This window comes from Manis javanica, chromosome 7 (assembly GCF_040802235.1).
Source record: "Manis javanica isolate MJ-LG chromosome 7, MJ_LKY, whole genome shotgun sequence".
In the NCBI taxonomy this organism is placed as follows: domain Eukaryota; kingdom Metazoa; phylum Chordata; class Mammalia; order Pholidota; family Manidae; genus Manis; species Manis javanica.
Window position 1 is genome coordinate 7,501,251 of NC_133162.1, and position 102,016 is coordinate 7,603,266.

Genomic DNA, 102,016 nt, shown 5'->3' on the forward strand with positions numbered 1-102,016 from the left:
CATGGCTGTCACCTTAACTACCTAGAATAGTGCTGGTAGGACAGGGGCTAGATGAGTACTTTGTAAATGAATGAATGGATGGATGAATTCACAGAAGACAAAATGCTTCTACATACGTCAGTGAGTGACTTCACTGGATTTTCACAAAACCCTTAGCTTTGATCTGGGTTGGCTTCATTTTTCAGAAGAGGAGACAGAAACATAGGGAGTGGTTAACTTCCCCAAGGTGGCTGAGTCAGGATGGGACAGGTCCAGCTCTATCTGACCCCTGATTCAGTGCTTCCCTTACTCCACAGCGGCCGCCAGCAAAGAGCCCACTCCTCTGTGTCTCCAGGGCCCTGACGGCAATGGCTTCCTGTCCGCCAGCTTTGAAGGTGGACCCAGAGCCAGGACTCAGATAGCAGGCGACTTGTGTGAACCTGACAGCCCAGGGTCTCAGCACTCCCCTTATCCACCCAGGGCTGCCCTTCCCTTGTCTCTGCAACCTCCCTAGTTCAGCAAAGCATTGATTGCATGATGCCTTGGTTAAGATATTTCATTTGGGGGTGTAATTATTTCAAAGGCAATTAAGTATTCAATATCTCTTATTCTGTCTGCCAGTAGGAATTAATAGAAAGCCTTTCAATCAGGAATAACTGCAAAACAATTTCTGGCCCCAAAGATAATCAATATTACCCAGTAGAGCATTCTTCTATCTTCAGGAAGCTATTCATTTCTGGCACTTTCAAAACCAGAGGGGAACGTTCTATTCCCATCTTTGTCAGAAGCCCCTGGCCACATCCTTTATGTAGTCTTCAAAAAGACAGAAATCCACATGGCTTTTCTGACCATCCATATCCGCGTCACCTTCCGGGATGCTGGGAATAGTCCTAAGAACCCAGCCCAGAGGGACAGTGGGTGATGACCACGTTCTCAGGAATACTATTCACTGCCTTGCCCTGAGCCTCCTGACAGATTTTCTGGGACCTGCAGTGGGAATATGAGACCCTTAACTGTGCCACCCAGTGATACATCCTGGGTGTCCCCCAGAGCCCATGGACCTGGCACCCTCCCAGGAGCCCTTCTGGAGCAACGAGTGGCATCTCCCCCTCTTTCTTTCATGAAGGCCCAGTCCCAGGGCTGGGCTCTGCCTCAGCTTTCCTGCTGTCATAAGGACTAAGGTCTTGCCTGCTTGGCAAGGTCCATGACATCCTATGCAGCCCTTGCCAGGCCCTGCCCAGGGTGGAGGCTGGATGTGGGGCAGGGGGCACAAGGAACAAAGTCTTATTGCTGCATCCTGCTCTCTCTTCCCCCCTTCCCCCCTATTTTTCTTTGTTCATACCATGTTCTGTTCTTAAGTCTGGAAGAACTATGAAGAACTCCCCCAAAAATGGCAATCGATGGAATGGAAAGATTTTCATATGCTAATAGGGACCGCTGATTTGAGACCTCCATTTACTTACAAAAGGGTAAGGAGGACTAAGGCAATAAGGTCATGGGGGACATGTAGAGAATGTTCTAGAACTGACATGTCTTTTGCATTGGCTTCTTAGATGTAAGGCTTCCACTTTCACTGGAATCACTGTAATTTCTGCACTTGTCTTTACCCTCCGAGAGGGTGAATGTCCCATACCTTGGGGTCATCTATAATGCTGGCCTCAGAAGGCTGTCTTGGAGATGCTGTGGGAGTTTTGAATGCTGACAGAAAAATTACCATCCAAGTGCCTCTTGGAAGGGGTGAAGAGGGGCCTATGTGTCTTAAAGGTTTGAAATAGGAGCACATGGTGAGGGGGTCTCTACAGCCAGCTGAACACGAGGCTGCTGGTGAACTCTGAGGAAGCCTTGGGAAGCCACTTCTGGTCTGTGATAATGTGGGCTCCATAGGCCTGCGGTTTCACTGGGCCAACATAGAAAGCTCTTGAAAAACAACCTATTTAAATAGAACCCAAAGGTATAATAGTTACTTTATAGAAGAGGATAAAATGTTAGGAAGCTAAAACTCACAGTAACAAAACGTTCATTTCTACTAATAGACCAGCAAGCCCCCCTCCTCCAGCCCTGCGCCTCCCCACCACTCCAGCTCAATCTCTGCACTCAGTTCCTCGAAAGCCACGCTCCTTCCCTCTACATAACAGGGACCTGACCCTTACAGAAAGGAGTACCCCCCCACATTATAGGTTCAGAGGTCAGGTGACTGCTTCACAGTCACCTGGTCAGGAAATGGCAGAGCTCCAATATTAACTCAGGTGTGTGTGAGCCCACGTGCCTTCCCCAGCAGAGATGCTCAGGAGGTTTTGGGTTCACCCTGCACATATGTCCCGTGAGTGCCCTGCGCATTGGAGGTCCATTTGCCGAAGGGTCAATGAGCACCCAGAATACAGCAGGCGTGTGGCTCTTCTGAGCTGCGCATGAGACCTAGCCCCCTGATTTTGTGATTTGGTCTATCCTCTGAAGTCCTCTCATTACTGCTTCCTAGGGTTCTGGTCTGAGATTTAACCCTTAGTTTATTGGTAAAGGGAGGGAGGAGGGGATGGCTGTGATTGCCAGGTGTGTTGTCCCTTAGCAAGCTCTCCAGTGACCGTGTTGACAAGTCAGGCATGTCGCTGTCCTGTGGGTGGAGAGGGTGTGGAGCCTCGGGTGGGTGCCCTGTTGCATTGGTTGGCTGATGTCCTTGTAGCCCACGGCGCATTCTCAATGGATGGACAGGCAGACTGCTCCTCGTGTGGCTTCCCATGCCTGGTGAAGCTTCTTTGCAAGGGCAGGGGGTGGCATGGGCAGTGGGCCCCAGCTCCTACCAGATTCCAGTACTTCCTCCTCCTGACACCCCTTCCAAAGAGCCCTTTACAGCAGCGTCGTGCTTTTTGACCAGGCCATGTCTACACGTCCACACACCCACCCATCCACCCACCAGCACAGATTCTGTCTGTTCCCCATTATCTCCCACATAAGTCTCAGAACCCTGGGACATTGATTTAGGGTGACTTTGCTCAAAGGAACAGAAGGCCTCAACTCAGCCTGGCTGAAACCATGACGACATTTGTCATCTCCCAGCCCCGAAGCACAGAGCAAGACAGGCCCTGGATGGGTGTTAAGCCTCTGACTTCCGTTCCCCCGATCCCATCAGCTCAGCCCCATCCTCTGTGCTGGCTTCCTTCTCAGGCTGGAGGGAGATGGCCGCAGCAGCTCTGGGCATCGCAGACACAGACATGACACTGTCCCGAGGAGCAGAAGGGCCCTGCCTTCCTCTCTCTCTGAACCTCCCTCTGAAGCCACCAGGCCGTCAGGAAGAAGGAATTCAACCCAACTGGCTGTCTCTCTGGGTTTTAAATCAGGCCATGCTGGTGAACACGAGAACCAACCACCGCCTTCAGCCGGTTTCCTGGGGACGGAGTGACCGGTCAGCTGAGCCAAGTCCTCCCGGGTCCTCCAGTCTCCTCGCTTATCACCTTGGCCTCACTTTGCTTTTCGCCCAGAAAGCAAGACTGTCAAGACAATGGCTCCCCTGTGCGGAGTGGGACACCAGAGAGGCCGCCTCCCCTCTCCACGCTTGCTCCCCGTGTCCACTGTGAGGGACTACAGGCCGAAGCCCACAGCGCCTCCTGACTTGCAAAGATCACGTGGGCGCCGGCGCCTGGGGACCCGCGCGCGAGTCGCAGCTCAGGGCTTCGTGAGCTGGCTGAGCAGGGCGGTCGCCCCACCTCTCCGGGCCTCGGTGTTCTCACCTGGGAGATGCAGCCATAACTCCTGCCTCCGAATCCAGCCGGCCGGTCGCCGGAGCAGTGTTCTGTGTACGGAGGGTTATGCAAATTTGGGGGTGGGGGGCCAAGGGGCTCCTCCAGGACCGCAGGCACCAGAGCCTTTGATTCCAGGGTCAAGGTGGAAGTAACTGAAGAGGACTGTGTCCACCTCGTCCTTCTTTAGTTTACTTTTTTTCTTCTTTTTTAAGAAGGGAGCTTATCATAAAAGTCTTCTGCAACTGAGCTGGGGGGAAATGTCTAGAGTCTGCTGCCCTGAGAGGGAGGGAGGGAACATGATGGGAACTTTCTGGGCATAATTTGCCACTTGCCCACAGCATCTAGTGGGCAACTCCACTCCTTCCCCTAAGGTGCATAAAAGGAGGGTCGGAAAGCAAGCATCAGTTATGTAGTCATTCAACAAACTTCACCGAGCACCTTCTGTATCCTAGAACCCATGCTAGGTGCTGGGAAGATGAACGTGGATGAGGGAGGGCTCCAGAGTGGTGAGGCTCAGGGCCTATGGGCTTGGACCGCCGGCCCCACAGAAACTGGGCCACCAAACAAGCCATGTAAGCTCTCTGAACCTCAGTTTCCTAGACTGCAAAATGGGAACATTTCCCTTGGGGAAATCATAGGACACTATACAGCACAGGTTGGGGACCTGAGTTTCCCTGGGGCCTGGGTTGGGAGCTTCTGGAGAGGGTGACTCTAGGTGTGTTAGAGAGGGAAGGGAGTGCACCACGTTATCAGTGTGGACAGGCCAGGCCCCTGCACTGTCACTGCAACCCTCAGATCTCAGGGATCTGACACAAGATTTCTTCTTGTTCACGTGCAGGCCTTGTGCAAGAGCCTTAGCATCCAGGTGTCCTCCTTGCAGTGACTGAGGTTGCTTTGGCTTGGGGGATCGCCCATCTCACCAGAGAGCACACGGAGAGCTCCCACCTGCTCTTCTCTGCTTCCGTGGGAGGTGACACCATCTTACTGCCAGTGCAATGGCCAGAATGCCTCATGTGGCCCCACCTGACTGCAGGGAGGGCTGGGAAATTCAAGGGACCACATGGATACTCAGTGAGCAATATTTATATCTCTCATGCAGAGGATGGAGGTGGGAGTGCCTCTCAGGCAGAGGGAGAAACATAGTCAAAGGTCCAGGGACTAGAGGGAGATGGGAGTTTGGGAACCTGTTTGCAGATGAGGGTTCCTACAGTAATGAGAAAGAGAAAGGTGCAGGCTGGGGGCCGGTGGTGGACAGGCTGTGTCCGTGGGCTGCTTTGAGCTCTGGCTACAGTTGATTGGAGGACATGGCTGGAGACAAAGAGGCCTGCTGGAGGCTGTTGCAGGGGTTCTGTGCAATGGCAACAGAGAAGGGGACACGTCCTTTAGTTGTCAAAATAGATTAGCTGAATCAAGAGATCAGCTGAAAGTTGGGGAGTTGGGTCGAGTTCAGGACAATCTCCAGCCTTCTCCCTTGGGTGACTGCCATTCCCCGAGATGGGGATCAGGGAGGCTGGAGAAGCTCTGGGGGGACAATGGGATGCTCAGTGGTACATCTATCTGCCCAGGAGGCGGTGGGATACACAATTCCAGGACTTCAGAGAAAGGCTTGGGCTGAAGACTTGTCAGCCCATGGAGCACAGCCATCCTGCCCCTCCGCGGGAGTGGTGGGAGCTCTGCTTGTCGGGCTTGGCCACCCTCCTGCAGCCCCTGCTAGGCTCTGCTCGGAGGACACAGGGAAACCAGCCAGTCCTGAAAGAACAAAGGGGAGGCTGACAGATTAAAAAGCACCATGTGTTATCTCAGCAACTGAAGTTGTGATCAATTTCCAGTCTGAACACATCCAATCCCGGGGCGGGCCAGGCTGAGAGGGGGTGAGGGACAAAAATGGAGGCGCTAATTATGGTAAATGGAAGTGCACTTTAAACTCAAGGCAGGGACACATGGCATCCATATCATGCTTTGCAACTGTCGAGGTGATTGCAACATGATTAACCCCCTTCATCTTTGGTCTTTGGGATTTGGAATCCAGTGTGTTGTGAAGGGCTCCCTTCTGAAACTGGCTCTCTCAGCTCTTTCTCCGCAGACAGGAGCTCTTCACATAAGCATCATAAAAAGCCTCCTGCATTATTGAATAGTAGGTGTAGTTTTCGTGTGCCCTGAAGTCCTCTGCGGTTTTCTCTGTTGCACTCTGACATTTCAAAGGTTCCTTTCAAGTGAGCACAGACCCTTGGTTCAGCCTCCAGGGAGGTGTCCCTGAGGCCCTGAACACAGGAGTTATTGAAGATGAATCCGAGATGGGATCTTTACAAGTTAATCAATACCTGCCTTTTAATCTAGCCATTCTGCAGATGGGTAAAGTGGAGGTGCAGAGGGGTTAAGTCATGCGCCTGGTTCACTAAGAGCAAAACCAAAACCAAATCAGGATGCAAATGGGAACTAGAGGTCCTGCTGCGGATGATGTAAATCCTGGCTTCACCTTCCTCTGCAGAGGCGAACAGCCTGCTGGAAACAGAGGAAGAAGCCCCACCGGAAGACCCCTGCCCCAAAGTGGCACGCTTGGCAAATCCAGCCACACTTGTCGGAGCCTCTCTGTCCCGTGAAAGGCCTGAGCACCTTTTATTAAACAGAGGTCTATTCAACAATAAATATTTCTCACGCACAGCCAGGGGAGGTACCACAATTGGCTCTTGCCCAGCCTGGCTGAGTCAGCAGGAAATTAGCCAAGGTGCAGAGAAGCTTGTGTTTTGTGGTTTTGGTGGCAATTTTTCAAATAGGCTGGAAAGCACCAAGGACCAAAAAACCCACTTGAATGCCACCACTCCTGTGAGTCCCGCTCTTGGGAAAAGTCGGTCAGGTTCCTGGGGTGCTGGGAACCTCCTGCAGGTGGAAGAAAGGGTGGCTGAACGTTCCGGGGCACCTGGAGAGGTGTTCACACTAAAGCTCTCTCACCTGTGATTTCCTTCTCTATACAATGGGGCGAATCACGTTCAATCCTCAGAGCTGCCGTAGGGGTGAGATTTTCTGCTCAATGAAGATGGTTTTATAGGGAGAGCAATCGCCTTGGATTAAACCCTCCCCACTAAGTTAGGACTTCTGATCTGAGTCCTCGGGCAGGACCCTTTTTCTGAGCCCACTGCCTCTATAAAGTGGTGCATTAATACCTCCCACATGGATCTGTGAAATGAGGGACTGGACAGAATGAGAGTGTTTGTAGATTGCGACCCCCTAGCGTTTGCGCAGTATCGCTCATTTTGTCCTATTACTCGGGTGCTTTTCCCAGGACAGGTCCTCACGGAGGGCGCCCAGCTGCCTGTGGGACCTTGTTTATTTGCGTTAGGCTTTTAGCCGAGGCTGGGGATAGCTGCTTCGGTGTTTCACAGAAAAGGGCTGGTTCTGTTGGCCCTTCACGTAATTAATATTCCAAATAAGAATTATGCAGTTGTTTCTATGAATATTTGATTCCTTTAACTCTTCAAATATCAGCTCAGCTCTGGGGCTGAATGGAAGATGAAGTAACTGTTTTCACCATGACACTGCCGGGGAGGCAGCTGTAGGTCCTGATCAGTCTGAGAAGTAATGACTTGGTTGACAAGATGCAATGTTGGTATTGCTGGTTCCCAAAGGGAGAGAGAAACTCTTTTTGAAGCAAGTATGGAGGAAATTGACTTCTGAGTCCACAGCCCCTGGGAGGCAGGAGGGAAGCCCTGTGTGGAGGCTGGTTTCAGGTAAGCTCCCAACTGGAAGGTTGGTGCCTGACAGGTGGGACTCACAGAGGCCCAGCCTTGCGGGGAGACCGAGGGCAGGGGTGGAGAGGGTGACTCTGGGCTCCCCAGTGGGCATCTGTGGAAGGCAGACAAGAACCAGGACCAGGAGGATTAGGTGTGCCCCTCACCTTGGTGCAAAGGCAATGGTCCTCCCGGCTCTGGAAAGGGGGACACCAGGCCTTTTGGTGCAGGAGATGGCCTTCTGACTTCTTGGCCTCTCAGGTCCTGGACTCTTCCCTTCCACAACTCTTCTCCCGTGGGGCCAACCAGAGGCCAGGTACATCACAGCTCCTGAGATACAGACTGGCTTGGGCCAGGCAATAAAGGAGTAAACAGGAAATGACAAATTGCTCTGAGGATTGTCACCTGAAAGAGCTCATGGTCCTGTCGGCATGTGCGGCCGGGGCATGAATATGCAAACCCAGAGCAAGATGGCTGGGCGCCACCCAGGCTCCTGCAGGAGACCCCCGACTGAGGGCTGCAGCCCTTTCAGAGCTAACCTGCTGGGTGTGGGGCTCTCAGGTGACCTCTGGCCCATTTCTGGGTTGGGTGTACCCCAAACAGAGCACTGATTCAAGGGCCCATGGGCCCACTCCATCTCCTGCCCAACCGTTTGCAAAGCTGTGTGCCTTTGGTCAACAACATGAGCCTCAGTTTTCTCACCTGTAAAATGGAGCTATATCCTCTTAGCCTTACCCAGAACCTCACAGGAACAGCTTAGCTGGAGTGCCTGGAAGCCATCTGTACAGAGCCACAGAAAGGGAAACCCCTGGACATCTCTCCTGCAGTCTGACTGGATTGGCTCCCACTAGGTTGTCCTTTTATTTTTCTGACTAGTTGCCAATCAAAGATTGTTTCAAAAACTAGACTATTTCACAATAAAACTCTTATTTCTGGCTCCCGTGCCTAAGGACCTGGAGCTGCTAGCAGGCACTGAGACCTGGCTGCCTGCTGGGATGGGCGTGTGTGCTCCACAGTGCCTCAGACCCCACCGTTCCCCATTAGCCACCTCTGGGCCCCTCAATAGTGTCTTGGCCTGAGGTAATGTGCAAGGCCCCCAGCACAGTGCCTGGCATAAGGTCAGGGTAGGATAACATCTCCTCCTGTCTCTGTGTGGCGGTGAGGTGGGGAGAGCACCCTGTGCTCCTGGAGAGGGGCTCCTGCTCTCCCTCATCTGCCCTCCCCTCCTCTGACCTGTCTCCTTGCTCTGCCCATGTCCTTGGGAGGCTGGGGTAGATTGGAGACCAGGCCTCTGAGAGGTGCCAGGAGGTCAGCCCCCTCCTGATGTAGCCCATGGGTTTAGGCCCCCATTTGTGCCTTGGCTGAGTACCTCCCACTTCAACCTCCTCAAATGCTCAGGATGTCTGAGGCTTGGGAGGTGACAGAGCCACCTGTCCTCTCCTTGTAGACCTGGGGAGGGAAGGTGGAGGGACAGGAGGAGAAAGGCTTTCACCAGACTTTCAATCAGGGTGTGGAGGGCCTCCAAAGCTCTTCCCTGGGGCCAGCCTGGGGCCAAGGGTGGGGTGTGGGCAGTTCCTTGGGGTCTTGAGAGGTAAGGAGAGTGGGATTCAGAGAAGAGGGTCAGGTGCCAGGTAAGGGGAGGGGTGTGGAAGGCAGATTTGGAGGCCAAGCTTTCCTTGCCTAAGGGGCTCTCCGTGGCTGTGCTGGGCAGCTTCTCTCCATCCTCCGGCCCCTGACCCATCTGCACCCCCTCTGTCCCCAGACACTCATGCACCAAAACCATAGTCACAGATTGGGACACTGCAGGGTCAGAGAGGCCTCAGAGCTCCGCCAGACCATGGGGGTTTTTTGGGATGCTTGGACCAAGAGCTAAATACAATGGGGCTGCTGAGAAGGTTATCAAGAAAGACAAAGAAAACTGATAAATCTTAAAAACTTATCCTGGTGAGAAAGCCCACTGGGTCCTAGTCCTTAAAATCTGATACTCGTTAATCTCCCTGATACCAAGGACAAAATACCCACCAGTACCTGGCTGCAATTTAACCACTTTGTTTTCTTTTAATTATCTTTACTTTTTGATAATCTTTTATGGCAAATGAGAGTGGTTTTTCCATTTATAATGAAAATAAATCATTCTTTAAAAATAATTTTAAAAACTCTTTTTACTGTGGACATTTTGAAACTCAGACCAGAAGCAGAGATGGGTGCCTGACATGCCGTCCTCCCGCCACAGCCACCACCGGCTCATGGCCGGTGCCCTTCTGCCTTGCTGCCCGCCCTTCCCACGCGCCATTGCTGATCCAACTCCCAGCCGCCCTACAGCTTTGCCTGCATATATTTCAGCATGTAAATTGCTTCTGTGTGAGTGTACTGAAAGAATATAGCAAGTAAATTCGTCTCTAGAAAGTTCCAGATAAAGCAAAATGAGAAGGGCCTGGATGACAGGGGGTTGGCGACTGTCGCCCAGCCCAGCTTCTTCTTGAGTGCATGAGAGGCGTAGCCAGGTGGGCCCTGCCCACGTCTGGCACAGATGCGCCCCGTGGTTCTTCTTGTTCGTATTCTTTCACACTGGGGGCCTCCAGAGGGCAGGGCTGCAGTCCTGGAGGCTTGTGCGTGGTGGCCCCAGACCCACTTAGGAGGAAGTGACAGAGGGCAGGAGGAACTGGTAGACTCCCTAACACAAATTTGTGGTGGGCTGGAGTTTTAAAAGACCTCCACCACCTTTGCCTATGAATATGTAGGTTACATGGCAAAAGAGACCTTGCAGATGTAGTTAAGGTTACCAATCAGTTGACCTTAAGATAGGGAGATTATCCTGGATATTAATGTCTTGAATTGCACAGGTGGGCTCCCTATAATTACAGGGCCCTTAAAAGCAGAAGAGAACGGTTCCAAGAGCCAGAACTTGAAATGTTGTTGCTGTTTTGAAGTCAGAGGAGAAAAGACCACAGTGAGGGGAAATGTGGGTGGTGCCTAAAAGCACACAGGGACCTTGTGCTGATGTCCATTGAGGACTGGGGACCTCAGGAACCATAAAGAAAGGAATTCTGCCAACAACCTGTTTGAGCTTGAAAGATATTTCTTCCCTGGGACCTGCAGATGAGATCCCAGCCTGGCTGACACTTTGATTTTTATCTTGTGAGGGAACCCCCCAGACTTCTGACCCATAGAACTGTAAAGTAGTAAATGGATGCGGTTTCAAGCCACTAAGTTTGGGGTAATTTGTTATGCAGCAGTAGAAGACTGGTACAGATAGTGAGCATATATGCTTTCTGTCACTTCTCATGGGTAACAAAGATTCTATGACATTTTAGGGAGGGCACAATCCCAAGAGATAATCCAGTTGCACCCTTCAGGTCAACAGCAGGGATGTGAGGCTCAGACAGGGGAAGGAGCCCACCAAAGTCTCACAGCAAAGGAGGGGTGGAACTGAGGTCAAGACCAGAGCCTGAGGTCTTGCAGGCTGTCTCCAGTGCCCACGTATGCTGAGCAAGGCTCTGCTAGGGTCAGGGGAGGCCCCTGAACAGAATGCTCACACTTCCTAGCACCCACCACAGCCACAGCCACGGCCACAGCCACACTCCCACAGGGTTTTGGTTTTGGATTTTTTTGGGGGGGATTGGGGAGAAGCTTCAAAACAAGTTTATTTTCTCACAGTTCTGGAGGCTGGAAAGTCAATGATCAAGATGCCCAAGGTAGATTTCATTCTGATGCCTCTTCTTGGCTTGGCAGTGGCTGCCTTCCTGCTGTGCGCCCACAGGACCCTTCCTTTGCGGGCGCTTGGAGACACAGAGTGTGATCTCTTCTCCTCTTTTTATAAGGCTACTGAGCCTGTAGAATTAAAGCCCCACCCCTACAACAACAAAAACAAATCTAATTGGTCACCACTGGAGGATACTGGTGAACCAAGCCATTATTTTGAAAACTAAATAAAAGGACAGAATTAAGCATTTATCTTGCTAACTGTACTGTTGTATCTTTACTAACTGTACCACAAGGTAAAACAATCGTAGACAAGGAAAGCTTACTTTTATAGAAGTATCCCAGCTAATACATGAAGAAAGAATAGTGGAGTTTGAATATCATAATTTTGGCACTAGGAGCATTGTTAGCTGTGAACATCACAAAAGGAAAGACAACCAGCTATCACGTGCTCTTGATGGAAGCACACACCACCATCCAGGATTCTTCCCTAAAACATCTAGCCGGACTCTGATTGAGCCTGTAGATTTAACTACCAATTCAGAAAATGGAGGAACTTGTTAAACAACGCCCCCGGGATCCAATCAGCAAAACCTAGTCTTGGGAAACTATAGCACAAACAATCTGATTTTTTTTTCCAACAAATGAATTGTAAGGGGGGAGAAAATGAAATGGAAGGGAAAACTAGATTGAGAGTAATTGTAAACCATATATAGACCAATTGCAATGTGTGGACTTTATTTAGATTTCTTCAGAAAAAAGGAAAAAGTAATGACATTTCTGAGACACTTGGAATTCTGGATATTTACTAGGTATGTGATGCTATTGGTAATTGATTCTTCAGTGTGATAGTGATATTGCAGTTGTACATAAAAGAGGAATTCTTATACTTTTTTGAGATAGCTATTGAAAAATTTATAGATGAAATAATATGGTATCTGGGGTATGCTTCAAAATATTATGGGAGAAGTAAGTGGATGGGGATACAGATGAAACAAGATTGGCCATGATTTGCTATATACTCCTCATATTTAATCTGATGAGGTGTATGGAGGAATTCATTATACACTTTGGTCTACTCTTATCTGTATTTGAAATTCTCCACAATAAACATTTTTAAAAGGGGAGATAGGACAAAACTTTGATAACAGTATTACCTTGTTTGAATGTGGATGTTATGAATGCTGATGAATTCTCAACACTGATGGAAAAATGTGCTTAAATTTCTGTCAGAATGTAACATCACATAAATAGAAAACAATATGTATATTTTTTACATGTATAAAAAATCTTAATATATAAAAAATTTTAATTTATAAATCTACAAATTTTAAAAGGGAGGGGAAAAGATTAAGCTTCTTGAGAGTCCAGTAAAAGGCAGAAAGCAAATGAAAGGACAACACAATGAGAAAGTTTTCTTGCGTTTAGTTAATTCCAAGTGACTCTATTTATGTAAAGACCCTGTATGGGTTTTTTTTTCCTTTTTTCTTTTCTTTTTTTTAAAGTTTTTTTTTGTTGTTGTTGAAGCATATGATTCACAATATTATATTGGTTTCAAATATACCTGGTGATTCCATAGTTATCTACATCATTAAATGCTCACCCCAACTAGTGTAGTTACTGTCAACATAACAAGATGTCACAGAATTATTGACTCTGTCAATATTCTCTATGCTGTGTTTTCATCCCCCTGACTAATTTATATTATGATTGAGGCATTGTGCCTCTTTATTCCCTTCACCTGTTTCACCCAACCACCTCAACTCTTCCCAGATGGTAACTGCCAATCATTTCTCAGGGAAAGACCCTGTATGTTTGTAAAAGCAAGAAAATGGAAGCCCAGTGACTTAACTCCAAGGAGAGGAATGGGAATTAAGTGGGAATTAATTTTTAAAAAAGCCCCACCCTAAGACCTTATTTAACCACTTTTTATTACAAAGTATAACTGATATACAACATTGTATTAGTTTCAGGTGTACACATGATAATTTAATATTTGTATACATTGTAAAATGATCACCACAATAAGTCTGTTTAACACCTGTTGCCATATGTATTTACAAAACTTTTTCTTTTTTTCTTGTGATGATGACTTTTAGATCAACTTTCATGGAAACTTTTAAATATGCGATACGGTATTATTAATTATAGTCACCATGCTGTGCATTACATCCCCAAGATCTATTTATTTACAGCTGGAAGTTTCTACCTTTTGAGCCCCCTTCACTCATTAACCCCCAGAAGCCCACCACCCCACCCCCAGCAACTACCAATCTGTTCTATTAATCTTGATTTTTTGTTTGACTTGTTTTTCAAACTCCACATGTAAGTGAGATCATATGGTATTTGTCCTTTTCTGTCCGACTTATTTCACTTAGCATAATACCATCAAGGTTCATCCATGTTGTTGCAAATGGCAAGATTTCATTCTTTTTTATGGCTGAATAGTATTCCACTGTCCATGTATATTATATATACTACTTTTTTATTCACTCATCCATCAATAATGGACAGTTGAGTTGTTTCAATGCCTTTGCTATTATAAATAATGCTGCAAAGAACATAAGGGTGTATATATCTTTCAGAATTAATATTTTCATTTTCTTCAGATAAATATCTAGAAGTGGAATTGCTAGATCATATGGTAGTTCTATTTTTAGATGTTTGAGAAACATCCATAGTGTTTCCCATAGTGGCTGCATCAATGTACATCCCTACCAGCAGTGCATGAGGGCTCCCTTTTCTTTACATCCTCACTAACTTTTGTTATTTCTTGTTTTCTTGATATTAGCTATTCTAACAGGTGGGAGGTGATATCTCATTGTGGTTTTAATTTGCATTTCCCTGATGATTAGGGATGTTTAGCATCTTTTTCTGTGTCTCTTGGCCATCATGTGTTTCTTTTGAAAATTCAGGTCCTCTGCCCATTTTTTAATTGAATTGTTTGTTTTTGTTATTGAGTTATATGAATTCTTTATATACTTTGGATATTAACCTCTTATCTGATTTGTGATTTGCAAATATTTTCTCCCATTCAGTATGTCGCCTTTTCATTTTGTGGATGATTTTGCTTGCTGTGCAAAGGCTTTTTATTTTGTCTTACATTTAAGTCTCTAATCCATTTTGAGTTAATTTTTGCATATGGTGTAAGGTAGACATCTAGTTTCATTCTTATGCATGTGGCTCTTCAGTTCCCCAAATGCTGTCATCAAAGCAACTTCTAAGGAGCTGACTTTCACATTGTTACCCTCCATCCAAGAGCAGATAACCCCTGGAAATGGACACCAGTGTTTTGTGGCACCACCGTCACAGAACTCATCTTTCCAGCACACTATGTCTATTGTCCCTGAACTACTTTGGGAAGCAAAGTGAATGGAGCAGATGGGTGTGTGAGAGGAAGTCGGGCTGGGAGATGCGGCAGAACTGCACCTGGGGGGCTTTAGACCCTGACTGGCAATGTGGACTTAACTCACCTAGTAGGTGCAATTGGAGACATCACAGACATTTAATTATGGGACTGACCTGATCAGATTTATGTGTTGGGAAGATCCTGGCTATATATAATGTAGAAAGAACTGGTTAGCGGAGGTCAAGGGGAGGAGACAGGGGAGTGGCTCGAGGCTACTGCAGCACTTCCAAGGGAGAGATGAGATGAGTCCGAGTAGGCAGTTCTCAAACTTCAGTAGGCATCTGGAGAGCTTTAAAAATATACAGATTCACAAGCACCATACCCAGAGATTCAAATTTCTGGGCCCCACCCCAGAACCTCTGAAAAAGGGGTATTGAGGCCCAGAAATCTGCAGTATGAAACCCCCTATGTGTCTAAGATGAGCCAGGCCTGGGAAGAGGCTGGTGACTAATGGGAAAAAAAGAACGCAGAGCTAAGGAAGACACAGGGGCTTCTGCCTGGGCAGGTGCATGCTGGGGACATTCACAGGACTGGGGATGGCAGCAGGTGAAACAGGTCTGGGTTGGACTTAGCAGCAAAGCTGGACTGGAAAGGAGTCCAAATCATGAACAGCCACTTGGAGCCTCTGCATGTGGGTGTGTCATTCCCATTATCCTCCCAAGCACTGCTTTTGTAACATTTGACTGCATCAAACATTCAACGGGGAAAATGACATTTATTTAGAAGGCTCAGGTATTTCACATCTAGGGCAGGCAATGCTGCTCTAAATTTACCCAGTCAACAGCTCATTTTTGCTGTTGGGTGGGTTGTAGATCATATGACAGAAGCAAGTGAAAACATTACTGGCTATAAACTTTTATTTTATTGACGAAATGTCTATTACGCAGCTAAAACATCTAGTTGATAGGCGCTGCCCTTCAACAGTTGGTAGCAACAGATTCTTAAGTGGTGGCAACAGTGACATTATATCCCTTCCATCACCAGTTGATTCTTTGTATCGCCAATTACTGGCCATACATTTATTTTTGGCTTCAGATACTGCAGAATAAAGAGCTATCACTAAGATCACCCGGGGGCTCTCCTCTGAATATACGAGCCATGTTTGTTTAAAACTGATGCCGTTCCTTTCTTCACTAAAGTTTTGATGCAAAGTTGAAATCTACAGCTTTAAGGGACTACTATTTATTATCCTAAATCAGGTTTTGGATGGGGTGTAGGAAATTTTCACAAGAACCTAAATTTCACGTCGATTTGTAATGGATTAGCATACCAAAATTGGCTTAAAGTGCACTTAATGGATGCATTACTGCAGAAGGGATCTGTCTCACCAGAGTATTTCTAAATTTATGAAACTGAAATGCACTTCAGGTTACTGAGCAGTCTAAATTTGTCAAAGTCAATGGGCTGGACGTGGGTCATTGCTGGTGGCAGAGATCTGGAGCCAAATCCCCAAAACGAACCCGACAGCTTGGGCACTGAAGCCCCACAGCCCCTCACGCCCAGGTGCAGCCCTTCCCAGCAGAGGGACTCTCACCCCAGCAGTACTGCCCCCACCTCCCCCCCATGCTGTCCCCTTGGAAACAACCTCAAATGTGAAAATAAGATGAAGGTGAATTGAAACTTCATCTGGTCTTTGCTAAAGTGTTAACTGAGAATTAAGCTGATGACTAAGGCCTTTGGCGTCTAAAATGGCCTTTCCTTCAGGGCATTGCGTTCTGGCAGGAGGCCCCTGGAAGCTCCCGAATGCTCTGGTGGCAGTGCTCTAATGGTGGAGTGCCCAAGGGCAAAGCTGTCAGTGTGGAGCTGCGCTTACATTGTGTAGCGGCCCATGCCTGGCTCTGTCTCCTTTCTCCTAAGTGGTCTGCTGTTCTCCCTTTCAAACTGGCCCCAATAGGGTCAATTCCCGGAACTGTGGTTCCCATCCTTTCCTTAACCCCCTTAAAATGGATTTCCTACAGCAGTTCCCCTGACCTCCCAGCTCTATGAAATCTCAGAGCTGTAGCTTTCACGGTCCTTCCCCCGACCAGCTGTAGAAACTGAAGGCCAGGGAGACTCAAGGTCTTGGGGACAACCGGTGGTGGAAGCAGAACCTGGGTCTTCTGAGCTTCCAAGCACCCGGCACATAAGCGGCTCAGAGAGGGGAGCAAGCTGGGTTCAGTCCTTCGCTCTGTCCTCCCTGTACTTCCCCATGGGGTGCGCCTGCCATTCCCTTGGATTCACTGGGGACAGCACCCACTATGGTATAGGAGTGCCTCTGGTCCTTTCCTATGTTGTTTGGTTTCTGAGTCTCAGTCTCCTTGCCTGAAAAATAGGGATAAGTAATATTGGCTCAAAGGTTACATGGGTCAGGTGATATAACAGAGGGAAGTGCTGAGCAGAGTGCTTGTCACATGATGGGGCTCTGTAGGTCCCCATCCTTAGGTGGGGACAGAGACTTAGCCATCTTAGTGGCTTCAACATTCACTCCAGTATGTGGCAAAGAGCAGGTATTCAGGAAATGTCTGCTGAATGAATGAATGAATGAATGAGAGAATGGTGCTTTAGTCTTCCAGTTTTTTGATGTCCTTGCACTGTCTCTTATAGAATCTTTATTCAAGTAATGTTCACTGATTCAATTAATCAGTTAAAAAAGTTATTATGTGATGGTTGTGTGCAAAAGTACCCTCAATAATGTTGATTACTAGTAATAGCTAATATTTCTGAGCTCCTACTATACCCCAAGAATGGTGAGTAGTATTTTTTCAAACATTTTGTCATTAATCTTCACACCAGCCCATTGAAAGAATGTATCAGTCAGCCATTATCACAATAATGCTGTGTAACAAAACTCCAACACTTGGTGACTTACAACAAGCATCTTCCCCCCTTGCTCATGTGTCTGTAGGTCAGCTGAGGCAGCTCTGAGTCCAGCTGTAGGTGGGATGCTTGGCTCCAAGTTGAATTCAGGTCTGTTCCATGTGCATTCATTCTGGAGTCTTGCTGGGAGAAGTAGCAGTTTCTCAGAACATATTCTCATTATGGACCACTGGAGCCCAAGAGAGCAAGCCTAGCCCTACAGTACATTTTGAGCCTGAGTCAACACATTCTCTAAAATCTCATGGTCTAAAGCAAGTTGTATGGCGAAGTCCAAAATCAAGGAATGGGGAAATATGTTCCACACAGTGTGAGGCTGTGACAAGGGTGCAGAAGCATAATACCCCACGAGATTAATAATTCAACCTACCGCTAGTCAGTGGTCTTATAATCCCCAAACTGAGGCACATAGGAGAAGTGACTTGTCCAAGCTAGTAGGTGTCAGAAGTAGGTTTTGAACCCAGGCAATTCAACTTCAAAATTATGGAGGCCTAAGAGTGTATGCCTAGGGAAGGGATATTTGTTTTCTTAAGTTATCTGTATTTTTTCACCCATTGTCACCAATGTCATATTGGCACTAACCTCTCTCACAGTCACACATCCTTCTGTCCATCCACCCGCACATTCACACACATCTGGCATTTGGTTGTTCTCTTGGTTCTCCAGAATAACAGGCTCATGTGCAATTCTTGGGTCATTTTTTGAAATTAAAGTTGAAGGGAAAAATCGCCCTCTAGTTAATCTCAGGCACATGTACTAATACCTTTGGAAAGTCCCTGGTGGAATTTGTATCACAGCAGCACCATGATTTTACTTAAAAACAATTTGTTCCATGTCAACCATAATTTTTGACACCTGAATTTGAAAGTGACCTGGGTGGGCCCAGTGCCATCTCTGAAAAGGCGTCATGAGAGGAAGGACCGTGGTATGTGCGGCCATGGAATAATGTTTCACACACCCTTCCAGGAGGGGATTTGCTCCTCTGTGTTTCCACAGAACCTTCCCTATGTTTGTTTAAACCCATTGCACATTCTGGTGTGACAGCTGCCTGGCCCAGGGCCTTTCTTGCAGACGCGTGTACAAGCAACCTTCTCTAACTGCACCCTGCGCTGTGTCCCCCCACGCAATTACTTGAGTATATAAACCCCACTGAAAGGCAGACTTTTCTTGGGAGCTAATAAATAAGCCCCAAAGCCACAACGTGTGTAAGACCTTGAAAAATGGCATCATCATCTATAGGGAATTGTAAACCCTGCAAAAAGCAGTTCATTGTATTTTCAGAAAAAGATTTTTGTTTAGAAAAATAATAATGAACAAAAGCCACCAAGTGGAGTCTGTATGGAAAAAGCAATCCAGTCTGAGATGCTGAGGCTGGTCTCTTTGCCACATTAATCTTTCTTCGTGGATTTTATGTAAGAGGCATTATTTGCAGGAAAACAAGACACAGTTTTGAAGAATTCCCTTCTCATCTAGCCTCCCATCTGCAGTTATAATACTCTAATTGTGATCTCTGCTGTCGTTGCCATGGATGCTGAGCAGAAGTTTACAACCTCAAGGCAGGTCATAGTTTCTGGGGGATGAGGTGAAGCCGTAAGCAACAAAAATCCTGGGTTTTCAGGAAAGAGGAAGAGGAGAGAAGGCGCTGTCAGGAGGCGCCCCTCAGCGCTGTGTGCCAGCACTCTGCAGTTAGGAGGCACGTTCCACTTCACTTCTGCTTGCGTTGGGCATGAGGATGCTGGACTGTGGCCATGGGGACAGGGGCAGGCGCAAAACTGCACAACTAAAGACCTGGATTTTTGTCTTTCCCTCGGACCTGTTTCCTGAGAGGCTGGCTTGGTGTTCCACGCGCCTCTGGAGGCAAGCCTTCCAGAATTCAGTATCTTTTCTTTAACTGATGGCATCTTCAGCTGAGAGTCCAGGGGGCGTCCACTGGATGCTGCCTGCTTGACCTCCCGCAGTCCAGGTGGCTTCCGAGAGCCGCTGCCTCGCGTTCACTGCGGCAGGGCCAGAGGTCCCGCCGAGCCTCTCCTCCCTGTAGAAGCAAACGAAGGGCGCGGGAGAGCCTTCGTGGGGTGCAAAAATACAACAGAAGGCGCAGAACCCACCAGCGCCGTGGCTTGAATATCAATCTATGGGCTGGCTCCGGACGCCTAAGTTCATTAAAAATGTCTCTGGCTGGGGGTCACTGGCAGACTTTAGGGGTTTCGGTTTGCTTTCTATTTGGAATCACCGCATCACACAAACCATGTTTACTTGGAAGGGGAGGAGCAGGGGGACCAAACCCACCGCTCGGCGCACATGCCTTGATCTCACATTCCAGGCTCGAGCTGATGTGTGTCAGCGCGACATGGGGCGGGGGGAGGGTTCGCTTCGGGTGTTTCATTCGCCGTCTGCACGTCACTCCCAAACTTTTCCTCCCTGCGCTGGGGGAGTCAGGTTGATGTGCCCTGAATACGGGGCTTGAGGCGCCGGGCTGGGCGCGCTCCCGCGGAGCGGGGCCGCAGAGGCTCCCGGGCTGTACCCGGGCTTCTCAGGTACAAGTTGGGCGCCAGGCGCGGGGGTGGGCGCGGCGAGGAGCAGCGACTGGAGGTCTGGCTGGAGGCTGCGGGCTTGGGGCTCCGGCGCCCCTCCGCGTTCCGGCCGTGCAGCGCCAGCGGCGCCCGGGGCTGGGCGTGGGGAGTCCGGGCGGTGCAGGCAGCGCGCAGTCTCACTTCCCGCGGCGCTCCCGGCGCGGTGGCGGTGGCGGCGGCGGCCCAGGCAGACAATGAACTTGCCAGCGCGCCGAGCTGAGGTAGGCTTGGGCCCCGCGCTCCTCGGTCCAGTCTTCCTGAGGCTGCCACGGGCCGCCCAGTGGGGGACGCCCCCTGGCCGCCGATCCTGGGGGCGCTGCGGGGGCGCCGGGGACCCGGCGGGGAGGGCTGCCCCGCGGCGGCGCCGAGGCTCGAATGTCCCCTCCCCGGCTGGAGGTAATGCGACCGGAGCTCGGGGACAGGGGACAGGTCGATAAGGTGGTGGCGCTGCGGACAGTGAAGGCCGTCGGGGGGCGCACGCTGCGGGGTAGCACGGGCCGGTTGTCCAGAGCAGCCCCCTGAGTCGGAATCCGGGCGCCCCCGCGCCGCGCGGCTCTGGAACCTGCAGGCGGAGGACCGACTGACGGACAAGCCCAGTGCCTTCACCGTGTGAGTACGCGATGGGAGCGGAATCCCCCAGCTCCGCGCTCTGCTCCCCGCACACTTCGGGGAAGTTTTCAGGCGCAGCCCGGGGCAGTTACGTGGGCATCCGCCACTCCTCCCCGACTCCAGCTCGGAGCTCCCGGCCACTGTCCCAAGGCGGCTCCGAGCGAAGGTGGCGGAGGGTCCCAGGCGCTGTTGCAGATGCACCGGGACTCGGAGGGGGACCGCGGCCGCGGGCCGGGGAGGAGACGGGCGCGCGGCCGAGCCCGGAGCGGTCTGAACTTTTGCTCCCCGCCCCCTCTTCCTTCCTCCCCGCCCTTCGTCCCCTGCCCCCTCCCAGTGCCCGGCCGCGGCCCCGGAGGCGGCGAGACTTGGGAGTTGCCGGTGCTTCCCGGCGGCGGTGGTTGCGTCCCCGGCGGGTCTGAGCACGGCGAGCCAAGCGCGGCAGGTCTGGGCGGCGGGGCTGTGCGGGGCTGCGGGGCTGCGGGGAGCCGGGTGGATGCCGCGGGGGCGACGCGGGCGGTGGTAAAGGAGCGTGAGTCTGCTGGGTTGTGTGTGCGGGTGGAGAGGACGAGGCGGCTGTGGGCAGAGGAAGGCGCGCGGTGGAGCATTTGGCGCCCCTTGAGTCCCCTGCGATCGCGGGAGGGAGACACCCGGGCTAAGGGAGCCTCGCCTTGGAGGGAATGAATGAAGAGCTGTGGAAGCGCCTTCCGGCTCCTACGGGCGAACGGATTGGCTGGCGTGCGCGCGCCTGTGTGCGGTGTGTGCAGGATTCGGGGCCGCCTGGGTCCTGGGCGCGGCTGCTTGGCTGTCCCGTCGCGATCCTGTGCCCACAATGCCCACCCGCTCTGCTGGTGGTTCGCTCGGCTGGAGGGGCCTGTGTAGACACTGCAGGCCGGGGCTCCGCAGCCGGCGGCTGGCAGCTAGACGTCGGCGCCTTGCGTAGGGAGATTCGAGAAGGAGGCGGCAGTGCTGGGGTTGAGACCCACCCCTCTGGCCCCGTTTTCCTACCCCCTGGGTCCCTTAGCCGAATTCACGTTGGAGCGGAGTTAGTGGCTTGGAGTCTTCTGGAATCAAGTATGTCCGGAAGCCCCCAGACTCCCGGCGCAATGGATGTGGCGCGCCGTTCGGTGAGAAGGAGCTGAGGGGATGCGGGTTCCGGGCTCCCACGCAGGGCCCCTAGCTCCTGCATCAGCTGCAGTTCCTGTGAGGGCAGCTTCCCCGGTTTTGGAGCAGAAAGGCAGCCTGGGGGCATTTGTATACCCCGAGGGGCCCATTAGGGAACTGAGGTCTGGAAATTTAAGTGAAGTTTTTCTAGGACCCAGTCATACCCCAGCTTTCCCGCACCCGACCCCATCCCCCAACATTGCAAAATCAGGAACCGTCCCTTCCAGAACCTGGCACTTAACTAATTTTACAAACAGTATGTTGATTCAGGGTCTTGATTGTATGTAAATACAGATCATATATGATTTTGTCTGAAATAGCATGGGAATAAAAATACCGTTTAATAGGTAGTCAATCAGTTTATACTTATATCGGTTTATGCCATTTAATGGGTAGTTTTTTCTCTCCAATATACCTGAAACATTGGAGGGAACATGTTTTTCTTGCCTCCTCCTGGATGGGACAGCTGAGCCAGCACGGAGAAGCAGCTTGCGGGGGGTCTCCCAGTCATGCCTCACTGAGCCAGAAGAGGAGCTTCTGAGCCTAAGTCCAGCTCTCCCGGGAGAATCATTTCTAGGGCCCTCTGAAGGAAATTCTGCGATTTCTTTGTGTCTTTTCTCTCTTGGGCGTTGCATGACTGCGCTGAGCTGGCTTGTGGGTGAGGCAAGCAGGGTCAGTTGATCCGGGATACTGGCATCCCTCAGCCATCCTGCAGATTTGGCTTCAGGCCACAACAAGAAAGTGAATATCTCAGTAGAGCAAGTTAGGTGAATTTTTTGGTTTCCAAGTGCATATAAAAGTTACCTTTGCACTGTACAGTAGTCTGTAGCATTGTGTCTTAAAAAACAATGTCCATACCTTAATTAAAAATACTTTATTGTGAAAAAATATTAACCATTATCTGAACTTTCAGCGAGTTGTGTTTTTGCTGGTCGGGGGCCTTGCGTGGATGCTGGTGGTGCCGATATGGATCAGGGTATTGGTTCCTGAAGGTTGGAGTGGCTGTGGCAATTTCTTAAAATAAGACAGCAATGAAGTTTGCCACATCCAGTGACTTCCTTTCACGAATGATTTCTCTGAAGCCGTGCAGTGGCTGTTTGATATCATTTTACCCAGAGTAAAACTTCTTTCAAAATGCCAGTCAGTCCTCTCAAACCCTGCCATTGCTTTATCAGCTCAGTGTATGTAATATTCTAAATCCTCTGCTGTCATTTCAGCAATCTTACAACATCTTCATCGGGAGATGCCATATCGAGAAACCACTTCATTTGCTCGTACATCAGATACGATTTCTCATCTGTCAAAGTTTTATCTTGAGGTGGCAGCAATTCGGTCCCATCTTCAGGCTCCTCTTGGAGTTGTAGTTCTCCTGCTGTTCCCACCACATCTGCGGTTACTCTCTCTACAGAAGGCTTGAACCCCTCAAAGTCATCCATGGCGGTAGGAATCTACTTCTTCCAAACTTTATTTATGTTTTGATATTTTGACCTCTTCCCATGAATCACGAAGGTTCTTAATGGCATATAGAATGGTGAATCCTTTCCATAAGGTTTTGAATGTACCCAGATTCATCAGAGGCACCACTATGGTAACTACAGCCTTCAAAATGTATTTCTGAAATGACACATGACTTGAAAGTTGAAATTACTCCCTGATCCATGGGCTGCAGAATTGATGTTGTGTTAGCAGGCCTGAAAGTAACATTAATCTCATTGTGCACCTCCTTCAGAGCTCACCGGTGACCAGGCGCATCGTCAATAAGCAGTGATATTTTGAAAGAAGTCTTTTTGTTTGAGCAGTAAGTCTCAACAGTAGGCTTAAAATATTCAGTAAACCATGTTGTAATTAGATGTGCTCATCCAGGCCTTGTTGTCCTGTTTATAGAGCACAAGTAGAGTAGATGTAGTGGAATTCTCAAGGACGCTGGGATTTCTGGAATGGTCAGTGAGCACTGGCTTCAACTTAGAGTCACCAGCTCTATTAGCCAGAAAAGAGAGTCAGCCTGTCCTGTAAAGCTTGGAAGCCAGGCATTGACTTCTCTCTAACTATGAAAGTCCTAGATGGCATCATCTTCTAATATAAGACTCTTTGAACCTTCTAATATAGGGCTGTTTGTTGAAAATCTGTTGCCTGTGTTGCCACCTTCACTAAGAATCTTAGCTGGGTCTTCTGGGTGACTTGCTGCGGCTTCTCCATCAGCACCTGCTGCTTCCCCTGCATTGTTAAGTTATGGAGACAGTGTCTTTCCTTAAAACACATGAACCAACCTGTGCTAGCTTCACACTTTTCTTCTGCAGTTTCCTCAACTGTCTCACTTTTCATAAAATTGAAGAAAGTTAGAGCCTTGCTTTGGATTAGGCTCTGGCTTAAGGGAATGTTGTGGCTGGTTTGATTTTTGTGTGTGTGCAGACACTCACATGTTCTCCATATCAGCAATAGACTGTTTCTCTTTCTTATCATTCGTGTGTTCTTCACTGTAGGAGCACTTTTAACTTCCTTCAAGAACTTTTTCCTTGGCATTCACAGCTTGGCTGACGGTTTGGTGCAGGACGCCTAGCTTTCAGCCTGTCTCAGCATTCAACATACCTTCCTTACTAAGCTCAGTCTTCCAGCTTTTGATTTAAAGTGAGGGATATGCAACTCTTTCTTTCTCTTGAGCACTTAGAGGCCATTGAGGGTTACTAATTGGCCTAATTTCAATATTGTTTGTCTCAGGGAATAGGGAGGCCCAGGGAGAGAGAGATGGAACGCATGGTGGAGCAATCAGAACCGTACACTTTTATGGTTAAGTTCACCACTTCATATGGCCGCAATTGATGGTGCCCCAGAAGTTACATTTGATCATTGACCACAGGTCACTGTGACAAATATGATAATAAAAGCATTTGAAATATTTAGTGAATTCCCAAATTGTGACACAGAGATATGAAGTGGGCAAATTCCCTTGGACAGACTTGCTTGACACAGGTTTGGCACAAACCTCCACTTTGTAAAAAAGCCGGTATCTGTGAAGTGCAATAAAGCAAAGCACAATAAAACCAGGTGTGGCTGTATTGTGTAGGGGCAGGGAGGCAGGTCTCCCCACTCTGAGTCATATGTGTGCCTTGGTTTTCTGTGATGATGTGAGCTTGTGATGCCTTAACCCTGTCTTGGGATCCTCGCGCCGTCACTGTGCCTTCTATGAGAGCTGCTATTTCCGCACCTTTCCCAATCTCTTGTTGCTGCTGCTAGGCACGATCGGTGAGGCATTTGGTTTTCCACATGCCTGAAAGAGAGAAGATTAATCCTTCATCTGGAAGAGGCAGTGCTTGCAGGAAAAGTTGGGAGAAGGTGGGAAGTGTACTCTCTTTATTTGGTGTCTGGAGAAGAGCAGAGAAGAAACTCCAGGTTAACCAGGTAGGTCCCGGGTGCCCCGGGCTGTTTGAATCTGCATTTGGGGAGCTTTAGATCAGTGCTGGGTTGTGATTAGATTATGGTTGCCCAAGGCCATCTGGAACCTGGCTGAAAGGTGCCCTTTGTGGTGTAGAAAGAGAGGGAGGAGAGCAGGGAGCTACCCTGAACAGGTGAGCGCATGCCTTACCTGCAGGAGGTAGCTTTGACTCAGCTCCAGCTAGTTGGGGAAAAAACAAACTTGACAGGTCTTGTTCATTTTCAAGAATTCTCCAGCCTAGATATTTAAGTGTGGGCTCAAATTCTAGAAGTAGAGTAGCGGGCTAGGGGTGAGTACACTGCTAGCAGGTCTGAAGCTTGATATCTGGCCCTATGTTTGTGTATTGGAAAGGGTGTCCCGCTGTCATAGATGTGACTCATGATAGGACAAGGGGATCACACACACCCCAGGGGCTGAAGACTAAGAATTAACGGGTGCCTGTTGTGCCTGTGGCCATGTGCCAGGCTCCATCATCTGCTTGTATGTTATACATTCATTTGATAGCTACTTGGTGAGTTCCCATCACCTGGGAAATGACACTCTATATAAAACTCTTCATATAACTTCATTTACTAAATAGGCCCCACAAGTGAGCATCTGCGGATGATATGTGATAAGACAGACATAGTCCCAGCTCCCCTGGGAGGGCAGCAGACAGAAAAGCCTGTGCCAACTGGACAAATGTGCTGTGAGCTGCGTGAAGAGCTGGGAAGGACAATAAGACAAGGGAAAGTGCTTGAGAGGGTGGCTTGTGGAAATGGAGGCTGGGGACAGTGGAGTGACTTGCCCATGGTCACATGGCTGGTAATGGAAAGTCAGTCCAGGTTTCCGTCTCCAGCTGGACCCTTTTGGAAACTGCCAGATGAATGAATGCACACTCGCTGTGGCTGTAGATCTACTTTTCCCAGCCACATGCCCAGACTGTATCCCCTTCCCCGTGCCTTGGCAGGCCCAGGATCGCGGAGATGCCATTTGGAGCTCATTTTAGGAGAGGAGAGCCTCTTCAAATTCTAAAAGAAGAAACTCTTTTTAAAAGTAGTAGCTGCCATGGAAGTCTCATTTAGGTGAGCAGCGAGTCAGGGGGCATCTCAGCAGCATGTGATTCAGAAGTGACGCTTTCAGTCACTGGTGAGAATAATGCAACTGCCTTCCCTTCCAGTCTGTATTTTGAGATGCTCAAGAATGACAGTAACTTACTCCAGTGGGTGACTTTGTTTCTGTATTGAATCAAAGATGTAGTCTCACTTAGCTGACCAACTATTGGGAGACTGCATGTTTTGACTTGCACAATGTGTTTCTGTATAATTCTCAAGTGTGAGGGTCTGATTTCCTTCCTGAGATGCTCTGCTTTTAAACTAAAGCATTGGGATAAAATGATTTGTGTGTAGACCTGTGTTTTCCCAGCATGAAATGAAGCATAAACATGGCAGTTACCTAGTTAACATGTCCAGTCTAGATACCTAGGAAGCAAAGTAAAGGTTTTGTTTTGACTTGGGCCAATATGGAATTTTTTTGTGTGTGGGGGGGGTGTTGGGGAGGGAGCCACTTAGGTCACAACAGCTGTCATTTGCTGGGTCCCTACTGATTCCCAGCTGGCCCCATGCCCTGCAGGTCAGACAGGTGTCCCCCCTTGTGTCAATTAGAGGGCGGGGAGGCTGTTTGAGATCACACAGAGCAAGTTTTAGTCATCCGGATATACAGAAGGAAGGACCCAGGGGTAAGAGTGGCAGAGGGAGGGAAGTGGGGGAAGGGGTGGAAAATGACAGTTGTGGCTCCAGATTGGGAAGGCGGGAGTGAATCAGCAAGTGGTAAGTTTGGGGGAGGTGGCAGCGGGAAAGCAGGTTTCTCAGTCTCTGCTGATTTCGAAAGGGATGTGGCGGAAGTGCGCAGCATCAGTTACATGCAGTATTTATGCCTTGACCCAGGTGCAGCCCCTGAGCCAGGTGCAGGGGGGCAGAGAGTCAGCACTCAGATGAGAGGCAGGCCGAGCTTTACACAGGGCAGAATTATGCAACCCTGTGGGAGCACAGCAGGACCTGGCTTAGCAACTCTGAGACTGAAAGGGTCTGGGGGGACGTCGTCGTGCCCTGGCTTGAGGGCTGATGTGCTATATGTGAATTATACCTGCCAGGTGCTTCAAGCAGAGCCTGCCATACAGTAAGTGCTCAATAAATATTAGCTCTTGGATTCTTTAGTTTTAGAGCTCATAACCAGGGTCTTGGGATGTCCCTGTACTCCTTGAAATCGCACGTACAATTTTGTATGTAGATGTGTGTATTTACTGGGAGGAGATAAGATTTCTTTCATATTCTGCCTCAAGGGGCTCCTCTGGCACTCTTAGGCCAGGAGCCCCAGGACACTGTGAATTCTATCAGGTTTCTTCTGGGCTGTTTCTTCATCTGTGCAAAGAGGGGTCTGGATAAACAACTGCCCCCGAGATCCTTTCAACTAACGTTGAGGACAGGCTGAGGGTGAGTTTGGCTTGATGCACCTACGCAGAGGGCAGGCCAGGCAGCTCTTCCCGGAGATGTGCAGGGGCAGCTCATTTGAAGGGTACATCTTGAGCCCCACTCTAAGCCTAAAAAAGTCTGAGCAGGCGTGCGGGGGCCTCCTTGCTGGAGCAGGCTCTCCTTGACACCTATTTTACATTTCTAGAACTTGTCCTTGTCCAGGCCTCTTGGGTCTCTGAAGAAAGGGAAGCTGGCAGATCCTCAAAAGCAGAGAGTATCATTATAATGGAAACTTGGACACTTTCCAGAATTGCAATTGTGGTGAAAATATTGAAACAGGCAGCCTTGTCACCCAGGTGCCTGGAAAGTACCCCAACATGGGCAAGTAATTAGATAGAGGCCAGGCACGATTATTTCTTCCTACAATGTGCTGGAACTTGGTGATTTTGAATTTTCTCTGGAAATGGAATATGTGCCTGCTGGCCTATTTTGCCCCCTGTGGTCAAAAAGATAGTGGCGGCCTCTGAGTGGGAGGAAAGGTCATGAGAGGTGGCGATTGCTTCCCTCCCAGGACAGCCCTGGATCTCAGGGGAGGTTCTGTGCTGCTTTGCAGTCGGCAACTGCCCCCAGGACCTGAGCCGTGGCTCCTTTGCTATGAGTTTGGAACCTGAATTTCAGAGTCTGAGAGCTCTGGGAAGGGCATTATTGTCTCACCTGGTGTTGAAAGGGGCTGGACAGCTCTGCCTGCCAGCAGATGATGCCTATGAGCTGATACCGGTGGGGGTAGGTCAGCTGGCACCTCCATCCTTCCAGCCAACCAGATGTTTGGCATCTTTTTTAGCCTGGGTGTTGAATCCCATAGATCCACAGAGGGGCAGATGGGTGGTGGGGTAAGCCTGGGCACCATGCTGACCTGGGTTCAAGTCCCTCCTGTGTTTCTCATTCCATTACCATGACCCTGGGCAAGTGGCTTAATCGTTTCCTTGTGCTTCTGTCTCCTCATCTGTAAAGTGGGGTTAATAATAATCTCTGCCTTGTAGTATGGTTTGTGAACTAGAAATAGTGCAATTCAAGATTCAAGGGAGCTCCTCAAATTGAGCCTCTCTCTCCTGGCTGAGTTCCGAACCTATGTAGAAAGAGGGAGGGGAAAGATAAAAATGCGATGTTTGTTCCTGACCAAAGCTGACCTTGGAGAGTGTGACTGAACCTGTGGACAAGTGGGCATTGCAATCCTGAACTGAGAACGGGGTGGTTAGGCTGGCTGGCCTCCCTGCAGCCCCAGGCAGGCTGGGAGAGCTGCAGCCTTGCCCAGGGGTGGCCTTCCCCCACTGGGCACCAGCAGGGTGAAGTGCCGGTTCCTGGGAAGATGTGGGGCTGGGCTGCATGTGTCCAGGTCCTCCTTCCGCACTCCTGGGATGCTGTAGACACCAGCAGGTGTAGACACCAGGAGAGTTACTCCCTTCATTAGGAGTGGACAAGAAGAGAAGAAGACCCCCCCCACACACACCAGTGAATTAAAATGCTGAGCCCGGGCTGGACCCTTGGTAGGGAGCTGACAAACGGTACCTATTAGGTGTGCAGTTGATAAGGACAGCAGGACATTGAGGCTTAGCGGAGGCCTGTCAACTGTGTGTTGTTATCTGCAGAGCAGGGCCGTGCTTGGGCAAACTGAGGCAGTGATTAGCTGTGGGCCCCAAGGCTGCAGTCTAAGATAATGCGGATCAGGCTGAGTGGAGGGACTGGCTGACTAGCAGCCTGGCCAAGAGAACCCTTCTACCTCCTCTTGGGTTCACCCGTAGGGCCTGAACCTCATTGACCCTTGCCCCTATCACCACTTTCTGGAAGCCTTTGCTGGTAACTCCCACCCTCTCCACCACATCTTCCTCCCTGCAGCCCCATGCAAGTGTCACTTCCCACCCCTGAACTTCCCATGCTACTCTGGTGAACTCAACCTTGACCTCATCCCATCATCTAGTTCCTGGGTGTGTCTGCTCCCCCAGGCCTGGTGAACCTCTCTATGGGGAGGGCACCTGGGAACCCCCTCCCAGCTGGACCCACACATGATTGTGAGATGCCGCCATTTGTTGAATTAATACATCAGTTAAAAATAGTTCTTTCCAAAACCCATATCTCCTGGAGAAAGGGCTGTCTAGGATTTCGTGTGGGCCTCTGGGGGTACACCCAGAAGACAGAAAGGAACCCCCAATTTTGTAGCATGTTACAGGAAATTTGATACCTGTCCCTACATTTCTGAAGGAGTCAAGGGCCTAGGGTAATAACCTTGGGTTTCCTGGAGTTAGGTTTTGGGTGATTAGAAGGTAGTAACCACAGCTTTTATGTCTTGAGAGTCTTGGGGAAATTGTTAAGGAAATTTGGTTGTTTCAGGAACATAAGCAGGAGCCATCTACTCAGGCAAGAAATGTGGGGGCTGTTAGCGTTTCTTATAGCCTGTCTTTAAGTGCCATGAGCCTTTGTTTGGAATGTAAATATTTGCATTAAAAACATAAAGTATATCCTGGCATGTATATGTTGGGACCATAATTTCCAAACCAAAAATCAGACTATTGGTCTACAGAGGATTATTTCCTCTGATTTGTGAACCTGTTTATGTAATCTTCCAAATGTACACACACAGAACTGTATTGCTTTGTGCACAAGGATCCTCCAGTATTGCCGGAGAGCAGGGGTGCCCTGGCGCAGCTGGGCCAAGTGGTTGTACCTCCCAGCATGCACCTCTGATCACGCTGTCTGTTAAGCTCGGCCACGTGGGGGCAGGTGACATGCTAGCCAAGGCCCCACGGGATTGACCGGCAACTCTGTCCTCAGTTTCCTGTACTTCCAGGTGGGGGTTGCCCACAGCTGCTCATGTCTGGGCCATGGAACCAGAAGCTCTATTTCTGAATTGCTGTGGCTGTAGGAAGACGCCGAGAAGGGGGCATTGGTGTCCCTTCTGTGGTCTGGTGGAGGGAGCAGGAAGTTCTCATTTCTGATTCAAGGCTGAACTCAGGGCCTCTGTGAGGCATCTTCCTCAGAGTCCTAGGGCAGTTGAACTTTATAATTTTCCTACGAAGAACAGCTCAGATCTGTTGGACCCTCATTGGAGGCAGAATACCACCACTTCCCTGGTATCCACCCCCTTCTCAGGAGGTTGGGGGCTGCAGTCACGCTGGGTCAGGGCCTCTGCTCCTCGTGTTGTATGTGCGTGTCTGTGCGGTAGCGGGTGTTCTCACAACTCTCTGTGGCAGCCCCCCCGTGGGAACCCTCTCCCCCCAAGTCTCTGCAGATGGAGACGGGGTCAGCTGGACTGAGGAGAGGGCCAACCTGATCTGTAAAGTAGCCCCGAATCAGGCTTGTCCCTAGCCTGGCAACCTCCCTGTCAGCACAAGGTGAAGGGCAGGTAAGAGAGGAGCAGGGAATATTCTGCCAGGGCCTGGTGCCACCAGCTCGGGCCTCTGGTTGGCTGGCACCAGGGCCTCCTTTGTCTCTGCTTCCCAGCCACCCAGGGTCCTTCTCATGGGGCTGACCCCTCCTTTGCACACTGTACACCGTTACCATGGGACTGGGACTCAGTTGAGGTAACAGGAATCTTCCATCTTGCCTTTCCCATCTGTTTTGCACAGGGTATGGCATCCTGGCTGTAGGAGTGTCAGGCATCTCTTTACTTGGGAGCCTTGCCTTCCTTGGGCCCCTGGGATGCTGAGGCCTACACAGAAGAGGAAGTGAAGGAGGGAGGTGGTCCAAGGAGAGAGGAGGTGGTCAGAAGGCAGCCCCCGCACTGCCCCAGATGCCATCCGGTGTTAAGCACAGTACTTCCTCCATTCATGCCTTCCCTTGACCCACAATGAACATGCTTCACATGAAAGAAACACTGGCCAAGCTCAGACATGATGCGTGCTTAAGAAGGACCATCTTCTTGTGTGCTGAGGGTTCTTGAGCTGCGGGAAACTCTTTTCTGTGGTCATCCTTACCCTGGGTGTGCAATGACGTGACAAAGATAATGTGCTCCAGAAAGCCCCGTCCGACGCCCCATCAGGCCAGGAATCCAAGTGCCCTGTGTCCAGAGTCAGAGGAAATAGCTGCTCTTAGGACATGCTGAACTTGCCTGAGAACATTATCAGTAGGAATAAATAAGAGGAGGAGGGGATGCTCTGGTTAATGAGAGTGGGACCGGCTTGACATTTGTGTCATTCTAACTTTGAAAAGCTGTTTATTCCCTCTCCAGAGCAGCTTCAGTGAGAAATTAGATATGGAGAAATGTATACGAGGGACGAGTGGGAGCTTAGCAAATGTGAGCTCCTCATCAGCAATACCTTCCAGGCAAAAAACCATTTGCCCATGTCGACAGATCCATGAAAACCCGCGGATCCTTTGCATTGTACATAATTTAACTCAGAGCACAAAAATGATATGTTAAAAAGTAGATGAAACCTCGTTTGCCATTTGGGTGGGAGGGAAAAAAAATTGCTTTCAGCTCTTAAAACCAGAACAAATCAGTACAAAAATGCAGACCTGCTCACTTTGAGTCAGCGGGGTTTTTTTTTTAACTTATGGGAGATTTGCCCATTTGTGTGTGTATATGTATGTGTATGTGTGTGTGTGTATACACACATATATGTGTATATGTATGTGTGCATATGAATACCTATATATGTATATATATATTTGCCCATTTGCATGTTTATGCATATGTGTTTATATATGTGTAAGTTATGTATTTTACAAAGTTCTTGGCAGCTTTATTTATTTATTTTTATTTTTTTTTTAGATAATTATTTTTATTGAAGGGTAGTTGACACACAGTGTTACATTAGTTTCAGGTGTACAACACAGTGATTGAACATTTATATACATGATAATTCTAGGTACCAGCTATCACCATACCAAGTTGTTATAATATTTTGACTATATTCCTTATGCTATACATTACATCCCGGTTATTTATTTATTTTACGATTGGAAGTGTGTATATATATTTTGTGAGGGCATCTCTCATATTTATTGATCAAATGGTTGTTAACAACAATAAAATTCTGTATGGGGGGGTCAATGCTCAATGCACAATCCTTAATCCACCCCAAGCCTAATTTTCATCAGTCTCCAATCTTCTGAAGCATAACGAACAAGTTCTTACATGGAGAACAAATTCTTACATAGTGAATAAGTTACATGGTGAACAGTACAAGGGCAGTCGTCACAGAAGCTTTCGGTTTTGATCACGCATTATGAACTATAAACAGTCAGTTCAAATATGAATATTCATTTGATTTTTATACTTGATTTATATGTGGATACCACCTTTCTCTCTTTATTATTATTATTTTTAATAAAATGCTGAAGTGGTAGGTAGATACAAGATAAAGGTAGAAAACATAGTTTAGTGTTGTAAGAGAGCAAATGTAGATGATCAGGTGTGTGCCTGTAGACTAAGTGTTAATCCAAGCTAGACAAGGGCAATGAAACATCCACGGATGCAGAAGATTTCTCTCAAAACAGGGGGGGAGGTTCTGAGCCTCACCTCTGTTGATCCCCAATTTCTGACCTGATGGCCCCCCTGCGACTGTGCCTGTCTTAGGTTGTTCCTCCCTTGAAGAATCTTACCCGTCTCTGGCTAACCAGTCATCTTCCGGGGCCGTACAGGGAAATGTTAAGTTGGTAAGTGAGAGAGAAGCCTTATTGTTTGAAAAGGTTAGTTTTTTACTTCTTTGCAGATTTATGCCCTGTGGCTTCTATGCCCAGCATTTGTCTTGAGGTGTCTTTACCACTTGGAAGAATTATGATACTTGGTAAATTCAATATGTGGCACGAATTCTATTTAAGGGTTGTAATTAGGAAGGAAGAAGAAAAGCTATAGAGGTAGCAGACGGAAGAAAACCTGGGAAGATTGATTATTTCTTTGACATATCTCCTTGTAGAGTAACTTCAGCGTGTATAGGTTTTAAACTACTAATTAAATTGCACACACACATTAACATAATAGGAATACAGTTACATAACCAAAGCATACCTGTAATTACCAGCCATCTCCAGTGAAGCCAAGAAAACCAGTTAGGCACCTTAGGCATTTGTGAAAACTTATCTATGATATGGTGGATATTGTCCAACTGTACTTGAACAGTCTGAGAGAAATCAGACAAATTAAGACAGCCCATTCCTGGGGACTGTTCACATCCCATATGTTCTTTTAACAGTAGATAGTCTGTAGTCATAAGATTTTGGAGCGCTACAATTTGCACTTCTCCTAATTCTTGGTTGAGTTCCAACAGTATAGATCCAGTCAAATTTGTTGTTTTGCTGTATGCACAGGCCAGCTTAGATATCTCCTTCTTCATTCCCATGGCAAGTCCAGGAACTGGTGGGATGGGTGCATCTACACCTGTAGCAGTGCGTGGATCTTTGTTGGGGTTTTTTGATGATCATCTTCTGGCATGAGTCTTCCCGAGAGTGCTGATGTTGGAAGTTCTTTTTCATATCGTATCTTAGTTCATTTTCGGGGTAGCCAAATTAGGCTTTGATCCTCTGTATAAACACAAACAGACACTTTGCCTACACTTTGATATGCCCTTTATATCATTGTGTAGAACTCATTGTAGGTCACCACACAGGAACTGCTTTTTTTTTTTTTAATCATCAATCTACACTTACATGATGAATATTTTGTTTACTAGGCTCTCCCCTATACCAGGTCCCCCCTATATACCCCTTTACAGTCACTGTCCATCAGCGTAGCAAAATGTTGTAGAATCACTACTTGTCTTCTCTGTGTTGTACAGCCCTCCCCTTTCTCCCCCCCCATGCATGCTAATCTTAATACCCCCCTTTTTCTCCCCCCCTTATCCCTCCCTACCCACCCATCCTCCCCAGTCCCTTTCTCTTTGGTACCTGTTAGTCCATTCTTGAGTTCTGTGATTCTGCTGCTATTTTGTTCCTTCAGTTTTTCCTTTGTTCTTATACTCCACAGATAAGTGAAATAATTTGGTATTTCTCTTTCTCCGCTTGGCTTGTTTCACTGAGCATAATACCCTCCAGCTCCATCCATGTTGCTGCAAATGGTAGGATTTGCCCTTTTCTTATGGCTGAGTAGTATTCCATTGTGTATATGTACCACATCTTCTTTATCCATTCATCTATCAATGGACATTTAGGTTGCTTCTTGGCAGCTTTATTTTTAAAAATCATGCAATAGATTTGTTTTTCCCTCCATTGAACCAATTTTTTAAACAGCTTTATGGAACTATCATTCACATTCCATACAGTTCAATGGTTTTAGTACATTCATAGATATATATAACTAGCACCACATTTAATTTCAGAACATTTTCTCTTACCAAAAAGAAGCCCTGTACCCATTAGTGATTCACCCCCTGTTCACCTGTGTACCTTCATCCTCCAGCTGTAAGCAACCAGGAATCTACTTTTTGTCTCTATGAATTGCTCTGTCTTGGACTTTTATATGAATGGAGTCATGCAATATATGATTTTTGTGACTGGCTTCTTTCACTTATCCTCATGTCCTCACAGTACATCCGTGGTACAGCAGACATCAGTACTTCGTTCTTTTCTTTGGCCGAATAATATTCTGGTGTATGAATGTGCCACATTTGATTCATCCATTCTTCTGTTGATAGACATTTGGGTTCTTGCAGCTTTTGGCTCTTATGAATAATGCTGCTATAAATGTTCATGCCCAAGTTTTATGTGGCACATGTTTCATTTCTAGGGTTATATTTTATGGAGTATTTTTACTTGCGCTTAATAATAAGATTCATTCACCTTTTTTACATGCTCTTTTCCTGGCCATAGAAAAGGCCTGGATTCTCCTGTGGGTTTGTGATCACCTTCTGAATTTTAGAGCTTGGAAAAGCCTTTAGGGAAACAGTCCAGCTTCATTTTGTAGATGGGAAAACTGAGGCCCAGAGAGGCCATGGAGCCAGGATTGAATCTGTGTTTTCAGAGTCAGTCCAGCTATCCTGAACATTCTTTCTAAGCTCTTAGTAAAGCCCCAGATCACTCTCTTGACCGGCTTGGGGAAGTAAATGAAGGTTGGTTAGATGGGCAGATGGTAACCACCTAGCTGAGCCCACTGTTGTCAGCCCCTTTGACCTGACAAAGGCCAGAGAATGGCTTATCCTCTGCCAGCTGCCAAATGACAATTGCAACTTGTGGCGCCAGTGCCTTCAAGTCCTTTTTCCCCTGCAGCAACGGGAGGCCAACGCTCATCCGGGGAATAATTAAATTAGGAACCAATTCAGAGAATGAAATTTTATCTGATCTGGCCGAGTCTGTAAACAAGAGGCTGTGATTGTGCCTCCAGGATACATTATGAAGTTATACTTTAAAGCATTGCGCTGGGCCAGAGCATTGAAGGAACCATGCCAGCCAGGAGATCTCCCAGTGTGGGCATTTTGCACAGGCTGGGGGTCATCCTAGGGTGTTCAGCGATGTCCCCAGATTAGCCTTTCAAACACCTTGTTTCTAGGTATCATTTGAGTTCTGATGTAGTGGAGAGAAGTGTTTTGTGGCTGGAACATTCTTGATGCTTAGGAAAGTCCATCTGTTAAGATCCTCATGGAAACATGTCATGTTGCTGTCAATGACACCATAATGCACCATTACAATTGTAATATGAAGGAAACCTCAGGAAAGTCCTGGGCTCTAAATCCAGGGTGCTACGTTGGAGCCCCCATGGAGCTTTCTGAAAGAAGCACATGTACTCAGGCCTACGGCAGTTCCTGGGGCAAGCCCTGGGTGTCTGTGTGTGTGCAGGTGCATGCTTGCCTGGGCACATGCACATGTGTGTTAAGGTCTTTGGCCTAAGAACCTCTGATGAACCTTAGCAGTGATTATAATCGTGCTTCTAAGAATTTCCAGTCGTCCATGGCAAAGATGCGGGATGAATAATCTGCACAGTGATCTCAGAAATGAGCCTCTTTTGTCCCCAGTCTGTGCTGGGACTTCAGCTGTGACACTGCTTGGGTTTCTCAACCCGACCCCCTGGCTGTTATTACCATACCCTTTCCCTCATCGGCTGCATCTGTGGGATTTGAGATCGGTTTCCCCTCTCTCCATGGATGCCCACCCTAATCTCCCCAGCAGCCCAGCCAGATGCCCAGGGGTCTCCTTTGGCACGTGGCTGGTCAGTGCAGGAACTGCCTCCTTCCTGCCTCTGCCGCTGGAAGGCGATTATCCCTTTAGGACAGGAAGTGTGTCTCACTCAAGGTTATATGTGCAGAACCTCTCCCATTGGAAAGAATGATTAGGTGGATGGACGGATGGACAAATGGGTGAAGGGAGAAGGGCAAGAGCACATTGGGTAACCGAACACCTTGGCCTGCGGGGCAGGGGTAGCCCAGGTCTTCTGGGTGGCCTGGCTCATTTTCTCTCTTGCTCATCCCTCTTTTAAAGCTGGGGAAACGGAGACCTGCAGAGGGGGAGTGACTTGTCCCTGATGCCTCAGCTTTGTTAATTGACGGCACAGGGAACCTGACCCATTTCTGACTCTGCACCTTCCCTACGAGTCCCTCTGCAGTGACTGAGGACTGGCTTTGTGCCCGATGTGGTCCTAGGCACCGGGGTTCCAGCAGTAACTGGACGGACAGGGTCCCTGTGCTCACAGAGTGAATCTTCTCATATGGAGAGACCAGAGAGTGGATAGTTCACAGGAGCAGAGAGCAGACAGTAGTGAGTGTCCTGTGGTGGGAAATACCTTTCCAAGGAGGTGACATCTAAGCTGATTCTTGAATGACAGGAAGACACTGCTGCCTAAAGCTCTGGAAGAGCATTGTGGCACAGGGAACAGCCAGTGCCAAGACCCCAAGGGGGAACTGTTTCATGGGATGGGATCAGGTGTGCTTGGGAGGTCCTGGGAAGGCCAGTCAGAGGACTCGGTGCCTAGCGCCCTGGTGCTGACATCCACTCTTTTCTGTTCTACATCCTCCAAATGGTCATTTACAGCTTCGCCTTCTGAACATCTTGTCTCCAGGTGAAGAGCGCTTGTTGATGCTGGTCGGCCCACAGCTGCTGCACTGGGCTAGGGAGAAACAACACCCCATGATTTTGTCCTCTCACGTAGGGTTTGGCTTGTGAGCAGAAGGAACTTTTATGTAAGCACATGCTCGAGGCAGCAGTCTTGGGTGGGCAGCTGAAACCACAATCGTCTAAACAAGACTGAAGTAGTGCTGTGAAATCCCAAAGCTGAGCATGTGGCTGGTAACTTGAATTCCGGGACAACTCCAAGCTGTCTGGTTGGGGAGAGGGGATCCTTAAGGGGAATCTAGGGCATAGGAAACAACCATGCTGATGTGGCCCCTTCCTTGAGTATTGCTTTCCTGCCTTGCCCTTGACCGGAACCAGCCCTCCTTCAGGACTGGGCTTCCTCTCAGGGGGAGGTGCTTCCTTCCTCTCCATTGCTACCCTCAGCGGCTTCTCTCCCATCATTGGTTATAACCTCAGTTCCATGAGGGTCTTGCCACTCATTGTCCTGTGATCACCTGTGATCTCCATGGGAACAGCCTTTGTGTTGTCTGGCTCGTGGATCCTCTCCTTCCTCTCCTTCAGGATACTCTGGACCTTGTCTATGCCTGGACTGCTCCATACAACTCAGAATCTTTCCATGTTAATGACATGCAAATGAATCTGTTCTTCCTGGGAACCAAGCCCAAGGACCAACTGGTCAACCCGATACCATTAGGGCCTCAGCAGATGATCATCTTGTAAATTTCAAATCTCTCCCTGGTCATCTCTGGACATCTTCAAGGGTGTCACATTGCAAAGTTTTCCTAGTAAATGCTTATCAGTAGTTGTAGTAATGCATATCTATACTTTATGTTGTTTAGGGTTAGTTTTTAAGCTGTGGACAAAGCATAAATTTCCCTGTGTTTTAGTAAATGGAGAAATAAAGAAGAAACGATTTTTTTCGGAATAGCTTGATTTAGAATCATTCCAGATGTTCTCAGTGTCTCCTCCCTAGTCCGTGTGGGGCCATACTGCCCGGAAGCATGACTATATTGGCATGTTGAAAGCTTGCTGAGAATCCCCTTCATCTAGATGGATGTCTCATGGTTTTATTTTAGCTTTTTATTTTGAAATAATTTTAGATTCACAAGAAGTTGCAAAAATGGTACCAAATCGTGTGTACTCTTTACCCAGCTTCCCACAGTGATAACATCTTACATAACCATAAAGCATTACCAAAACCAGGAAATCAACACTGGGACAATAGCATTACTAAGCTACAGACCTTATCCTGCTACTGTCTAATTTAATTAAACCTAGGGATCTGCAGCACTTTGGAAGCACTTTAGAATTTCATCAACTTCCATGTTGCATGTTGTCATTTATCTTTTTAGACTGTTTTTGGATCCCTTCCAATTGGCCATCGATTAAAATTAGTTTCCAACAGGTCAACAGATACTGGAAGACCCATGATTTGCACATATGTCCTCCGTGGGCCTGGGGGGTACTTTGTGGGTGCAGCATCTGTGTTGTGTGCACACAGATAACCTTCTTCCCCAGCCTGAGATATCCTCTGAAATGAGGAACTGTAGAGAACAGTTTGGCATACTAGACCTAGGACGTGGAACTGGGAAACTTGAGTTCTGATAATAGTTATGAGCATTTGAGTCCTTGTGCTAGCCTTCATCCACATTGTTTTATTAGTCTCAGCAACCTTCGAGGTAGATATGATTAACACCCCCATTTTACAAGTGGGAAAACCAAAGCAAGCAAGGTTCTCCCCCACCTAAATGCCTGGCAGTTCTTGAATGGTAGAGTGGGACTAGAACCCAGGCAGTCTGCCTTCACAGATGGCTGGCCCTTACTCTGTAGGGCTGCCTTCCTTGGTTCAGGCCTTTACACTTCTGGCCCCAGTTTTCCCTGACTGCTCTGTGTCCTGGGGTGGCTTACATGACTTCTCTGAGCCTCTTCCCTCACCTGCCACAGGAGGGGCTTGCCTAAGAAGATACATCACATTCCTTCCCTTTCTGAGTGCAGCTGGTTTTACTGGCGAAAACCGTGACATCAGTAGAGGCAGAAACACTTAAAGATCTATGTGAAATTACCCTGTCCCTTGTAGGTACTTTTAAGGTTGGGAAGATTTTTGCTGCCTAATTTGCTTTGATTCCAATTGAATTATGCTCTGGTGTATTTTAATTAAACCGTCCACAAACTAATTTCTTAAAAATGCAAAATCCCCATGCAGCGTGCTGTGTCTGAACCTCCTACCTTGAGCTCTGGGTCAGAGTGATGCTTCTAATAAGCAGAGGCGGTGTGTGAGGCAGCCCGCTGTCATCCCCGTGGGCAGCATTAATTGTGAGCTGTCACCGGAATGGGATACAAGGGCATTATCAGCAGATACTTAATTGATTTTGCATTCTTCACAAAGGAAGGTTAAAATTAAGCTTGTTTGTAAAGTGTTTAAATCGTGCAGTCCTGGGACACGTTGTACAAACTAACAGAGCAGGGCAGGTGTCCAAAGGCTTCATTTTCTTTTCAGGTTGTGGAATGAGCCCGTTGCTCAACTAAGGTAAAGATTTTCCCATTTGAAGGGGCTGGAGGAGTGTAAGCTTCAGGCCATAAATTTTACAGATGGAATTGGCACCTGAGTGCCTGTGGGGGCTGGGCTTTGAGATGGATGTGTAATCACATTAGGTGATAAAGGGCCCCTTGTTTTTTAAATCGCCAGGCAGAGGCTGCAGTAGGGAAGATACCCTTATAGATCAGTTGTGATAAATGGACTTGTGGGACCTGCTTCTGCTAACCTCACTCCTGGTATAGAGTGGAAGATTCTGATTCTGAAATGCCCCTGGAAAGGTTCCTACTCAAACCTGTGAGGAGCTTCAGCCTGAGACTGCAAGGCCATTGTTCTTTAGCTGCTACACATACCAGGAATAGGAGAAGCCCTCTGGACTTGATTTCTTTCTTCTAACCTGATTATATAACTCTTTAGGTAACTCCAGGATAGGATGTCTGATTTGGAGGGCCTTGTGTATAAGCCCCTCATTAAAAGTTAGTAAGAATTACAGAATGGAGACAGTAGAGCATTAAACCAATAGGCCCTGTGAGCTCCTGGCCCTATGTGACTGCACAGGCCGCAGCCTGTAGCGCTGGGTGTCCTGTGGGATGCTTGCCCTAGACAGACCTGATTTACAGCAACTGCTCTGAGCAGTAGATTGTAAGTGGCTGGAGGGCAGGACTGGCAAGGTGCCTGACCTCTGTACACCCTTGCTGAACTGCACTGGCCCATGGAGTGATCATCCTTGTCTTCTGTTGGGATTTTGTGTGGCTTTCCCAGTTTCCAAGTGTCAGAAATCTGGAAAAATCTACCTCTGTGCTCTTTGGAATGAACAAGTACAAGGACCAAAATTCTCTAAGGAAATCTGCTGTCTGAAAGATCAGCTTTGAGAAACGGAGAAAATGTTTTCAGTGTCAGTGGTGGCTAAGACATGCCCAGGGTCTGGCCTCATGGAGTTTGGAGTCCAGTGAGGGACTAGGTATAAAAACACTTAGGACAATGTCATTCCTAGATTGTGTGTGTGTGTGTGTGTAAACCTGAGGTCCTGGTGATTTTTCTCTGCAAAATATTTAAAAAGGCAAAAAGTGATTATCTAGCACCTCCTGATGGTTAACGTGCATTTCTGTTAGTGGCCCTGTGTCCCAGTCCAGTCCACTGCTTGGGCTCTGCTGTCCCAGTGGAGTGGAAGGCTCCTGCAGAGAGTGTGGGATTTCAGGGCTGCTGTAGGTCCCCCTAGTCATTCCCCAATCATGGAGAAAGCCAATGTGCAAAGCTGGGGGTGGGGTGGGTACCATGCATTTTGGTGGGGAAACGGACTCCGGCACTGGCGGCACCCCTCCTGGGGCAGGTGGCTGCCGGGTTTGGAAGTCCAGAGCTCCTTTGCATTCTGTCTGTGTTCTCTCCCAGCACCAGCATGGTGAGTGGGTCTCATGCACACAGCAGGTGCCTTTTTCTCTTAGAAGCAGTAAGTAGCATTAGGGCTGGCAGCCAAAGAGAGGGCTGTTCCAGCAAAGGAGAGCCTGGCTTTTCAGGTTTTAAATTGGAATTGAGAATCTTGAATGAGGATTTAAGTTATTTTTATGCGGGGGGAGGCTGGGGTTGATGCTGTGCTCAGAATACTAAGGAAAGCAGCTCACGTCCGATGATCTCTTCGTGCTTCGTCTGGGGCCTGGCCGTGTGCCGCTGCTGAATCTTCCACCCTTTGTCCTAGGCTTGTACAGAGGTCGTTGGAGATGTGAGCTCAAAGGGAGCCAGGCCGGCGCTCTGCTTTCATTGTCACAAGTTGATGGGTCTGAAAGGGGCTGTGAGCTTGAAGGGAGACACTGTCTTTTATGCCTCCTGGCTGGGGGGGAGAGAGCCTGTCAGGAACCGCCGTCCTGAAGGCCAGAACTGCCTTGATGAGCCTGAGACATGAGGGAAAGTCTGTGTTTTTCCTGGTTGTCTGGAATTAGATTCTCCCTTTCAAGGGAATGCTCAGCTACTACTTAACTTCCTCAGTAAACAACAAGCATAGCACTTTCATGTGCAAGCAAATGCCCGTTTCATTTAGTTTCCTTCTTAAGACATCCACGATTGTTTTTCTTTTGAAAAGAAGAAGAGTAGGGGAAAAAATACCACAATATTTTTATTACCAGAAGTGGGAGTCTGAGATACCTTAAATAACAGTCTGGCTTAAAGCTATTGAGGAAAAAATCTTGGTACACAAATAAAAAAAGAGAGGGAGAGAAACAATAAATGTGCCAAAACAATCTCTCCCATCTGCAAAACCTCATGAACTCCAAAGGAGTGGGGGTCTTCTCTGGCTTGTCTGCATGTGCCCCGTGCCTTAGAATCTGTTAATGGACAAATGAATCAGGTACTAGATTCCTGGTCTGGCCTGTGAGTTGGCATTCTTGGACAATGGCCTAGAATGGAAGGGAACTATAAAGATACAAGAAAATGATAAGATCATGTTTGAGACAGTGTCAGGACCTTAGGATATAGAGGGCATGATGCTTGTTTAAGGTGGGGCAGATCGAGCTCAGAGAGGTTCGTTTACTTGCCCAGCATCAACCAGCTGGCAATGGCTGGACGGAGATTTGATTCTCAGACTTGTACCATGGCTGTACTACACTCTTTACAGGAGATGTCAGGGATGGAGAGAAATCACCTACATGGACAGCCAGATGTTTGGGATGCCCTGGTGTTCCCACTGAGGGAGCTCCTAACCTACAGAGGGACACAGACAAGGAAACCAACACTGGCTGCTAGAGAGTCAGTCGGTGGTGGCTAAGATGTGCCCAGGCCCTGGCCTCATGGAGATTGGAGACTAGTGGGGGACTAGGTATAAAGACACTTAGGACAATGTCATTTAACTGTAATTGCGATGAGTTTGACAAAGGGGAGAGAGTAATGTATGAGCAGGATGGTCACTGCCTTGTGCCAGTCTGGTCCAAGGGGCAGCATGGGGGAGTTCCAGGTGATGACGGAGGAAGCTTGGAGGAGAGGGGCCCCCAGGGAAGTTCTGGGCCCATAGGAGTTGCTCCAGGCCCTGGAAGGCTTCCAGAAGGGACAGTCAGCAGGTAGCGGGTAGCAACAGTGGTGGTCATGGTGAGCCTGGGGGTTGACTCACGCATATCCCAGTGAGGTGCCAGGACTGTAGTTCTCTCTCTCAGGTTGAGAGTGTGTGGAATCCTCATTCCTGGGGACCATGATTCCACACCCGCCCAGCCCCTGGCCCCAACCCCCAGCATTGTGCCCCTGCAGCCTGGTGGCCCATGCCGCTTAGTGCCCTCTGTCCCCTACCTTGAGGTCAGCTGGGCTTCCTCAAGTGACATTTAGGGTTCCCAGGACTTAATTACTTTTTCTCTACTGGGAGATTTGAGAAATTCCTTGGAAGTAACTTGCAGGGGGCAGCTTTCTAAGGCTACAGTGTAAGTATCGAATGCCTCTCCTTCCCTGTTGGTACTGGCTCTCTCAGAGGTGAAGTGAGGAGGCCCTGGGATGAAACAGCAAGTCACCCTCCAGGGAGTGGTGTAGGGCAGGGTAGGGGGCGTGGAGCAGGCTTGGGTTCGCTGTTAAGCACACAGCCTCTGCCCCAAAAAAGTCTTCTATGGATACAAGCTGAAAATGTGTGCTACAGCCCTTTTAAAGCTCTCACCTGAGACCTCACCTCCGCCTGGTGTGCTGTGTCTGTAGGTGGCTGCAAAGTTGAGCAGGCCCCATGACGCAGCCATGGCGCAGCCAGGGAGGGCCTGTGGCTTGCAACCTCCTGGCCAGGTTCACCCTGGGAGGAGCCATTTAAGCTGGAAACCCATCCAGCCTCCTGGCAACTGCAGGTCATTAGCCGCTGACTGCAAGCTGGGTCGTAAAACTGAATGGTTACGAGCTCTGTTAACCATTCTGAAATGCTCAAACAGAGGAAGCTTTGGTCTGGAGCCTACGAAAGGAAGCAAATGTCCATCTGATGGGAGAACGTTCACATTCACGGTCAAGGCATATTTGCACCACGTTGGATTGCTTGCATGCCCCATCCGTCTCTCTTGGTCTCTTATAGGGCAGAAACAACACTACCTGTTTGACCTTGCTTTTTTCATGAATTTTTTTCTGAGAGTGTAACAGTGCACTACAGAACACCCACATTTGCATAATAGATTTGCACAAACAACTCATCTGTGGAAACAGCATCTGGGCCAAGCATATGAATGGTGCCCCAGAAATCTGAGGTCCTTTCTGATCATTAACCACCGCCCACCGTCCAACCAGGGCAAACCACCATCCTGACCTCCACAGCCTTGGCTGGTTTTGCCCACCTTTGTACTTCAACTAAATGTAACCATTTGGCCTGTTCTCTTTGGTATCTGCTTTCTTGTGCTCAGCACTGACATTAGTGGGATTCTTCCTTGGTGTTTCTTGTAGCTGTAGCTGGTTCATTTCCGTGGCTGAACTGTAGATATCCACTGGATTGTGGGTAGGCACTGTGCAATTTCCAGTTTTTGGCTTAACAGCTGGTGCTCTGAGCACTCTTGTGCATGTCTTTGATAAGCAATGGATGCATTGCTGTTGGGCACACATGTAGGAGAATTACTGGTCTTTAGGATTGAATGTGCCCAGCTTCAGTAGAGGCTGCCAGTTTTCCAAGTGACTGTACCCAATACAATTCCCACAAACCACATGTGAGTCTCTTGGAAAATGAAATAAGAGTCTGGAAAAAACATACCTTTTTTTCTTTCTCCTCCTTTGCCCTCTGTCCAGGAAGGAAAGACCCCAGAGGATACCTGTTGGCCCTTCTGCAGTTTTGGCCCATCAGTCCATTTGTGATGGGCTGGGAATAGAGGAGCCAGGAGGTCCCTAAGATGCCCTGGAAGGACACCACTATCTTGGCTCGGATTCTGCATCCCAGAGGCATGTTCCACTGGGAGCCTGTCTTTGTTCTTGAACTTGGGGATGGACATCTGTTGATCTCTGGGAAGAGCTTGGAAATCAGCTAAAATTTTAGTAACTACCCTTTGGGTGTCTGCTTGTGATGAAGTAAAGCCTGGAGTTCCTCTCTCCTGGGGGTGGGGACCAGGGCTGCCACCACTTAATGGTTTGGTCTTAGCAAGATTTTATTTGCACATCAATTCAGTCCCAAACACAACCGGTTCTGCACAACCCAGTCTTTCCGCCAGCCAGATCTTCCCACACCATGTTTAAAGGTAGGGGAAAGGCTTTTCCTTCCTACAAGGCTGCTGTTCATTGTTACCAGGGGTCCGAAGCAGTGGGAAGAGGCAGCTGGCAGCTGAGAGTCCCTGCACGTGGACAGGAACTCTGAGCACAGATGCACTGGTCTCCCTGTTACAGATGGGATATGAAGGGGAGAGGCTCTGGCCCGGTCCCTGAGCGCAAGGCCCCGATGGGGCCACCCCTGGCCGAGTTCCAAGGTGTCCCAGGCCCCATCAGTTCCTAACTCACAGCAGTGGTGATGGCTGAATCAGGAGACCTGGGAGGAAGGAAAATCTGTGGCCAGTAGCTCGAGGCTCAGAACTCCCCTGGGGTGACTGTGCACCTGCCTCCTCCACCCCCAGGAGATTCAGTGGATCTGGGGCAGGGCCTTGGACCTGGTATAGTGGCCTTCATAAGTCTTACATCAATTTGGGGAAACAGCGACTTCCCAGGGCCCTTTGTTGGGTGGCCAGCTGGGAAGGGAAGGAAGGAAATAAACAGTCCTTGCCCCCTCAAGGAGCTCACATCTGTGCAGCCCTGGGCAGTAGAATTTTCTGAGGCGGTGGAGACTCTCTATATCAGCACAGCCCAATCGGGTTGCGTTTTCATGTCACCTCAGGAAGCAGGTGGGACCCTGTGTCCAAAGTCAGAACAGCTATCGGGGCTCAGCAGGAACTTTGATTTGGGGGATTCCTTATCTGGGGGTGACTTCACCCTGATTACATTCCACATTTAATGCGACCTGGCACATAAACCCTGGTTGGTCGGGTGTGGGGAAACAGGAATGTCAAAGTTGAGACAGGGAGAGAGAAATGTGTGCCCCTCAGAGGGAGGGTTGGGGTCTGGCTCTGCAGGGATGAAGTTGGCTGGCTGGGGAGGGCCTCTGACTGGCCTCTGCGCCCAGGCGTCCCTTGGTGGGAGCTCATGGAAGGACAACCCAGTCTTTCCGCCAGCTGGGCCTTTCCACACCATGTTTAAAGGTAGGGAAAAGGCTTTTCCTTTTCTTTCTTGCTCAAGGGACCTTGGTTCTGGTGCGTCCATGAGTCCTCTGCCCTGCCCACCTGTTTAACGTCAGCGACTCAAATTTCTGTGCCTGCAATTGTAAACTTGAGAGTCGTATGGACCTGTGGTCTTGGTGTTCAGGGAAATGTCTGACACCCTGGCTCCCACAGCCTTCCCCAAGGCACAGGCCCTGCCCACTGCTTGCTCGTGTTTCTTCTGCCATAGTTGCTGACCTTAATGTCAACATCACAGCTGGGCCGGGGGGCGCACCTTGTGACTCCTCCTGGGGACCAGCCCTGAAGCCTCCTGCGATGTTACACAGTTCCTGCCTCCTCCACCCCTTTTCATCTATTGCACGTCGGCTGATGGGGTCTGAAGATGGCAGGAATTCACTTGAACTTCATGAGCCCCTTGTGTTTGCTGGCTGTGTTTGTGGTCTGTGTGGCACTGATGGGTGCCAGAGCCGAACTTGCAGATTGCAGTCAAACCCAGTTTTACCCTTATTAGGGAGTGTGAAGGGATGTTAGTTTGTGGGGGCTCACCCCTTTGCCAGTGAAGCTCAGACTCACTGCCTCCAGGGGAGCGGGGGTGCCTCTGGGGCTTGGTGCTGAGCTGGTGTCCATACGGGGAAGCGAGGACTCGTGCCGCCTCCCCTCCTTGAGAGGCAGAGCCCCCACCCTGGCTGGTCGTGTGCCGCTCAGTTCTGAGTGTGGCTTAGCCCAGAGAGGGGCGTGCCCATGCCATCTGGGCGCTTTCTTCCTGGCTTGGATTATCTACTTGCTAGCTGTTCTTCATGAGCTTGGGGCCCAAAATACCATCAGACCCAACATTCTAAGATAAAAATGGTCCTGTTTTTATCATTTAAATTTGTGTTCCTTATTAAAATGGAACTCTCTGCAGTTATTCACAAGACAAGGTCTTATTTTTAAAATAACTGCTTACTTTGATTTTTTTTTTTAGAGTAGGGCTATCAAAGCAGGTGATATGAAAGCAGAGTTTTTTTTATAAGAGCACAGTGATTCTTTTTTAAGTGGACTTAGAAGACATTAAAATGTATGTGCTTTGATCTTCTTTCTCTGGATTAGAATATGAAGGATCAGTTGTTCCAACTGGTAGTGAAGTAATTAATTCCTGCTGCATTTCAGTGAACCAGCCTTGCAGAAGAGACCAGAATGAGACACGGGACTGCATAAAGCAGACCAGACCAGGGGCATGCCTGACATGTTGGTGAACACAACCCCAGAGAGCAGGTGGTAAAAGGAATAATAGTAAAGATAATGCAGATAGTTACCGCTGTTGGGATGCTCTCCAGCTGCCAGGTTCTCTGTTCAACGCGATTACCTCCATCCTGCCTGCAGTTGTGTTAGGCTAGACAGTGTCATTGTCATCCCCACTTTTCAGATGGTTAGCTCAGGCAGGCCTGGGGTCAGATGTGAATGGACCTCAGCCGTCTAGATGACCCATGCGCTCATACCACCTTGCTCCCAAAGGGTCAGCACGTGGACGTGCACATGAGTGACACTAGTCACCACCGCCCCTTGGCTCTGCCTGTGGCCCCACAGGAGGTGAGAACTGGAGGCAGCTATTCCTGGGTTAGCCATAGGCTCACTTTTTGCTTCAGTTATTTTGTTAATTGAGGCAAAGGCTCTGGGAGTTTGACATGAAGTATCTGGATAGTTGCCTCAATACACCACTTTCATTTGACATGTTTAGACATGACCTTTAATGGAATCTAAAAACCCAGCTCCATCTGGGAAATGGCATTACCAGATTTCTAACTTTGTTTCGCCGAAGTCCTGGATGGCCTAGGCTTCCAATTATAAGCCTAATGACCTCACACATACCAGCCTCCAGCTGCCCTGTTTGTGAGATATGGAACTCAGCCTTGACCTTGGGCAGATTGACTGACCTTCCTTACTTGTGAACTGAGAGCTCTTAACAAGATGGTCTCCAGGTATGTGGGTTTGGGTCCAAGGCTCGGTTCTCGTGACTTCATGCCCAACAGGATTGCAGGTCTTAGGAGGGCAGAACAGAAATTGCCCTCTTCTGCTTCCCTCATTGAGGGCTGGCACTGATGACTGAATAGATCAGTCTGAACAAGTTAGGAGGATGCTAGCGGTTTCACTGAGTGATGAAAATGTCCATAGAAAGTAAGCGCCTAAGAGCTTTATGCTGCCTTTGCAAAGTGTTCCTAATTTCTTCTTTGAGATCCCCAAAGAGAATTATAAAGAGGCTTGAAGTATGCTGCTTGCACAAGTGTGGCACACTATTGCATCCTCTGGCAGGCATGCATAAGGCAGTGTCTGTATCTCAGGGCCTGCATGCCCAGCAATGCCCGGATGAGCCCCACCAGGTGTTCTGGGGAAGCCCCTAAGCTCCAGGTGCAGAGCCCCCCGATGGGACAGATCCCAGCAGGGGTGTGGGGTGCATGGGGCAAAAGCAGGAGGTGGAGCCTGAGGTATGTGCTAGCCCATGTTCTGTCATCCAGAGGCCCTCCAAGGCCACAGAGGCTGCAGGGGGACCAGGCAGGGAGCAGGGAGAGGCAGTCCAAGAGGCCGCCGTCCCATGCTGGCCTACCCGTCTGGGAGGGAGTAATCAGCAGTCTAGATATGGGTGCCGGTCTCCCCAGGCTGAAGTGTCTCCAGCTTATGTATCAAGATAAATTCACTTTGTAAAGTGAATGCGTCTGGCCATTCTTAGGAAAAATGTCTCTGGGATTTGCTCATCATCATTCACTTTTGCTCAAGGTCCTTACAACTGCCAAAAGGGTATGCAAACCTCAGAAAAACTGCTTCAACCAAAGACAATCCAGCAATGTCATAAATTGTAAACTGTCATCAGAAGGTGACAATGATCCCAGTGTGTGACCATTAGAAAACAGATCGGTCCAGATTGCTTTGGGAGTGTGTAAACTTGTTTGTTTCAGCCAATTTCAGAAGAGGAGGCATGGGTGAGGCCCAGAAATAGATGCAGACGCAGTCCCAGAACATCTCCTGGCGGCGGGGCGAGAGCGGCCCCCGAGTTCCAGTCCCAGGCCTGGCCTGGGAGCTGGAGAGCGTCTCCCCTCCCCTGCCCTGAGTTGGAGCGGAGCCGCGTAGCATCCAGAGCTCTTCAGCGCCAGCGCTCTGTAGTGCTGTGGGTAACTTTGAACCCCCAAATCTAGTTTCCCTTGCCCGGTAAGTCCCTCAGTTTAACTAAGTGGAGAAGCTCATTTAATTGCATAGGTAATTGGTATTTTCTATTTTCTATTTTCTGAAGGATAGAAGACAGGAGGGTAGCTGATGGGGACAAAAAAAAAGGGGGAATGAAAACAACAAAGGTCATTTGGACGTTTAGTTGAGTCTGAAGACTTGATGTTTTTAAAACATTTTCAAATCCTTTATGGGAAAGGAATGAAAATTAATCTAAAGGGAGGAGGGATATATTTTTTTCTTTTGTCCTGGCATTTTGTGGCCATGTGCTAAAAAATTCTGTTGTCTGCGTGCATTCAGAAATCTGCCTGAAAGGGTTATAAGAGCTGAAAATGGGTGAAAACAAAACAAAAAGGAAAAAAAGAAAACCTCTGCCTGCAGATAAAAATCATTTAATTTACCAAGACATATCACTTTGGTGTTTCTTAAGTATGAAAGCTAACTGGGAAAGGCGGGGAGTTCGGCCTGAGGCCGGGGGCAGTGAGATGCAGTCACCGGCCCTCAGAGGCCCTGGGTTCTGTGCCAGCAGAGCCGGGAGGCCCTCGTGCTGTCAGGAGCCCGAGGCCGGGCAGCCCCCCCGCAGTCCCACGGTGGGAGCCAGCGCCAGCTGAGGCCTGAGAGACATTGGGACTGGTGCTGAAGAGGCAGAAATTGAAAATGGCAGAATTTTAAATTCTATTTTAAATGCCATCCTCCCCATTTGTGGGAATTCTCTCTTTATGACTGCTGTATTTTTAGATATGTTTTCCTGCCTTCCTTTCTCATGCTCTTCTTTTGGGAAATATTTGTAAAAGTGAACAAAAGATACACTGCCTTCGTGGTGCTTATAGGCTGGTGGTCAGGGCAGGTGTCCGACTTTGAGCGCACACAGAGAGGAGAAATGGCTGAGATGGGTGGGGGACCTCACCGAGTATGGGTTTGGAGTCCCCTTGGCTGACATCTGGAGGGTGATAGGATTTCATGGGTCCAACAGGCCAGTGATGTTGGTGAAAATGGTGGGTGGCCAGGAGGCTGGGGAAGGCAGGTGGAGACACAGAAACATGCAGTGGGCTTAAGACAGTGAGAGGGCCCTAGGCTGGCATCTGGCGAGTTTTCATTCTCCTGTAACCTGCTGCTGGAAATGCTGCATTTGCCCAGTGGCTCATGAGGAGGTCAGAGGTCAGGTGACCCGCCCAGAGGCACAGTCAGTGTGTTTCTTCTATTAGGACTTGGCCTGTTTACTTTACAGAGGTTTTTACAAGGAATCTGGATTCCAGAGTTGACTGGGGTCATCAGAACTGGGATCTTGTGGTGTCCCCTGGGCTGTGTCACCGAGTCAGGCATGTTCCCGCTCTGCTCACCTGCTCCTGTGGATTCCAGGTCCAGTGTTCCTCCATCTGCACTTCCACAGCCTCTGTGGGCCTGTGGAAGGATGAGGAAGACCACACATACACACTCCGGTTGTGGCAGGAGAAGTTCTTACCCTCTGAGCTGACTTTAGGTCTACACAAAAGTGGGCTTCAGCCAAATATTTCTCTGAAACAGAGACCAGAGCAGTTCTTGATAGGAAGGATGTCAGCTGAAAGGACTTTTTTAAGTCAATTAAAAAAAAAGTTTGAGATTATTTTTAGTCCAGGAGGAAGTCTGCTGTCTGCAAACAAGTCCCCACCTTCAAAACGAGGCCTGAGGGCTTTCCAGATCTTTCTGAAGAAGACCCCATTCTTCCATGGTTAATTGAAAAGGTCACTTGTTTACCTCTTTACGCAGGACAGAGGATGCCGCAGTTCGGGCAGTTCAACTGACTGACATACACCCTCCCTGCTTCCTCTCGTTTCCCCACCCCCTTTACCTGGTGCGAAAGGAGGCTTTCTCTCCTGGGTGAGTGGCAGCCCCTGTTGGTAAGACGGGCTTAGCTGGTGGAAGTTTAAGCAGGGTCTTAGCTGGACTCAAGAGAGATGTTCTTGGAGAACATACCTGTGTTGTAATATTTATTGAATGTTCACCTTTCCAGCTTCAAGTATTGAAACTTGGACAGATTTTTTTTGAAAAAAATCATACGCCACCGAACACTTTCAGAATGTCTCTACTTAGTGGAGAAGAGAAAGGAATTCCTTTTCAATAGATGGGGCATGTCAGTGTTCAGCGTCTTGAGTAACACGTCTGTGAATACTTGCTTGACCTATTTATTTTACAGAGATTTTACAGGGAATCTGGATTCCAGAGTTGAGGGGGGTTATCATAACTGGGTCTGTTTTCTCAAAGTCTAAATAGGGTTTGAAACTACCCTTTTAAAAATTAGTTTCTTCTTTGGGTCTTTCCTTCCAACCAGAAAGTAGCTTTTGACCCCAGGTGTCCAGTTGGTGCCAGCATCTTTATTTCCATGTCACAGTGGGGAAGGCCTCCTCCCCGGACTGGTTTGGACATCACTGAACATCCACTTTCATTCAGGCTCTTGTGACTTTTCTCCTTCCTACCTCACACCCAGAGTCGGCTGGGTCTTCATACACCAAGCCAGAGTCCCTACTGCGGTGCTGAGGTCCTTGTTGGCAGAGCCTGGGGGAAGAGGAGGAGGAGACAGGAGGGTGGCGGTGGTGGTTTGGTGGCCATTCATTGGGCACTTGGACGAGACGGGCAGCGTGCAGGCACTGTGCACGGATTGCCCGTCTGATCCTGACAGCTCTCTGTGCCGTAGGTGTTGCCATCGGACCCATCTGCAGATAAGCCGTTTGCCTGAGGACGCACAGACGGGCCTACGTTCACACACTTCTGGCGTTTGGTTTTTCATCTCCCGTCTCTGCCACCACGTTTCTTACTGTGATGGTGCGTGCCCATTTCCACGTGTGTGTAGCCACGTGGAGAGTGATCCTTGGTCACTACTGTCAAGGGGCTTCTTGGGCATCAGTGGACAGTGATGAGACGGTGCCCTCCAGGGTCCCACTGTCCCTTTTGCTTACTCTCCCTTGGTGCTTTTTCAGCCTGTGCATGTAAACATGTATGCCCACCCTGGGAAGTCTGTGGTCAGCTCTGGGATTTCCATGGCGGTGGCAGAGAAGGCCGGGCTCACTCCCAGGCAGGTCATTCTTAGTTTAATGTCAATGGGGTTTCTTTCCATGACAAATGAGCATCGTGTAGTGTGTCTGGTGGGAAGATGCTACTAATTCAATCATAACTTGAGAAATGAGGGGTAAAGTGAGGTTTCAAAGCAACGTTTGTTGGGCCTTTTGCACAAAGCCCTTTAGTGTGATCACACCTTGGCTCCTGTAGTCCTGAGGCCTGCACGCCACCCCCCACGCTGCCGATTTGAGGTGGGACACGAGTGTGTTATTTTCAACAACAGAAGAGGAAACTGAGGCTCAGAGAAGGAAACTCCTGTGCCAGGAACATTGGCCCAGCCCATTTTCTATTTGCCACACGTTTTTTATTGAATGTATATTATTACTTCTTTGTTACCTTTGTTACAAAAGAAATACTTGCTGTACATAAGTGAACTCGGAAGCCAGATGGAAATGTATGGAGAACAAATCGTTCACCCCATCCCAGCCTCACGGTTACTCATTGGAAACTGGGTAATGTGTGAAGGCGCTTGCATGGGTCCCCACCCTCCCTGCAGCGAGGGGCGGCTGAGGCTTCAGCTTATGTTTAAACCCAGCTCTGCCACTTAAGTGCTGTGGGATTTAGGACTAGCCACTTCACTGCCCAGAGCTTCGGTTTTCCTACCTGCAAAATGGAGCGATTACATCTACCTTTAGCCTTGCCTCAGGGTGGGGGGAGGATGAGCAGCAGCATGTGCCCACCCCATCAGGCTTTCAGTTCCTGTTAGGGCTCCTTCCCTCTGCCGCCATCAGTGCCTCCCAAGCTTGCCCCCAGAGCTCCCTGGAGGCAGAAACAATACGCACAGGGGTGACTGGAGCTGGCCGCAGCAGTGTGCGGACGGCAAGGCAAGCTGCAACTCCGCGGATTTTGTATCCCTTGCTGACGTATCTGAGCATCAGTTAATTTAAAAACAATACTTTCAATGTTTGAATGTTTAAATATTTTAAACATAGACACTTCAAAATGTCTTGTAGCTTCCTCCCCATACCCCTGGGGGCTGGCATACCTCTCAGATCCCTGGGGTCTACACCCCCAAGCTGGGATGGGTACTGGAGGTGCTGGCCCTGTGTCCTGCCACACTTCTCAAGCTGGGCCAGTCTGTGGGCAGGCAGTGGATGCTCACTGACTGCAGGTGATGGCGCCCAGGAGAAACCACATCGCACCTTGTTGCAGACCCGCCGGAGGACAGGGTAATTTAGTCAGATTGCTCACTCTTTCTGTCAAAAAGAAATGGATTCCAAAGAAGCATTTTCAGGTGGTTCTTCTTATTCAAGGGTTAACCAGATTCTTGTTTTGCTCATCTCTGGAAATAAAACTATGTTAAAAACTATTCAGATCAGCAAGGCCATCTGGTGGGGAATACGCAGCTGCTCCCCATTCAATTGTGGCGCCTCTAATTTATTCTTTGTACGGTACCCTTGTACATCTGCAAAATCATTATTCACAGTGGGTGTTGAACATGGGAGCCCTGTGTCTATGCAGGACCTCTCTCCTCCGCCCCTCATGAAGGACATCTGGGTTGGGCATCTTCTGCTCTTTGGCAGCCTTTTTACTCATCCTGAACTCATGTTAAAGCAGGTGGGAGGGTTTTGGGGACCCTAGGGGACAGGGCCACCCTGCTCTCTCTGGCCCTGATATGCCGTCTCCGTGCCTCGTGGTTGGAGCCACTTCTTTGCACTCATTTTCCTATTTGTGTTAAGGAAGAATTGTTGGAGTGCAACTAGAATCTACCTCTCATCTTTGTGCAAGAGCCAAAATTCCCCTTGTCTGAAAATGTGTCACTTTTTCCTGGTAGTTAAGACCTGTTGTTGCAGATGTTTGAACCCTTGAAAGTGTGTCAAAGAATGATAACAGAATTGATCACATACCTAGGTTCCTGAGATGATTGGATCATGTGATGATGTGTCTGCTTTGAGGAGAAGAGGATGAGGGTCTGAGTGGTCACAGGCCGGTGACGGGGTACGGCAGATGATCCACCCCGGCCTTTTGATCCGCCCGGCAGTGCTCTCTCCTGTACTCTTAAGTTCTGTGGCGAGGAGGTGCAAAGGGCCACAGTTTCCTTATCTGTAAGATAAGAATACAAATTGTACTTCCCTCTTAGATTACCATGACATATAGACAGGATAATCCACATAAACCCCAGTCTGCTATCTGTACATGAGGACGCTCTCAGTAAATGTTTCAAAAATGAAATCTTGTCACTTTCATTGTTGTCCCTTAGTGGCAAGAGCCCTGTTCTGAACATCTTCAGGGAGTCTGCTGCCTCCGCCACTAAGTTAAAAACTATTTAGTGAGTGCCCACCGGTGCCAGGCACAGTAGATACACAAGCTTGAGTGGGAAATCTAGGACCTATACTGATTTAAATTCAGGGTTAAGCATCACTGACCCTGTCCTTGTAGAGCGTACAGCCCAGTGAGAGAGCCACATGTCCTTCCCCGGGAGACTGGTGGCCAGTGGGCTGGGGGAGGGCTCACCTTGCTGCTCTGGGAGCCTTGACTTCTGAGCGGGTTTCCCCCAGAGCTGCTCTCTTACACGATGGATGGGGTGGTGTGGCCAAACAGACCTGCAGTAGGATTTTCACCCTGCCACTGGCCAGCCATGGGGTTCTGGGTATGTTTTCAACCCTGCTGTGCCTCACTTTCCCACATATAATGCGGGGATTGCCATGCAGGCCTCAGAGGGTTGACCTCAAGAAGGGAGCTCATGTGCCCTCCTTTGAAGGCCTCTGGGGTCATCTCAGCCCTCACCTGGGTCCATGCTTTGAAGCAGACATCCTGGTCTGCACAAAGACTGATATTTAAGTTTTGATTTCCAGTGTCTTCGAACTGACTGAGCATTGCTTTCTTGAATGCAAAACATGATCCGACTCGTTGCTTTCTTGCCTAGAGCCATTTAGGTGGGTTGGTTTCACAGCAAACCCTGGGCGCTTGTCTCGGGCAGTCTCTGCCTTAATGGGAAACCATTGTCTGAAGACAGACAAGCGTGAGGGCAAATCGAGTTCCTAGATCTAGTACCAATTTGAGTTACCACTGGAATTAATAAAAGGAGCAGTCAGAAATAGCTTTTTCCCTAGTTGGTTTCAGGAAAAAAAAATTGTCAGTTGTGTCACTAAGACCTTTATCATCTTGTACCAGTTGAAGTCATTGGGGGACACCTGCAGTGTGAACGTCTTTGAAGTCTCTTGTCCACACTGCCCCTCTGCTGAGAAAACCTGATCACGAGCCAGCAGGAGCAGATTGCCCTGCTGGAGAGATGTGTCACAGAGAATACTAAACGCGTCCCATTTGCCCCCTGCCTTCAGTTGTTGGAGGTCCCGCAGGTCAGTGAGTGGAGTTTCCAGCCCCGTGGGCCTGTGCTGGTTCTTCTGGGCCCTGCGGATTCTTTGAGGCTGTCCTTGAAATGAGATATATAATTCTGAGTGTGGACATTTTTCTGGAGCCCTAGAGACTTTGTTCTGGAGTTAGAGGGGACGTTCCAGAGGGCCTACACTGTGTGTTTTTCATATTTTTGGCTTTAGCAGATGCAATGCCTTGCACACAGTAGGTGCTTGATAGGCATGTGCTAAAGGGTGTGGCTGCCAATAAGGAGAGAGGCCACACTGGGTGTCTCGGGTCCATTGACCAGCTGTTTTGGCCTTGCAGGAGGTAAAGACTGCACCAGCTTTTTGGCATTCGCTGGAAGCCATTGCCATCTTAGCAGCCCTGAAAGACATAACAGATGATGGTAACGGTTTTTATTAGGGAGAAGTTCACTTCAAATCATACACTCATGACTGTTAGGGCTAAAAGGAGATGTCCCAGCTCCACATGTCACATACAAGGACACGGGCCCGGAGTGACTTGCCCAGGGCTACCAGCCAGGTTGGTGATCAGGTCTGAGACCCGCTGGGGAAGCTTAGCTCAGGGGCTGCACGCAGAAGCTTGCTGTCTTTTGAGGAAAGTGCCACCTTTGGGGCTCTGAAATTTGAAAGTGCAGTTTGTCACAGACACCAGCACCTCAGTCACACAGAGTCCAGACTTGTCCCTTTGGTGTGCAAGAACAAAGGGGCCGGGGCCTTGCTCTAGCCTGCCTCCTGCTCATGGGGCCAGTCCCATGCCTCTCTGCTGTCTGTGCAAACTTTTTTCCTGTTCTGATGCTGTCCCTGTCGCAGCTGGAGGACACTCGCCTGAGTGATCAAGAGTCTGAATTGAAACCGAGTCAGACTCAGTGGCCCCAGCTGACAAGATGGTTGAAGGAGGTACCCGAGTTTCCCCCTGTATCTGCCTCCCGTGTGCTTTCTGTCCCCCTGTCCTGTATCTCTGTGCACAACTGCAAATCTGTTCTTTAGGGGGGATTCCTGAAGGACTGGGAAGGGGCCAGAATGGCCTGGGCCAGGATGACCTGCAGGATTGTGGGATGCCAGCTGACGTCCGTCTGTAGGTACTGATGGAGGCTGGCTGGGTTCCCCCTGTGCTGAGGTTTGGGGGAGGCTGGCCTAGACCCTGGGTGCCTGGAATGAGCTGCACATCCTTGGAGAAGTACAGATCCACTTCGGGCCTGTTTCCTTGTCTGTAAAATGCAGGCCTGGCTGAACAGGTGTCTGCAGGTGTGATTCACCAGAGCCTGGCCTGGCTGTCCACCATCATTTTCAAGGTGTTCCAGATTTTTCAGAGTGTGAAGGGCTTTGCAGTAGAAGTCCCAAGAGCCCTCCATGAGTGTCCTCCTGCTGTTTCTCACCTTCCATCTGTAAAGAAGTGGCCTACTTAGCACAGACCTTTAGACCTTTGGGATTGGTCATGTTTCTGGGAAACTGACCTTCCCTGGTAAGCTCTGAGGAAAGTTACAGATGGACCATCTTCCTGAAGGGCCAAGCTTTTCCCAAATTATACCCACAGCCATCCTGGGCTTGCCGGGGCTCCCCTGGTGAGTGAGGCACCCTAATGGTCCCAGTTGGCTCTGCTTTTGACTATCTTGTCTGTACTGTGAAACTTGGCTGGTATTTCCGGCATCTACATGCCTGCCTCTAGCTGCCACCTGCCTCTTATGCCTCACTTCAGACCAGTTGCAGAAAGGAAAACTGGATGCCTATGCCTGGAATGATGGATACACGGAAGGCAAGTAGCCCAGGGTGAGGGCCTGAAGGTGTCTCCTGTAAGAATGCAAAGGATCCTATCCTTTATTGAAGCTTGCTCTGTGCCGGATGCTGGGCTAGGTATTTTAGATATATTAGCTCATTTCCTCTTTACATCCATGCTGGGAGACAGAGATAGTTTTATTTCCATTTTACATATGAGGAAATAAAGTCACAGAATGGTTAAGTTAGTTCCCTAAGATCGTAAAGGTGGCACAGAGTTGAGTTGGGTCAAAATGCAGGTCTACCTGACTCTGAAGCCTGTACGGCTTTGTTCTGACTGCTCAGAAAAGATGTTTTGCTACATCCCGACTTTCTACCAGGTCGCAAATCACTGGGCTTCCTAGGCCAGATGTGAGGGGGCTGCTGGCCACATGCTGTGGTGATTTGACCTCAGTGAAAATGCCTGTTTCTTATGGACATATTTTATGGAATGAAATAATAGTTTTGAATATATTTCCTATACTGTAAAGCAGGTGAAGTCATTATTAACAAATATAATGAATGATGATGAACTTAATACAGAGTCAATTATGTTTTAAAAATAACTTTTTAAAATGGCCTGTGTTTCATGTGACACCCATTTTGGGCCAGCCAGGAAGATCCTACAGGTCACAGAGTTTGAGAATCCTGTTGTAGATAAAGCACGGAGGAGGCATCTTAATCATCAGGCAAGGTGAAATCCGGCAAAGAAGCAGTTAAGGAGCTGGTTACAGGAAGGCCTTGCTAGGGGAGAGGAAGCAGGGGAGAAATTCCAGTGACTATAAAGAGACAAGGAGGAAGGCGTCTGCATCGGGAAGTGGGGAGAACAGGGTCAGTTGTCCACATAATTGAAACATAACAGCTGTGGTTGGCATAAACACACATTTTGCCAGAAAATAAGCTGGTGTGTGACATTTTGGGCAGTTATGTCTTGATTTGGGAACAGCTGCCATCTGGGGTTCCAGTATTGTTGTGGCATATTGGCTTCTATTAGCCAAGCAGCTCTTCAGGGCAAAAGCATTGATTCAATTGATTCACTGGGTCTCTGGGTCTTTGGATGAATCGCCTTGTCCTAATCACTCATGACTTACTTCACTCATATAAATACTTTTTTTGGAACTCATAAACGTACAGTTATAATGTTTTAACTCAGTCACATCTATTACTCATAACCTGAAGAAGAATCAGTTGACTTTTATCACATAATCGCTCCAAAACTCAGTGACTTAACACAGCAGCTGCTTATTCTTTCTCATGTGTCTGTAGGTACTGACGCCTCAGCAGGGCATGGGCTGCTCCACGTGTCTCTTGTCCCCCTCCTGGCCAAGTTGCCGTGTTTTCCCATGGTGATGAAAGAGGGCAAGTGGGCATGTGTGACATGTCAAGGCCTGGGCTTGGGACTGGCATATTGTCACAGCCTCATTCTATTGGCCAAAGCAAGTCTCCAAACTCAAAGTGATGGGTGGAGAAATGTATTCCAGTCTTGTAGTTGAAGGATCATGTGGTAAATACAGGGAAGGGTAATAAATTGGAACCAAGAATGCAATCTACCATGAATAGTAATACAGCTATTATCAAATACTTCTTGTGGGCCAGGACTACATATGTATAATAATCACTAACATTTATTTAGCACTTTTTATGGGCCACTCTTCAAAGAACTTTCCAATTGGTTGACTTACTGCTTAGAGCAGTGCCAAGACAGAGGTCCTGTGATTATTCTGAGTTTACATCCCAGGAAATGGGAGGAGAGAAATATCACAACTTGCTGAAGGTCAAAGCCGGGTAACTCAGCTCCAGCACCCAGGTTCCAGTGCTGTATGTGATTTGTTACATCAAGGACTTCTCTGAGAATACAGAGGCCCAGGTCACGTGAGTGATTTGTCTAAAGTGGGTGTGACCTTAGTATCCTGGCCCACATGACTGCTGACTGTATTATTTCTACTGTGCCATAGGCCAGTGAGTGTGAATCGCGGGTCGTAGCTTTATTCTGTTTATTGACTGTGTTGTGCTCAAACACATAAACTCCAGGTATGAGGTTGAAACTAGCTGTCAGTGCAGACTTTCCATCTTATTGCTTGCTTCTCAGTCTCAGAGACAATCTTCTGGTATCTTTGAGCTAAATATGAAAAATGTTCCTTCTACTTGTTGATGAGTATTTCTCAAAAAAATGTGTCCATATACAGAGACCAAAAAGAAATGTCAGCAGTTAGACATGCTAATCAGGAGAAGGCTTTGTTTTTTAGAAAAGGTTACTTAAGGCCCATAGAATTGTTTTCTTTAAAACATTAAAGTAAGTAACGTGATTAGCTATTTTTCCCTCTCTCTTCCCAGAGGGCAGATGTAAATGTTCTACCTAAATGAAGCTATTTGTTTAAATCCATCCAGACTTCTTTTGAAGTTTCGTACATCTTTGTTCTGCTATATCAGCTCATAGCTACAATAATTTAATAAGCATTTCCTAGGGTGAAATTGGATGCCCTTTATTGATCTTATACCGAGGGGGCATTCAATTACTTACTCCAAAGTGGTATTTCTGGGTCTCTCAATTACAATTTTGTTATAAATGGCTTGCTAATGATGCTTGGGTACATAGGTTAATAGGGGGCATCCTGGCCAGGGCTGGGTAATTGAACGCTTTCTATTTTGGGACCAGTTATCTGATCTCACAGTGGTCCTGGGTTCCCACAATGACAGTCTGCCTCTGTAGGGCACAGCTTGGCGCCCAGACTGGGAAGCAATCTCCCTGAAATGTATACCCGAGTACTTAAGCTTAATACCTGAATGGGAGCGCCAGGAGTCCTGTCTAATCTGAGTTAACTGGCACCAAAATGTGGGCATTCCAGACAAGTGAACTGCAAGGACACATGCTTATTTTTTTTAAGAACAACCTGAGTGTCAGGTTTCTGAATGGGATCATTTGTGGCATATAGAAAAGGCCAACTCAGAAACGTGACAGCAATCCATTTTCCTTTTAATGCAGTCACATCAGTTTGATTTTTCTTACTGAGTTACATTAGTTCATATTATACATATTGTAAAGATCCCTTTGAGAAAATATGAGTATGTATCCCCGGACCCCTGCTCTTGGACAAATCCCAGCCCGACTCCAGCCTTCCAGGCCCTACAGGCTGGTCCCGCCTCCCTGGTCCCTACCCCATACCTGCCACACAGCCTAGGGCTCTACCCTCCTGGTGTTCCCCATGGGCTTTGACCCCCAGCTTCTCTCCCTTATGGGGTCCTTACTTCCCCCAATTGCCACGTGGCTGGAGTCCTTCTTGACAGTCACATGTGCCCTCCTAGACTAGGTGTTCCCTGGCCATCCTGTCTAGTGGACTTGCCCTTCCTCTCAGCTGGGACTGGAGGTCAGGGGCACTGCTCACCATCCCCCAGCGCACAAACGGCCCCTGATGGCAAAGAATTATCCTGCCTGCACTGAGGTGCCCTGTTCTAATGGCTTCATTGTGTTAGCCCCTTTTATTTTCTTCATAGCCTTCATCGATGTCTGAGATAATCGTGTGTGACCTCATTGCCGTCAGGTGCCCTGCAGCCCCTAAGTCCTGGGGAATATAAGCTCAGTGGGGGAAAGGCCTTCCTGTTGTGGTGGCCCCTGCACCACCCCAGCCAGTCAGACAGGAGCTGGTCTGGGAGCTTTGAGGCTCCAGGCCCTCCACTTGGAAGTGCACCTAGCCATCAGTTCACCTGGTTATATGACTGTTACTTTAAATCAACGTGATTGTATTTTATGTATTTTGCGCTGGCTTTATGCTTGGTAAAACTTGAACATGTGAGGTAGTTTTGTATTTTTTCTCAAAGAGGGTGCCCCTGGTGTTTCTCTCACCAGCAAACCCTACAACCCTCCAGACAACGGCCACTTTTATGGAAGTCCCGTTCTGAGCTGATCAGCTCAGGTGTGATTGAAGGGGGCTTGTTATGAATAACAAAAGACCCTCACAGTCCTTCATTCAGGATGGTCAAGGGCTTTAGAAGCTATGTGCCAGACACTGGGCACAAAGACCAGATGTTTACTTTTATTATGTCTCCCCTTCTACCTTGTGTTGGCTTCAGGCCCCTACACCCAGACTTCAGTCTTCTGCAGTGCCTGGAGCACTAATGGCCTTCAGAGGGGATTTGCTGAGGGAAAGAACAATTGAATGAATGAATTACAGAAGATTTATGTTTGACACTGTATCTTGAGTGTTTTCTTAAGGCTCATAAGGCATCTAGAATCTCCCCAGTTTTGTACTCCCCATTTCGTGTTTAAGAAGCAATGTGTAGAGTGGGGGTGTCTGGCGGAGGTGCACCCACCCCTGGGGACAAACGCCCTGACTGACCATGTCCAAGAGCCACTCAACTGTTGGCACTGTCAGCTTCCCGACTACCCAGTCTATTTATTTACTTTGCTTGTAATGAGAAGCCTTTGTTCTTGTTTAGAAATGTTTTGTGCATTCTGCTGGGTCCAGAGTTTGTACATTTTTGTCTTGGAGCTTCAAAGGCCATGTTTTCAAAAAATCTAATTAGACTTCTGCAGCCAGGGAGACAGAAGGGTGCGAACTTGCTCCCCACTGAGATCCTGGCTGGAGACTCATTGCAATCCTCCTCGTCTTTGACATGTAAAAAAATGTTTTCTTGGCTTAGTGATAGGGTTTCCAAGTAGGGGATCTTGCCCTTTTGTTGCTTTGGTTTGAAAGAATTGTTTGTACCAAACAACGGGTCAGGGGTGGCTGAGCAAGTGGGAGGCAGAGATGTGAGGCCAGAGGTTTCTGACTGTCCCTCCATCTGCTCTGGGGGATGGAGGGTGGGGGAGCCTGGGATACTGTTCTGGTTCCAGAAAAGTTTGCCTCTGGAGCCCCAACTCCTCTACAATTCCCAGACCTGCCCTGACCCATATCTCAGTCTTTATTGACTAGCGTTTCTCAGACCGGCTCCTTGTGACATTAGTGAGAGCTCCATGGCCAGTTACGTGTTGGGAATTTTGTGTATTATATTCCTCTCCTGCGGATTCTCAGGGCTCCTTACTTATTAGCGTATTAAACCCCTGAAAACTCCTGCTGGAGGGAATCTTTGTAATTTTGTCCATCTCACCTTTTCTCCAAGTTTAAGCCAGGACACTTACTGACAACATGCAGAATGTTGTGTGTAAGACATTTTAGGAAATGCTGATTGGCTATTTCTTGGCCAAAGAATTTTAATAAAACATGGGCTTTTGGTCCAAGGAAAAGGATGGTTACTGATGGTGAGTTCTGATTGCTTGGCTCTTCAGCCAGTACAGGGCGGCTTTAATGCAGATTGGTTAATACCATCTTCTCTTGGGCAGTAGGACAGTAAGGATTGATTGAGGGGTGTGTGTGTGCCATGCTGGAGGTGAATCTCCATCCTTGGCCAATTCTGAAGTGCTAAGGGAAAATGGTGTGATAGGCTCTCCGTCTCTAATTTCACCTCAGATGTCTTGCCATTTGCCCACAGTTAAAAATCATAATAGTAATAGTCACTAATACTGCTGTTATTATTAATGATGTCTACCTTATAGGGGATGCTAATTATGTGTAGGCATTATGCTAACTCTATGTGCATTAACTAATTTAGTACTTGTTACAGACTTTTAAGGGAGCTACTCTCATTCTAATTTTACTGGTGAGGTAACCACAGTGTAGAGAAGTTATATTGCTTACCGAAGGTCACACAGCTAGTTAGTGGAGGCCTACCACTACTAGAAACAAGTAGGTCTCCTTTTATGCTCTTTTTACATCTACAGAGAGGTGTCATTTGGGCAACAATACACTTAACCACAGTATTCTACTAATGGATTTTGAAGAATCATGTTTTCCCCAGGACGATGAAAGTGAAAAATTATTTCAGGGTCTGAAGTGTTGCATTATTCAGGGGAATATCCTGCACATTGGATTTAATTGCTTAATAACTTCTAGTCAAACGTTTTTTTTATATGATACACTCTACTGAAGGAGAGAATCATTTCAGAGTTCAAATTTTCATTAACTTCTGCATCCTGAACTGATAATAAAGGTGAGCCCTTGGTAAGAGGCTTTGGTACTACTGAGAGAGAAAAGGATTTCTGTCTGCTCCTATCCTAACTGTCCTCCTTCTTGGATATTTGGTTGACTTAAAAGTGTCAATACTTCAATTCACCCCTCAAATTCACAGTCACAGACGCCGTGCATGAATCTGAGAATGATCACAGAATCCTTAGACGTGTCATGGTGGGGTTGTTAGAGTGTCATGTGCAAATATGACATGTTTGACGTGGTGGTGGCGGTGCTGGCACTTGGGCCACTTTGGTGGTGGAGACAGAACCCAAAAGCCAAGCACCAAGGACCTGAAACCTCTTTATCCTTTGTGACTTTCCATGACTTGCTGGTGGCCCAGCAGGCTCGGCTGAAGCTTCGAGGTCGAAATGAGCCCTGAACTTCTCTCCTGGAAGATGATGCCAGGGTTATTGATATTTTCACATAATGTGATAAAACCTCTTTTCTTTGCTGTTTAGGTAGTCTGATATTTTAAAGATTTTGCTTGCCCCAAAGAGGAGGCATTTCAAAGGAATACGGCCTGTAAAAAAGGAAACCTTCATGGGCATCTCCATGGATGGCGTGCCAAACCGTCCCCCACTGAGAAGACCATGACGTCTTCTAATTTCTTGGGTGTTTCCATGTTTCCAGAGAATCCTGCATTTTGTGCCATGGGAAAAACCTGAACATCAGAATTGCTCCTGAAGCTGCGGCTTGTCCCACAGCCGCGGTGGCCCTGAAGGAACATGACAGTTGGAGCCCACTCCCTTTGGTTGTCTTCAGAACGAGCCAAAGGACACGCTTCTGCATTCTCCGGGGCTTTGGCTCCTGCTCATTTTTATGTTTGTTTCTGTTGCTCATGCCTTCCAACCATCTTATGAAATCCTAAGACATCCTGGAAAGCTCTCCAGCACGAATTGCATGCGCCCGGGCTCCTCGGGGGCTCGCCCATGGCTCGGTGGGCCAGCAGTCCAAGTGCATTACCATGAGGCACTGCGTTAACTGCTGCATACAGCTGTTGCCCGGCGACGTGCACGAACAGCAGGTCAGCTGCCGAGGAGGCCCTGGCCATCGCAGTCTCCAGCAGTGCCCCACGTGCAAAGGAGAGAACAAAATTGTGTTCCGTGTGGACGGTAAGCCAATGAACTTGCTTGCTGTTCTCGAGGTAAGGGCCGAGGGGCACGAGAGCTGGGCCAGGCTTTTGCGCTTCAAAAGGGGGAAGCGATGTAGCCTTGTTTTTGGATTGATGATAATGACCTTGGTGATGGCATCTTACATCCTTTCTGGGGCCCACCAAGAGCTTCTGATCTCCTCGCCTTTCCATTACGGAGCCTTCCCCAGCAATCCCAGCGTGATGGATGGTGAAAACCCGAGTGACCCAAAACAGCATCATCACCAACCCTCTGTAAACAATATTTCGTACGTGAAGGACTACCCAGGCATGAAGTCGATCACCAACAGCATCGCAGCCAGGATAGAGTTCCCAGCCAGGCAGCTCCCAGACATAGGAGATCTCCAGAGGCAGGAGCTGCATGTGAGTGGCCTTGTGCCGATCTTGATTGGTTGACTGATTCATTTTAAACATGCCTGCTTCCTTTTCTGTCACTATCTTTGGGAACACAGGAAGAAAATGACCAAAAAATGTCCCAAGTGTAACGAGGAGAGCTTGACAGCCCCACAGATCAGAGGGCACTGGAAGAATACTGTTTGTTTACACTGTTTACGCCAAGAAGGGAATTCACAGTACTTAACTGAGTAGCTAGAAATGTTGAAGGACCGCCCCTTCTCATAATTCCATTCCAAGACTTTTGGCTTGAAACGTGGTCATTGTGGTTAAAGTTACTTTTCTACCTCACTGTCATCCTGTTTCTATTTTGTCCTAATTAGTATTTTTGTTTCTCAGGGCCATTTTCAAATACCACAAGTAAAGACTGCAACTGTGTAACTTCATTAGATTGCTGTGTGTGTGTGTGTGTGTGTGTGTGTGTGTGTGTGTGTGTGTGTGTGTGTGAGAAGATAAATCGTGGTAGAATACATTTTGATTAGGCTTTTATCTTCATTCTCTCTGAATTTGTTTTTGTTTTGGGATAAGGAAAAAGATGGCCATTGGCTATTTACAAGTTTGGCTTTATTTAAGTGTTTAGTCTTTGTCACATAACTTGCACTTGAGTGCTGTCGTAGAATCAGTGTGATCACATTGTGCTTAGAAAGTGTTTTTGCTAATTTTTCCTCCTTGGTGTGTCTCTCCCTTTTTTTTCTTTTTCGTTGCAGATGTTTTCAGTAATCCCCCCCAAATTTCTTCCAAATAGTAAGAGCCCCTGCTGGTACGAGGAATTCACAGGCAGGAACACCACTGACCCCTACCTGACCAACTCCTATGCGCTCTACTCCAAGCGGTTCCGCTCCACCTTCGACGCCCTGCGCAAGGCCTTCTGGGGCCACCTGTCCCATTCCCGCGGGAAGCACTTCCGCCTGCGCTGCCTGCCCCACTTCTACATCATTGGGCAGCCCAAGTGCGGTACCACTGACCTCTATGACCGCCTCCGGCTGCACCCAGAGGTGAAGTTTTCTGCCATCAAGGAGCCACACTGGTGGACTCGGAAGCGGTTTGGTGAGTGAGGCGGCAGGTCCCCAGTGTGAGGGGCCCAGTGTGCCGGTGAGGTGCCTTTTGCTGTGTCTCAGTGCACCTGCTGCCTTCATTCTCTCAGTCCCTTGGCACACCTCGGGTGGGGCTGGGAGCCGAGAGGGCCTGCTGGGAGCCAGGCGCTGTGCTCGGCTCCATGAGGGTTGCAGGGCAGGGAAGGGGAGCCCACAGGCCGAGACCCAGAGACCAGACCATCCACTGGTCTGTGGTCACATAGCCAGCAGGGTCTGGAACCTGGCTCCCAATGCCCAGCGAGCATTTATCGTGCACCAGCAGTATGCAGTGCAAGGGGAAGGGCACAGAATCCAGAGTCCATGCATGGCAGCAGTGAGTGGTAATTGCCAGGTGCCCGGCATCTGTCTGGGACTCTCCATCCCCAGCTCTGTGCTGTTTCACCGGCCCCTGCACTGGGGGGGGACAGCAGGAAGAAAGGCTGCTACTCCACAGGGGTTTCAGCTTCCTGCTGGCCCAGCCCTGGCCGGCGAACACATCACCAAGCTTCACGGGGCCTTGTTTGCTCTGACCTGTCCCGTCTGCCTCACGGGGTTGGAATGAAGGCCACACAGAGCTAATTCTGGGTGACCTGCTTCCAGCTCCCCTTTTCCATGAGGCTGATGGTAGATATCACCTGATCCTCCCACAGGCTGGTTTCTGCTCCCCGCAGCCCAAGCCACCCTGCCACCTTGCCACCCTCCGGTCCCTGTTTCTTCTCCTTAACCGTTCCCCTTCTGCCAGGAGATATTTTACCACTGGAGCTGAGGGATGACAAATGCCCAAGTGTGGGTGGGCCTGGAGGGTGTGGTCTGTGTCCTGGACCCGGGTTACTTAGAAGGGAATCTTAAAAGTTTTCCTTAGTAGAACCTAAGTTTAGACCAACTCTAAATGTGTTTCCTGACAAATGTTTGACTTAATCTTTTTGATGTTCTTCCTGGAGTGGATGAATAACAAAGACGGTGTGTCTTCTGTGGTCTGGCAGTGGCGGCTGGGGGAGCCAGGCTTCTATCTGTAGGCGCTCTTCTTGTACAGGTCCCCATTTTCCCTGATGAAAGCCAGGTTCCCATGGGCAGGGAAGAGGGAAGCCCTGGGGTGCCCCTCTGGAAGCTGGTATCCAGAGTCCCCTTGAACCTCTAGTTTGCCCATGGACATTCTCTTTCCGTGTTCTGTTAACCTTGGTAGCTGCGGTTTGGGGCAGTATGTTGTTAAATAGGTCTGCAAGTGAAATTTACCCACTTTTAAGGCAGGGGGCAAGTTTAGGCCATGTGTGGCCAAAGCAGATAGCAGTGAGTTCAACCCAAGTGACTCTGAGAACCATCAATTCCCCTTGTTTGGACAGACGGACAGGCTACCTGATTGAATCGGCCAGGAGAGAGAAGCTCAGATAAAACCTCCCTTTTCTGTTGATACCATGTGTGCATCCAGGACGCTACTCCTGCCTGGCCACTTCAGGGCCTCGCGTCGGACATGTGTTAACCAGCTCCAGACTCTGGCCCTCCAAGCAGACACGTTTGTAGTTCTTGAACAGAGGTGCCATCCTTGACGCTGCCACCATGCAGCTCGGTGCAGATGGAGATGTCTTCCTCCCTTGAAGTGCACAGGGGTTGCGAGAGGACAGCCAGTTGGTGGCCGCCTCTCTCCCTGGGCAGTCTTGGCTGCTGAAGCGGGGCCCTTGGGCCTTTCCCCCTTCTGGCCACTTCCCGGGAGGCCACTGCCCAGCAGTGCCAGCTTTGTCCTTAGTCTCTCCTGCTTCTTGGTTTTCTTAGGAATCGTGCGCCTGAGAGATGGGCTTCGGGACCGCTACCCCGTGGAAGATTATCTGGACCTCTTTGACCTGGCTGCACACCAGATTCACCAAGGACTGCAGGCCAGCTCTGCAAGGGAGCAGAGCAGGATGAATAGAATCATTATTGGTAAGGCATCCGGGCGGCTCCCGTGGGGCCTTGCTCCTGCTCTGGCCAGGCCACCTTTGCTCTGCCTGCGGAACATTTGCTAGATGCAGATACCCATCCACGTCTGTTGGGGGGTGCACTACCCCTCCTGACTGCCCCCCTCATGCCTGTGTATAGTTCCCATCACTTGCGCCGTTTCTGTAAAGCAGAAATGTTGAGTAGACTTTCTAGTTGCATGGAGACTCAAGGGCACCTGAAATAGGTCTTTTAAAAAGTGGCCATTTCTTTCTTTTTATTTAAATTAAGCACACATGTTTGGCTTCCTTTCGTGATATCCTGGTCTGAGTTTGGATAGGGGATCATAAATGCAATGAACCAATCAGTCATCAGTTTAACACTTGCGGCTTTTGTCATTCCTGGCCGCAGGGACCCTGTGCGTTGGGAACAGATGCAGCCCTAATGCATTGTCAGTGACCAGCTGCTGTTGGAAAAGCCTTGTCCTTGTCAAGCTAATGCCTTTAGACATTCAGAAGGAGGTGGATTGATTAATTATCATTTTTTAAAATTCTTAAGAGTGTTTTATAAAAAACTTTTAATCGTTCTTTGTATTGGATCCCACTTAGGAGAGGACATTTACCCCCTTAACACTTACCGAAAGAGAGAAATCTAATCACATACTTTGTTTAAATTGGTTACCTGAAGCGGTGATCTGTTTTTGTATTTTCCTAAATCTATTATATTTTGACTCTCCAGATTCAATGAGTGTGTTAGTGACTAAGAGGAATTGAAATCAACCATTTGAAAAATGGTTCTTTACTTACAACTCTCATGTCCAAAGGGATGGGCTTATGTGCCTAATACCTGATTTATTTATTCTTTCTTTTTCTTTAACCTCAAAGAAATCAAGCCCTGGGAGCCAAATGAGATCATATACTTCCCCCCCACACACCCCAAATATAATCGGTTACTAGCTATTTTCTTGCAGCCTTTGGTCCAAACCCCCCAATTACACATCTAATTAATATGTGACTGTGACTCCCACACCATATGTCTATGGACAAAGCTTATGTTCTTATGAAAGAACTAAAAATATGCATCCTGGGGCCAGGGAATGAATGGAGTCTGAGGTAATGAATGAAAAGGGAAAGCCCTGGCTTGGTTTCTTAATTTTATTTGCTTCTAGATTTTAAAAGGAAAAATAAAGAATAAATTTACTGCTCTAATACTTACCTAATGCGGAGTTTTATGGTAGCAGAGAGGCAGATGGAGAACTGGCATCTAGCCCTGTCCACATCACCAGCCAGCTCTGCGCCACATAACATGTCAACCTTCATGGTCCTGAGCTTAGTCTGCACATCTGTAAAATGGGCTGTTGGACCAGATCAGTTCAGGGCTCTCCTCAGCCCTGAAATGTGATTCAGCTCTGCTTCAGCTTTCTCCACTTAGATCCTTGGCAGATGCCTAAGGGTCTTTCTTCTTAGCTTATGGGTCAGAGAGGGCCTTTCCTCAATGGTCTGGGCCAAGAGCTGGAGTCTCAGAGGACTCATGTGGCCGGGTTCCCTGGGGCTGGGGCTCTACACACATTGAAAGGCCCCCTACCTCTGCTCTTCATGATCTCCTGCTTTGCTGTGTCAATGTGCTCACATGGGGCCCTGATTGCCTGTTAACTTGTCTGTCTTCCCCTAGATCATACGGTCTGAGAGGGGTGGGGATTATCTGTCTTGTTTCCTTCCTTTATCTCCAGTGCCAAACAATGCTAGGCACATATTAGACACCGAATGAATGCTTTCTGGATGGATGAGGGATGAATGAAGGGTGGAGTGACAGGTGGACGGACGAATGCTGCTATGGTTGTAGAAGCAGTTCATTTATGAGATTTGACAGATTTGTGCCAGTTCAGTTTTACATAGTTTCCTTGTATTAATATTCCCTTATTTATTGTGAGCAGAACTTTCAAAGGACTCCTGATTGACATGTCTTTTCTGTATTCTGTGGTCACCTGGATGTGATCGCACACCCAGCAGAGTTAACAGGGCCCTGCCGACTCCCTACGTTATTGTGATGCACTCATTACTGATCAAAGAGATTTCATTTTCTGGCTTAGATTTTCCCTGAGTAAGTGACTTTGGGGTGTATCATGGAGTCCCATGTAAAATGTCAGGAAATGGAATATATGATTGATTCATTTGGTTTTCTTTCTAAATCTCTGAAAACCGGCCTAAAAAATAATAATAATAATAAAGGAGGGAAATTGGTTCAGTTGTCCATGAGAGGGATGTTAAAGTGTCTGGGTCTTGGCCTCGTCCCTGACCTAGGATGTACATTTCACATTCCATCCTTCGTTCATGCTGGCCATGATGAAGCGGGGCCTGTTCACCCAGTCTGTTCTGAGTGAATGCTATGTGCAGGGAGCTGGGTGGGTGGGCACGCAGGACACAGAAGCTGGGAGCCTGAGGTCCTGGGAGCCTTCCCCCAAAGTCTTCCTCTCATGTGGTCTTAGAGTGTACCCCTGGGACTAATTGTGTGATTTCAGGGAAAGACTAGTGCAGATTGCATCTGATTTCCTGATGAGGATCAGCTTCCCCAAACCACTCCATCCCTGAAATTTTTGCAGGAAACCATCTAGTATATTCTCAATGGGCCCTTAAAATGCCACAGAGCTATGCACCATGAGCAAAGTTAAATATTGTGAAATTGGGAGGCCAGATGCTAGTAGAGGCGTTTGCACATCCTGGAGAGAGGAGCAAGGGGGCGGGGAAGAGGGATGCTCAGTGCTGCGTGGATCACCTTGATTTCCAGACAGTGGTCTCAGGGGGGAAGTGGGGGCGTAACTGCAGCAGAGGGTGGTCGTCAGCCTCATCTTCCTGGAGTCCCATCTGCCAGCGGCGGCCAACCAGCTCTCCCATCACGGCTATTTAAGGGGAGGCGTCAGAGCCGGGTCTGGCCCCTGTCACAGGCTGCTCTGTGGGGGCCCATAACTCGGCACTGCTCATTTTCAGTGTTTTCTGTTCCCAGGGGAGGCCAGCGCCTCTACCATGTGGGATAACAATGCCTGGACATTCTTCTACGACAACAGCACGGATGGGGAGCCACCCTTTCTGACTCAGGACTTCATCCATGCCTTTCAGCCAGATGTGAAACTAATTGTCATGCTCAGGGACCCTGTGGAGAGGTGAGCAGTTTGGATTTTTGTATTTGGGCTAAAGAGAAAAGGCACTTTTGAAGAACAGTCTTCTTTACTTCTTGGGAATAAGGTTTGCCTCTTTTTTTTTTTTAATAAACAAACTTAACTTGCAATGTTACTGCTATTTCTTATGTAAATGTTATTCTTGGGGCAATCTTCAGTGTCTAAACAAATTGTGACTGTTTTTAGCCATTCTGACCCCAGTCTTTGGGCCTTTAGCCTCTGGCTGGTTTGACCTGTTGACATGGGCCCTGCCTTGGGTACTGTGGGGACATGTGAAACACCCTTGAAACCAGGGGTGTCAGGGTTCTCCAAGGGGCTTAACTCCTAAATTCCTTGTCTCCTGAATCGATTGATGGCCTTCATCTTTGTGGGCCCTGCATGTGCCATCTCCAACTTTCCTTGAGAGACCAAAAGGGAGAAAAATGATGATAAACTTGCTTTATAGTAAAAAGCAGGGGTTTTCCAGAGTGGATGAGGCCAAGCTACGTGACACTGAGCAGACCGAGCCGGTGCTGGCCTGGGGCTTAAACCATTAGTGATGCCTGTGTGGATGGCAGGCTCTCCGGCTGCCGGGATGTGAAAATGATTCAGTCCAGCGCTTCCCCCGAATACCACTGCATCAGAGATAAGGGCCTTCAGCCAGGCCCAAGACCCTTGAATGGGAGGTCCCCACCCAACACCACCCACCCAGCTCAGGACAGCTCAGTGAGAACAGTTTTCCTATTCTCAGATGAAGTCTGTCTTTTGCGAGCATCCATACTTTGGAACCATTTCTCCCCCATGGAAGCATGCAGGCCAGGTCTCCTCCCCAAATGGGAAAGCTGCCTGCCGGATTTTGAAGACAGAGGCCATGGCCCTAAATGTCTTCTTTTCCTTTGGGGTACCTACTTCTTGTGATGGGTTGAATCATTCCCCTCAAAAAAGATATGTTGGAGCTGTGACTCCCCTCCACCCCCCATATGAGTGGATGTGACCTCATTTGGAAATAGGGTCTCTGCAGATGGATTCAGGTTAAGATTAGTGGGGACCCTAATCCAATGGCTGCTTTCCTTCTGAGAAGAGATAATTTGGACACAGAGACACACAGAGGGAGAAGGCCATGTGAAGAGAGAGGCAGGGCTAGGAGTGACATTGCCACTAGCCAAGGATTGCCCAGAATTACTGGCTGTCACCAGCAGCTGGGAGAGGGGCATGGACCAGGTCCGCCCTCAGAGCCCTCAGAAGCAAGCCCTGCTGACAGCCAGGTTTCAGACTGCTAGCCTTGAGAACTAGGGAAGAGTACATTCCTGTTGTTACAAGCCACCAGATTGTGTCGTTTGTTACAGCAGCCCTAGGAAACCGATACCTTCCTTGGATGGCATGCATTCCTGGCCCCACATCTTTGCCAATGGTGACAATAAGACATGTTGTAGGGATTTTAGAAATGCATTGGAAAGCTATGAAAGAAAACTGTTAAAAAAAACACCTGTAATCTCCCACCCACATAACTGTTATTTATATTTTTGTGTATTTTTCCAGATTGCTAATCTATGCAGATAAGGGGTGTGTGTGTGCACACAGTGGTGTGGACACACACTCTTACATATTGCTTCTTTTATTTCACATTGTTGTCTCCACAAGGACATGCCTTAAGGTTCTGCCCTGCACTGTCCCTCTGCCCTGAGTGTGTCTCTGTGTCCCTCTGGGGAGTTCTCAGAATGGCCCCTGCTGCTGCCCTAAATGCGACCTGGTCAGAGGAGACCTGGATCACTCCCTGTGTCCCACCCCACCCTCCTGGTACTGTGTGTGGGGTACACTGTACCCCATGGGTCATGGCTCGCTGGTTCTGTGCTCCCTGCAGCCTCAGGAACCCACCCGCTTGAGTTCTCAGGCCATGGGAGCTGCCCTCCTGTCTTACACGCCCGTCCCCACACTTTGGAGGCTGGAGCTTGGCCCTTTTGCTCGTGGAGTGGGCTGGAGGCCCTTGGTTTGACAACAGTTGGCACAAGCCAGTGGTGCTTTCATGTAGACATGATGACATACCTGTCCGCCTGGAAGGTAAAGGCTTGGAGACTGAGTGACCCCTCGCTGCCCTCCGAGGTGTTTCCCAGCTGCTCCCCTCCCTCCCCGAGGCTGCCCGGCCTCAGCGCACAGGGCTGGAACGTTCTCTCGCGAGTGTGCTTTCTGCTCACTGAATGTCCTCCTGCTGCATCTCCACGGCTCCTCATTCTGAGGAAGGCCACGATGGAGGGTCAAGACAGTGAAAATGGACCTTTTGTTGCTCCCTGGGCACAAAGGCAGGAACCAGTCTGTGTCTGTGCCAGCTCTGTCCTAGGCTCTAGGGTTGGGGAGCACGGGGCTGGTTGTGAGACAGGCATTGCCGGGGTTGCTGTGGTCTGTGGATTCCGTCAGAGCCAAGAGGGAGGGTAAGCACAGAAGAGGGAGTGAGCTCCAGCAGGGACGTCCAGAAAGGCTGTTCTGAAGGAGCAGATGCCAGGCTGGGTTTTGAAAGATGAGTAAGAGTTGGCCAAGTAAACAAAGCAGGAAGGTGGTCAAGGGGAAGAAGGATTCTAAGTAGAGAGAACAATGAGAACAAAGGTAAAGAGCACAGGTCCCTTGTTGGAGAGCCGAGTCCGCTTCCCTGCATGTGTCCCTTCCCTGCTGCAGTTCTGGCCCACTTCTGAGGACATGAGCACTGCAAGGTGAGCCCGTGAGCAAAGAGGGTAGTGGTGCTGCCCAGGGTCTGACAGCTGAGCCAGGAGCAGGCTCCACCCACTTGCCTCTCAGACCCGACGGCCATCTCAAGTAGTCACCATATTTCTTCTCTTCTTTTTTAAGAAACAAATACTTTATTTATCTGAGGAACTGAAAGTGAAGTCTCTTACCTTTCTGGCTCTCACCTTAACAGAAATAGCTCACCAATTCAAACCCTTACTGAGCCCCAGGCATGTGTCAAGCGCTGTGCTGGTACTGAGCACGTACACATTGGTGTGCAGTGGAGGCCAATCCGGGCCTGACCCCCGGGAGCTGGCACTTTTTCAGAGAAGTGAGGCATTGATGGTTGTGATGGATGTAGGGATGCTGAGAAGGGCAGGATGCCAGGGAGGCAGCCTGTGTCAGTCTTGCTGGCTGAGTCATGCACTGCTGTGTAACAAAGCAGCCTGAGCCTTAGCAGCTTGAACATCTCTCAGTTTCTTACAGTTTCACTGAGCCCTGCTCGCCAGGGTCTCCCCCAAGGCTACAGTGGAAGTGTTACCAGGGCTGCATCTCAAATGAAGGCTTGACTGGGAAGGATCTCCCTCCAAGTCTATGTGGCTGTTGGCAGAATTCAGTTCGTGAAGGGCTGTTGGCTACAGGCATCCTCAGTGCCTTGACGCTGGGCCTCGCCAGCATGAGAGAGTCAAAGCCAGCAAGGGAGAGTCAGCAGGCAAGTCAGAAGTCACCATCTCTTGTAATCTGAACAGGAGGGTGACAGTCCAGCACCTTTGCCCATATTCTATGGGTTGGAAGCAAGTCATGAGGTCCAGGCTACGCTCAAGAGGAGATCACAGGGCACGAATACCAAGAAGAAGGGATCCGTGGGGCCATCCTAGGAGCACCTACCACACCTGCTCTCTGAGTTCCCCCATCTGATCCTCCAGGAAACTGCCCCAGCCTTGCAGCCAGGAAAGTACTAACCAGTGTGACAGCAGGTCCAGCATAGGGCGTTCATGTGCACAAAGGAGTGTGTGTTCATGTGCATATTTTCTGTATGGGTTACTGACAGTAGCAGCTGTTGCATTGCTTTTTAAACATTTATTAAAAATAAGTAATAGGAATTTCTTCTTTCTGGAAACTCCGTGGCTCATGGCCTATCTGAAATGTCTGGCTTGTTCCCCATTCAAGCCAGCAAGGATGATTAAACATTGGGTGTTTAGGTCATTTTTGAGGATATAAACACTTGGAACTCAAGTCCTCATTAATCTGACTGAGTCCTGGGCCATTAGGCTGCTTCAGTCACCCTGTGACCTTGCCCTTCTTTGGGTGGGAGTTTCCCTGGGTGCCTGCGGCTGGTAGGATTGGACCAAATTGTTCTTTTATTTCTACAAATTGGCTGGGAGAGGGGGTGGGGGTGGATTTTTATTTTCACTTTTAGATTCATATTTAGCCTTTGTTTCTAGAATTGATCCAAGTTTAGGGGTTTAAAAATGAAATTGTAAGAAAAATCAGATCAATCACTTCTCAGTTTCCAGAGAAAGATACAAAGGGTAAGTCCATTTTTTTTTTTTCTGGAACAGTGGAAAGTACATGGCGTGGTTCTTGTGGCTGAAAGGTCCAGCCAGGAAGTCATGTTACAAGTTTTTCTACAGAAGAGATAGGGCAGTATAAAAAAGGGAAACATTCCTAGGCTAAATTGGCCCAGTTAATTAAAAAGAAGCCACCAATTACAAGTAGAATTTTTCTTCATTTAATTTGGTTAAGTGGAAAAGATTGTTCTTTTCAACACATGTCACATTAGCTCAAGTCTCTTCATTTGTGAGACAGCTCATTGTCTGTCTCTTCATTCAGAGGCAGGTACAGTCCCTGTTGAATGTGAACAATGGCTGGAAGTGCTGACCTCTCTGTCATAGTTCATGCAAGAGGCATTGGGAGAGGGGGCCGGTACCATCCGTGAAGGATCTTCCCGTCTCTGTATTTGGGGTTTAATTGTGCGTGTCATCTTCATGTAATGTACAGAAACAACCATGGCAGGAACGTTTGGTTTACACATTTTATGATGATGAGTCAAACAGGAAGGAGAATTCAGCTAAAAGGGTTAACTTGATTTTGATCCAAAGGCCTTGCGCATTCGAAACTGGAGCATTGTTTTCTTTACCTGCTTATGTAAACTGATTATTTAACCAGTCCACACTGGTTAAATAATTAATCTCTTTATAACAATACACTGAGAGTGGAAGGAAGGAGGCCGTGAATGAAACACATCCACTCACATGTCTGTCGGATGGAGAGGAACGCATGGTACTGAGCCTTCGGACAGGAATCCTGGTTCATGGATTTCGTTCCACCTGCAGAATGGGTGGTGAGTACGTGGGTGGTGAGCTGTGAACCAGGATCACGGTGTTGGAGACACAGCCTCTGGGGACCTCTGCACTGCAGCCCTAGCTCTGCCACTCACTGGCTCTGTGACCTCAGAAAAGTTGCTTAACCTCTCTGTGCTTCATTACCTCATCAATGAAATGGATGGAAATCATCCTACCACTAGGGTTGTGACTTAATGATTTACTATACAGAAAATACTTAAACAGTGATGGTCAAACGGAAATATTATGTAATTATTAGCTATTACTATTAGGTCATAACAGTAGCAGATAATTGTAATAACCAGGCTGAGCACTCTTTTCCTCACTCGCTGAGCACTAATTGAGCACCCTTGATTGGCTAGGTGTGATACACGCATTGGAGAGAAAACACTCCCGTCTGCCCTAGTGGAGCCCACATCCAGTCAGAGTCGGGGGACAGCCCCAGTTAAGCGACCTCGCATTAACCAAGCAGGTCCTCCGGCCTGGCTCTGCGCTCAGCTCTTCTCAGGCATTGCCTCGTCTGAACTTGGTGAGCAGGTGAGAGGGCTGTGGTGACGTGTTCACAGGTGAGGCGTGTGCGCTTCTTGGGGTGAAGTGATGGGGCAGGACAGGCAGAGGGAATAGTGGCTGTGCACCCAGACAGCCCTTCAGAGTTGTCCCCAGTGAGGCATCTCCTGTCCACCCTGTCTGCCCTGGGGAGGCGTAACCCTGGATAGGGCAGGTCTTCCCCATGGAGGGCTGCTCCTGAGAGGGATGGGACTGCGCCATCAGTGGTGTGACTCCCCACTTCTGCAAAGCTCTGTCAGCAGCATGAACCCCAGACTTTGCGGGTGCCTAAGCCTGGACTCAGCCTCATTCATTTACCTGCACATCAGGGAGCAAGATGCCCATCTCTGCAACAACCAGCTGGGAGAGTGGGGAGCTGAGCCGACTGGTGCTTTTGAATTGCTGGAGACCTCTGCCTGGAGATGGGAATTTCTCTTGCTACTCAGCCTCTGCTGAAAACCTCCCCCCAAAGCCCCTCTTCTCCAGGTCCCTGGAAGCACCAATGTAGTACCCTAGATGGGCTCTTAGGCAGAAGAGGAGAGCAGGCACTCTGTGTCACATGATGTTTTCTTTGTAACAGATTTGCGTGAAGATTAAAAAGCAGGCTTAATCATTGAGTTAGTCAATGTGTATATCTCAAAAGGACATTAGGAAAATTTCCTTGTGGACAAGAGATGGAGCAGGGACAGATGCCACTGGGTATAAAAGTCAACAGCCACAGCCACAGATGGATTTTGCACCTTCCCACCTTCCCTTCAGCATTCTCACCTTTGTCTTAAGACCCTGAAGGATGAATTATGAGCAGTTGCCTTGAGGAAGACTGTGGGGCAGTATCTCTGAGCTGCCCATTCATTTCCTGGTGAATTCAGGAATTTTGCTTCTAGAAGCTGCCTGTCTGAGTGGCACTGACACACCTTTCCATGGGCCCTGAAAGTGGCATGAGGTCACTGTCAGCGGCTGAGCTGTGAGCCACCCAGCGGCAAGGGGTTTGGCCACAGGGCAGGAGAGATGGCCGAGCCCGGGCCGGGACAGCTCGGGCCTTTGTGAGATTGTTCTCTGAAGGCTGTTCAGGAGTAACCTGGTGAGGGCCACAACTCAGTTACTGGTGGGATAAAAACCATCATGCTACAAATTCCCGGGTGTTCAACACTGGTTATTTTTGGGGAAATGTTTATAGAGTCATTGGCAGTCCAGAGTGTTCCCACATGGGTTGTTTGCATAGGGCGGTTCCGTGTAGCCAGGGCCACCAGGGAGAAGAGCGCTTTGTTTCTCAGTCCACAGAGATCATGAGGTTCGATGTATGCTGACTGGACCAGGGTGGGGGGCACTTAGTGTGGACCCTGGGCCACCAGCTGGAGTTCAGGGTCCTGTGATTAGGGGGGTCGGTGGGTTGGAAGCACATCTGACCTCCCAGCCAGCCCTTGGGGTCAGCGGGCATTGTTCCGCAGTGAGGCCCCGGCCTGGCTTGTAGGGCTGGCTCTGCTGCTGCCTCCACGAGGGACGATGCTCTGATCCGTGTGTGCCTTCCTGTCCGCACCTGGAGACAAGGCGTGGGAGTGCTTCGTAAGCTCTACTGGGGTTGTAGATAACCATACCGGGCTCCTGCCTTCCACTCCATGACCATTTACAGGGACCCGTGATCAGATGCCCTGGAAGAAACAGAGGTGGGCCCAGAACGCTGCCCCCCCTCAAGGGGAAGAGAAGACCCCACTCAGCCGGCCCCAGTGACCAGGAAGCTTTGCATCCACGTGCACATTTTTAGGCCCAAACCTGGGTGTTCTTATCTGACAGACATCAGGTGACACTCATCAGTGTCATCTGCGTGGACAACCTAAGGTGACTCCAGACATTTCCTCCCAGTGAGCTGCCCGGCCAGTCCTGCTCCTTGTTCCTGGTGATGAGATATTCCATTTGTGATTCAGTGGGACGAAAGGGCCTCCTTCCCAGGGACATTAAATGGATTTTCTTGCCTTGTAGGAAAATACACATAATCGTTACTCATGGCACCATATCAGAGGCCAGGAAGTTGTTGATCAATGATTTGAATCTGGGAGCAGCCAATGGAGGATAATGGGAGGCTGCTGTGGCTTTTGTTTTTGGGATCACGTGTATTAGGACCCTCCGGCTGGCCACAGAACCGTGCTGTCATGGAGCAGGCGCTGAACCGGAGGACATGAGTGTACCAACCTCTTGGGGCCTCCTGGTGGAGGAATGTGGCTGTCCACATGTGTCAGTGAGAGTCTTTCTGACAGGTGCTCTAGGAGCACAGGGCGGGCGGGCCAGCATGCCTAGGGGGAGCCAGCCCAGGAGCCGTCAGCTGCTCCCAGCTGTCCACCCCCTCAGCACCTGCCCCAGATCTTTTCCTGCAGCCTTGTCTCCGAGATGTCTGATGTCTGGAGCAGTATCCGAGATGGCGTACCTCAGGGCTTCCGAGAACGAGGTGGCTGAGCTGAGCCTGGCACCCAAGTGACTTCTGACGTGAACCCCTCTGGGAATTGACAGGTTAAAACCAATAGTCACATTTTGAGGTGGTGAGAATGTTCTAGAATTAGGTAGTGGTGGTGGTGACATAATTTCATGCATATATAAAAAGCTACTGAATTGTTCACTTTGAAAGGGTAAATTTTATGGTATGTGGACTGTGTCTTGATTTAAAAATAGTTTGAACAAAAATACTACAAAGGGAGGGGAAGCCAGCTACAGGGTGAGGTCTAGGAACTAGTGATGCTGGAGCGGGAGCTTGGAGAGCTGTGCACATGGAGGGACGCTGGTAGCAAGCACCTCACCTTTAAAGAACTAAAACTTAAAATTGAGCAGGCTATTGCAATAACCAGTGAGTGTTAGCATCTTCCAGTGATAAAAGATCACACAAGGAGTATGAAATGGTCATAAATACTGAACACCTATTTGTTGTCGCAGTAATTTCTAGATGCCCACCTTGATGCTCCGTAAACGGATCTGCTTCTCTTGATCGTGGCAGTGAAGTTCCTTGTGTTCATCCTGAAAGTCTGTTAGCTGCTCTATTTATTATGCAGTGTGATTGCCTCTCAGTCTCCTGTCACTTAGGTAGTCCTGTAACAGAATTGACTTCTGCTTCCAAATCACTCTGCACCTAAAATAATAAAAACGTCAAAACGACCAAAGCCCAGCACCCTCCTCTAGTCAGCCGTTGATTTGGCTGTCCCTAAAATGTGAGGCCAGGGGTCAAGTCCTGCTGGGTCAGTGGGCTTTGGGGTCAGGCAACCCTGAGTTTGTTTGGGCCCCAGCCGCAAAGCCTGCTAGGCTGAGTGACCTTGGAAGCTCCCCGAACGCTATGTCTGCTCCTGACACAGAATGATGACAGTCAGCAGGGTTCTTGTAGGAGGGCTGTGAGGGCGGACACAGAGCCAGAGTGTGCTCCGGTGCCTCACCCGGGGCCTGCTGGGTGGTGGCGCTCAGCAGCCACTAGCGGCCGAGTCGGGGACAGAAAGGAGAAGATTACAAAAGCCAAAGCCCTACAGCACGCAGGGGAGCCTGGCCTCCTAGAGCAGCCCACGGAGTGGTGGCTGCCCATTTCTCTGATCGGTACACCCACTCTGCTTGCTTAAGCTCACAGCAGCACCCCGCCAGTGTCGTTGAATCAACTCAGCAGTGCCTTGAGGGAGCTGTCCAGATTTTACACGGTGGGGCCTCATGATGGCCCCCATGGCACTCCAATGTCCCCATGGGGAGAGGCATGATCTCTTCCAGGGGCACCAGGCTGAGGAAGCCCCCAACACACAGCTACTCCCATGCCCCCTCTCTGCAGTATTGGGGTCCCAGGACCCCTGTGCTGCACAGAGAGCAGTTGAGCAGCACCTCGAGAGTGCAGGCCCTCCGTCCCAGGGCTGCCCCAGCAGCCTTCCAAAATGACAGCCGCACAGAAGGCCTGGAATGAATTTGGACTTATATTTGGAATTGCTGTTGGAAACAGTTCTGGCCAAATGTAACACCCATCTGTTTGGGATGGTTTAAGAGAAAGAAAATTAGGTGGTTCAGCAGGAAGGGGCTTGGCAGTCCTAAAACCCGGGGCTGGCCGGGTGTCAGGGTCAGCATGCCCTCACTCAGAGGGGAGCGCTCATCCCCGCCAGCCTCAGCTACTTCTGTGCTGGAGTCACTATGCGTGCTGCGTGGCCCCAGCTGGAGACATTTTCCCTTGAATCAAACTAGTCTTTCTTCTTGAACCTTCTACCCACTGGTCAACCCTTCAAAAGTAGGGGGCAGGTCTCCTCCCAGCTCAGGAGAGCTTTTTAGCCTTTGAAGCTGGCATCCTTCCTGCTAAGTCTCGCTTCATCGGATAGAACAGCTCCTTGCCCAACACCTAGTACTGAAGGCAAATGTCCTTTGGAACCCTGACCTGCCAGGGTGGAGCAGAGTGACACCCTCCCATATTCTCAATGCCACACCTCCGTGCATGCATCCTAAGGTTGCCTCAGTGTCCCTGCAGTTCTGCAGTAATTCATTATGAGCCTATGTCAGCTAAACCCCTTGTGTATTTTCCCTATTGACTACTTCCCCCTCCTTAGTCATTATACAGTTTATTTTAAAGAGTAAAATGTGGATGTTTTAGTTTATCTCTTCACATTTCAACTTGTTACATGAGGTGCCTGCTCTGGCTTTTTGAGATCCATTTGGAGACTTATTCTTGACACATTTGCTGTCCTTTTCAACATTTTTTGAATGCCTCTAACCCTTCCAAGTGGCTTTCACTCATCCAAGGCCATTACTTGACTTTTTCCCCAGAGAGCAGTTGTGGGGAAATCAAGGCATTGTTTATTGTAGACATTCTTATGAAGCATTGGTCTAATTCTCTGGAGGGACCCAGTGTTCCCCTGAAAGTAAGAGCTCATGTTTTGCTTTTGCCGCCTGCTTGTTCCCCTGTGGGAAAGCTGACCACATGGCCATTGGCTGCTGCACTCTCAGGTCACTTCCCAAGGTCGCAGGGTACGAGAGAGGTGCTGGCAGAAATAGCAACTCAGTCTTCCTGGGAATTGGGTTTAGCCTCTGTAGCAGTTTCCTAGTGCTGTTGTAACAAAGTACCACAAACTGGGGGCGGTTAAAACAACAGAAATATATTCTCTGGCATTGGAACCAGGAGTTTGAAAGCCAAGTGTCAGCAAGGCTGCTTCCTTCAGGGGTCTCCCCGGGGGTCCTGGTCCAGGTCCCTCTCCCAGCGGCTGGTGGTGGCCCACCCTCCTGCGTGTGCCTCGCCTCTTGGCAGTGGCCCCCCGACCTCTGCCTGTCCTCACGTGGCCTTCTCTCTGTGCCTGTGTCCTCTCCTCTTCTTATAAGGACACCAGACACTGGAGTTAGGACCCACCTGAAATCCAGGATGACCTCATCTCAAGATCTTCAACATAATTACATCTGCAGAGACCCTATTTCCAAGTAAGATCCCATTCACAGGTCCTGGGGTTTAGGACTTGGACATATCTTTTGGGGGATCCACAGAATCCAAACGGGAGGGGATGGCTATTCCTTACAATGAATAAAGTCCCTACTCAGATGTTCACTGACAAAGCAGACATGAAGGGCCTGTCCTTACAGAAACATGTCCGTGCATGTATGTGGGCTCTTGAGAATCCCCACCACCACCCATGCTGAGGGCAGATCCATGGTCCTGGGAGGGAATGAGGGGAGGGGGGAGGGGGGAGGGCCCACGGAGGGCCCACCCCCCACCCCTTTACCCTGTGGAGAAAGTGGGCCAGCCTGGTTCTAAAAGGCTTGAACCTGACTTGCAGGAAGTGAGGTCCTGAGTTCATTTCAGACTGTAGCCCCACCGGAGCGTGGCTGGGCGAGCCTGGCCAGAGTGGTGGGCACATTCCAGTTTGTCTCCCAGGATTACCTCTTGATCTCTAAATAATTGTATAGAATCTGCAGATTCTCTATGAAGCTACTTTGGATTTAAAATTGAGGCAGGTTTAGGGGCTCTTGCTTTATTTATGAGTCAAATGTCTACAAGATATGCTATTGCCACAAAACAAACCCTCAGTACAGAAAGCTTGAACCAATGGCTAGGATTTTAGGCAGTCATGTATGTGACATGAATTCCAGTTCCACCAAAGAGTTTGGTTAGTTCCGTGGGAGCCATGGGAAGAACTCTGGACGTGGATTTTCTGTTACAGGTTTTAATGACAATTTCAAAGGCATCTGTTACGTTTTGTGGTCACAGTTTCTTGGGCTGAGCCATCATGTCAATAGGATTGATAAGAAATGTGTGAGCCAGGCTGGGCAGCCCATCAGCCCCATTGGTACGTGGTACCCCTCGGCACTTAAAGCCGAATTGCACTTTGAGGTCCGTGCAAATTTCACTTTGGCATTAATCGTTCAGCCAGCCTTTTAGGTTGTACTGTGACTGACCCTTCAGTGACAGGTGCTATGTTCCAGTCTTGATGGACAGCTGATGTTGGGAGACATCAGTAATAGGTGAATATATTGTCATCCTAGGGAATGTCCTTGGGCAAGTGTGGATCTGGGGGAGAATCTACTCACCAGGCACCAGGCATCTCTCATGACAGATGATAGGTCTGTAAGCAAGTCCTTTTGGAGAGTGCCTGACCAGGCTGAGACCTACAAAACGTGTCCATTCCAGTGTGTGGGGGGATTCTAGACAATGTGGGCAGATCCCAAACATGTCAGGACTTCTCAGAGGTTTCCTCTGTGGACATTGGCTGTGGATGAATTCTAAAGGGCTGTGTGGAAGGTGCTGTGCCGAGTGGCAGAGGTGAAGAGCTGGTCCCTAGGTAGCCATGCTTATGTTATTAATAAATCTCTGCATCTGACCACATTCGAGGTGAGGGGTACTGGAGAAGGAGCTTTTGCAGCTGACCTGTACAACTAGGATGCTGCGGCTCATAGGAGTCACTGTGTCTGGGGGTTGGGGACAGTGGAAGCACTGGGTGCTGTTGGCAGTGCAGGAGTAAAATGCCCAGATATATGGGAGGTAATAAGATTTCCTGAGTGGCTTCACTAGAATGAGTGAAGAGGCTGGAGAAATAGAAAGTACAGAGCTGAGAGGAGAGAGGAATGTGTTTCCCTGGAGCCAGGGGCCTAATCCCCCTTCCCCCAGCAGCTGGCGGTCCTGCAAGTGAAGGGTGTTGGTCATGGAGGTGTGCACTGAAAAGGCAGAAGACAGGCTTATCTGCTTTGATGGATGCTCAGAATTCTCTAAACATAAACCATTATAAAAATGCCATGATAAATGGAGATATGATCTGATTCCATCTGATATAATCTGAGACCATCTATGTTTTAAAAAATATAATATATGCAGATATATGCTTGAGTATGCACAGAAAATTTCTGGAAGCATCTATAAGAAACTGATCACAAAGGTCCCCTTTGGGGAGTAGGACTGGAAGTTAGGGCCGCTGAAGAAATTCAGGACAGAGACTTTAAGGGAAAAGTGCACTTATTGTACTGTTATAACTTCTTTTTTTATGTCTCATTTGTTTGAAAGAAATATCCCATGGTTTAAAAATATTAATCTATAATGTTGAAAGTCCAGTAAAATATATTTCTAGAGGGTTTATTTTAAAAACAAGAAGAAAAGAAAAACTTATTCATGACACTTGTTAAAAAAGGTAAGGCAGACTTTATTCAGGACCTTCCTGATGGGTGCAGGGATTGCTGCCTTGAGGGGAGAGAGATTGGGCTCAGCTCCCAGTACAGCAGGGAGGAGTGGGGACTATAGCCAAGGAGGAGTGGGGCTCGGTGGGGGGAAATTACCAGGAGACATCACGGGTCGGGGGGGAGTCTGGCAGCCCCGACCTTACCCAGTTCTTGATGAAAGTCTGAGGGGCTTGGGGATGGGGGCTGATCAAGCATCTCACCTGGTGGGTGGGGGGCAGTGAGGACCCCATCAGGTAACTGAGAGTGATCAGATGTTGAGGGTGGGGGATTCTGGCTACACCGACTTGTTAGCAGGATTCTTGCTAAAACTGGGCAGTACAAAGGTAGACATGAAGTCTGGAACTGGAGGCCTGTCTGGGAAGAAGGTTCAGAGATGCAAAGTGAAGTTTGGTCGAGGAGAGATACTGTCGGTTGCAGTATGAACACATTGCTGCCTGCACGGAGGGGGTGGTGGTGGTGGTGGGGTGTCTGTGTGGCCAGATCCCTGTGTTTGTGTTATTGGGCTGACTTCGATCTTCTCAGTCCTTGTCCCGCGATAACAAAGATTTGAAAGGCAAAGACGTGGTAGCAAAGCAGAGGGAAAGTTTTATTTAAATTCACTCTAAGGGTGGAGTGTGGCAGTCAAGGCAGATAAAGGCCCCTGACCATTAGGCGGGAGGCCTTTAGATTATATTCTGGTCAAGAGGCGCCTCTTTGATTGACAAGGTGGGATTATTTGATTGACAGGTCCATCTACGTAGCCATCCCTCTCAGTGCACACGTCCGGTCCCACCGTGGTTTGGGCAGTTCTTAGTCCAGTTTGCTTGTGCCCACGCGGGGCTTGGGTTAGGAACGGTTTGGCATGACCCCAGTGGGCAAGGAAGTTACCTCCCTGCAAAGCCTTTGCTGTCTTCCATGGGATGCCCTACTTGGACAGAGTCTGGGTTTTTTAACTTTGAACCTTATCTTCCCCTCCCCCGGCTGTTCGCTTCTATCTCTCTAACATTCCCAACATCTGGGCAAGCAGAGACGTGTACAGGTGTGTGCAGGCATGTGGGGATGTTTTTTAACTTTTATTAAAAAATGGATCCCTACACATTGGGAAATTTTCGGATGTTCTGAGCATGTGTACAAAGGGCCCGGGTTTCGTGTGGAACTGCAGTGTTGCAAGAGCTGTCAACAGATGTCCCTTTTATTGTTGCCCCTGATCGAGGAGAGAGGAGGCAGAAGCATAAAATGTTCATGGCCCGTCTTCGCTGTTGTATGGTTTTTGTGATCCGGTGTTCGGGAGCTCACTGTTACTGTGAAAACAGAGCTGCAGCCTGGAGTGACTAGAAAGAACAAAACAACGGGTTCATCTGGGGCCAGTGGAGACACATCTGAGTCCAGGAGAGCGTGGTGGCCCTTGTGACGCCAGGGTGGCGGGGAGAGACCTGGAGGGAGGGAGGGAGGTGGCTTTCCTGCAAGGGGCCAGAGAGAAATGGTAGTGTTTCAGTAATGTAATGTAAACTGCATGATCATCTTCATTGTCACCCAGACAGCGTGATTTCACATTCTCCGGTGGTAAAGACACCCCCTCTTTCGTTCACAGGTTGTACTCAGACTATCTCTACTTTGCAAGTTCGAATAAATCTGCTGACGACTTCCATGAGAAAGTGGCCGAAGCCCTGCAGCTGTTTGAAAACTGCGTGCTCGATTCTACGTTGCGGGCCTGCGTCTACAACAACACCCTCAACAATGCCATGCCTGTGCGTGCCCCGGAAAGACCGGCCCCTCACCGAAGGGCCGCTGGGGTCGGGGGGTTATGCCTGTGGCAGTGTGGGTGGCAATTTTAGCATAGAGACGGAGAGGCGTTTTACTGTGCAGATGCCTCCCCCATGCCTCTGAGCAGTGGCTGATGCAAAAGCAAATCCCCATGCGTGTAAAAACTGTAAAAACGGAGGGTCCTTTTCAGCTGGCACCCTGCTTTCTTCCCTGTTGACAATGCTCTCTCCTCCCTCTGCCAGAGCATGCAGAGGGGCACCATTTAGTGAGGCTCCAGAAGCACACCCTGCGATTAGGATTGGCAGATGCGAGGACCCGTCTCAAACTGTCTTAAGCATTCTCTCTGATGGTGGATTATTTTGTTGGTTTAAAAAATTATCTGCCAGTTGACTTCTCAGGGTTTCTTCAGCAGCATCTCAAATGGAAAAGTGTTTTCCATTGATCTCCACTTTTCTTTTCCTAGTTTGCCTTCAGGGCTAGAGCTATAGTTTCTTGCCTTTTTTTATGCAAAGGAAGCTGTTAGTGGTGAATTCAGCAGGTTTTAGCGAAGCCACGGTTTTCCGCAGCACGGCGCTCGGGTCGCTTTAAGTGCCTTTTCAGCAGCTTTGGGGAGGGAGGAAGCCTTCCACTCCGTAGCTAATCCTGTCTGTCATCTGCGGCGGAGTGTGGCTCACAAGCCTTGTCCTGCCGAACATGTCACGTGGTAAGGCAGCACAGAGCTGGCTGCTTGAGGTGGAGGCTGGGAACCCCCCAGGTGTGTGAGGTTCAAGGTCATGAGGTTTCAGGACTCCCTCTTCCTTGTTATCAAGGGCATTTTACCGGGCAGGCGGGGCGCTAGCTCTAGCAGGATGCACAGAGGCGCAGGTAGGGTTCCAGGCTGTCCTGCTGGAGTTAATGGTTGGGTAGGAAAGATGCACGCAGGGCACAGATAAACGCAGACTCTGCCCGCAGCGTGGGGCAGAAGACCCTGCCTTGAGCTGGGCATGCTTTTGGTTCGGTTCTCAGCGTGGGAATTTACTACCTGTGTGATTCTGGCCAGTTGTCTTAGCTTCTCTGAGACTCAATTGCTTCATCATAAAATAGGGTCATTACACTGCCTTACAGGCTGTTGTAAGGATCGGAGAGTGGTACTTCATAAATGTGTAAGGGAGGAAAAAATAATCCTTCTGCTCTCCCTATCTTAGGTTTGTTGGCTGGGACCCTGTGAATTAGACTGACAAAAGACAGATTCACAGGAGTAAGACAAACCCGTTTATTAACATGTATGTTGCACGTAACATGCAGGAGCAGTCAACAGTGAGTAATCAGGGGTGGTTAGAACCTGGGTTTCTAGAGCATCTTAGCAAGAGAACAATACATTTACAGAGAATGGACAAGACAAAGGAAAAGGGCTTTGCATTTCTAGGGTGGCAAAATGTGGGAAGGCAAATATATGGGGGAACTATTGGTAGATAAGGGCTAGTCTTCGCAAGGTTTGTTATGTCAGATCCTCTGTGCCGTCTCCAGGCTGATAAGGGTGTAGAGTTATATCTGGTGATGAACTTCCATCCTTCCTGGTAGAGAGGGGAGGAGGGGCTCTCTTACAAATTTATGTTCTGCTTTTAGGCACATGGGAGGGCAGAGAGTTTTTCATGTATCTTTTTAATTTTCTTGATTGCCATCAGCTCAAAATAATCCTTATGCCAGCGATATATTTTGAGGCAGCCTGTTCTGCCCTCCTCTGCATGTGTTCATGCATCCCACTGTGTCCATGCATGGCTCTGGCTCCACAGCACTGGGAGGACAGGCACTGTGCCCCAGGGCAGCCCCAGCCCTAGCAGGGAGAGTGACATGGAGGCTAGGGCAGAGCTGTGGCCCCCACAGAAGCCACCTGAGAATGGGGCATCAGGGGGACTTCCTAGAAGAGCTAACTAACATCTGGGCTGGGGCCAAAAGGACGAGTTGACTGGGGAAGTGGAAGTAGTGATGTGTCCAGTGGAGGAAGCCACGGGCTCAGGCTGAGGGGCAGCACTGTGTGTGCCTGCGGTAGCCAGGGGCAGCGCGTGTGCTTCTGCAGGTGACGGGCTGGTAGGAGGGAGGTACACGGGGCAGCATGGAACTTGGGGCCTCAGATGTCTGGGTTTCATCCTGAGGGAGACGGTCCCCCATGGGAGAGTTGAACAGAAAAGAGTTATGGCAAGTGTGCGTTTTAAAAAGATGCCAGTGTACAAGGCAACTGGCGGAGCTGGGATGGGGCATGGGGAGGGGGACGGTGTGGGGGAGGGATGAGGGTGCTGCAGACAACTGGTGGCTGAGTCAGGGTGAGAGCAGCGGTGGTTTCTAGAAACAGGAGTGGCGAGGACAAGCAAATGCTCAGATTCAGGCGGGCCAGGAGGGATGTGTGTGGGTTTTCTGGCTGGCACACCACATGCAGTACCGACCCACAGTGGCCCTTGCCTTTAGCTGTTGCTTATCATTATTGTTGTTTATGGCTCTGATTGAGGGTCATCTATACAGGGCCTGCAGGAGGGAAGAGCCACTTCCCAGAGATGTTTCCTGAATTGTAGGGGTGGCGTGAAGTGGGGATGGGCCTCATTTACAGTAGAGTCTCAACCCATTTCCGTGAGCTTACACTGGGAGCCCACTTTGGGCTCAACCCTGAGCTCACTGCTGGAAGTAACCCCAGCCCTGGGGCGACCTGGAAGAGGGAGGGTGGGGGTGGGAATCCATGTCACCACCAGCAGGTGGGGACAGTGAGCAGCCAGGTGACGTGTCCAACTGTTGGGCCTCAGGAGGAGCTGGAACAGTAGTGTCCAGGGCCCTGTTCCTGCTGAGCTGAGCTCTCTCTAGGAGATTATCTATCAAAGGCTCTGGAATGAGATGGGCATGGGCTTTACTCCTGGGGCCTCCTGTGAGGAACTGACCTAAGCTGGGTGGGTCTGGATGGGCAGGCGAAGCAGGGCTGGAGGTGCAATTTCAATAGCTTTAAATTGTGCTTCTGTCATGGAGGAGTGCATGTCTGATAGGAATGTGCGTCTGTGTCCTACCAGGCACTTTGCACAACCCAGCACATCCTCGTCATCATTGTCAGGGCCAAAGGGGCCAAAGCAAGCTGGGTGGACACCTCCCCTGTCTTTAAATGAGTTTCCAGGAGCCAGGATTTCCACAGTCATTTCCTCCCGCAGAGAAGAAAGGGTTTCCCCCCCACCCCTCCCAGCTTCCCTGTTGGCATTCCCACTGCAAACATTGAAATGTTGAGACCTGGTGATAAGTTCATGGGTGTCATTGGAAGTGTCCACTTTTGTGTATGCTGGAACATTTTCCTGATCAAAAAAGTTCTCACAACCATCGTCAATGAGAGAGGGGTTGGCTCTAACATTTGTGCATTACTGACTCGGTGCCGGGCACGGTCTTAATCTCTTTCAATGCATCATGTCATTCAGTCCTGAAAGTTCCCCTAGATCCATGCCCATTTCACAGATGAGGGCACTGATGCTCACAGGGGTGAACTCTCCAACCCAGAACCCTGGCACTAGTAACAGGCAGGCTCAGTGTTCAATCCCGGGTCCCATAGCCTCTGAAATTCGTGGTGTTTCTACTTTCCCCACCTAGATGGCTCCTAAACGCAAAGTTTTGAACCAGCAGGAGGCTTGTGCTTTTTAATTCATTCCATGTGTTGCTGAGGATGGCAAGGCGGAAGCTTAGCAGGCACCTCTGGTCAGAGTGAGACTCCCCAGGGACAGGATCTGTGCATGGGCCACCTCAGTGCAGGGCACCTGACATCTCCAGTTCCTGGAGCTCCTGCACCGCCAAGAGAGCCAAGCAGTCAGGAGTAAGCAAAACCCCTGCCTTGGGGTGAGTCTTTAATTCTGGGATGAAAGAAGCACAATTCCCTCCAGTGTGAATTACAGCCCAAACCTAACCAGAGGGGATGAGCTTTTTCAAATATAAATGGGATCCTGGCACTAACCCGCTTCAGACATTCACTGCCTTCCTGTAGCACCGTGTGCAGGAACCGGCCCTGCCCACCTGTCCACCACCTCCCTCTCCATCGCTGCTCTCCAGCCACACTCTGTCTTCTTAGGTCCTCAGAGGGGGCCAACCTCTTGCCTTAGAGCAGGGCTTTGCAGAATGTGGACCCTGGGCCAGCAGTATCCTCGCCTGGGAACTTGTTAGGAATACAAACTCTCAGGCTGCACCCCAGGCCTAGAATCGGGAATGCTGGGTGTGGGCCCATCAGTCTTTTTAACAGTTCTCCAGGTGGGTGTGTTGTTCTCGGGTTGGAGAACATGTTTCTAGAGCCTCTTTGTGTTTCCTTTCCTGGGACACAAGTCTCCTGGTTCTCGAGGGCTTCTCATATTTTGAGTCTTACTTTAGTCTGACCTTCCATTCTCTCTCTGCACCCTGGTCCTTTCTCCACACATGTATCACAATTGGCAAGTACAGATAATTTGTTTCTTCACCAGCTGAGCTCCATTGCCTCCTTGAGGCCAGGGGCCACGTCTATTACATAGCTACACATCTGCAGTGCATAGCGGGGTCCTGGGATGCACCTTGTACTAGACCTATATATATAGAATGAATGAATGAATGGGAGTTCCACCTAAACTCCTAATGGGGAATGAAGAGACTCATGGGGTACAAGCCCCAGTGTGGGGGCCTGGCTTCGGCAACCTGCTCCAGCAGATGCTCCCAGCTGACCCTGGCAGGCCCCCCACCCTGGTTTTCCATCAAAAGTCGGCTGGAGAAGACAACCTCAAAAGTTCTCTCAGCCCCAATGTCTTCTAATTGTAAATCTACCAGGCATTTCCCCTAAATGCCCATTTTATGTTCACTCCATTTCAGTTCTCTGGCACGTACTGGGGAAAGATAAGGAAAAATGATTCTAAGCCGGCCACTCTCAGGTTTGTCTTAATGGTGCACAGTTTCAATGGTGACCTTTGCACCAGAAACTGTCCCTCGAGGGGACTAGAACTTTCCTTGACTATAAGGGGGTGGGGGTGGGGCTGGGAGGTACAGGGCTGGAGTGGGTCAGAAGAGGGCGTGGTGGGGGAGCAGAGGGCCTTCCCCTCCTCTCTTCCCCTGCAGAGCCCCCTCCAGTCTGTGGCAGCCTCCCCTGGGCCCTCGGAGAAGGAAGGCCCCGCTGCAGGAGACCTCAGCCAGCAGGTCTCCATCCCGTACTGGGGGCAGTGAGGGGTGCCCCCTTGGTGGGCAAACAAACTTTCAGAGGAGCAGTCTGTCACTCCTGGACAAGTCAGGGACTGGCTGCAGCTACTTTAACACCCGCCCCCTACCTACCCACCCCCGCCGCCCCATGCTACCACACACACCAGCCTCTTTCCTTTTAGAAACTTCCTGAGTAGCCCAGGCAGCTTCTCTGGAAGAGAGAGACCTCGTCAGGCTTGTCCCCCCTGGGAGGCCTGGCCTGCCAGCCTGTGGGAACTGAAACACTCCATGAGGCCGATGCCTTCACAAGGTGACGTCCTCCTGGTGGCTGGTCTGTGTCGGAGGCGGCGCAGATGTTTATTTCGGAGGCTGGCAGCAGCGCCTTTTCTCTTCAGCTCCGGCCCGGCTCGAGGTCCGCTTTACGAGCTGGCATGTAAGGCAGCCACAGCCTTGGGGTGCTGGAGACAGCTAATGAATTTTGGAGACAGCTTATCCCCTCCAATTGTTTCTCTTCCTCCACATCCTCCTACATGATCAGAAAAATAATGAAATGGGAAAAGGACAGTGAGAGATGAAACTAGTTAGCGTCTGCATGTATTCTGTCAAACTGTTTCATTGTCTTGCTGTTACCACCGTGCTCAGCAATTTCCCCAGAGAAATGTGTGAGCGCCTGGCACGGGGTTTTGTGTGCAGGGTCTGATGTGAGAGCCGTGGTTCCTGCCCCCCAGGTGCTCAAGGTCGAGCTGGGAGGGGAAGCCTAAAGAGCTGAGGCTCAGAGGAGGCGCTCCGTGTGCTGGGGCTGGGCTGGGAGTTCCCGCCCCACCGGGACTTGGCCCAAGTGGAGAGCTGGGGGACTGGAGAGGGGGTCTGGTCAGGCTGTAGGTTGGAAACTCACACTGTGGCAGGGCAGAGGATGGGCGTCAGAAGACTAGAGAAGGGAGCACCTGTGAGGAGGCCGTGACAATGTCCAGACAGGCACTGATGGGCCTGTGCATAGGGAATAGGCCACTTTGCACTGGAGCCAGCACCACGGTGGCTGGCTCTTGGCCAGCTCACCGAGTCACATGCACACTCTGTAGGCAGAGGTGGGAGAGGAGAACTCTTTGGGGAGACCGCAGAGAGGCAGACAGGAAATGGAGCAGGGTCCCCACAACGCAGGGAGCGTGGGGGCCAGAAGCAGGAGCACTGGAGCAGGGCACTCCGGGCTGAAGGGAGAAGGGCCTGTTCTTTTTTTGGTGCTTTGCCAAGAGTTTAGGGCCAACTGGGAAGTTAAAGGAAGTAGTCCCCAAGGCCACTCTCACTTTGACATCATTTGCAAGTTGGGGGATCCCCAAAACCACTTAGGTTCAATCATTCATTGGAAGCAATCACAGAACACACTGAAGACTATTAAATGCATGGTTATGGTTTACAACAGAGAAAGGACAGTATCATCGGCCGAAGGGAGAAGCTTGTGTGATGACACAGACTATTGCCAACCAAAGCCTTTGGTGTCCAGGGTATTTACTGGGGCTTAATCACCTACTACTTCTATGGCTGACCTGAGGTCAGGCTGATACCACATGGCCCGAAGTCCCATCATAACTCCCCCTGTTAGACTGTCCAGTGACCAGATACCCCAGGCAAGCAAAGGCCCTCTATCCGACAGTAGCTCAGAGGTCACCTCCCAGGGGCCAAGGACAGAGGCAGGCCTCTCTTTGGGAAGGTCATTACTTCACCAGACAAGCTCGCAGCTTGGCATGGAAGAAGGTACAGAAGGATGAGGACCCTGGACACATGTAGGTGGAGAGAGATGGTTCTGCACAGCACTGCTTATATTCAGATGTAGTCATACCTTCATGGTCATGGACGCCCACATGGTACCAGGCATGCACTGGCGCACTCACCTGGCTTGTCTCCCAGGCATTCGCGGGTGTTTTTCACAGCTGGTATGTGCTGGGCATAGGAGCAGACACAGGCAGAATATTGTGCAAAGAACATTCACACCACTGGTGGGTGTAACCTTGGCCTCTTCCTTCACCAAGTCCTCACTATGAAATGTGTCAGGGAGCTACCTACAGGGTTGTTGGGAGGATTTAACCCGACCCTAAGTGTGGGAACCCTTTGTACAGGTAGTGCAAAATCCCTCATTCATGAAGCAAGGCTACATGGCATTTAAAACCCAACTTCAGAAGGTGGCTGTGTGCTGGGACAGCTCCTCTGTGCTGGTTCACAATGCATGCCACTTTGAGCACTGTGCTCACTGTGTTGGGGGAATTCCTCCTGAAATAATGCCTGACTTCTTTGGCCCTAGGTGAGGCTCCAGGTCGGCCTGTATGCCGTGTATCTTCTGGACTGGCTGGCAGTTTTTAACAAAGATCAGTTCCTCATCCTTCGCCTGGAAGACCACGCGTCCAATGTCAAGTCCACCATGCACAGGGTCTTCCGGTTTCTCAACCTCGGTATGAATGTTGGGCTGGAGATGCACAGAGCTGGCATCAGCACCGCTGTGGCTGGCTCTTGGCACGCTCACCGAGTCATGCACACACTCTGTGAGCCTATGGGTACAGGCCGAGCTGGGGGGGCCAATTCATTACCTCTGCCAAGACCAGCTACACTCAGGGCCTTGTGCTCAGTGTAGAGAGGGGTCCGTGGGGAGGAAGAGATGGCCTCTCATCTGGGAGATTACAGTCCAGTGGAGGGAGAAGGGGCAGCCACGGCTCCAGTAGCCAGGTAACTGGTGGAGTGATGTGGGGGAAGCTTTGCATCCTCACAATAGGTTCATACACATAACTTGGGGCCCAAGCTCCTGAAGGAATCATGGAAGGCTTCATGGAAGGAAAGGTCTGTGAGCCAGGCCTTGAGGATGGGCAGGATGTCAGGGGTGACTGGAACAGGGCTTGGACGAGGTGTGGACAGGTTGTTGCATCGTCTCAGGTTTGTTGGGGATCCCTGGAGGCAGAGCCCTGGGGCTGGGTTTTGGCAGCTGGTAGCTGCTCCCGGGCCTCTGGGGAGTCTGTCGCTGGCTGGGGACATCCGGGAGAGGCACACAGGCAGGCATGGAGGACCGCGCGTGTGGGTGGGACAGCCAGGGACTGCTTGAAAGGCGGAAGCAGAGCTCTTCTTTCCCAGGACACCCCCTGAGGCCCTGCCTAATTATTATGCCTGGGAATTTTATTAATTGAATATTTCTTGAAACCTGTTTGCCCACCACTGGGACTCAGGAACCTCCTTACCCTTTGATTTTCTTTCTCCTTTTTTTGGAAAATGAGTAATATGATGGGGTGTGATTACTTTTCCTTCTAAAGTCTGGAACCATTTTTCTCTGATTTGACTACCGGTAGACTCTGCCACGTTAATGAGCTGGTTTTCAGTCCCCATGATTGGCAGTAGGACTATTCTGTTTCTTTTATTTTGCATAACCCAAGGACACTGGGTGTGGTTTTCTGCATACGGGCTCAGCACTGGCCACGTCCTGAGAGCCTGGGGCCAGGTGGCCTAGAGCAATGTCTGGTGGGTTCAGCCAGGGAGAAGCTTACCGTCCAGAGGGCAGGGGATGGAGGTGGCATCACCCGCTGGCCCATTCCTGGGGCGTCTGCCCACTGATAATCTTGCTGACAGTGGAGGCTCACGCGGTGGGGTCTCTAGGCACATGCAGCATCTTCTCCTCTCCCCATGGCCACTTCACAGCATGACACACACAGTAAAATATGGCCCAGCCACAGGGCCCTTTGTACCATCTGTGCATAGTGGAAGTGGCAGTGGCAGAATTCCAGGGGGCTGGTTAGCGGGAAACTCAGAGTGGATGGACTGTGTCTGGCAGGTCACACAGTTACCCAGGGCAGGCCGATGGCCGTGGGAGTCAGGCCCTTGCAGGCAGCTGGAAATGACAGCAGGAGGTGGGGCCACATCATAGGTTCCAGCTGCGCTTCCAAGGGCCAGCGCTGAACACCGGGCTACAGTCTCTGCTGTATTATACTGCCCTTGGCAACCCCGAAAGGGCTCTGGCTGCAGAATCTTAATCCCCGAACGTGTTCCTAACTCCTGTCTTAACATGGAGCGTGGCTGGGATGTTCGCACAGTTCCTTTGGCCTCCTGCCATGCCTCCCGCCTCATGGGATCCTTCTCCTTGTATTCCAGGGCCCTTAAGTGAGAAACAAGAGGCCTTGATGACCAGGAGTCCCGCATCCAATACACGGCGCCCCGAGGACCGGAACCTGGGGCCCATGTGGCCAGTCACACAGCGGATTCTGCAGGACTTCTATAGACCTTTCAATGCCAGGCTGGCGCAGCTTCTCGCCGATGAGGCGTTTGCATGGAAGAAGACGTGAGGGCTGAGCTCTGACTGCCAGCATGGCCCGTTGTCCATTATTACTGTGATGTCAAACACCTCTCCGTGGGGAACCCTTTTACTCACAACATAGAGCAAACCCAGAGATTCCAGTCTTCTGTAACCCCCTGGGTTCACGTCTGTTGTGACCATTTCAGAATTTCCTTTGTGATGTTAAACAGCCTGGCCTTGACCCATCACACAGCTCCTCCATCCCAGGCCATCAGAAACTCCACTTCCGGAAGAATTCCCTTCAGCCCCAGAGCTCCTGGGTTGAGGCCAGGGGGTGCTGGGCTGGCGCCGAGGGAGGCATCAGTCTGGGGTTGACAGCTCTGGGAACCAATCGAATATGCGGAAGGCTGTGGGGCTTCCTGGAGTTTACACTTCTGTTCAGTTTTGAAACACTGTTCTGGACCTCCTTCCAGCCTGATCTCGAGGACTTTGCTTCTGTTTAACAGAAAATGAATGGGTTTGAAACAAACCACTTTCTGCATTTCACAAGCTGTAGCTCTCTTTTCTGCCTCTTTAGATGTTTTCTCAAGAGTTTATTCAGTTTATAATCAGACTATAAATTCAGTTTATAATTGGAAGGGAAATTTTTGCTGTGAATGCAGACTGAGCAACGTAAGGACTTGCACACTTCCTGGAAAATCTAGGTGACTCAGGCCCTCATGCACACAAGGTCATCAGAACCAGACGGTGTTCCAAGTTTTGGTTCTCGTCGCTGATAAGGCCTCATTGCTCTGACGTGGAATGCCCTGGAATGAGCTTACTGCTCACATTCCCTACCACGTGTGGTCAGAGGCCCTTACTCAGTTCACAAACTACAAGACGTGCTGATTCAGAAACACAGTGCATGAGCAATACTTGGGCCAAACGTGGCATGCTGAGATTCTTAATGGAACTTTCTGGCACCTCACTTGACCAATGGATGGGCAAATGGTCTTGTCATTTCTTGGAGGTGATGGAGAAAGATGGATGAGACAGTGGGGCCCACATGGCACACCACTGCAGGGACTCCCCAGCGGAGCTTACACTCTAGTGTTGACAAAGGAAGTGTGTGAACCCAAGCTCTCAGTGAAGGTCCTGTCCACCAAAGGCGGAAAGCGCAAGTGCCTGCATACCACTGTCTCGTGGGTGTGAGGATGTGCCCCACTGCCCCCCCGCACTGCTGTCTCTCTGCCATCAGAGATGGATGCACAGCTCACCGGAAGGCGTGCACAGGGCTCTCAGTACTGGCACAACCGGCCTGTTTCTGCTACTGAATGAGCTGTGTGTCCTGAACACACCCATTTTCAGGGACAGTCCCCTCTTTCTCTGTAGCCGACACTTGGAACAGCAGCCAGAAGGGAAATCTGACCTGAGCACAAGGGTGCTGTAGGGAGATATCACTTAAGTGTGTGTGTGTGTATTTATTGGCAGTACAGAGTGTGTGTATGTGTGTTGGGTGCATTTTCTGAGTGGGATCCTTTAGTTCTGTTGCTTATGAGGCTCCTCTGCTCTGGATGCAACCCTGTCATGGATTAATTTCTCTGCCAACTAACTCACCATTTCAGTACATGTTTTGCAGTTCCACCCCAACTGTAACTATCACAAAGGATTTTTCTTATGCACTCTATGCATGTGAATAACATGTAGTGTAATTCTGCTTCTTACAGAAGTATTACTGAAGGTATTGTTTCCAATATTACTTGGTGCATCATACAAGTCTTTTCTCTGTGCAGGCCCATCCCTTCTGTGCCCATCAGGGCCATCTGGACACACTTTCTCCCAAGGGGCCTTTCCTCCAAAGGGCACGTCTGTCACCTTGCTCTCTCATTCGAGGCCTGGTTCTTGTTGACGGCATCGGTGCTGTTCTCAAGCGGTGGCCCTACAGCCTGTCACCTGAAACCAAAGCAAAATGGAGCATTTCTCATGACCTGGTGTTGAAGTTCCTTTGTGTTCCCCAAAGCCGTGTATTGGATTGTATTAAATTGTACTCCCTTAGTCGTGTAAGGTATGTGAAGTGAGCCACATGTATGCTGTACTTTTATTCATATTTAACATAATTAAATGTGGACCCTAAGTCTGGTCCGTGGGAGTGCCTGCCCTTCCACGCCACTGGGCGTGCCTGCCCTTCCACGCCGCCGTAAGCACTCATTTCAGGTTCTCGGTGTCTGCTGTCCGTGAATGAGTCCTGGAGGCAGTTCACTGCCTAATCTGCATGCCCTGTGCTCACTATGGAGGGGACCTACCTCCCACACATGGTGACAGGTGAGAGAGAGAAGGGCTCAGACATGACCAAGGACTCCCCACGTGAGGCCCCTCTGGGCCTGAGTCAGGGAGGCACGGCCCCACCCTGATCACACAAAGCCTACCCTTGTCTTCAGACATTTGTATTTGGAGGTCTGGGGACCACAGGCCCTGCTACTCCCGATAGGCTACTTTCAATGCAGCTGCCTCCTCATGCCCGTAGCCTGCCTGGGCCCTGGGGCCTGTGAGCTTGAGAGCCCCGGGGTCCCTGGGTGCGTGGCATTATTACTAGACACTCAGGGTTCCCTGGCTGCATTTGGGGTGGGGCAAGCCCAAGAGTGGAGACGGATTGTCTCAGCTTTGGGGTTCTGGGAGCCTGGGCCATCCTGGGGACAGTGTGAATCACAGGTGGATCCCCCAGTTCTGGAAAGCCCACCCTGGGAGAACCTCTCTCCCAGCGCTGCCCCCCACAGTGGTATGTGGTGGGAAGGGGGACTGGTGAGTCCAAACCTGGAAACAAGGAAGACTCCAGTCTTTGATGACAGGGCCGGGAACAGCTTTGCCCAGCAGAGAAAATACCGTGCTTCCAAGGAGAAAGGGGGTGGGTGGGAAACGGGGGCAGGACAGACAGGAAGTCTGAAGAGCTGATTAACTCCGTCTTCCGGGAGCCTTTCCAGAATCCTCTCTGCTGTGGACACCCACCCCCTACTCAGGAACCAGCACTTGGAAAATTCTGATGAGGATCACCTATGCCTTAATATAAACCTTCCCCTGAACGATCCCATTTGGGAATTAAAGCAACAGCCATGCTCCTGGCGGAGGAATTCCAGGCGTCCAGCAGGGAGAGAGGTACTGTGTGTGTGAGTGGGTGTTTTTCTGTTGCTCCAAAAATCTTTACCCTGTGGGCAGCCACTTGACCTGTTGAGACTTGCAGGAAGACCTCACCTTCCAAGAACCTCGCCGGCAAGGCTTCCCACAGAGCAGCCAAGAGAGAACCATCTCACGGTCCTGGAGTGGGGGAGGCTGCAGAGGTGGGAGCGGCCGTTGGCTCTGGGGAGCCATATTAGTGTCCTGTGGCTGCTGTAGCAAATTACCACAAACTTAATGGCTTAAAATAACATGGGTTTAATATCTTACAGTTCTGGAGGTCAGAAGGCCAAAGTTAGTTTCACGGGGCTGAAGTCAAGGTGTGGGCAGGGCTTGTCTCTGCTGGAGGCTCTAGGGGAGAACGTGTTCCTTGCTTCAAGAGGTTTCCTGCATTTCTTGGCTTGTGGCCCCTTCCTCCATCTTCAAAGGGGAGCATCTTCAAATCTTTCTCTGACTCTGGTTCCCTGGCCATATGGCCCCTCAGTGTCCCTATCCTGCCTTTTGGAAAGACCCCGGTGATTGCTCTGGGCCCCCCTGATGACTCAGGTTCTTCTCCCCATCTCAGGGTCACATCTGCAAAGCCCCTTTGCCATGTGGGGTAACGTGTTTCCAGATTCCAGGGATTGGGTCATGGACTTCTTCTGGGGCCATATTCAGCTGATCATAGGAGTGTGGTCCAGTGAGCTGGTCAAGCAGTGAAGGGATGGAGTGGGTGCCCCCTGCCCATGCCTCACTGCTGTGCCTGTGAGGCCCAAGCAGGTCTGAGTGGGCATGCGGCTGCCCAGCAGAGGACTGAGCCGCCCTGCGTGTCTGTTCTGAGATGGCACATCTTCCTATCCAGACATGGCCCTGTGCCTGGAGTGAGCAGGACAGGGGGCGAGGTGAGCCAGGAAGAACCACCTTTCTCCCAAATTCAGATTGCACGTCATTCTTTTGTGTTTCCCAAGTCAGCTAAGTGCCCCCTTGAGAACGATTTCTCCAGCTCTGGGCAGAAGTGATTTTTGAGTGCTTATAAAGGTTTTTTTTTTTTTTTTAAGTTAAGCTCTCAGTTCCCCAGGAGACCCACATCAGTCACATGGGCAGTTTTGAGTTTCTGAAGTTCAGCTGTTTTCAAGTTAGTCATGCTTCAAAGGGAGCAGCTTGTGAAAGCTGCAAAAATAGTTAGAATGCTTTGTGGTCCCTGAGAGAGCCTCGGGGTCCCGTGACCTCTGCAGCCCCAGCCTCCTGCTCCAGGGATGGCTTTGGAAGGTTGACCTCCATCCTCACTTTCATCAGTCCTGCCTGATGGCCCCAAGCTGGGCTCAGCTCTGTGGCTCCTACTGTCCCTGCGGCCTGATGGCCTGAGCCTCTGGCCCTGCCCTCCTGCCCTGGCCAGCTCTCCTGCTCCCCAAGTGTCTCCTCCTTGGCCAACCCACTGCTGCTCAGGTCTTGAGGGCAGAGAAGGGCAGAGAACTGTGTGCCATCCTCGGTTCTGAAGGGCTGTGCCCTGAGCCTGCACGGGCTGAGGACTGAACACAGAGGCGGAAATGGTGGTGTCTCAGCAGCGGTAGCAGGCCCTCAAGGGACAGCAGGCTGGCGCCTGAGCTCTTTACTGTCGCAAGCAGGGTAAGGCCAGGAGTGGGATTAGTCTACTCCATGGTGGATAGCACTGCTGGTCTCCCAGTGGGTGGCTGGCACTGAGCCAGACACAAAAGAGAAGGGAAGGGGGCCTCCTCTCCCACGGTGGAGGACACCTTGCTAGGAGCATGGCACGGGGAGCATTGGGGCCCCTGGGGCTTTCTGGTGGGCGCCTTCAGCCCTGCCTGCTCTGAATGGCCCCCAGAGGTAGGCCCTGGCCAGATCTAGAAGGATAAGGCTGGCAAGGCTGAATCCAGGCCTCCCTGAGCCTCATGGCTTCCCCAAAGCCACACTGCGAGGCCACAAGTGGGACCCAGCAGAGAGAGAGGGGGTCCCCAGAATCCAGGTGGGAAGGTGTCCAGCTTCTTCTCAAGTCATGAGACCTTCTTTCTCACTGTTCTTCCACCAAGGACAGTCTGGCTTGTACCTAGCACACTGCCCCCAAGAGGGAGTGTATGGGGAGAGGGAGTGCCCTGGACCTGGAGCCAGAGGAGCCAGGTTCAAGGCCTGGGTGCCTCAGCAGAGGGCCTGGGAGACATTCACCTTATAAGCTTGGGGGCACCACTGGCCCTTTACATGTTCACAGGTCTGTGGGCCCAAGAGTGGGTGTCAGAGTTGGTGAGGCACGGTCTATGAAAGTACAAGCTGAGGATCAGAGGGGCTGCACACCTGCCTGAGGTCACACAGCTCTGATGCCCAGAAAGGAGGAGGAGAATGTCAACCAGAGTTTTCATTTGTTCACTCCTAATTCAGTGTTTTTACCCACGGTCTCCACTGCATACCCCCTGCCTTCCCCCACCAGGCCTGTCCCAGCAGCCTGTCTGTATTTCATGTGTCAGCATCCCCAACACCCCTCCAGCCCCCTGCCTCCAGCCCTCATTCCTAAGGCCCTTGGGGATGGGGCCAGGGCTTCTGCACACCTTCCCACCTAGGGCTCCTACGTGGTGATTAGAGCGTCAAGAAGGACATAAAAGGACATAAATATCACTGTTTTGCCCACAGAATCTTGCAGCTGAGACCCCTGCTGGCAGAGGTGTCCTCCCCATCCTGGGCTGGCTGGGGGATATCATCTAAGCCTCCCACCCACAGGGCGAGGCAGGTTTCAGGGGCTGTTTGCAGTGGGCTACAGAGTCTCATCAGGAGTGGGTTGCCCACCGTGGGCTCAGCCCTGCCAACCACTCAGAGGCATCATAGGGACACACTCCAGCTAGAAAGTGTGCAAAGTCCAAAGTTAGTTTCTTAGCAAATACTTGCCGAACATCTACTTTGAGCAAGGCATGGGGCCAGGCACTGGGGTGGGGTGGGGGCTATTCACTGGCTGATTCACTGACTCCTTCCCTGGTTCATTCACCAAGCTCGGGTGCTGACTGAGTGCCCAGAGCTGGAGGTTCCCAGGAGAACAGCCCCGTGTCTGCCTACATGGAGCACAGCAGACAGACAATGGTCAGAAATGGAA

General features: G+C 49.6%; 1 protein-coding gene across 8 annotated transcripts; it reads left to right on the forward strand.

Annotated features, from left to right (window-relative positions):
* The first annotated feature begins 18,705 nt into the window (after positions 1 to 18,705).
* CHST15 (carbohydrate sulfotransferase 15) lies at positions 18,706 to 97,910 on the forward strand. 8 transcript variants are annotated; one of them, XR_012132977.1, is made up of 8 exons: positions 18,706 to 19,936; positions 64,175 to 65,229; positions 65,967 to 66,306; positions 68,100 to 68,246; positions 71,241 to 71,397; positions 76,814 to 76,980; positions 77,327 to 79,499; positions 86,218 to 86,354. XR_012132977.1 is itself a non-coding variant. In XM_037011191.2 (8 exons), exons 2-8 carry the CDS (start codon positions 64,681 to 64,683, stop codon positions 93,830 to 93,832), a joined length of 1,521 nt encoding a protein of 506 aa, XP_036867086.2. In that variant the 5' UTR covers positions 18,718 to 19,936; positions 64,175 to 64,680; the 3' UTR covers positions 93,833 to 93,976. The 8 variants fall into 8 exon arrangements, 7 of the variants coding, with proteins under 7 accessions (XP_036867086.2, XP_036867084.2, XP_073096268.1 ...); XM_037011191.2 differs by lacking the exon at positions 77,327 to 79,499 and adding an exon at positions 93,829 to 93,976 and having other exon boundaries at positions 18,718 to 19,936; positions 86,218 to 86,374; XM_037011189.2 differs by lacking the exons at positions 76,814 to 76,980; positions 77,327 to 79,499 and adding exons at positions 93,829 to 93,976; positions 95,655 to 97,910 and having other exon boundaries at positions 19,729 to 19,936; positions 86,218 to 86,374.
* Positions 97,911 to 102,016: the final 4,106 nt, after the last annotated feature.

Excerpts from the sequence above, each read along its gene's own strand:
- CHST15 (XM_037011189.2), top strand. The coding sequence starts at position 64,681 with ATGAGGCACTGCGTTAACTGCTGCATACAGCTGTTGCCCGGCGACGTG. Across the intron at positions 71,398-86,217 it reads CTCAGGGACCCTGTGGAGAG|GTTGTACTCAGACTATCTCT; the intron begins GTGAGCAGTTTG and ends TTTCGTTCACAG. Across the intron at positions 86,375-93,828 it reads CCCTCAACAATGCCATGCCT|GTGAGGCTCCAGGTCGGCCT; the intron begins GTGCGTGCCCCG and ends CTTTGGCCCTAG.